This window comes from Spea bombifrons, chromosome 5 (genome assembly GCF_027358695.1).
Source record: "Spea bombifrons isolate aSpeBom1 chromosome 5, aSpeBom1.2.pri, whole genome shotgun sequence".
NCBI lineage: Eukaryota > Metazoa > Chordata > Amphibia > Anura > Pelobatidae > Spea > Spea bombifrons.
In genome coordinates this window covers 32,885,984-33,030,162 of record NC_071091.1, presented here as the reverse complement: position 1 = coordinate 33,030,162, position 144,179 = coordinate 32,885,984, and the positions used below count along the sequence as shown (strand labels likewise).

At 37.5% G+C, this 144,179-nt stretch overlaps 1 protein-coding gene across 2 annotated transcripts; it reads left to right on the top strand.

Moving 5' to 3' along the window:
- Positions 1-34,328: 34,328 nt before the first annotated feature.
- On the top strand, positions 34,329-138,695 carry GLI3 (GLI family zinc finger 3). 2 transcript variants are annotated; one of them, XM_053468401.1, is made up of 15 exons: positions 34,329-34,826; positions 51,139-51,301; positions 74,793-75,035; positions 92,212-92,317; positions 102,379-102,584; positions 103,091-103,243; positions 109,330-109,531; positions 114,578-114,794; positions 115,248-115,361; positions 117,493-117,633; positions 132,104-132,253; positions 132,382-132,546; positions 133,881-134,171; positions 135,371-135,698; positions 135,791-138,695. In XM_053468401.1, the coding sequence occupies exons 2-15, from the start codon at positions 51,178-51,180 to the stop codon at positions 138,019-138,021; spliced, it is 4,671 nt and encodes a 1,556-aa protein (XP_053324376.1). In that variant the 5' UTR covers positions 34,329-34,826; positions 51,139-51,177; the 3' UTR covers positions 138,022-138,695. The 2 variants fall into 2 exon arrangements, with proteins under 2 accessions (XP_053324376.1, XP_053324375.1); XM_053468400.1 differs by lacking the exon at positions 34,329-34,826 and adding an exon at positions 35,075-35,181.
- The last annotated feature ends 5,484 nt before the right edge of the window (positions 138,696-144,179 follow it).

The following is a 144,179-nucleotide window of genomic DNA, read 5'->3' as shown; positions in this document are numbered from 1 at the left end:
TATTTATGAAACAAAATAACCCCAAACATTCTGAAAAGAGGTGGACTATTACTGTTCAAGAAACTTTGCCCCAGCCCTGGCACTTTGCACCCAGCACTTTGCACCCAGCACTTTGCACTTTCCACCCAGCACTTTGCCCCCAGCACTTTGCACCCAGCCCTGGCACTTTGCACCCAGCACTTTGCACCCAGCACTTTGCACCCAGCACTTTGCCCCAGCCCTGGCACTTTGCATCCAGCACTTTGCACCCAGCACCCAGCACTTTGCACCCAGCACTTTGCACCAGCACTTTGCACCCAGCCCTGGCACTTTGCACCCAGCACTTTGTACTCAGCACTTTGCACCCAGCACTTTGCCCCAGCCCTGGCACTTTGCAGCCAGCCCTGGCACTTTGCACCCAGCACTGGCACTTTGCACCCAGCACTGGCACTTTGCACTGTGCCCCTGCACCCAGTCTCCAACTCTGCCCTGCACCCAGCCCTGCCCCCACACTCTGCCCTGCACCCACTCTGCCCTGCACCCACACTCACACCCTGCCCTGCATCCCCACCCCCACTCTGCCCTGCACCCAGTCTCCCACTCTGCCCTGCACCCACACTCACACCCTGCCCTGCATCCCCACCCCCACTCTGCCCTGCACCCACACTCACACCCTGCATCCCCACCCCCACTCTGCCCTGCACCCAGTCTCCTGCCCTGCACCCCCACTCACACCCTGCCCTGCATCCCCTGAAACCCCACCCCCACCCCGCCGTGGACCCCCACCCCCGCGAATCGCTCTGTGCGAATGGAGCCACTCGCACAGAGCGGTTATGGAGCCACTCTCACAGAGCGAACCGCTCTGTGCGAATGGAGCCACTCGCACAGAGCGAACCGCTCTGTGCGAATGGAGCCACTCGCACAGAGCGAACCGCTCTGTGCGAATGGAGCCACTCGCACAGAGCGAACCGCTCTGTGTGAATGGAGCCACTCGCACAGAGCGAATCGCTCTGTGCGAGTGGCTCCATTCGCACAGAGCGATTCGCTCTGTGCGAGTGGCTCTGTGCGATCTGTGCACATAGACATGAAGAATACTTACCTCCGGAACGCGTCACATCCGTCACGTAGTTAAAAGAAGGCGGAGACTGCAGAGCGTGTAGCAGAAGCGGGGAACGCTCGCGGAGGTAAGTAAAAGGAGCCGAGTGCTCCAACAACGAATCGATCACTCGATTAATCGATAACGGAAATCGTCGACAACGATTTCCGTTATCGATTATTATCGATTTTATCGATTCGTTGTTTCAGCCCTACTATATATATATATATATATATATATATATATAGTAACAAATGTTAGAAACTATATCTGTGTTATACAACAAGGTTGACAACATGGTTGCCTTTTTGGTGGTGCCATCTTAGGTGGATACGTAACTAATAAAGAATCCCATTTCCAAATAATAGTCATACATCTTTCTGTATGTTAAATGGGTTTGCCTGGCTCCACTGTACTACTATAATTAAAATAAATAATATTAACTGACTAGACAGCTTTGCAGAATTTCAGTCCATTTATATCTCTGCCAGATGAGAGGATGGGATATCCCAGAAATATCAATCTCTTTCAAGAGACAAATATACAGAACCAGCCTGGCATGGCAAATATATCACCTAGAAGAAGGATTGTGAATTCAAACGCTTTCAGCTCATATCTCTTGTAAACATTTTATCATTTCCACCTCCGACCATCATCAGATACGGTACAGAGAAGCTGAAGACAAATTCATAGTTTTTATGAACTGTGCTAGCTGCCGTAATCATTTCATTCTCCCCAATTTTAAAGATAAACGCTAGCTTCAAATTGTTATGTAGAATATGCAGAATATTGATTTTTTTCCACTTAATTCAAAGATAAAAAAATGGATAAAATGATTTAAGGGATAACTATCACCAAGCATCTATAGAAACATATATTATATTTCAGACCTCTATTAGAGTACAGGTGAATCAAGACCCCCAACCCAGGGGCGTAACTAGAAACCACCGGGCCCTTGTGCGAAAAATTGCCCTTGGCCCCCAAACTTCAACAGCTAGTCTGTGCCATCATTTCCCCCATACAACTGCTCGATGCCTTCTTTGACCCACAACATATTTAAACACACTAACACAAATTATACACACTTACTCATACTCACTAACACACACTTCATCTCACCACCACTTTGTAAGTTCACTCCTACACATAAACCTCTATGTCTCAGTAAATTTCATTAATAATAATGCTTAAAAATCTAGTTACCATATAATGAACCATTTAACATAAACACACAACACTTTAAAATTTAAAGCACTTATAAAATATATAATGAACCATAAAACACCCACAGGCAGTACATTTATATCTCATGAGAAAAAAATTAGGTGCTGCACGCCAAACCAAAACAATGTTGAAAATCTGGGTTTTTTTTGTTTATTATTATGTTTTTATTTATTTAGCGCCAACAATTTACACAGCGCTTCTTACTATATATACATTCCCGGGGTATGACTAGAATTGGCAGACTAAGACAATGCGATACTTACAAATCATTACTAATTCCAAATTGTCACCATTGCCAGGCCACCACTGGAGCTGACTGGAGGTAAGTATTTCATGTGCAAGGCTGAACACATCTCCTTCACCGAAAATAACTCTGGGACGGGCAAGGGACAACACGAAAATGTAAAAGGGACTTCTTTATAATATGAAAATGATATAATATGGACTGAGGTGCATATGATTGCCAGAGTGCCCCTTCCAATACATTAATACTTACAGCAAGACCATGTGTTATTAAATTGAAGAAAAAAATATTTTGATGTTATATCCTTCTCTTGCTTAGTATTTTGGTCTATGAATGTACCCATATGGAATTGTCTTCAATAGCAGGCAAGTGTAAGCTTGCTCAATCATACTTAATTGTTGTCCTGAATTCAATCACATGTGAAAAACACAGATCAACAGAAATTATTTTACATATTTTGATTTCTTATTTAAGTTTTCTTTGATGCATGTATGCTGTGTTTGAAAAATTGTGGGGAATATCGGCAACATAAATTCAGTCCCATCTCCCCAATATATTAATGCATTTTTGTGCACCAAAACGACACTATTTTGTATATTGTTTTAGATATGGATGCTTTGACGTCTGACAGCCCTGCCTTGTATAGCTGCTTGCTGGTTAGAACACTGCACACATATCTTCTGTTTCCCAGTGTGCAAGCAGAGTATACTCACCATCAGCAAGCTCCAGTGGAGCAGGTGGTACTCTGCAATTCTTAGGTAAGCAACTTTAATTTGTTTGCTTTTTTCGAAATACTGTAACATGCATTCTTCATTGGTGAGGCTGTATGGGACATTAAAACGCCTCCACTCTTATGTGTATGCAACCATGGCTGTTTTCATTTATTACTTAATAAATGATGTTGTGCAAAAGATTAGCAGATATGTCTTTTGATGGCGGATTTGACTTCCAGCTGTTTTAAAATAAAGCATTCCTAAAGTGTGAAGCCCTTTCCCCAAGTAAAAACAGCTGGAATGTCTCCTCACTAACTGTTACCTTCTTATAATTCATACATTCTTACCCTAAAAACTGAGAAAAGTTAAGCAGACATGCATCAAATTATGGCACTGTTCCACCATTCTTATTTCCACAGTGTGGGTCTCTTCGATAATCTGTCAAAAACACCATACATGTTGGATGAACGCAGTATACGGATAACATATTGCTAAGGAAATGTGGCAGCAAGACTCAAACTAAAAATAGATTATATCTGTCACGCATTACATGCGAAAGGATTTCATTGAACGCAAGTTTGTTTTTTTATTATAGAGAAAATGAATGTAACAATAATTTATGAGCTGTCCGAATGCAAACAAACATGGTTTGCTGACTTCCCAGGCTCTTCATCATTGTAGCACTCAGATGTTTTTTTTTTATTCTGAATGTCTCTTTTGTAACAGATGATATCTGCTTTTGGCAGGCATGCATGTCGCTTACATTATTCTCTGTGTTACTACAATCGCAGTGTAGGAAAAGCGTGCTTATGACTGAAATGTGTGGGGCAGCTCCTCTCCTTGAATATAATACATCAAGGCAGTGTTTCAAAAACGTATCCAAGAGTACTCCCTATGGGCGAGGTATTTGTGCCAGCCTGAAACGCAAATAGTTTAACATAGGACTGCCTGGATGTCATCATTTTAGGTCATCAATTACATCGATTCATTTGTGCCTAGAATAGCTATGCTTTTAACTTGGCTTTTTTGCAGTTATATTTGACATGGCTGAGGGAGTTTAATTTAATACTTGAAATTTTAAGATTTTGTTGTAAGGCCAACAATGTCACGGATAATATTTTTTTAAATAAAATAATTTATGTATTTTAGTTTTCCCCTTGAAGGGTCCTATTTATCACTCACCTCAACTGTGTTACGCTAAAGCTTTGGTCAGAACACTGAGCTTTTAACCCCTTAATGACAAAGCCCAAAATGCATTGAAGTCCCTGACACCTTCTGGACTCACCTTTCATTATAGATTTTTTTTAAAAGGTTCCTCTATGATAGGCGTATACAGCCCGTGGAGCAGGACTGAATTTCCACAATAAAAAATAAACTTGTCCACAAATTAGAGGTTTGGCTAGTCGCATAAATGGACAACTATCTAAATCAACTAAACTCTTCTCAGGAACAGTGGGAAGCTGTCTACAGCCGTCCCTGTAATCCACTACAGTAGTCACTACAGCTTCTCCAATCCACCCCACAACAGTAACTTTTCTGCACTAAAATAAACTATTCATTAACTTGCAGTATAGCAGGATATAAATGAACATTAATCTCAGCCTCTGCTGAGCTACCTGTCACTGTCTTACACTCCAATTCTCATCAGTCTGTAAGTGCTGCTACTGACAAGTTAAAATGGCGTCCGCACACTTATATATCTAATGCTTGCCCCTTCCCCTTGTAAATGCTGATTAGCCAGAGTCAGCAAAAGTAAGGAAAAACTCCAACAGGTTGTTGGAACCATCAATCACAGCCATAACCATCAATTAGACTACCTCCCCCCCCCAGTTTTTGGCTACTTCTATCCTTTCAGTCATTACCCTCCCTCCCACTTTACCTCATCAAGAAGCGCCAAAACGACTTGTAATGGCGGCTACACATGGCAACAAATGGACGAATCATGATGAATTTTCAGCACCTTTGCAGTCCGTTTTTGTCAGTTTTGCCCTCGTTAAGAACACACAAAGCAGGCCATTTAAAGTTTGTACGAAAACAAATGCACAAGTCTACTTGGTACCCTGCTTCTTTTTCCTGACCCCGCTGCTATCTGTCGTGGTTCTGTCGTCCTTAAAGCCTCTAGAGAGCGGGTTGTTGCAAGGAAAGTTCATTGCTGCTTTGGTGATCCAGGCCTTGGCTCAACACCAACTGTGCATTTTACTTATTTTTTTAAAAGGATGAAAATGAAAAAAACACTGGTTGTGTATGTTTTCCCTATGACTGCATTACAGAGTTAAAGAGTAATAGTGGTTAAAAAGTAATTTCCTGGAAGTATTTCCCAGTGGTAAACTGAAAAACACTCATCAAGCCAACAGCCCCTACGTACATGTGGGAACATTATATCTTAGATCATAACGGAGGGGGGGGGCATGGTTCATAGATTTATGAAAATCTGTTAAAAGGCAATTACTCTGATCTTTAAACTGCTGTGACATCTCTGATTGGACTGGTAAAACCCAACGCATATAGAGCGTACATTTAGCCTAGAAAAATGTAATGAAAGGAAGATCAAGTCCAAATATCCTGGAAATCAACTGCTAAGATAAAGCCCAATCACTGCATCCATTTGTAACAAAGATTAATAGTAGCGGCTTGGCATGATCATAGCGGAAAACTATATATTAGAGGGGGGTTTTGCATTAAGATAATAAAGCACTGGCACGCCTTAAAGATAAGGCGGTCAAACAATGTATTATTAAAATCATGCCATAATTCCTTTATTAGGAAGAAGTCCAGTAATAAAAATATATGTTTCAAATTTTAAGCAGAAAAAATAGTAACAAAGAACATACCAGCCGATAAGACAGAGAACCTGCTTAACAGGTTTCGCACCAAAAGGCGCTTTTATTACCGGGCTATGGACTCTAATAAAGGAATTATTGCATGATTTTAATACATTGTTTGACCATCTCATCTTTAAGGAGTGCCAGCGCTTTATTATTATGTTGCTTAGCAGTATGAGTAGGTGCTCTACATTTTTAAGCTTGAGCCACCTTGGAGAGGCTACTGTATTACCCGTCATCTAGTTATTAATCAGCACATGGTTTTAACTGGCGTTTCATTTAATTTCCTTGGTTTTTTGCATTACACATGATTTTTTAAATTATGGATGAGTCTAAATATACCCTTTTCCAACAGAAAATATGTGATATTTAGGAATGAGAAAAAAAGAAAAACAAATGCATTTCGATAACAAACATATTTTTGGTTGAAGGGACACTTTATGTATAATCTATTAAATCATATAACAAATTGTTGTAAATTTTACTGCAGGTGCAAGATTTGCTAAATATTTTAATATATAGAATGCTCAAATGCATTACAGACATTTACAATCAGTGGCTTAACTACAGGGGGCGCAACTGCGACAGGGCCCATGCCACTAAGTGGCTCAGGGCGACCTCACCGATCCAGGTCAGAAGGACCCTTTCTAAACTTTTTTGAACTGGCACGGTGAGACAGGAACATATCAGGGTCACACGTTACATCACATGACCCTGTGCTGAAACCGAAGCTGCACAGACGGTGTGCAAGCAGCCAGAGAGAAAGCTTCTGGAGAGATGAAAGGTAAGCTGCGGTGGGCGGTGGAGTTGGTTTGTTTGTTATGTATGTATGTATGTATAGTTGTATGTGTGAACATGGGTATGTATTTGTGTGTGAGAGCATGGGTGTGTACTTGTGTGTATGTGTGAGCATGGATGTGTGAAAATGTATGTTGTATATTGGAGGGGAGCAAGGGGCAAAGAAGGCACAGACAAGTTGTTTGGGGGCAATTATGGCACATACAAGCTGAGGGCAATGATGGCACATACATGCTGCTTGGGACAAAGATGACACAGATAAGCTGAGGGCAAATATGGCACAGACAGGCTGTTTGGGGGTAAGGAAGGCACTGATAAGCTGCTTGGGGGCAAAGGCACTCAAGCTACATGGGACAAAGGTGGCAGTCACAATCTGTTTAAGCAAAGATTGGGGGGGCCCAGTGCAATCTTTGCACCAAGGCCCTGTGGTTTCTAGTTACACTGATTACAAAGCTCAAATATTAATTACTAATATTCTAAAATCTTCTAGTCAGTAATGTTGTCAACATGTGTGTTCTTAATACACATAGTAACTTCAGCATTCCAAAAAAGACATTAAAAAAATACAGAGATACTATTATGAAAAATAATGTAGTATTAATTAAGTTGGTTTGTCACTCCACCGGTGTGTATTTCAAGTAGAAATACTCAACTGACTAAAGTGTATGCTCAATTCAAGGAAACAGCTAACATGCAGATCTTTGCTAAAATCACACAAAAGTAAGGAAATTAACCACAAGGGCACAAATACAAAATACAATGAGTAACTTGTGAAATGCACGTTTTGTGCTCCTATGTCGTACTCACATCACATTGGATGCAGAATGCACACCTAAAATATTGTGTACCTGAAAATATCAAAGGAAAACATCTGATATATCAAATTGTAACTTGTCGAGTTCTTTCTGTGCCATTATGTTTGATTATGAGTTAGTGTTTTGTCATTTTAAATTGTCTTAAGTAATGTTAATGTCCCCTACTGTAACAACTCTACAGAATCTGCTGGTGTTATATAAATAAATGTAATCTAGATGATATTTGTCCATGTTGTTGCCACATCTGAAGCTCAAAACAACCAAAGTAAAACAGCTACTAGTATGAGTACTATGTTTGGTAAAATTTATTCTAATGTCTGTCAAACGTTGCTGGCCATATCCACCTAATATATCGGTTTGTCTTAGTCTGTCAATTCTCGTCTTGAATATATGTATTGTATTAAGCGCTGCGTACATTTTTGGCGCTATATAAAAAATAATAATAATAATAACTAATAACATTTAACCATTGATTTGTGTCAAATATGAGGATAAAGGTGAAATATGGCATTATATAAAAATCAATCTGCTCAGAAGTCACTATTACTGAAATGTGATAATCATAAATATATTTATGTAACTGCTAATTCAGTGGCTTATAAATTTGCGGTTATAAGGAAGCGGTGTTGTGACTTTTTTTATAAACTTGTGCATTCAGATTCTTACAATTTTGTCAATTCACGCAAATCTTCGAAAATGAGGCCAGCCCCCCGAAACAGACGAAAACAAAGCAAAAAGCTATGAATTTTTGTCTGAAGTTTGCAGGCTCTTTCACTCCCACTCTTTCACACTCTCTGAATGTCGCCATACCTACGCTGCCATCTGATTCCGTGTTTCGTAGCTCATCTTCCGTGTCATGCATCTTCTTGTTCATCTTCTCTTTTACCTCTACTTTCTACTCTCATCTTGCTTTGTCCACATCTCTATGGACATACCCTTCAGGGGAAGACTTCCACCAAAATGGCGGAGCTTCCGGGGGTGTCCTCTACCACTGATCGGAGGGAAGCTTAGCCATTTTGCCCAAGATAACATTGTGTGAACAAAATGGAAGAGCCTCTGGTGACTTTTTCCCTTTTGAAGAATCAGGGAGAAGACATCAGTGAAACCTCCGTCATTTTGCACAACAATAACCTTGCGTGAACTTCCTCCAAAATGTCTGAGCTTTTGGTAACGTCCTCCCCCCCAACAAAAATTGATAAAATAGCAATATTCTATATTACTACTATTAGGAACGTATATTAGATAAGTCTTCTCCAACTTCACTAGCCAATCAATTTTGCTAATTATTTTTTTTACTTTGCTGTAACAAAATCTGAAGTTTTCAACCACCAACCTGTTTGATCGTCAAGGTCAAAATAATTAAGACTCACATCATTACCCCAGCATAATAAGTGCAGCTTTCTAAAACAATCTCTGCAAAATGTTCAACTGATTAGTTAACCTCCAAGTTCTGAAAGAGCTATTTTGTAGTCATACTGAACACATTTGAGGTGCATGTTTTTTCTTTTAATAATAGGATCATAGAAATAAGGACTAACTTAGCTAAAACGTGCCCCTTTGATTGAATCATCAGGATCATTTTCTGCGTATGTTCATGAATATAGTTAGACCCCCAGCAACTCTTGTGTGATCCAGTGCTCAAGCTGGCTGGCAAGCAGAAGAAAGCTGGCCAAATGCTATAACTGCAAGCCCCTCCAGCTGGGGAGCCGTGAAAAGGACAAAAGCATTTTCATGGACAGAAAAACAAATTTAAAGTAGACACTAAGCTATCCTGTGCATGCTTATGTTAGAAACATGGTGCATGTAAACAAATGTGTTTCTTATCAAACACCCCCACATGGAAAGGAAATGTTTCACTGCCAAAGTTTATTTGACCCTACATAGTGAGTTGTGATGAAATAGGCATTTCAACATGACCTTCTTTACCACAGGGAAAAAGTGCAACTGCCATGGACCCATAAATGTCAGTTGGTAAAATAGTGTGCTCCAGTATATCTATAACAGTTATTGGACTATATTGCCTTTTTACTCTCAGATGGGGAAGTACTGTCAGTTTTGCCAAAGGGGGGCAGTGCAATGCACCATTAACTTAGAACATGCTTGCAGAAGGAAATATAGGGAATTCCACTATGATGATTACAGCTCATTATATTCCATATGCCCCCCAAACTCCCATTTGTAGTTAGGGTCATATTGAATAAAAGTTGGAGTTGGACATTTTTAACAGTTGCTGCATGTAAAGTTCATCTTCTGTGCTTCTGGCACCCAAATTGCTTTTGTTTTGAATGCATACATCCCAATATTTCCAACTAGCAAACTTCCAAAGAGCTGTTGGAGGGGTCTGGCTAATGGAAGAATAAAACCTACAGTCATAGAGAAAAGGCAGGGTATTGAAAAACCAACCCCCGCTTCTTTATACTAATTTACATAGATTTGAATAGTCGTAGCTGTATATAAACATATACATGTGACGTGACATCCACATTATTCTGCTTTTGTACTTCTGATGTCTAAAATGTGATGTAATCAAGCAGCAGAGATCAATATAGAATTTAGAATGACATGTGACATCAAATAAGACAAGCACAGGTGGCTTTTTGTTTTGGTTTACTTCTTTGAAGTGAAACATTTTCTCTTCATGTTGTACATGAATAATCCTTTTTTTTTGCCCAGTGTTAAGAAAAAAAGGAATTCTATTCACTTTTTTTTTTTAACATATTCCTTATTTGCATGAGAGCACGAAAGTTGAATTAAATGCTTACAGATGTTCTGTTCACTCATAGGAATATTTTCTCATAACCTCATTTCTATTTGTTGTAGAACTTGTAATAATGGCATTGGCAATTATCAAGATGCAGAATTTTGACATTTCCAAAAGCAAAATGAAATTCTAGGTAATTTAGTGTGGGAAGAAAAACAAATGCTGATTTCACATAGAAGGCTGATTACGAAACTGCAACATGACAAAAATGGTCCATCGGATTTACTTGGTAAATGGTCAACCGGTACAGTAAATGTAAAAGTTTTAGGTGTCAAACATACTGTATATATAATACCATCAAACACAAATCCATATGCCATGGCTCCTGTGGTTTTTTAAATAATCATGTTCATTATCTATACCAACATTTTCAAGGTTCTTTGAGATTATGGGAATTTGCCCATGTCCAATTAGCGCCCCATTGCACTAAGCAACAAGATACATCAATGTATGGCTTGTTATTATAATGTTTCTGTGCCTTGTTATTTTTATTATTCCTAGATAAGGATGTGATTAGAGAAAAGAGAGCCATTAATAAATCTACACTCAAGGCCCATCTGAGCCGTAAAGATGTCATGTTATTTAGGTCAGGCAGGTATTTGGATATTTTGACAAACCCGACTTAAAATGAAACACATTTGTTTCATACTTGCATTTTAACACTGATGCTGTGTTACTACTGTTGTGCTTTATGAGTACTAAAATAATATCTGTGGTTTTTTGCACAGTAGGCCCAAGGAGATTCTAAAAGACTCCACTGCTCTTTACGGGATCATAAAATATAAATTCAACACTAGACTAGGATTTTTATTCTAGCCTTACCTGGAACATTTACAATTATTTCCACTCCCTAATAATATAAGAACATTGCGTTACATTTATTTACAAAGCACCGGTAGATTTCATATCATGATTACAAGCGGCAATAGTGACAATAACATTAAAATTGACAATATATACCTTGACAATAATATTAACACATATTAAGACATAGTGGTACAGAAGAAGGGCCCTGCTTCTACAAGCCTACAATCTATCTAAGGAATATTATTAATAGGAGTGGTAACAATTTTATTATTAGCTTATTATTACCAGGGCTGGCCCCACCATACTTGCAGCCTAAGATACCAAACTTGCCAGGCACCCTCAAAGTTGTGACCTATAGTTGCTACTTATTGGCATGAACCCTAACTAAATTCAAGAACTGAATGTGAAAAAGTAGCTATTAATTACAGGTAAAACATAATTTTTATTAATATATCACAAAAATTTGAAAAAAAACAATTAAAAATGTATGATCATATGCTGCCCAAAATGTAATTCTCCCAATACTGGTAATTGGCAACAGTGTAACATTTCTAAAGTAAATAATTTGACTAATACCTCACCACATTAGACTATCTGATCCACTTCTTCCAATGAAAGGCTGCTGGACCTCGTCTCGGTGAGGAATGCCCACAAAACACAAGTGGGATCCTGCTCTACACTCCTATAGTGGAACACATGAGACCAACGGCTTCATCATGGGAACTGCTGTTAATGTTCTCATAATTAGTAAGCAAGTTCAAGCTATAGGGAGCTCGGAAGACATAGTTAGGCTAGATTGCTAAAAAGTCCTTATTAGTACTGTCTTACCGTACAAATAATTTTTAAGTGATTTGTTGGATTGTTTTACTAGTACAATGTAAGATTTAATTGTGGTATTAAAATCCTCTGAAAGAATATAATGTAAACATCACATTTGTATGATTTTTTTAAGATTATAAAAAGATATTTTACATCATATTTAAGATGTTTTATAACCGGTGATAATACCATGATGATGTCATAATGTTCTAATGATGATGTCATAAATCATTAAAGATGAAAAAATATGTTTGACATCATATTTAATATATTTTAAAAATAAAAAAGTTTTAACATCATATTTAAGCTCTTTTAAGATGTTTTATAAAAACCTGATGATACCATGATGATGTCATAATGCTCTAATGATGATGTCACAAAGAAAAGACCTAAACAAGGTCGATGTTGTTTAAACGATAAAAAATCGTTTACATCAGATTTAATATATTTTATGATTAAAAGATCTTTTAAGATGTTTTGATAATTCCCTGATGTTTTCCATTATATCTGCCCACATATCTAAAATAAACAGAGACATTGAATAAAAATGAATATTGCTTTCTTGGCAGTCATTTTAGTATAAAAGAGCTCAGGAATAGTATTTATTTTCATAAACTATGTACAAATTAATTTAAACATGGGAAGCATGTCTCTTTCCATAAAAAAAAAAATTGGTCTGGATTCATAGTGAAATTCTATATACATGGATGGAAAAAATAATAATTGGAACGCGATCTACAAAATCTACAACAGATTTCCTTATACTGTAACAATGAAATTTATTCAAGGAAATAATTACTTAAATTAAATCGCCTGGTTCACTGGTCTATTAAGTTGAATAAAATACATTTAGAAGATAGAAATGTGAATGTTTACAAAATAATTTTGATTACATTCAAAGATTATCCCAAAATTAGGTCAAATGTAGGTAAAAGTATTCTGAATAATATGCTAACATGTATGATGATATTCTTAAATTAAAGCAAATAAAATGTTGGTTTAAGTTAATAGTGTTCTGAATGCGAAATCTCCTTATGGTCGCAGATGATATATATATGATATACAGCATATACATACATTGATATATACAAATGCGAAAAAAAAAATCTATTTAGCTAGCTCAAATGGCAAAATTGTACATACAGACTTGCTATTCAAGCCTTGCCGTTTATCATGATCATTTCATCATTTCATCCCTTCTATCTTATTATCCACAGTGTCCATGTAATATTCATGTATGCACACAATATACCACGCAAATGTATAAATCATGCTCATTTTTTTGTTTCTCCAGGGTTTTGAGCCCCAGCTGAGTCATAAGTAATGCATAATGCTCTCATTGATGCATATCTAGTTACAACCAGTGCTGTAATTTGCAAGTGATCTGGTATATATTTTACTATATCATTTCTAACATTTTTGAACCTTATAAGATGCTAGGTGACCATTGATTAATGATGCTTTAGGTCACTGATCATTGACCAGTCTCACCGATCAATATTAAACTAATCTGACCATCATCCATATCAATAACACTATACACTAACTCTGGCCTCACTCTTACATCTAACCATACATAACACTATTACTATCCAGTAACAGGACCCTGGTGCTACCCCTTATCCTATCCTCTAACCTAACCCTTAGGCTTATTCACTAAGCTATTAGGTTAGTTATTTGCATGCTAGTTGGTTTTGAGACACCAAAAACATTTCAAAACCCAGGGAATGAACTTTAGCAAAACCATGCCATGTGTGCAAGGAAAAGAGAGGTCCTGATATTTATTCTAACACGTGCAAGAAATGTGAAAAGGTAGAAGGAAAAAACCTAAATATCCTGTGTTACCATTAGATTCATAATTGTGACAGTTCAAAAAGGTAAGTGGGGTGTCTTAGAGGTCCTCGGACTTTCTGCTTTTGGGGAATATGCAGTTTATGGGGCTTATTTTGCTTTTTAGTGGTAGTTTTACCCCCCGAAACAGCTTAAAATCGCACCCCAATAATTATGTAGATATAGCAAATGTAACAGGAATCACAACTAAATTGTTTTGCACCGAACTGCCTCACTGGAAAGTACCCACCATGCACCTGAAAGCAATTATGTGATTGTGTCTTGATTTTATCAATGTGCATTGCATCACAAGTACTGACTCACAGATTTCTCAGCAAGTCTGCTTTATATTTATTAAGGTTATTTATGGCACACATCAGGCACAACCAAAGAACTTTTTGCATGGTTGTTAGTATATTTTCCTAACCTTAATGCCAGACTGAGCATCTTGATTTACTCATTTGTGTGGTGTGCTAAAATCCACAAAGTACAAAAGTACAAAAGTAAACAGAAACAAATCGACGGTTAATAAATTGTATGTTAACTGGGATCCATGGTTCTTTTACTATGTTGATCCACAATATCTCACAACGATATTTATTTTTCCTTGTGGCAAGGATTTATGAGATATTCTCTAATATTTGGAGACCATTTTATCTGAAAATCCATTATCCGAAATTATCCTAAATTCATTTTTTTTCCACATGAGGGATACTCACATCTGGGGGGGGAGGCAGCAAAGCACCTGTTGCTTTTGCCTGACCTCTCCTGTTGTTCATAGATCCTCTCCCCGCCAACTCTTCTGCTTCTATGTCTGACAGGCAAGGGGTAACTTGGGGGTGTGACCCCCCTCTGTGCACTTGAGTGACTGGCCAGAGAGTCCCATTATACTCTGACCTCAGCCCAACATGTTCCTGTTGATAATTGTGACCAATAAGTAATTATAGATGAACAGATCTGTTATCCGAAATTATCTGTTATCTGAAATACTTCTGGTCCTAAGCATTTCTGATAAGGGATACTCAACCCGTACAGCAGTAGTTGAGGACCCTCAAAGGAGTCTAGATGTGATGGAAATGCTGTCCACAATGTAGCTGCTGATCAACATGTGTGGGACTCCTGTGTGGGACTGCATGGAATAAATAGTTTTGCTTTCTCCTAGTGGTCCAGATGTGATCAGTCCAAATGCAATTTTCCTTCTACCTCCAGAATACTTTCCCCCAAATGTCTTGTTTGTGGCATTGAAGTGTTCTTCAGAAACAGAGAGCTATAAATATTCATAATACTAGAAGAACAAAATATCTAAGTTATTTTTATTAATGACAAGAGTAATGTTTTTAATATCCCATTTGGTAATCATTTAAAACAAACTGAGGCTGAGATAGGCTTTGTGCCCGTACGGATGAGTTATTAGCAGCAGTGGATAAAATGACCATCATGCATGCGATACCTGAATGAATGTGTCACAAATGTATTATAGAGTTAATGAATCACTAATGCAAAGAAGAAGTACAAAAAGGATCTTCAACACTACTGTCTTCTCTAGGGTAAAGGTAATGCAGTTGTTAATCTAGTAATACAAAAAGAATAAAAGTTCTGGTCTCAATAGCTGCTGAAAGCAGCCATTTTGAATTTGTTGCGGTGTAGATATGTCACTGGAAATGACAAATTACAATTATAAGCACTAGATGGCGCTGGTTACATAAGTGTATATTTTAAAGCCCCCTCTAGCACCCATGGCCTTTTTTTTAACAAAAATGGTGGCAGAGCTTCTAAGGAACAGCATGTAAAATGTGTTTTGTCTGTTTGGTGTCCACACAATGCAGACATTTTTATTTTATGCAAGGAGATATTACAATAAAATGCAATTCACTTGATATATCTCTATGTATTTAATTTATTTCTGTTTTACAAACATGCACATTACATTGTGAACTCATTGTGGACTAGCTGGCAGCAAGTTAGAGGAAGTTGCGTGTCGGGAGGTAAGATGATGCTGACAGGATGTCTGTGGGGAACCTGCCAAGGGAAGAAAGAAAAAAGGGATAAGAGAAAAACCTGTTAAGTTCATCACATAAAAATCTCACTTGCTGATCACCACGTGGAAAAGGAGGACCCACAGATATTATTTGACATTGCTGGTTAGATGTTTGAGTATCTTGTTTAGTATTATGTGAGTGGCAAAGAAATTGATAACAGTTTTCATTGGGTAGGCTCCCCCAGGAGCCATTCCAAGAACTGTAGACCAATAATTAAAAATATGGGAGGAAAACCACTGCATGTGGAGATAAGACCACTATAGCCACATCCCCTCCAACATAAGTCAGAAAGAGAAAGACCAAGATTAGATGATCACAGATCTTTCTTAAAACAAACCCACTTAATAGTAAAGAGATATTCTCAGGCCACCTTTGCATTTTGTCAAATGCAGGAAGAAGATTGGAAGAAGAGGAGTTGGATCCCCTCGCCATGGTATATCTGAGGAATGCCTGAGGAATTCAGCATCATCTGGAGGCCTGGTCCTCAACTGCAACACAAAAAACTGAAAAGTAGCATTTTATAATTCTTCAAAGCCCATGCGTCTAAAACCTTCATCAGATCTGTTTCTCATTTGGCTATATAAGAATGAACTGTCCTAAATTATGTAAAAGAGGAGAGTGTTAAATAAGTTGTTCCCCTCCTGTAGTGTTGTTTTCAAAATTCATCATGTTTGTGTGGCTACTAATACTCCTTTATGTCACTAGTGGCACAGATTTAACGCAGAATTCATTCATCACTCTGATGTCGCCGTTTCATATAAAACTCACAGAGCACCACTGTGTCATGAATCAAGAATTGTTATCCAAGAATCTAACAATTAGAGTATATATATATATAAGTCATAAGAAATTGGTGTTCATTACATGCTTTATAAAGAAAATACAATACTTGCCTATTGCCACAACCCCAATAGACGCTGCCACCTACCTGTGTGTTTATGGAATGATGGAAGCAAAGGAGCCAAAATGTATGTTTTTTGCAACAGTGTCACACACACACACCATTAGTAAGGCAGAGTGACAGTAGTGCACTTCAGTCAACATGCTTTCTTCTATACTTCAGTGAGGTTATTTATGATCCAGCTGGTGACACCATCTACAGTCTACTTACTACTTAATAAACTTTTTAGAAAAGAGAAAAAAAATGGGAATAATTAAATAAATCCTGCAAAATATGTTGCACCAAATTCAGTTCACCTACTAGACCAGACCTTGGCAAAGCACGGCCCGCGGGCCACATCCGGCCCGCTGAATAGCTCGGACCGGCCCGCAAAGAGTGTCCTGGTGACTCACCAATGAGTCCGGTGTCCCCCCCCGCCCCGGTCACTTACCTTAAACTCCTGTGTTGGAAGCGTTTGTCTCGGGTGCCGGCGCTTTACGCTGGGCGCCGGCATATGACGTCAGACGCCGGCGATCAGCAGTGAAGCGCCGGCACCCGAGACAAACGCCTCACGCTTCCAACACAGGAGTTTAAGGTAAGTGACCGGGGCGGAGGGGAGATCCTGAGAAGGGGGGGTTAGGGAGTTAGAGGGGAGATACTGAGAAGGGGGGGTTAGGGAGTTAGAGGGGAGATACTGAGAAGGGGGGTTAGGGAGGGAGGTCTTACTGTGTGTGTGTGTCTTACTGTGTTTGTGTGTGTGTGTCTTACTGTGTGTGTGTGTATCTTACTGTGTCTGTGTGTGTCTCACTGTGTCTGTGTGTGTCTTACTGTGTCTGTGTGTGTCTTACTGTGTCTGTGTGTGTCTCACTGTGTCTGTGTGTGTCTTACTGTGTCTGTGTGTGTCTTACTGTGTCTGTGTGTCTCACTGTGTCTGTGTGTGTCTTACTGTGTCTGTGTGTGTCTTACTGTGTCTGTGTGTGTCTCACTGTGTCTGTGTGTATCTTACTGTGTCTGTGTGTGTCTCACTGTGTCTGTGTGTGTCTTACTGTGTCTGTGTGTGTCTTACTGTGTCTGTGTGTGTCTCACTGTGTCTGTGTGTGTCTTACTGTGTCTGTGTGTGTCTTACTGTGTCTGTGTGTGTCTTACTGCGTGTGTCTTACTGTGTTCATAGCTTATTCAGTTATTGTAATAAATATTTTAGCCCATTTTTTAGCTCAAAATATTTTTTCCTTTTTTTTCTCCTCTAAAATCTAGGTGCGTCTTATCAGCAGGTGCGTCTTATAGAGCGAAAAATACGGTATGCACTCCGAAGCCTTGTTCATTTTGTTCACTTCTGTGCTGTGCTAATAGTTATTCAGGCCTTACTTATTCAAGCACCTCTACCAATGATGTAGGCTTGAATAACTTTATTAAACAGCACATAAGTTAACAAAATGGACAAGGCTTCGGAGTTTGTAGTTTGTAGAGGTCTGGCCCTCTAAAACCATTCCAATTTCTCATGTGGCCCCATGGGAAAATTAATTGCCCACCCCTGTACTAGACGATCTGCAAGACTCCAGAGGTGTGCTAGATAACTTACATAGGGTAAGCAAATATATATATGTTCCTGTGCTAGCCATATTTCCTATGTAGGCCCAAAAACAAGGCTTCATTATCAAAATAGAAACAGTTACATGGGAACTAATCCCCACTGACTCATTTTCCATTGACTGAAAACTGTTGCTTTTAATATTGAGAAAAAAATACATCTCATCCATCAAATTCAACCTTGAAATGGAATTTAAACTGGTAGGGCTCCAGAGCACATATCCTGGTGATAAAGTATTGAAAACATGTGCACCCATTTCATGTTACCACTCAGATTTTTATTATACTGTGCTTAAGTAAAATAAAACACATTATAAAAATGTTCATGGATAATAATAATTACAAAGTCCACAATTTCCATCTGGAATGAACAGAAAAATATGTAAGCAATATAATGCTCACATATTTAAAATGCAGAGTTTCATATTTATTCAATTAGGGACCCAAATAAAACAAAAGGAATTCCCATTTGACCAAATTTTAATAGAAAATATGCCCACTCAGTACAATTAATTTTATTTAAAACATTTCCACCCACATATTTGTATAAGCCAGAGAAGTAATAAACTAGAAATAGAATAATTACGTGTGTTTTTAGCAATGCAAAGGTATCGAAACTTGGGGATCAGTCAACTGGGGAAAAGCTCATTAAGTACAGCTATAGCAAAGTAAGGCAGAGCGATATCAGAATGATTTTATGGGATTATTTTTACAATGTCTTAACAAGTACAATATACTAAAAGTGTCATTTGAAACTGAGTATGCGTTACTGCATAATCAGAAACCAAAGAATGATATAATAGACCTTCCCAACAGGGTCAAACACAGTCTTTGGAAATGTTGGATTCTAGTCTCAGTCTAGAATCCAAAGTTTCACCCAAGAATCGCCCAAAATGACCCTAGCAAAAATGGACTGCAGTTAAGAGTCCTTAAATTTAGTGGTGCTGTGTTTTTACTTGGATGCCTATATATGTTAGGAATTGCAAAAACACATGTTTCTTGGTAGATTATCAGATAAAAGCAGCACATGTGCCTTTTACCAGATCATCTGTAGGTTCTGTGTAATAGCATATCTTGGAGTCCTCATTAGATGGAAACAAAGCTGTATGGAAAAATGTTCCCTTAAGTAATGTGGTCAGATGAAGAAAATATCCAGCTCCAACCAATTGTTTCAGCTAAGTTAAGCTATTAGAATACAGGTCCTAATGAGTTCATAAATATTCTCACATTTCATGGTGAAAGTGGTGGATAATATAAGGCTTCTTCCATGATCTGTTTTACAGGTCATCTCTAGCATATTTTGTTCACCAATAATTTGGCCTTGATCTGATGCTGAATCAGATTTTTCTGTTAATTTTCTACAAAAGATGATAAATCTATAGATTTGCCACCCCGCTAATTACATAATGGCCAAACCCACATTTCCAAAACTTTTTCAGGTTAGATAGATAGATAGATAGATAGATAGATAAAAAATAATTTTAAACCCAAACAAAAAACACTTTACACATGCTAATAGGAATAAACAATGCACAGTTAAGGAAAAGAAACAGAACAATGAACAGACAACCTAAAGAAGTGGAGGCCATTAAACAATCTGTTTTCTTCTTCAAGGATTCTAACAAAAACACAGGGGGTTAGTGGAACAAACAGTACATTCTTATAGCTTAAGAATACCAACAAATCCTCTTTGATGTTATCTTATCACTAAAGGGGGGCTAGTCTACCCCTCTTAAAGGCAAACCACCGCAGAGGCTGGATACACCAGAATGAAGGTAGCCTCAGGGTGAATTCTTGTTTAGCAATGCCAGGGCTGTTAAAGTTGTTAGTGGACAACAATAAGTCTCTGAGAGCTCCAGGGGAGCTGCTAGAAGAGAAAGGATTTTTTTACAGGTTAGTCTACCTTTATATAGGGAGAACGTACGGAAACGTTTCTTCTTCCTCATATGTTGTAAAAATTGAGAATTATGTACGGTCATATACCAGACTCTGCATATACAGTAACTAATAGATAGATAGATAGATAGATAGATAGATAGATAGATAGATAGAAATAAGTAACTATATTTGTGCTGGAACTCTTTGACCATCCTCTAATAAAGAGACATATGTAGCTTTTTTATCCTATATATCTATATCTGTATATATACATATATACATTGTATAATAATATAAATTATTCTTGGCCAAGAATTGCTGTATTTCAACAACAGTTAACAAACTACCTGTTCTGTCCTCTTCACAATGTTATGGTGGGAGTCAGAAGTCAAGTTCCATTTGAAATTATGGGTAAGGGATTTAATATTTTGTGCTGCAAGCACATACTGTTTACAACTGTCTTTCACATGTGTACATTAATTTTTTTTTTTTTTTAAAGATATTGAGGTAGGCTGGATTGGCTCTAATTTTCTCACCAAGATGGGCTTCTATTTTGTTTCTGACTCCGAATGATGTATGTGTGGCCAACCACTGCAAAGTTGTGATCTCACTTTACATTTTTATGCCCTTGCAGCATGCGTCCTTGCTTACCCAGCTGGTGGATCCACAATGCAGGACCCAATCTGCCGCTGGAGTGGCATTTTCAGTAAGTATTTGGCTCTATGGGCTCTATCAGTTTGCCAGATGGCCAGTCCATTCCTGAGGGAGAGATACTATTTCACCTCGGACTTCTCTTATTAGACGCAATAGGAGCCTTCAGTTTTTATGTTAGGTTCCCATCACAAATAAACATATTTCTTTAAATCCACATGTTCACTAGTTCATCTTTATTCATTAAAAGGACTTCATAATTGTCTAATTTTATAAATGAAAGTGGTATTATAAAGCTACATGAATGGACTGATATGCCTAACATCAATTAATGTCTGCAAAAGAGGCATTGTTAGAGCTTGACTACTCTAGAAACTGATAATATTGTCCACAGCACAAACTGCAAAGCCATAAAGGGTTATTCCTTTAGATATGATCACTATTGTCTTCACGCCTATGGTACCTTTAAAAAAAAATATATATTTCTTCTCAGACCACATAAAGAAACAGGTTAATATCAACATATTGCATTAATGCGTAGAACTGCAGATGGTGTTTTGGTATTGATTCCATTGGATGAAATGATCTATAGCCTTCACAAAAAAGGAATATTATACTGGATTTATGGAGTTCCTGAAAATGCTCCACCATTTTAACGCAACTGTATGTTTTAGCTTTAGACCTACTACAGGTTCTGTAGTCCATACTCAAGATAAGCTTTTTTTTACAAATTGAAAAAGCTGCACAGCAGGGTAATGTTCTAGTCATGGGTGATTTTAATTACCCTGACATTGACTGGTATACTTGAACTTGTTGCATGACATCTACATGTCTCAGTTAGTAGAGGCACCTACTAGAAAGGAGGCTTATTTGGATCTTCTATTAACAAATATTCAAGTACGGGAGCACCTGGGAAGTGGTGATCATAATATGGTGCAGTTTGAAATTAATAGTAAAAAGCAAACTGCTGTAACTGTCACCAAGACACTTAACTTTAAAAAAGCACATTTTAACAAGTTAAGGACATGCTTGCAGAGAATTAATTTCGGATGACCTCTTAGTCTAAAGAGATACAAAGGACAAGTGGAATATATTTAAACTCACACTTCAAAAATATATTTCTACACATGTACCATTAGGAAGTAAATCCACAAAAAAAGAAACTAAAACCAATGTGGATGAATAAAAGTGTTAGGTAATGCGAAAAAAGAAATTGGCATTTAAACTGTACAAGTCAGAGGGCTCAGTGGCATAATATGTCAAGTATAAAGATGCCAACAGAGCTTGCAAAACGGGTATTAGACTGGCTACATTTAACAATGAGGAGATGATAGCCAAGGAGAGCAAAACAAATCCAAAGAGATTTTTTCAGTACATTGATGCCACAAAATTTAGGAGTGACAATTTAAGTGTTTTGAAATCTGGAGATGGTAAGTTAATTAATGAGGATCAGGAAAATGCAGCAATACTAAATACTAAGAGCCACTACCTGCTGACTGGCGAATCAGCACTACAAAAACCTTAAATCAATCACAGGAATGGCTGACTCAAGATAAAGTTTTTAAACATTTAAGTAAACTTAAAGTAGACAAAGCTCCAGGGCCAGATGGGATACACCCCAGGATACTACGGGAAGTTAGTCAAGAAATAGCCAGACCACTGTTTTCGATTTTCAAAGATTCTTTCCAGTTGGGAATTGTACCAAAGGATTGGCGGAAAGCTGATGTGGTTCCCATTTTTAAAAAAGGATCCAAATCTGAGCCTGGGAACTATAGACCTGTAAGCTTAACATCTGCGGTGGGGAAATTGTTTGAGAGTTTATTAAGAGATGGCATACAGGAATATCTTGTGAACAATGATATCATCAGTAGCAGTCAGCACAGTTTTGTGAAGATCACATCAGACCAATTTAATTGCGCTTTATGATGTTGTATGTAAATGTACAGATCCAGGTGTTGCTGTAGATGTTGTCTATTTAGATTTTTCAAAAGCATTTGACACGGTTCCACACCAGCGGTTGTTGTATAAGCTAGGACAAATAGGTCTTGGAGAAAATGCCTGTGTTTGGATTAGAAATTGGCTTCGTGACAGGGTGCAAAGAGTTGTTGTTAATGGTAAATTCTCAAGTTGGACAACTGTAGGGTGCCTCGGGGTTCTGTCTTGGGTCCAGTTCTCTTTAACTTATTTATTAATGATCTTAAAAGAGATATTGGAAGTCACTTGTCTGTGTTTGCTGATGACACAAAATTAGGTAAGGTTATAAAGTGTCACCAGGATGTAGCTTCTCTTCAGAATGACTTAGATAAATTAGGGGGCTGGGCAAATAAGTGGCAGATGAGATTCAATATAGATAAATGTAAGGTAATGCACTTTGGTACCAAAAATAAGCATGCAACTTACACTCTTAAGGGCATTGCATTGAGAAAAGCAGAAGAATGAGAAGGACTTAGGTATAATTGTAGACCAAAGCCTTAGCAACAAAGTGCAGTGTCAGTCAGCGTTTGCAAAAGCCAGTAAGGTGGCATGCATAAAGAGGAATATTAAACCACAGGATGAAAATATAATTTTACCTCTTTATAAAGCAATGGTGAGGCCTCACCTTAAATTTGCAGTGCAATTTTGGGCACCAGTTTTAAAGAAGGATGCTATGGAGCTGGAGCAGAGGCGGGCTACAAAGTTAAGTAGTGGAATGGAAAATTTTAGTTATGAAGAAAAGACTAGAAAAACTTAACTTGTTTTCACTTGAAAAGAGACGTCTAAGAGGGGATCTGATCACATTGTACGAATACATACAAGGTCAGTATAAACAGCTCTCTAGTGATCAATTCACCAAGAGATCTCTACAAAAGACACAGGGTCATCAGCTGAGACTTGAGGAAAGGAGATTTCAGCTTCAGCATAGGAAAGGGTTCTTCACAGTAAAAACAATAAGGAAATGGAACTCTCTGCCTAAGGATGTTATATTATTTAACTCTGTGGATATGTTTAAGAAAGGCCTGGATGCTTTTCTGGTTAAGCATAACATAAAGGGCTACAACTGTTAAAAGTACTGTTGTATTAGAAAGTTGATCCAGTAATCTGATTACCACCATGGATAATGTTTTTGCCTTATTTGGATCAACTTTAGAACAAGGTATATGTGAAAGGTTGAACTTGATAGACTGAAGTCTTTTTTCAACCTACTATACTATACTATACAATGTGAAGTTCGCTAGAAACCTAGATTTATATGACCTTGCTTAAACTATATAAATGTCTTCCAAATTTGTTTTCACCTTAATAGTTTTCAAGTACCCTTGGTGAACTAACTACTCGTATACAGCATCAAAATAGAACTAAATGATATGAGTCACAAGGGGAAACACTGTACCATATTACTCTGTGAAATGGAACAATTTACAACATTTGGTACCCTTGAAAAAAGAGTGACTTCTGTCATATAGACAAGGTTTAGCACTGAGATGGCTGCAAATAGAAGGTATTACTCTTCAGGTTACAGGAAATACACATCCGATTTAAACTACAAACATGTGCTACAACCCATGCTAACATACGTTGCAATAGTGGGTTATAGAAGAAGACAGTCACCCCATTCATGTACCATATTATTTTACAACGTTTGGGTGTTCATTATAATGTTGCAAGTCCTCTAAATATGACTAAAGCAATTTGTTGGGCCATATGATGTGTGACTAAAGCTACATTTTATATCGATTGTTATTCTCTCTTTGAATTTTTTATAGGATATTTGAATGCTGTGGCCATCTACATGTGAATCATAACGAAGAAGAAAAAACACACCAAAGCTGTGGTGTATTAAAGGACTGTTAGTTATGTTATTACTGTTTCAAAGCGGGAGTAGACTACAAGTTTATTATTCTCCATCCATTCATATAATAATAAGTCCACAAAGCCCTCACATCTGACATGCTGTATGCGCTGTTTAAGTCTACTACTGGTCGCTGGTCAGCCTGAGGGCATGCTCTTTACAAATGAATTGCCATGTGAACCGAAAGGCAATCATACCTATTAGTGCAAAACTATAGATGCTAAAGCTCTTACTAGATATGCTAATTGCGGAGGAACCAGTAATTAGCACCAACGAAAATATTTAAATGGAAAGTTGGGCTAGCTTTAGTGAGTGTTCTTCTGGTGAAAGCCCAATGGATCAATAGATGTTCAAACAATCTCCTTATACAGCAGTACTATGATTATGATAAAGAGAAAACATTTCATTAAAATATTAGGGATACCGTATATACGATGATTTGCTGCTTTTAGTTACCAAAGCTGGAGCAAATTATAGTGCACAGGAGGGCAATGCTACAGCATTGGGACTTCAGCAAGTAAGTGGCTTTATATATCATTATTATACTTTATTTATAAAGCACCAACAGATTCCGCAGCGCTGTACAAGATGAAAATTTTACAGATAATGACAAGTACAATACAGCAATTGACATACAGATACAAGAGGAATGAAGGAACTTACATTCTAGGTCATAAATGCATATTAGAGCTTCTATCAAATACTTACTTATAATATGCATTCACATTTGGTAAAGCTGTTTGGGTGATAAATTGTTCCTTTAAGGAGTTATTTGAATCAGATTCCTCATTTAGGGATATTGCTGTATATTGGTCTGTGGCACAGGATGAGATAGAGTTCAGAATATTTAGGACCGTGGCTTTTCCCAGTCTGATTAGTCTCAGTGAATTTTCCAATGTAATTTCTAACCTCAGTCCAGATTTAGTTAACATATTAATTTACTTAGTAAATTTATCAGTGGTGTATTTTAGTAAGGCTTCGTATGCTGAATGTTGAGATATGACATCATATTCTACCACTCCTCGGTAAGTCATGCTGTTCCAGGATGGACCTTTAAAATTAACAAAGCTGGCCTGTTTTATACAATATGCGTTTAGTCTTAACGGTAGGGCAGAAAGCCAACAAAAGAAAAGGATATGTTTCTATGACCCCAATGGAATAAACTACGGAAAAGTATCTCACCATTTAGACATGACCTTTGAGAGACTAGGGTGGTAGATAGGTTTTATCTGTGAAGAGGGATGTAAATAGGATTTAGAAGCAGCTGAAGAGAAACCTTTCGAGGTTTTTGAAGTGTTTTTTTTGTGTAAAATAATGAATACTGAAATAAAGCTGAAAGATCTTATTGACCTTCTGCAAGAGAAGGTCCACGTTAAGTGTCCTTGGGAGCTTAGCTCTTTCTTGGATATATTGTTAATGCGTGTGTGAAAATATTTTTGAAAAATCAACGTAAATTGTTCAATACCACTGCCTCCCACACAGAAATATGCTCCAGTCTTTAACTTTGTCTCTAATTTAGTGGTTCAACCTCCAAGTAGACAGACATTTTCAGTCACAATGAGCATAAAACACTTGGGAAGCTTAAAAAAGAAGAAAAAGCTAAATCAGTCTGTTCTCGTGCAATTTCATGTTGCTCTCTTCTATTGTGTACTTGCTGACTATGAGAGTGGTGTTATTGAATTTAGCATAAGTACTTCACCAATAAGATCACTATACAACCCAAAACTTTACACTCTTATTTACTAAATTTCCAAAGTAAAGAAAAAAACCCAAGGAAGGAAACATATTATGGTATTGACCATATGGGAAAAAAAGGAAACCGTTAACTTTTCAAAGCAAAAATGTAATTAATGAATGAAGGAAAATGTACTAAACACTACCTTAAAGTGTATTGCGAATGTCACTTTCCCAAATCCTACCTTTTGCCACTGAGCAACCTTAATATTTTTACTGTACAGTATTACACAAAGTGGACTATGAAAAAAAATTACAATTATTTGCTTTGTGTATATCAGTAACATTAAAGTCTTCTTGTGGTAGGTGGAAAAAAGTCACATAGCAGTATGTAATTTATGTAGTGCCACAAAAAGCCACTGATAAGGTGAAATAGCGTTTAATCTAATATCACATAGGAAATGCAAATATGTATGCCAGCGAGAGTAGATATGGGGAACTTTCGGATTTAAGACTGTTTTTTTAATCTAGAACTGACAACCATCATTTGTTATCCTCATTTATATTTTCCAGTTCATACCCGCCTGGGGCAATGCCATAGCCAGGTCATTTCATACAAATGTTATGTCCCATGATCGTTTAGGGAAAATTGTATTGGACCAAGTAGGAAGATGTAAAAATTCCTTGACTGTAATAGAGTTGCTTTAACAGTTAGAAGTGGTTTCAAAGAGATTACCTAGTAAGTTAAGCACAGGCTGAGGGGGGTAAGTGAGCTGCGTGTATATTAGTGTCTGTCTGTCTGGGTATGTATGTACGTGTCTGCCTGGGTATGTATGTACGTGTCTGCCTAGGTATGCATGTTAGATTCACTCTGGGTATGCATGTTAGTGTCTGCCTAAATATGCATGCTAGTGTCTGCCTGACTATGCGTGTTAGTATGTGTCTGCCAGGGAATGCATGTTAGTGTGTGTCTGCCTGAGTATGCATGTTAGTGTGTGCCTGGCTGGGTATGCATGTTAGTGTGTGTGTCTGCTCCAAGGTAGCAGCTTCTAGTTCAGGTGTGTTTTTCTTTTTTTAATTTTGAACAATATATTTTAAAGTAAAAGTTTGCATACAACATGGGCCTGCGATCTGGACTAACCTCTTTATGTCTCCAATTCCCGGGAGGAGGCAGGGTTCAGGGGGCCAATAACGTTAGCTTTAGTGTCTAGGTATGTTAGCATGTATGTGTCTGGGTATATTAGTTTGGGTGAGTGTGTGTATGTTAGTGCATTTGGTTGTGTTAGTGTAAATGTTTGGGTGCATGTGAGGAGGTGGTGGCTCTGATTGTCTTCCTTTTCATAGGGCAAAAGTTCCATAAACATGCATTTGGAATGGTTGTTGGTATTTTCATTTATACAGCTGGTTACTTTTACCACAATTTTAATTTATGCCCCTTGCTACTCGCTACAAATAATAATGTGGTTATTAAAGCATGATCATTAATTTCCAAGTATGTACTAGAGAAAACAGCAGGGTTTACAATATTTCCCCAGTGTTCCGATAAAATAACTTTTTGAGCCCCAGGTTACCTGTTCTGTTTAGCAGATCTTTCAAATCCATCCATGGGCATTAGATTGCGTTGGTAACAGTGCAAAAATGAACACAATGACATTTACTAGCACTGTCAGGATTTATTCTGTTACCAAAAAACTGAGTGTTAGTAGATTAATAACAAATAAAGACTACATTGGTATCAAGGGATTACTTTCGTAAAGTTTTACTCAAGTTTCTTACTCTAAGAATGTGTCCTGTAAATGTCCTCACGCATCTTGTCAAAGAATTGTGTCTTTCTCAAATATAATAAAAAAAGAAGTAGTGTTATCTTCCCATGGTATTAGGATTTGTTTTTATAAACCCAAGGTTGTGTACAGGACTTAATCTGGATTGAAGCGGCAGTATGCTATTTCAGAGAAGTTTCATAGCTTTTAACATAAGCACATTTTTTTATTGAAACTACCTGAGTTCACCTCAGTTGATGGTGGCAGCATGTGGCAGATTGCGCATTAAATAATTTCTATGCTTATTTTTACCTTCCTACTCCTTAGTCATCATTACAGTGACTGACTGGGCCAATCAACAGCAATCAGCAACTGAATTACAGGATAGAAGCATATTAATGAGGAGGAGAAAAAATTCCTTTCCCCGCTGTATACACATACATAAATATATTCCTTAATTTTATAAGTTTATAAGTAAACACAAATCCATTGATTTCTTTACTGTAAAGAACTATAATAATATAGGCAATGCATTTCATTTACACAATTTAATTTATAAATTACTATTTATAAATTATATTCTACTATTTCTATACACAGTATTGTGACTTTTAAGGCTATAGAACCCAATGATACCCTCATACCCAGCAAATGTTTTGAGCTCCTACAAAAAAGAGGAATACATGTATTTGGGTACCAAAGAGGGACACTTAAGAAATATGTTTGCTTAATCCATACTTTGTAAAACTAATTTCAGATGATCAAGAAAATATGTTTTTTTAGATTATTTATTACAATTTGTTGCATTTTCCTAAACTGTATGTTTTAAATATACTCCATGGAGTATGAGAGAACAGTACAATATTACAATAATAACAGTAGATAATTTCGCATTGCCCATTTAATGGCAATCTACTTGTGAGGGTATGTAACCATTAATCTCAGATTTAGTACTTTATTACCTTGTCTTTTATGAAGGCTATGAATATATATATATATATAGTCATAATTAATTACAAATTAAATTAAAGTTACAGTGTACTGTCTAAGGTGTACTTTATCACTGCATATTGCTACAAAATCATTTAGTATGATAATTATTACAAAACATTTTATTCATTATAGAGTTGGGAGAGGCTATATAGAATGGATATGGCTAACCAGACAACCCTGGCTATTTTACTAGGGTGCATGTGTGTCACAATGTTGCATGCAATTACTTGGGTATCTGCACAGAGAAATACCTCAAATATATTCAACTGCTACTACATTTCTGAAATATCCCACAATTAAGGCCCTTGTCCCATTTGTGGGAGTACAGCAACCTATTATTGCAAAATGCGTCCCAAAAGTATGCTTCTGAAAAGCTCCCAATCCAATCTCTCGATATAAAGCATTAACACATTTTTCTGCCCCACTTAAATAGGTGCATACTTCCCATGGCTGGACATTCCCATGGCCGGTTTCCAGCTGCTCTTTATGAGAAGCACACCTAGGGAAATGGGGATTGCACATGAGGGGGACTAGTACCAAGTAGTAAAAGGGGTGCCTTTCCACTTTTTGTGGGGAGCTTGAGTTGATGTGCAAGTCCTGGGCTAAATACTTGAAAAGGAATTCTCACAGTCCAGATTATTCCAATTATTCTTAATTTGTACCTTTATACATCAATGTTTTTTTTTACACACAAAAAATGAAAAAATACCTGTTATTTGAACTACATGCAGGAGCTCACAGCTGTTGCAGCTCATCCTCAGCTTGTTCAGACTACTCCATCATTGACAGTCTTGAGGAGGAGGCTTAATCCCCAGGCCTCATTCTTCTGGCCCCCTCAGTCCTTGAACTTTTGCTATACCCCTTTCGGCCTACCTTTTCCCACATCCCCTGGTGCCATTCATACCACAACACCACTTTTTCTTGCCCCTGTAATTGCGTAATCTTTTTTTCTGTTGCATTATGACTACTGTTGCTTCTTTGTACTGTATTTCACGTCAATGTACAATGATTGATGTCTTGGGTACACTGTTTCAGTTATTGACTGTACACACATGAAATGCATGGATATGCTTGGCTAAGGTGTCAATGTATGTATTCTGTGCTATGCCGCAGTCTGCCTTGTATATGAAATGTATGTTCTGTCTTTGAATCATGACACATGTGATGCACGTGAGTGATAACTAAGCCATGGAAGCATGCTAGTTTCTCAAAAGATTTTGTCCCTCTCGACTCCTTGCAAAGGCTGCCTAAACCAATCAATCTAACAATAAGGATGAAATAACTTTATGGTGAAGACCAGTCTCGCAGATCCAACTCCCATGGTGTACACATAAAATGTGATTCTAATGTATGCATACATATCTTATTTAACCTGTATGTTTATTGAGTATAATAAAGTATAAAATGTGCGGCTTTGGAAAAAATGATAGATCCACGTTAACTTTGAAATTAATGCTTAGGGCTATATTCATGGTAGAAGAAGCACCAATTGCAAAATCAACAAAAGCAGATCATTTCTTTTATTCCCACAAATCATTAAATGTCATCCAAAACGTAAGCAGCGTTGAATAATGCCTTTGTGTCTTATTAATAGCTATTTACCGTATTTGCTTGATTATAAGACAACCCCCAGATATTCATGAAAGCAAAAAGGAAAGGCCTGATTGGAAAAAAAAAGATCAAGAGAACAGTTTTTGCTTTCACACACTCTCACTGACGCTCTCTTCGACAATGTATCCCTACCTTTCTGTGTCCCTGTCTCTTCTGTAGGTCTGCTTCTTCTTGTTCTTTTGTCTTTATTCTTCTCTCCCTTCTCTCTGGTATCAGCTTAGTTATACAGGTACTTCCGCAAAAGGGCAGAATTTTCGCGCACACTGTCTACCCCCATAGGCGCTGTGGCTGCACCCTTTAGCGGAAGTATCCCAGAGGCCAGAATGCTGCAGATGGATTTGATGAGAAAAAGGAGCGTTTCTGCACCTCTTTCTCTGCAAATAGAGCTAAACACAACCTTGATTAAGACAAGGTAGTTTTTTCTGATGATTTTTTAAGGAAATATGGTACGTAACTGAGCAAGGTTTTTAGTTAGAAGGAAAGTATATTTACTTTACATATAGCGAAGGAAAAAATTATTTGATCCTCTGCTGATTTTATACGTTTGTCCACTGACAAAGACAGGATCAGTCTATAATTTTAATGGTAGGTTTATTTCAACAGTGAGAGACAGAATAACAAAGAATCCAGAATAACACATTTCAAATAAGTATTTAACCCCTTTGCAAAACATAAGTTGGTACTTGGTGGCAGAACTCTTGTTGGCAATCACAGAGGTCAGATGTTTCTTGTAGTTGGCCACCCGGTTTGCACACATCTCAGGAGGGATTTTGTCCCACTCCTCTTTGCAGATCCTCTCCAAGTCATTAAGGTTTCGAGGCTGACGTTTGTCAACGCAAACCTTCAGCTCCCTCCACAGATTTTCTATGGGATTAAGGTCTGGACACTCCAAGACCTTAATGTGCCTCTTCTTGAGCTACTCCTTTGTTGCCTTGGCCGTGTATTTTGGGTCACGACCCATTTTCAATGCCCTGGCTAAGGAGGTTTTCACCCAAGATTTGACTGTACATAGCCCCATCCATGGTCTCTTTGATGCGGTGAAGCTGTCCTGTCCCCTTAGCAGAAAAACACCCCCAAAGCATGTTTCCACCTCCATGTTTGACAATGGGGATGGTGTTCTTGGGGTCATAGGCAGCATTCATCCTCCTCCAAACACAGCAAGTTGAGCTGATGCTAAACAGCTCGATTTTGGTTCATCTGACCACAACACTTTCACCCAGTTTTCCTCTGAATCATTCAGATGTTCAATGGTAAAACTTTGGATGGGCCTGTACATGTGCTTTCTTGAGCAGGGGGACCTTGAGGACGCTGCAGGATTTCAGTCCTGCACGGCATAGTGTGTTACCAATTGTTTTCTTGGTGACTTTGGTCCCAGCTGCCTTGAGATCATTGACACGATCCTCTGGTGTAGTTCGGGGCCGATTCCTCACCGTTCTCATGATCATTGAAACTCTACGAGGTGAGATCTTGCATGGAGCCCCAGACCGAATTATTTTGTGTTTCTTCCATTAGATTGTAAGCTTGCGAGCAGGGCTCTCTCCACCAAATATATCGGTTTGTCTTAGTCTGTCAATTCTTGTCACATCCCTCGAATTTATGTATTTTTGTATTAAGCGCTGCGTAAACTGTTGGCGCTATATAAATAAAAGATAATAATAATAATAATTTGCGAATAATCCCACCAACTGTTGTCACCTTTTCACCATGCTGCTTGACGATGGTCTTGCAGCTCATACCAGCCTTGTGTAGGTCTACAATCTTGTCCCTGACATCCTTGGACAGCTCTTTGGCCTTGGCCATGGTAGAGAGTTTGGAATCTGATTGATTGGTTCTGTGGACAGGTGTCTTTTATACAGGTAACAAACTGAGATCAGGAGCACTCCATTTACGAGAGTGCTCCTAATCTCAGCTCGTTACGTGTATAAAAGACACCTGGGAGCCAGACATGTTGCTGATTGATAGGGGATCAAATACTTATTTCACTGAGTGAAATGCAAACCAATTAATGACCTATTTAAAATGCATTATTCTTGATTTTGTTGTTGTTTTTCTGTCTCTCATTGTTCAAACAAACCTATCATTAAAATTATAGACTGATCATGTCTTTGTCAGTGGGCAAACGTACAAAATCAGCAGGGGGATCAAAAAAATTTTTCCTTCACTGTAATTTCCTTTACAAACACATTTTCTGTTGTTTCTATATACACTATCGTGACTCCCGTGGTTCTAGAAAATAGTGGCACAATAATGCTCACATGCCATCTTAGAAAAGGTGCATCAGAGGTGCAAAGATTAACAGCAAGATTTGAGTCCTTAAACAGGACTGTCCCTCGTAAATGGGAACACCAACCACACTTTTATATCCTTTTGTTATTATCCTATGGTGGTAAGAAATATATGTGATATTTGCCGCAAAAAGGTTTCATAAATAGTAACTTTATAATTTATTTCTGTGTTTCATGCAAATACCCACCTATGATCCTCTACTATATGTGCAGTTAGTTCTCTTGACCCTGAAACCTCTTGAAGATTGGAACACGGTGCCAAATGCGTCACGTGTCACATTTATAACACAAATAGTGTCAAATGTATAACACAAATAGTATCAAATCTTCTTACTCAAGCCACACATTATTGGAAAAGTAATCGATGCGTGCCCTTATTTCTCACAATACTCTGACAAGACTAATATCACCTCAGACATGCACAGCCGCTTAGTGTCCGGAGGCTGGCTAGGAAACATAGTGAACAGTAGATTTACCGCAAATAAATCAAAACTGGGAAAAGAAGAAACTACGGAATACCCGTGCAAAACATTTGAAATAGGGTTTTATGTAACGAGAATCATTTAATAAAAGAAAAATAACCCATTTTTACACAGCTTCAAAAAGTATCCCTGCTCATTGATTCTTTGGTAATGGACAATTCCATAATTGTTCTGGCTCACTTGAAGCAGTCGAGAAGGTCAAAAGACACCAAAAGACTACTTAATGTTCACTAGCGACTTTTAAATATGTTAGACTCACTAAAACTACAGAAATTCTAACAAAATGTACACGAGTTCAAATTGCTGTAAAGTGAATGGAATACAAAGGACGGGCATAACAGTGAATTATAAAATCTGGTATATATATATACATATACCAGATTTATATATATATATACATATAAAACAAGGAAAAATATCCGAGATAACTTTAAAGATGTTAAAATAACTGAAGGCTTTCGACGGTTCACAGTTTTCCCCGCGCAGAGTGACGGCCGGCTCCACTCCACCCCCCACCTCCTCTCACATTTCCCTCTTTCCTGCCTTATCCCTCCCCGCCTGGCTGCAGTGGGAGTGTCCGCTCGGTATCTGAGCGCTGAGTGGGAGCTGGAATGCCCGGGAGGAGAGGGGTGGCGCCACACGTGTGTGTGTGTGTCTCCACTGAACAACCCCCGGCCTGTGCTCCGCATGCCCATCAGCTCACACAGCTTCATTCACTTACACGGAGTACAGAGGCAGCCACAGGGGACATTCACACACACACACCCCTCCTCCACCTCCCACTTTCTTCTTCCCTCTATCCTTCCCAACTTATGCCACTCCCTCCTCAATCTCCTTTATTCATTTATTAAAATGGATGAAGAGGGCAAATAAATGAAGCCCAGACCATAAAAGTCTACTTGTAGACACAAAGAGCAAAAAATAACAAGTGTGAATTTCTGGTAGTTTGGTTCATTTCGGAGAGGAATAATTCTGTGACTTTTCCCTCCTCATAATATATAAGTTTTTTTCTTCATTTCTAAACATTTCGATAACTGTGTGACCTGAGGAGAGGTGTATTTTTTTTATTACACAGCCCTTGCAACTGGCTGCTCTGGTAGGGAGAGGAGCAACATCTGTAAAACTTGGACTTAGAAGGAAAAAAGGAGGAGGAGAAGGGGGGGATAAGAAGGACGGGGAGGAAAAAAAAGGAGGAAAATGAGAGTGTGCGAGTAGAACACAAGAAGGGTTCTGCAGAGAAACAAAAAGCGTGAGTACCCTGCATGTTTTCTATTTAGTTGCATGTGTATTTTCTTTTGATTTTTTTTCCATAGAGGGGGGTGAGTGATTTAAATAAAGACAAATCCGAATTGTCAGCCTGGTGCAGCTAGGAGTGAGTTAGAAGAAGTCTCACGTTACAAGATCTCTGAAACTGATGCAGGAGACTTGCAAAGAGAATCGAGAAAGCCAAGAGCTCAGTGAGTTTTTTTTCCTGGTTGGGGGGGGTAGATTAGTCAGGGGGGGGCAAGTCTTAAAGGATCCTCTTGGTGCTAGAGTCTGGGCAACCCATGTCTGGGGTATCTGCTCTGAGTTTGGAGGAAGGGATCTTGCTTTGGGGCTGAAAGGTATGTGATTTTACACTATTTTTCTTAAATCAACGTGTCTTTGGTTTAAAATGCGATTAGGGGGTAAAAGAAGGAGAATTGTCCTGATTGCTGTGTAGAGAGGGAAACTTTCCTGGTGGTTTGTGATCACAATATGAATTCGTTGATGGAAAGTTTGCTCCGAGTGTCCAGGCATGTTTTTTAAGTACTTAGCAGCTCATCTGATGGAGTGCTGACAAACCTCTTAACGCATTTTGCATGTATTTAAATACATGACATAATGTAACAAATTATAATAATAATAATAATAATGGATGCTGGACATTTGAAAAAAAAATCTTGTTCACTCTTGTTATATTAGAGGGGTTAATGCGATCGTTAAATCCCGGGTTGAATTCATTTTTATCTTAAAAATGGTAGACAGTATTGAGACATAGAGAGAGCTTGCTTGGATCGTAAAATTGTTAGGGTATATTGCGATTTAAAAAAAAAAGGTGTGAAGGTTCATGCTTGTGGCTCTTCACTCTTACTAAATACTCTCTGTACAGCTCAATAAGCAAAACTTTCTCTCTGCAAACTCTTGGCTGTTGCACAGGCTTGTCCTGACTCCTGACTTCTTAAGTTATACTTCATGCCAGCCTTGAGTCTTGGCTGAAACTTTGTTTCCTCTCTAACAGTCTTCTCACATCTGGACAGGGAGGAAGGGATCCCATATTCTCTACTGCTCCTGGCTGTGGCTTCCACAGCAGTTTGCAGTTTCATCAGTTTATGGAAGGGATTAGATGTCATCATATATTCAACATTGTATTTGCTATATATATATATATATATATATATATATATATATATATATATATATATATATATATCACCATTTAGTTACATATTAATGCAATGTTTATGAAAATACAATATTAATCTTTTCACTCTTATAGGGCAATTTTATAGAATGTGTCATGGTTTGTTTTGAAAAAGCAGTCACAGGTTGCAATTCATTCTTACTAATTTATTTATGTCGATGCCAGGCTTAATTTTTTGTTTTTTTAATTGACTCAAATGAGCAAATTCAGGGTCTTAGATTAAATTAGATTTGTGGGTTCAAACAGCATTGTAAGAGTTCAAACCCACCCAACTCGTCTTGGTTTCTCCATGGAGGACTTTTTCTAAAGGGGGCAAACAAGGACTCGGGTCCAGATGAATCACTCTAGACACTTACTTTCTCTAACAGGAGAGAGACAAGGAAGAGAATGGGACAATGTAAATATATACTTAACACCGCAAATCAGACTGGATTAACTGATCTACACCTTTTAAATAAATAACTTGGGAGAGACAGAAAGAGAGCAAAGTGGGTACTGGGGTTTTTCGGTTGTATATGTACTTATACTGTTTATCCACATGTTCTTTTCAAACTGAAGTGAAGAACAAATGCAGTTTAGTGTGGGGCTCTTGAAAAAGTTCACGCCAGCCTAGGAAAGGGCTTTTAGCAGCCTTTGTCAGGGAAGAATCAGCAGCATGCTGAGAACATAGCCTTAACCCTTAAAGAGCCAGAGGAGGCAGGCAACTCGAGCAGGGTTAACAAAACAGAGGCAACATCTATATACTATTTAAGACAAAGAACAAACAATCAAAAGCATTTTGATGTGTAGTAGAGTCAAGGCATGTAAAAAAGAGACAATGGGAAGATCATTTCGGGATAGACATGGTACCCTAAAAAACTTGTCCATAAAGTAAAGTGTTCAGTAAATGGGTTTTATTTTACAATTAATACTTTCCTAGTAAAATCTGAATATTCAATGCTTTAAGAACATGTAATATTAGGGCTTTTCCTGGTGTGGTAAAAGCCATCTATTTCTGCTATTTTATTCTGTTTTACTGATTCCTTTTGTGCTAAAATTAAAAATAATCTTTTTTTCAGCATGGTTCTCTTATAGCACAGAAAACACATAAAGTCAGTTGGAATTTTACACTTTTACTCTTTAACAAGTCAGGAGAAACTCCTACACCATTTCCATAATTGCAGTAAACTTGCTTTATCCTAATAACTGTTTTTAGCAACGGATCTGGTTCTGGGAAAATCTTGCAAGGAGCGCATGCTTGTCTTGCTTTAGACAGTATGGAAGTGAAGGGTTAATGAAAATTAACAAACACAATTTAAAGAGGGCGCCAGTCTCTTCAGTTTTCTTTTCTTTCTAACTTTTTTTTTTGCATGGGCAGTCTTTGTAATTGGAAACGTGGAATTCATTCATCTTCCAGAATTCATGGCTTTTGTTTGCTTATTTGAGGATTAATAATTGGAATGTAAAAGAATTTTGTTCCCAAGTATTCATTTTCAAATATGTGTTTTTTTCCCCCCTACCTAATTGCTTTGTAATTTCGAAAGGAGCCGCTCTGATTGATTTTATAATTATTTCATTTAGGTGCTTTATTAAAAATTAACAGTGGCCTTATAGCTTCTAAATTAGCATTGCCAAAATTATTTCGAGGGAAAGTGCAAAAAGAAAAAAAAACCCAAAGCTTTTTATATGAATATAAAAACTGAAGCAAATTGCATAAAAGAACCGAGCGTCAGGGTGTTCACATTAAACGTGTTAGACAGATTCTTAGTTATTGAAATAGTACTTTCAATAAATACGTAATGATTTAGGTAATATTTTTGTAAATTTCAAATATTAAAGCTGGCGATAATTATTATACTATAATATAGATTGATACACTAATACCTAAATGTATTTCTTTTTAACTGTTGCTGCAAAATCTTACAATGATCATTTGTGTGTGTATTTATAAGGAGTTTGGCTTTGAGATTTTACAAATGTTTTTGGCATTCATAGTGTTAATAATAAATATTATACTGGTTGTGCCACTTTTCATTGATGTTTTCAAAGAGTCATTCAACAATTTTAAGTCTAATCATGAAGCTTCATATTTCTGCATGGCTTCTGTTAATTTAACACTTTCCTCTTCGTCATTTGTGCCTGGCATACACACCTAAGTGGAGATGTTCTGCATATAAAGTGGAAAATGTATTTAGTTGATGGCTTGATACTTACAAAGGAAACTCAAACTCACGTCAAGGCAAACTCTCAGGGCCATTGCTGAGAAAAAAAAAGCTTCAATGATTACTTAGGTCAGTTACTTTTGTATTAATGCGAGTTTTAGTTCACTGAGATAATGGGCACAAGAAGACGCAAAATCAGTTGCTTGGAAGAGTTTAACAAAATTGGCTGTTAGTGTGAAGATGCAACCTAATTATTAAAGGAAATTAAATCTCAGAAGATTTGTGACTCTTAGTGTTTAGCATTTTATTGGCAGGTGAAATATGGGAAAGAAAGGGAAGAATATATAAAGACAATCTAATTGTATTTGATTTTGTTTCCCCAACAGGCATGATACTATGTGTGCAACTATATATATATATATATATATATATATATATATATATATATATATATATATATATATATATATTAAACCTATAATATGTTTTTCTTTCACAATATTTCATTATATCATTACATGATATGGTACCAAGTAATGATTTTGTTCCTAGTAGTCAATCTTCAATCTTGAGATGGAGAAAGGGTTAAATAGATGCTTGCATTCCCTTGACTTCCTGGCATGTTGAAAGCTCTGGAATCCATCACAGGACAGATGAAGACATCTTTTTGTACGCCACTTCTTATGCAGTAGCCAGGGTGGCTTAACGCAAGGCTTTTTTTTTTTTACCATTATAAAATAATGTAGTGTCTATCCAAAACACTACCATTTGTGCATGAGTGCTGTTTGCTGTGCTTTGAAGGTGCGGTTCCACCTACTCTGCTGACTTTTAAACTTTTGTAGCCAAATGCAGCATTGCAGAGCATCATTCCCAGTAGTATACAAAAGTTTTAATTCAGTTTGATGCAAAAGCAGGCACTGCTAGGTGGTGGCCATTGAAGATAAAAAGCTTCCTAAACACATCTATGTTGTTTTTAGGAGATTAATCCTTCAGAAGAAAGAATATAATTGATTTGCTAAGGTTTATTTTGCTGAACATGCTACGGAGCGCAATGAATGGTTTGTCTAAATGGAACAGCATCTTCAAAACACTGCACACTGATAGGGTGTCCAATATAAACTTGCCAGTACTTCTCTTATAATTTTTTTGCATTTTACAGGTATTCGATAGGCCTGTGAATAAAGCCATACACAGCTTAGCAAGGACTTTCAATGAAATGTTCACACTTTGATGAGCCCCCCTCCCTTTCTTCATCTCCTGCATATAACTTTGATATATTGACAGCAAAAGGAGATCTCGAAGCTTTTATATAGCCCACGCGGCTGTGCTAAGCAGCAGTCAAATGTCTCCATGCATTTGTGTTTAAGTGCTGAAGAAATAGCATGTCTGTGGGCAGCAGAGGTTCTTATCAGCTCTCTAATCCCAGGTCCCAGAAAACCTTCAGGGCATGCCTCAGATCTCTCTGAAATCACTGTAGACTCGCACAGTTTGCAGATTAAATATGCTATGTCTTCCTGGCTCCAACAACAGTTTTATGAGTTCACTAAGCTTCCTGCTTTAAGATCCCTTTCTGAAGGTTTTAGAAGCTGCTATAGGCAACAGCGTCTTCACTAAGTGCCCTCCACCACCCCATCAGCACCCCTGTTAATTTCAAGAAGCTTTAGATATTTCAATCTTGACACAAAGGGACACAAGAGCATATTTGTTGAAATAGGACGTCCCTTTATGCTAAGGGAATATAGGAGAAAATGTCCTCGTGGATTTGATACCTCTATTACCAGTGTGTGGAGGAATGCTGTGGTCACATTTGCTTTGGTTCACATGTGATTAGCACTAAATCACTTTGAAGGCAAACATAAATATACACTTGGAGCAAATGGGTAGAACATCAATACAATTTAAAGCAGATGCAGGGAACTCCCAGCATCCAGGGATCTTACATTTTTTGATTACCCTGACTAGATCTCAGCAGGATGCTCCTCTGCATCGGTTACTAGAAAAAAAAAAATCTTGAGTGGCCTAAACATTATCTTTTTTTCTTCTAAAACTCTGGCTTTCACAACTGTGTAGGCCTCTGCTGGAGATTGCGGAACACCTCAAGTACCAAGAGTCTCTGCCCCCTCCCAGATGTAACACCTCAAGTACCAACAGTGTCTTTTCCCCCCAGATTTACGTTTGTAATACTACCAGTTTTTATGTTCACTTGAATCTTTTAACAGTAGCTCAGAATGTGGATGGAGGGAACTCCTGTGTGAGCCTTTTTTTGGCCAGAGGTGAGCTGCTTTTCTGCACTCACATTGTTTGCATCTGTCAGTCACTAGCACACAGGCACAATATCGACGATAGATATAGAAGATCTGCGGCACATATTTTATGCCCCCTGTCCAACCACTGCCCTGGGATATGGCAAACTTTTCAGGCACAGAAGAATGGTAAGAAATAGCTAGTTAGAGGATCATTTATCAAAGTCTCTTGGCTGCACTCCACAGGCAAATTAAGTGCTAATATTCTGAACCAAATCCATCACACAGGTACATGTGTCTTCCCTCGAGATACCCATTGAAATGTTTGCTCCCACTTCTGCGTCAGGAAGATATTGTGTACCTTGTGTATTATAAAATAGTCAAGTAAAATTACTTGGACTATAGAGGTGTTTATAATTAAGGTAATTGGTATTTTTTTACATTAATTAAACTTTACAACATATTTGTTATATATATATATATATATATATATCAACTTTGCTTGTAGCATGCAAGCATCTATGTCCTGTTTGCATGTTCAGTCCTATTCCATTCATTATTCTTTGAAAAGACAGCATGTCTAATCACAAGGTAATCATACTTATATTTGACACGGCAGCTTTCTATATAGAAATGCGGAGTGATTCCATTAATTACAAGTGGAAAAAAGTCATATCCCATCCCTAAACAATAACATGTGTCAGCTCATTACCCATGAGGCCCGAGCCAATATTGTGCTCAAAGGTTGTTTAATGAATGGAAATGTGAAAGTCCATTTGTCAAGGTACTACAAGGTCCCAGTTAGTTTTCAACCCCCAAATTCATTGTCTGCACAGCCTTAGTCATTAGTCATCTGTGTATTAGTAGTACCCTAAGGCAATCCTGCTTTGCACTACTTCACACCAGTGTTACTCTGAAAGCCTACAGTACCAGCATGTTCAGTCTCTGTGTTATTTCTGTCTGACTGGGCCCAAGGTAAGTTTGCGACTTCTCAACTACTGTCTGGCACAAGGCACATGCTCATATATATATACATATATACATATATATATATATATATATTCTAGCTGAATGTGTATGCCTTTTATGATGTTTAGGTTGTGCGCTCCCCTTTTCTGTAATTTTTTTGCTATATATATATATATATATATATATATATATATCAGTTTTTAAGATGCTATATTTTTGAATGTACTTTTTTTTCCAGCCTGTTTACGTGTATCATATTACTTGTTACATGTATCATATTACATACAGTAACTTGCTCCACTATACATGACGTATACCTGCAAAGTCTGATTCTAAGGGAAACCTAGTTATAAAACCAAAAACAAAGTTTCTATACACTTCCAGCTAAATCAGCATAACACAAATACACCGGCGCAAAATAATAGAACAGTTTTGTGCAATTACAAATTTGTAGCTCTGAAGACTACAACGTATTGTGTAACGTATTGCTTTTCTTCTTGTTAAATCCTTTGCTTGATTGCATATTGTGTGGTGCTTTAAGAGTTAAACATTCTGGATTGTGAGTGCAATGGTTCACCTCTGAAAACATTTTGTTTTAGGCAGGGGGAAATATGTTTGGGTTTACCCAGAAATAGAAAATGTTTTACTTACTTACGCTGTATTTTTTTTTCACGCCCCTCTGGCCCTCACAGGGTTAAAGCATGCATGACCTGGAATTGTCTTAGGGGGCTCTTGTTTTTAAGTGAAATCCTACAAGGAAAAGAGGTGACTTGCAAAACATATGGTTTGAGACATTTGGCAGTTTTAACCACAAATGTTTATAGATGACGTTCTTTGGAAAGAAGAGGACAGCTGTACAGTTCTCCTCGCATGTAAAGCGTTAGCCCCGCGTAAGCTATATTTTATCAGCATCCTGCGAAAACCTCCGTTCTTTTTCTACAGCCCAAGTCTAGGCAACTATTATTGTTTTTCATGTATATTTTCTTTTTTGTTTTTGGTCCACATCAGCATTACTTAGCATGGCGTGGATAGCAGAATAATAATAATACATTTTATTATTATTTTTATAATGATTCAATCTGCGACTTCTTTACTTATCACTTCAGTTCTGCATTGTTAGAAAAAGACATTTTTATATATTTCTTTAAAGCGGTAATGCCCCGTAAAATGCAGGAAAGTGTAATTTACAGCTTTCGCATATGTCTAATTAGTTTTATATACTAAATTAGGTATACGATTTTGTTGGTGATTTTATAGGGACATGTGGCATCTTTACTAGGTGAGACATGATAAAAACAAAACTGTTAATGTAGTTTGATCTTGGCGGATGTTTGTTATTTGTTGACAGCTTTGCGGGATTTTTGGAAAGATTACCAGAGTTTACAAGATACAAAAAACCTGTTTTCTATAAAGACACTTTTTTTGTTTTAATCTAACGCTTAACGTATCCTCATATTGTTATTGTGTAGTCGATTCTGATGCTGTTAGTTTTTGTTCTTCTAGTTCGACCTTTGCAGTTTTCCCATTTTTGTTAACAAAATTCTGGCTGAGAAATATTCCAGATAATTGCTGATAACTGAAATAGGTAACTCAAAATGACTGGCCTGGCAAGGGTTTCCCATTCTAAGTATTTTTCTAGTTTTGTGGAACTTTTAATAAGCGGCTAGCTGGGTTTGAGAAATGTCTCCTGCATACATGTCTTTCAATTCCCCTATGAGGGAATCAGTGCTTTGTTTTATTAAATGCCTTTCTCACACCCACTGTGTATTTCATTCCAAGGAGGCTTACTCACTGTCTGTTACATGAGCCAAATTTCTACAACTTCATAAGAACAAAACCCTTGGATACAAAACTGTTTGAATCCCAGTGTTCTGTTCCAGGGTGAAATTGCATCGCTTAAATCCGGTTATCTTGGCCATGTGTAGGATATGGGTAAGACCGTGGGGCTTTACATGTACTATTTGGCCAAATCTGCAGCCACATGCGTCAAGGAGAGGCATCAAGTGGATTGATCAGTTTTGGTTGGTTTGCATCTCTGTCATTGCGCTACAACCCCTATCACGCTCAGAGCGCAGCAGACTGAGTAAAGATTGTGGGAGTCCTAAAGCAGCAACAGTCTGAGCTACCCCCTCCCCATTTACTGAGCCTTGTCAGAGATCACTATCAGTAGCAGAATAATGCCCACATGCTCCCTCTGTTTATCCTTTCACTGCTTGAGGGACCAGCAGGGCTGTCTTGAAGGTGGGGGCAGGAAACATCTTTAACCCCTGAACCCTTGCTGAAAAGACAAACAAGGGTAGAATGATAGGTGAGGAAGGACATGCCTGCAAAAGCAGTTTGTATGTCGATGTGCCACAGATGGACGGAGCGCTTTACGCAAAGAGCCTCTTCATAGCCGAGAGAAATAAAAAAAATATTTTGTAACATAATGCAGAGCATGGATAAGCTATGAAAGGCATGCATCCCTTTAGTAAATCGTGTCATGTTTGATTAGCAGAATAAATGTAAGCCCTTTAAGCAGTAAAAGGATTCACACATTTGCAAGCACTTGTGAATTAGTTTTTCATTTTTGGGGGATTTTCATACAGAGTTCTCTTTGAAGGCGTATAATTACAGACTTTCATTAATGTCTTTTTGGTGGGATGTCATTCTTTGCATGTGCATTTTAATTTAACCATTTAAGCACTGGGTGATGAGCCGTGTTTACCTTTGGTTATATTAGTGGTTTTTTTTGTTTGTTTTTAACGCTGCAGTGGTTATTCGGCACAATTTTAAGAACTGTATGATCATTTCCCTGACTATATATATATATATATATTTTTTTTTTTTTTTTTAACAAATCCAACTATATATATATATATATATATATATATATTTAACAAATCCAACAATTTTAATTGTGTAGATTACACTGTATAATTAAAAAAATATCTTGTTTTATAATTTAAAAAATTATCTGGATTCTTTATATGATAATCCTACATTTCCTGATTCCCTGCATGACTTTCTGACAAGTAACTGGGGATCATTTGCCTAAAATCACAGTTGGAGATTTTTCTAGTAATTGTTTCTTAGTTCCCTGCTGAATATTTTTGTATGTCCTTTGTTATCTCTTTGATTTTAGACTTTAAGCTATAATCAGGGCAAGACGTAAAAAGATAGTGCTCAATTTTCAGCAATAGGACAGGAATGGTTACGATAAACCTGTGGGGCTGCAGGTAAATTTCCCATACACCTTTGCGAGCTGCATGCTGTGATAAAGCTTGCCAAATGTTTATGGGAGTTGTGATCTAATATTAGCTGCATGTCTGTGTTTGACAATAATACATTTATAGTTTTAAAATCTATGATAAATGGAACTGAGGCTAATAATGGTAATTCAAAAGAAATTTGAATTTGAAATTTGTAGATCAGCTTTTATTACCCCTCATATTTGAGACACCGAGATCTAAGCACTTTGACGACAACAATGTTGATAAAGATTGCCAATCAGACCATTGGAGACTATGGCCCAACCGTACAATGAACTTGGTATATAGCAAATTCTCTGGGATTGATGAATGGGATCCTCACATTTTCCAAGATGGCACTTTGAGTGCTGGCAGAAATACCATTACACTATGTGTTTCTCAGTCTAAAACAGAATGAGCTCATGCTATTCACTCCTGTGAAGTTCACTTATTACTGAACCATGGATAGAATTTATGTCAAAAGTTGTAAACCTGGACAAAATCTACATACATAACTTTGCATGACCTAAGCAGATGGATAGGATAGCAGATGATATACACTGGAACCAAACAGAGACAGGTTCCAGTTGATTTTTACATTGATCAATTTAAATCATGAAACTTGATAAATGTTTTTTTGTAAGGCAAAGAGCTAGGGGGTAAGGAAACAAGGCAAATATAAAGAGAGTATACCAATAAATCTCTTTGCAGATGGATAAAAAAAATAAGTAAAATGTGACACTCGGCTATTTAAAGTGCATCGGTACATTTAACGAGTGAGAAATATATACCGTATTGGCTCGAATATAGGCCGCACTTTTTTCCCCCACTTTAAGTTTTTAAAGTGGGGGTGCGGCCTATATTCGGGCTCTAGCGCCCGACGCCCGGGACATGCAGTCCCGGGCGCCGGGCAGGCAGCGGGGTTAAGATACAGATCCCCCGCAGCGGTGCAGGGGACCTGCATCCTTCTCCCCGATACGCTCAGACAGCCTCCCCTGCCAGCACTTCCCACGGGGGGGGGGGTGCCGGCACGGGAGGTTATCTAAGCGTTTTACCTCTGCCCACCCCCGACTTACCGGAGCAGACTCCCGGGTGTCTTGCGGGGCCGGCGGGAGACATTTACGCAATACGCAAATGCAACTTCCGGTAACGGTACCGGAAGTTGCATACGCGTATTGCGTAGATGTCCCTCGCCGGCCCTGAAGACACCCGGGAGTCTGCTCCGGTAAGTCGAGGAGGGGGGGGCAGAGGAGGACAGCGGCAGCGTATCGCGGGGAGGGAGGACAGCGGCAGCGTATCGCGGGGAGGGAGGACAGCGGCAGCGTATCGCGGGGAGGGAGGACAGCGGCATCGGATCTCGGGGAGGGAGGGCAGCGGATCTCGGGGAGGGAGCGCAGCGGATCGCGGGGAGGGAGGACAGCGGCAGCGTATCGCGGGGAGGGAGGACAGCGGCAGCATATCTCGGGGAGGGAGGACAGCGGCAGCGTATCTCGGGGAGGGAGGACAGTGGTAGCATATCTCGGGGAGGGAGGACAGTGGCAGCATATCTCGGGGGGGGGAGGACAGTGGCAGCATGTTTTTTTTGGTGCTTTTTTAAAGAAAAAAAACTTTTTCTTTAAAAAAGCACCAAACTTTTAGGGTGCGGCCTATATACGGGGGCGGCCTATATCCGAGCCAATACGGTATATATGTTTTGTGACTCAATAGTTTGGTACCCATAAAAAGGTAATTTCACTTTTCCCTTTTCTACAAACACTATGACATCAGTGATGTAATACAATGTAAGGTGTAATGCATTTTCAGACCTGCCATAAAACCCCATGTGAGCCCAATACCTTTTTGATAATACTGATTCCAGCACACTCCTATGTAACAAGAGAATTGTTACAAACTACATTTGGCACTATGCAATGTAAAGTATAGCTTTTGTGTTAAGCTTGGTAAACTCTTACTCTTAACAGAGCGTGATCCAGGGATTGATCCAGCTGCTGTTGGAGTCATAAACAGTGTTTCTCCCCATTCTTGTGGAAAATTGGAAATAGCTGAAGAGGATGCATTGTTTGACTTAACGTGGAATATCTTTAGAAGACTAAATCTTTCACACTGATCACAAACATCACCTCTCTTATATGTACAGATATATATTGTTAGGTCTTTACCTTACCTCCCAATGTCACATTTAGGGAGGACCTACGTTTCCTGTTCCTTTCTCCTCCGATTTCTTTCTTTTCTAGGAGCATTGAGTGGTAGTGATATGACAATATCGAATATGATCCGCCCCACCAAAAAAACAGTAAACAGCAGAAAATGAATTTGTGTACATAAAATACATTTCTAAATAAACTCTAACTCAATTATATAAGTAACTATCAGCAGGTCACTGACCATTCGAAATGTTTGAGACTTTACTTCACAAAATGACTCTTAATATTTTAGTTTTATTGTCAAATGTGCAAATATTAAATAGTATTTATGTATTAGTTTATAATGTGTATATAATACTAGTCAGTAATGTTCCCTTGGAGTTTGGTGAGGCCTCATGGCCCACATCTCGTATGGACATAAAGCTTAACTGCTCCTTACAGTCTCACAGCCATAAAACAGGAGGAATCTGTCATCTCACAATCATTTCATGTAAATCTTATGTTTTTGGTTAGTGGGAGTGATGAGACTGACTGTCTTGAAAAGCTGTGCCTCTCAGTGATCCTTCTTACACATCATTGGCACATATTTGAACCCCCATCAATTTTTTGTGTAAGGCACAGGAATTTCTTATATGTTATAGCTACAAAATACTCCTCTCCATCCCAATATTTAATGTTAGGTGGACTTTTAAAGGCATTTCGAAAAACGTAATTTTGTTTTTGAGTAGCTTGTACCATAAATCTGTGTGCGCTTCATAAGGCATCTTCCTCTACAAGTTGCAAATAACAGCCTGCTATAAGTGGTAAGATACATAGCAACACCTTTTGTGGAATGTTGTATTTGAATTCTGAAAAGCACGTAAAATAGTTGAATCTTAATTTCATGAAGGGATCTGTGACAAAGGTATATTATGTATTTGCCATGATCTTAAGAATGCAGTGGGAGGGATTTGTTGATATCGCCTCTCTGTATTCTAAACACTATAACCGACCAAATTCACCATAGCCTGCCAGCATAGGTCTTTGCTATTTATTCCAAAATATTCATGTATATATATGTCCCATATTGTTTATGAACTGGTTTTACGAGACATTGAATTTGGATTTTGGAAAACACCAGAAGCTTACACAATGGGGGTAAAATAAGCGTTGTGTAGAGCTGTTGTACATTGCAGTTAAGGGAGTTGCATGTGACTTTCATCAGTGAGGGGATTAGCATAATGGTAACCTGACAAACTAATCACACAAATATGATCCCGAAAGAAAGACAGACCTGTAGGCAAGTTACTGGAATGATGGGGATTAAGCTTGAGTTGGGGTCTGGAATGAATTGTCCGCTAGATTCATGCCCGGAGGAGAATTAGACTTGGCTCAGCCTTAGCTGGATGAGAGAAACCCAGGGATATGTGCGCTTAGAAAAGAATGTTTATCCTATATGAACTTGCAGTACCCAGCCATACTTTGTAATAATAGGCCTTGACAAGATCAGTCATTTTAAGACAGAGACGAATTTGACAACTCACATTTTTGTCAATGACAATAGTCAAAAATGTGAGTTGTCAAATTCGTCTCTGTCTTAAAAGAAATACTTTTATTGCAAGTAAATATTACAGTTTTACAGATAGTTGTTGCTCTATCTTAGTGTTCTTAAAGAGACAATCTAGTGTCCCATTCAGAACTCATCAAGTATGCACTCATTAAAGGAACACTAAAAATAAAGCACTAAACCTTAGCAGATACTCCCAGGGCCGGCCCGACAATGGAGCCGAGTGGGAGAGAGAGGGGCGCCAAGTGGTTTTATCTTACCAAGTTGTCAGTACCCGCTCGGCGCCCCTCTCTCCTCTGCGAGCCCTCTAGCTCAGTCTCGGTGCCGGCTTGTAATGTTGAGCGCCGGAAGATGACGTCATTTCCGGTGCTCAGCACTACAAGCCGGCACCGAGACCGAGCAGGGAGACTCACCGCAGGACTGCTGAAAGGTAAGTACGGGGGGGGGGGGATAGAAGGGTAGATAATGGGGGAGGCGGCAGGGAGAGGAAGGGGAGATAATGGGGGGGCGGCATTTTAAACTTTGCCCCAGGCGGCATTTTGTCTTGGGCCGGCCCTGGATACTCCCCTCACCCATGTCTCTCTTTTGTGTAACTAATTGGCTTCTTAAAACAGCTAATCAATTACAGGAAAGTAATGAAACCAGTGGGAGCACATTCTGAGCATGCGCCTGTGTAGGACATGAGTGCAGCCACCTCTCTTGTATGCCTAAGAGATGGGGCAAATGCATATGATGGCCCGATTGTACCTTTAAAACGTGAGTCTTGTCCATTTATTTCAGGAATCACTGAGGCCAGCTAACTTTGCATCACTGCTTTTGGAAACGTGCCCTCTGATGCTACCTGAAATGTGAGAAAAGGAGAGGGGCTTACAAGCTCTTTGAGTGTACAGACTGCCTCATGATTAGCTACTTATGTGTTGTCAAATTTGTTAGCATCCCAAGGAAAAGGTTCTATAACCCGCGCTTCATTTGTAGAGCTCGACTTCTAGAACAACGGATAGTAGTTCATGGAGAAGCAGATGGAGCATTTCACGAATAATGTTAAGCACTGACAATCAGAACTAAACTGTAGCTAAACGGTGTTATTCAAGGATAAGCAGAGAGAAACATTACCTAAGGAGAGTACAAATAGAGAAAACTTCTGGTATTGTAACTGTGGCTCAGGGAGTCCTAGTTATAGTAGACAATGCTATCATTAATGAACAGGTCTAGAAAGAAGGTAAAAAGTGTTCACCTTCTTGCCTTTTGAGAGGTGATTGCGTAATAACAGTCACTAATAAGCACCTGTTCGGGAACCCTATAAAGGTCCCCTGATGTCTCTCTGATGTCTCTCTCCCAAAGTAAGGAAACACTTTTATAGATTAAATACACCCAGTGTCCTTTAATTTATTTTCAGTCAATAGAATATATTTCTGATTTATATGACTGGAGATCGTTCTGCGGACAATGAATCTCAACATACCGGATGCTCTTGGATTGTAACATGTTATTATATAACTGTGTGTTATGGATTTGTTTTTGTGTTCCCACTGTATGTATACTTGACTTAGACCAAGGGTGCTATGTATAACATTATATTAAAAAACAATCATTCCCCTGCAAACTGTTCAGATTTTAAAAGGTTTAAGGGATGTTTTTTTTCCTATTTCTTGACTGTAACTGACTGTACTAACCGTTGTAGTCACTTATTGCACATTTCCCAATATCACCTTTTATGATGTTAATGGTACATCTTTTACAAAAAAAGATTTCACACTTTTATAACGCCTAAATATTAAACATAGAAACATATAATTTGATGGCTTATCTAGGCCGCCCATTTTTCCCTGATGTAAAGCCTCACACCTTAAACAGACCTTGGTTTTGTCTTAGTTTCAGGATAGCCATATGTCTGTCCCATGAATACTTAAATTCCCTCATTGTATTAGCATTTATCATTTCTTCTGGAATGCTGTTCTTCTTATTTATCCCTCTCCCAGTAAGTTAAAGCTTCCTTACATTACAGCTTTTAGTGAAGTACATATAAGTAGTGTTCGGAATTAAAATCACAAAGTATGTTACTAGGTCATTAAAGTGATAAAAAGAGAAGACCTATTTTAAACCAATTGCTTTTAGTGAATGTTATAGAGTGTGTTATAGAATAATATAGTGAGGTCTACATTTTTTATTTTATTTTTAGGTTTGTATTGGAGTTCATTTTTCACGGACTCCAATGCATTCGATCAGCTGCCACTATTCTCATTCAATGGGAGTCCTACTGAGCGTGTGCAGGAAGCATACTTCAGTATGTTTTCTGGTTACAGCAGAGGCAGATGGGGAGGAGTTAAATGAGACAAAAGTCTGCAAATTAAAATAACTAAAGAATACGTGCACTGATTTGCATGCAGTAAAATGCCTTGATGCCCGTTGAAAAGAATGACATTGTCAAACTGTTGCTTTCATCTATATCGCCTAAACATTTCCAGCAATACTATGCTTTTCGGTCAGTAAGGGATCTGTGGGTTTAAGTGAAATGTTTCAATAAACCTTTTTTCCGATTTGGTCTCTTTTCTAACTAGACAAACAAACCAAAAACGTATTGTTCTTATTGTATTGAACAATTGAATATGTTAACTTTAAAGTCTGAGCAGAACCATCCAACTAATGGAGGGCTATAACAAGTAAGTTAATATAAAGCTATCAGAACAGGATGAATTGGTAGTAGAGGTAGCATCTAAATATACCATGAGTAATTATATGACCATCTCAATTTCCACTGATAAATTTAAAGATGAAAGAACGCTAGATGAAAGTTTTTTTTATCTTGTCTTGATTTAACTTTAACAGTTTAATGTTATTATTGTAGCTTTTTGCACATGAACATTGGAAGTAATGATAAGTCAACATGGAAGCACAGTCACACAACACTACCGCAAGTGAAAAGAAAAAAGTAGACAACTCCTTAGTAAAAGGCCACACTCGAACAGACGTCAGCGAGAAAGCTGTTGCATCCAGTACAACTTCCAATGGTGAGTACAATGACTTTTTATAAATTGCCTTTCAACGTTCACTTATGTTGCTATTTTGTTGCTGTTATTAAACAAGCAGCCATTGATACATTCCACGAAAAGGAGAATCTGATTTTACATCTAAAGCTGTTTACGTGTATAATATCTCAACATAATTTTTTTTAACTTTTGTTAAAAAAAACAAACATGCATCATACATTTTTAATGTGAGTAAAAATAATTCATAAATAACCGATAGAAAATTCTGTATTCCATAAATGCTTGAAATGTTTTCTTTGTTGGGAAGTAGACGTGTGGTTGGATCAGTTTTATGTCGGAGGGCTGCTGTCCTCTTTTGGTTCAGGCACATGCAGCGTGTGGCCAGCTCTTTTGCTCTACAATATGCACATTTTCTCATTTATGATGTTCTTTTTGGTATGACCGCATTTGCTTATGTGTTTGTGAATGTCTCAAAATTCTCTTAGTTGAAGATGAAATTGTATATTACTTTTTTTACCATAATCATAATAACCTTAGACCTTACCAAATCACTTCTAAACTCTAATTCTCATTTCATTGACCGCACGTTTGGATGAGGGTAAAATTATGTGTCAATTCTGTGGTATAGCTGCCACTTCATGAGCAAAACATCCCGGTTCTGCCTTCTTCTCGCAGCCTTTAAAAGAAAGTAGCGTCCTTCTTCGTCTGCTAAAAGATGTTACGTTTTAACCTACCACATTCGGTTTGCATTTTTAGGAATTCATATGTACGAGCCGTAGCAACTTCTAAATTCTTTCTATACTTGACATTACCTTCGCTCATGAGGTGTAAACTTATCGCAACAGCCAAAGGAAGGACTTTATTTAGTTTCAACTATAGATGCTGGCTTTGTTTGCACACCATATTTCCTCGTTAGGTAACAACTTTTAAAGAATCATATTTGACATATTATATGTGAACAAGCAGGCAAAGTGCAATACAATTACATTTTATAAAGATATTTCAAGTGATGCTGAGGCATAAAATACACTTTTTTTTATTTTTAATGTTTGGAATGGAGGTAATGAAAGCCCTCATTAAGCAGAGTATATATATATATATATATATATATATATATTTGTTTTCATTTGGTTCATTAAATGCATTAAATATTTACATTTTTTTTATAAAAGCCAGGTGATGATTTGCATTTACGCTACCTTCTTTCCACTGTAACCGGATACCACTCACTGATTTAAGAGGCACTGATTAGAAACGAATGCTAGTTTCAGACATCGGCTCTTTTGTATAATGAGGGGCAGTTCTAAGCAGGCAGTTTGGAGTTATAGAAGATTATCTTAATGATAATGTAACAGGATACTGGGAATGACACATGAATGGAGGGGATTTAATGCATTCCCCCTCCCTCCTATTTTCATGGCGCTGATTCCTGATAATTTGGTGCAGAGCCTTATTATGATCAGGTATGAGGAAAAGCAACATACCTTGCAGCTTACTGGAAACCTTCTAAAACCTAAAGAAGGTCTAGCGTTAGAGAAATGTATCTTATAGGTACCTGTGGGGGGACATGTTGAAACAGTTTTCTTGAACTTATTTAAGACTTCTTTTGATTGAAAATCATGGAATCCCTTTTTCCTAGAGACATAAGGTAAAACGTGAAATGTAGCCTGTGTTGTTATCTATAAACGTTGTTGCCTTTGAGAAACATTCGTTTTAGATATTTCTCCCCTCTTGGAAACCACCAATGAATATTTATTAATTAAACACAGACTGCTCAGAGGAAGTAGGCTGACAAGTCATTTTACAGAGCCGTTCTGTACGTGAGTTATAGGATATCACCAAGAAGAACTGGATACCTCAGCTCCAGTTTAATGTCAGTTATAACTCGGAGCTTGTGTCTAGCAATGGTGCTAGCTGGGTAATTGGTCAAAGACGGGCCTCAGCATTTCATTCTTTGTAAAAACATTTTTCACCAAAAAAGTAACTTACCGGTATGTCAATTACGGGAAGGTATTGCAAGGATCTTTTCTTACTAGATGGCTGCAAGAGATTCTGCATGGGCACCTGAGCGCTTAAATGTAACTATAATACAAAACACATTACATCGGAGTAGTTTGATTGTACTCTCTACATATCGACCACTTTTATTGCACTTGCAAAACATGCACATCTGTTGCCTAAATCCTACAAAACACTTCTTCTTTGTTTTTACTTAAAAGTAATTCTATTTAACTCTCTGTACAAATTGTTGTACAGTCAATTTTCTTTAACTTACATCTTTTTGCGAATTATTCCAAAAAAAGGGTTTAGCTTCTTATTAATCTTTTAAATGTGTCACTAGAACAAGGTGTAATTGAAACCTACTAGTGTTTAACCCTCCGCACAAGAAACAAATGCCCCTGAAAGCCCTATAATGGACAGTTTAATAGTATGTCGACGGAGCGGCTATTTTGCTGAAGTTACAGATATTTTCACAAAACAAAGGCACCTGCTTTGCCAAACCTTATCATGGGATTTCATTCTCTGCTTCTAGAATGTTAGATTCTGCTATAGAAGATACAGCGAGGCAGATTTCAATGGCCAACTGACTCATACCAATTTTTTTTTTGTAAGACACAGAAAGTTAAGTTCGATCCCAATTATTAAACCTTTGGAGACCATTCCCACATGGTTGTGTAAATGGTAGCTTCATCCTGAGCTCTTTCATCTTTTTTCCTGCTCTCCTGTCTTGACAGTTGAAAAGCTCTCACTGTGCCACACAATGGTTTGATTGGTTTCTCTGGGGGAGACTTTTCCCTGCCTCATCATTCTCCAGGCAGGTGGACCAGAAAGTCTCTTGATTCTTTTGTTGCTTCTCAAAGTCCGGGGGTCTTTGAATGAATAAATCCTCCGTCATGGGATAATTTGCTAAAAAAAAAAAAAAGGAGACTGAAAGATTTGAGAGAAAAGCCTCACTACTTGGGTGCTGAATTAATGAAATAACTTGGGTCCTGGTGTTTGCAATTGAAAAATCACCATGAATGCAATGGAGGGAGGAGACCGACTCCAGAATGCAAGTCTTTTATTCTCCGTAATAAGCTATAAAGGCTTTCAGCGGTGTAGCAAAGTAAGTTGGCTTGTCTGGCCTCCGGTTATTTGCATTTTAACACCGTAAGAAGGGAAGTCCCTTGCCAGCATAAAAGCCGCTCACATGCAGTGACTACTTACTCATTAGATTATTGCAAGTGGATAGAAGGAATCACACATGACAGACCTTAAGGCTGGGTTAACCCCAGATGAAAAGTAATTTACAGATAGCCATATTTTGTAGCCCCGATAAGGTTTCATTCCAGAATGGATAGGCGACATTTCCCCTAACGGACCTGTGCTGCGACACCTGTGATAACAGCTCTCAGATCCTAATTGAAATTGGTTTTAAAATGGATTTTCACTTTTCTCTGTCTGAGGAAAAATATTGAATGGGCTCCGAGCCGCCACAGAGAGTCTTAGTCCTTGGTATTTGGAGCAGGAAGCTGCGATCATCTTTCATAAGGCTGTCAATGGCACGGCAGTTTTGTTACAGGTCTTATTAATGAACCCATTGATCATTTGATGAGGGCAGTAATACACAAAATTCTGCCACCGTTTAACAGTTAAGATTTTCTACAGAAAAAAAAGAAGTGTGAGTTACAGCGTAAGAGACTGGTATTTTTTCTCGATGATATTATGTCTATCATTATTATTAATAGTAGTAGTATTATTGTTCTTATCAATATAGGATCCCCAGGAAGCAATTATCTTTATAACCTGCCCTTGTATAATTAGCCCCAGAGACTATGTTTTTTGTGTTGCTCTGTTTGAGGTTTTTCTTTCTTTTTTTTGTTTTTTTTTTTAGGTACGGATAGTTTTTCGTAGGGGAAATGTTTCAGGTCTCTCATATTTCACTTTGAATTGTCTTGTAGGTGTTTCTCCATTCTCTATGTTAGTACGGGTCAATTCATCCCCTATTCACAGCTTGAAAGGAGATCTGTGATCAAAGGCTTTAATGATGTCACTGATCTCCGGTGATTGATTAGGAACAGAAGTGGTGCAGCATTTGTAGCCATACCTTATCACATCAAATATATATAATATCCACACACATATATATATATATATATATATATATATATATATATGTTACGCACACATTTATCAGATATTTACATAACTTTAGAACTGTCTTAATTTTCCAAGTGCAAGCTGTTTATGAAAAACACAAAACTTGTGGTTTTAATTTGGGTGCACTCATTTTTGCTGGGTGGAGAAAAGAAGAAGAAGAAGAAAAAAACGCTCCCAAACCGCTACTTTAAATTTAAAATGTGTTTCTAATAAACATGCCTCTGCTCAGAGTGAATTTGCATTCTCTGGGTATGATAATCATAGTTTGGCATTTATTTGTCTATTGTGTAATAACTAAAATGTTCTGCTTTATATGCCTGGTACTTAACCCCATTCAGATGTTACACTCCCGGAGTTTGTTCTACCGTATATAAATATAAGGAAAGGTTTTAAAAACTTCACACTGCCAGACAGCAACAAAAGCTATACGAAGAGTTCACTAAAATAACAGTCCAGTAATTCATTAATGAACAGCTGCATCTTTGTGAATAGACTTCACAAATTTCAGAAACGACACAAATTTCATGAAGAGCAATTCTTCCACATATGGAGGTTTCCCCCAGGTTTCCCACTGGTTATTAATGACATGGCCCATAATGATTTCCAGCAAGCATTAATATATACCTGCTTGTAAGATATATATATATATATATATATATATATATTATATGTGATCGCATATGTATATATATATATAAATATATATATATATATATATATATATATATATACACGCTCACACACAACAACATAATTGGAATAGCATTGAGAAGAGGGAGGGCTTATTTTAATGCGTACCGTGAATTCACCATATAAATTGAATCAGATAGGCCTAAGAAGTCTAGGGCCTGATTACATCTTGAATGGAAAATTAGAACATCTGCAGAATTCCTGTTTGATGGAACAGGAGCTCTAGGAGGAAAAGTTTGATGCAAACCAGAGCAGAACTATTAATCATGAGCAGAGTTACTTCCTAAGGGCTGCCACTGACTGTCAAAGGAGATTGCCGCAGGCTTGTTTATTGCTGATTCCCACTTGAGAAAACTTCAATTTGTGGGCTGGCCTCTGAATGGGATTGATAACTCTGTTTATAGACCGGGATGAGTATCTACAGATAACAGATAATGCAAATGAGCCTCCCCTTATGATAAGCCCGGAAAAGCAATTATGGACGAAGATTGATTGAAGGATTTTGAAGGCCTTTTTTGGGTTTTGCAAAGTTTCTTTAGGAAGAAGTGAAATTGCTTTAGCTGATAACATTATCGTTCATAACTTTGGTCTAAAGGACACAAGGTACGAATATATTCTGTGCATGGCATACAGTCTTAGATGTCCTTGTATGTACCTTAGAAGCTGTTGAATATTTAAAAAGCAGTATTGCATTTATAAGGGATTCAACAAATATGTGTATTTTAGAGCACCAGCAGACACGTTTGGGAGTCTCTATTTGAAGGTGATACCTTTTATTGGACCAACATAGAAGAGGTAGAGTTGGGACCTCCCAATAAGTTATATCTGCTCTGTTTTTAAGTGAATGTTTGGCTCAACGAGCATATTTAAAAGGTTGAGAGAGGGAGAAAGAAGATAACTTTACAGTAGGAATTTCTCAATGCTGGCCATGCCACAGGCTGCCGCTAATCTCAGCTTTCACAAGGTTAACCTTTAAATATTTCCAAAGCAATTACACTGATTGACGACAAAATGCTATTACAGCAACACTTCCTCTTTAAAAATGTGTTAAATAATACATGAATTTATGAACTGCTTCCAATATCATTTTATCTTTCCACCTATTACTGGTGGTCATGGAATAAATTGGTGATGTCACATAAAATATTATGTTAAATAATGATGTAGTATTACCACGTATTCCTCCTCTTCGCCAATAAAGAAGATTGTAGTATAAAGATCACGGTTGTATAAGAACATAATTTTTTTGTACTCAAAACCAATAGTCAGGGATTGGCAAAGCCTGGAATAAATCTCCTAGTATCCCAACAAATGACATCAGATGGAATAGCAGGTTGCCACACATGAATATATGGAAATAAATGTACTTAGCAGCCTTGAGTGAGATTAAATATAATGAGCTTTTATTTGTTTTGGTGCAAAAAAACTCTGCAAAATGTGTCAATTTGCTAAATTATAGAATGATATTAAAGATAAGAAATAGCGTTCCCCATGTTTGAAAAATGTGCTGTCTACAACGTACCGTCCAGTGTGTTTAGTTTTTCTTGGCTATGTTTAATTTAGCACCGTTACCCCACTGAACTTTATCTTGCACACTACAAATGCATGTTAATAGTAACAGCTTATACAAAGTACCCTTTATTGTGCGACATCGGTGTAAAAACACTTCTTTGTGTCATGTCTCAATTACCCCATTGAGATGCACACAAATAGCACCCCAATGAAGAACTAAAACTAACTAGGAATTGTCTTAAGACTACTGCATTACTGTCTCGAGAAATATCCATATAAATAGTCTCCTCTTCATCTGTTTTTTTTCTTTGTTTCTCACTTTTTTGTATCCTGGACAAGCTTTTGGGGAATGTGTTTGAATAGTAGTTCCTGCTGTTTAATCTTAGAATAACTTTCTGCTCTCAACTGAGTGTTTGTTCTTTTTTCACTATTGTAAGGAACACATCATTTACCAACATTGCCCTGTAATGCGTATTAGGGTCTGGCCTAGCTTTTAGTTCACTGGAAATAATAATCAGTGCCCCCCCCAAATGAAATTTGCAAACTCTAGACAGGTCTGCGTTGTCTATGCGTGTGTTGATTTCCCTTAAATTACACTAATTATCATTGTTTAGTATGATAATTATTTTTGTACGCGTTTCAAGTGAATGATGTCACTTTAATAGCGTGCCTAAATTCACTAACTAAGTTAGTTAAATCTGTTAATTTCCATTGAGTTGATCCAAATGATCTTCATTAGCATCCATGCTATGCGTGTCTATTAATGTAATGGAAACATGTAGGTTACAGGCAGCTAAAGTATCCTGTGTTAATAATATTGTCAGATCTCATCTGATATGTTTATGTTAATCAATTTGAACAGAAAAGTATTTATAGATTGTGGTTTCATGTTTAAAACAGGTTCAGGAGTCTTCACGCTAATGGTAATAACATATATGAACTAATGTTAATGTTACATGTCTCATATATTGAGAAAATTCTATTTCCCACCATACATCTGGCCCTCCTTTAACAACTGGCTTATAGTTTGCATCAAGCAGGAAGTAGTCAGAGAGCAGTTGCTTGGCTAATTTGATGAGATGCATTCTGACATCATCACGTCTGCAGCTAGCATTTATAGAACACGAAGTATGATGTACATACACTTCTTTATATCAAAGTTATTAACTGTGGCTTCTACCCAAGAAATTATGTTCAATGTTTTTAAAACTGGTGAGGAGATAGAGTAGGTTGCCATATTGGCGATGCTTTGAAGGACACATCTACATTTTGCATGTTAGTGACCAACATCTATAAAAAGCCTCCTTGTTTATAGAATGTATAACCCCCATAAACATGGCTGATAGGGCAACCGTAAGACTAAGCCTAAGCAGATATGTTGAAATCAGCTTTTAAAAACTGAACTGTTTTTTTTTCTTCTTCTTCTTGCTACATGTTAAATAGGGGGGCTAATGTTTCATGTATCCCAGAAAACAAAAAATACATCTTAAAGTACTATGTAATATACGTTCTTTTCCTACCCCAAAAATAAAAAAACCCGAGGCGTATTGCCCCTCTGCCGTCCATGTTTGGTGTCACAGTTGGCGGTGTCAAGCAAATCACCGGCCAGAAAGCACTCCCGTTGAAATTAATGTTATTAATGATATTCAAACAGAACCTGTATTTTCTGGATTTGCGGGCATGTGATATTTTGCCAATAATTCTACAATAATTATAGGAAGCAAGTGTTTGGTAAATCACCAACCAGTCGCTGGAAGCATTGCTTTAATTACTATAATTACTGAATCTCTTTAGAGGAGCCCAGGCTTTACACAATTTCACAATCTTATAGTTGAATTATTTTGCCAAAGGCAAACATATCCATAGCAGTCTGTGCTACTGATGGGCAGAGTATAGGAATAAGTAATATGTGTTATTAGTAAATACATGGGGAATTATTAAGTAGTCCTTCTATATTGATAAAATCCTGAAACTACGTGTACGATTGCCTCCCTTTGACTCGTTTGGAATGTCCTGCTTCATGTTTAATCGTAGAAATGCGATCAAAGCATTTACCCAGACAATTCAGCTTAATTTGCTTAAACCAGTCGTTCCTCTATAATCGTTGCCCAAATTGCTTATATTATAGCATCTAAACTTTGTAGCTAAAGTGTGGGCCCAGTGAATAGACCACGATAGGTTTAAGCAGATCTCTGCATAGTATGTATATGTTTGGAGGAATCGTTATTTGGGGGTTCTAGTACAATGTGTCATTATCAAGACAATTATTCACACCTCTTCACTATTTTTAACAGCTCTGAATTAAAAGAATGTCCAGTTGCAGACAGTTCTTCGGAAAATCAAGCACCTTCCAAAGGAACCTATGTTTCTTATGCTTTTAATCTAGAACTTTAGAAGTAGGTATTTGCGAAAGGTTGAACTTGATGGACTGAAGTCTTTTTTTACCCTACTATACTATATAATACTATATAATCTTTTAAGAGTAATGTCTGTTTTGAGCACAGCATGCAGGCAATGTCTAGAACTGATATTTGGTTTTTAAGACGCCAGAGCCACTTTAAGAGACGCCAAGCCTTCTGGATTCACGAATCAGACAAATCTCGTCCACCTCACGCACACAAAGTATGAGAAACCACACAATGTAACATTGGCTTGAACAAAGTCTTCTCCACTCTTACATAAATCAAGGCTTTTTGATTTTTTTTTTTATTGAGGAGGCCTTTGTGCAAAGACGTGTTGTATTTTTTTTCCCATTTAAATGTAGATTTTCCATTTTATTTATTTATTTTCTTGTAGCGCATCTTTCAGAGTGATATGTTAATCAGCTGCCTTTTGTAGCAGCGGGCTGGTGAGATAAAATATTTATTTTGTGTCTTGGTAATGGGTGGGTAGGTGCTGTCCATAGAAGACTGCCTATGTTATTATTTTCATCAAGCGGGCAAGCGGTATTTCAATAGAAAGCTGGATTGGTGAGCCTTTGCAGACCTAGGACGAAAAAAGGAAGTGAACAATACTAATGCCCCATGCCGGTAACGCGGTATCTGTAGTGAACCTGATGCCGTTGCCTTCATAATGATATACTTTTTCCTTTACAACTTGCAGCATATTCACACACATACACACACACACAAACACACACACACACAGATATGTAGAGTTAATCTTTATTTCTACTCTTAGTCAAGGAATCTTGTTGCCAGTGATTATTTAAAAAAACCTGCAAAGTGTTTCATTAAAACACTTCCTAAACTGCTATCTGTTTTGTAGTTTCTGTCCCTTTTAATAGCAGCTCTACCTTTATGCACAGCTGTTTTCTTTCTTTAGATTTGGGAGACTATGGCATATACGACAAAAATCATGTTCCTTTAAAGGTTCTTAAGATAAGACTTTGGCAATATAAACCGAGCATTCCACGCAAACTTTATCCCTCTCGCCTATAGTTCCTAAATAAACAATGCATTGGAATCGTCAGATCAGCCTGAGCAGAAGGTTGAGTGTTGTTTTAGCTGACTATACTTTGACAGAAAGAGATCGCTTACACTTTTGCAGTTACTCTCTTACCTCCGGATTTAAACCTAAATCCTAGTGTTTTTACACCAATCTTAGTGTGAATATTCACACTGCCTGGATGTGATCCCTACGTATCTTACTCTGATTCAATACGATCTAGGTGTTCATTATTTGGGCAGTTTGTATATTGATTCAGATTCCATCATTCTTAAAATCCAAATGATCTGATAAACTTTTAAACCGTTATACTGGCCTGCGGAATATGATGGCCCCATAAAAGTGTAAAATCTTTACCTCCTTTTTATTAGGGCAGTTTGGGAGGCACCATTAGTGAGTTACTACAATGGAAACTTTGTGATGGGCTATTAATGAGTTAAAATGTGAGCTTTATTTTGTGCAAAGCTCCCAGCTTTGGTTATTGTTATAACTAGAACTACACTAAAGAAAAACGCTACGTATATATGCAAGAAGGGAACTCTCATATTCATTATATTAATACCTAGAAAAGGTGTTATAAATATGTTTAAATATCTTTTAGCTATATAGCTCCAGCAACTTACACAGCGCTTCTTGCAATACAAACATTCAAAGGGTATGACCAAACTAGAATTGACCGACTAAGGCAAACATACATTACGTAAAGAGAGCCCTGCTCATAAGCTTACAATCTAGAGCCTGGATATGTATAGTTCCTCTTTAAAAGAAGAGGGCATTGGCCATACTAGCAGCTTCCAGTCATAGATGAATGCAGCGATCTGAACATTAACCTTATTTTTGGCATTAACCGTAGCCGAGGCTTAACAGGTGTCACGGCATTAGCCCACAGATGCTTCAGGCTCTTCCGGCGGAAATACAGGAACAAAAACTGTCTTCATGCACAAATATTTAATAAACACGCTGGCTGCTGGCACATGCCAAGCCTCGGTGCCAATGCACACACATATGTTGCAGCTGTTCTCTGATAGGACGTTCGCTTACAGATGCTGGAAAGACGGGGATGGATTGAGGTGCTGTTTGTTAGTGCTAAAAATTGCAAAGCTTTAGAATTTAAATTTTTTATATTTTTTAAGTCTGCCGTTTCCAAAGTTTTATCACGGTTTCAGGTAAGACACTGATGGGATTGCATAAAAACTGGGGCAGCGAAGGGAATGTGTGTAGTTTGGGCTTTTAGCCTTCTGCTCCATCATTTTTATTGTATTTAATCTCAGTTAAATTACTGTACAAAACATGTTCATACTGGATGCTGAAATAAAAACTGTAAACTCGTGGAAACCCTTATTTTAACAGACTGATCTCAAAACACTACAGGAGGAGTAGCCAATAATCTTCATCAGTTTAACTACAATTCCAATGATCCTAGTTCAACCATTGTATTGTTAAAACCCGGCTGATATTGACAGGACTTAAGCAGTTCAGGATATACCTGTTGAACATAAATGCATTAGATTTACACAATCCGGTCATGAACATTCTGGGGGATATCTGCTCTTTTAGGCAACACTTTAATTGAAAGGAGAGTTCCTCAAGCCTATAAGAGCCTTGAAGGGACAGTGGTGGAATTAAAATGGAGATTACATTACATTCTACGAAGCATAGGTGTTTTATGAACCAGGACAGACTAGATTCGGGATACCCGATGGAACATTTCATTTGTTTTCCCTTATAAGAACTTAAGCAGGAACAACATGTTGTATCCTGCTTAAGCTGCAAAGTGTTTCCAGTTTCACATGCCTCAGATACTGGCATACCTGGGCGTGATGGGGAAGAAACTTAATGCCAGAGTACAAGTACTAGCCAGATGCTTGTCTATCACTAAAAGAAAAAAAAGTCTGACTATAGTACAGCGGGGGCGCATACTTTAGGACTATGATTTTCAAGAAAATACATTTGGTCCAACCAATGGTGGCCATATAACTTCCTAACTGCTTTTTTGACTTCTTGGCGTTGACTCCTCTCACGTGGAACTGAGTATTTACTTCATCTCACAAGCTCTCCTTGAAAGCACTCAGGTCACTGCTAAAAAAAATCATATTAACAGAGAACCCAACATTAGATATTAGGAAGCACAGATGTCATTCTCACTTGGTGCCTTCAGTCTGTATAATAATAACAGCTCAATTAAGGTGGGATAAAGTAAGACGAGTGTTACCTGTGGTTAAGCTTCAGCCGGAGAGCTACACCTTGTCCTCTTGTGGTCCTTATTTGGCAGACGAGGGGTGTTGAGACAGGTTTTTGCTTGCAATAACCTTTCAGCAGATCTATTAAATAGGTAAACATGTCACTCATATATAGTACAGCAATGAAAAGCAAAAACATATTCTGTGTGTAATTGTGTAAATTGGTGAAATGTTACCACAATTGGTGACAGGAGAATGGATGAAGTTACAGCCAAGGCATTTACTATCCATTGAATGAAAAGACTCTCATTAATATACCGATGCCCTGATCCCTCTAAAATTCCATAGTACATACCACATCAACCTGTACATGTATGATCATAAGACTCAGTGGAGCCTGTATGCACCATATTTACCGTATTGTCCCTTATAGTTTGGTGCCAAGTAACTAAATTACAAAGAAAAAACTACCCATTAGTAGAAGAGTAAAACAGTATTTTCTCACTCTCACAATCTCACTCACTCATACTCAGCTCTTACACACTCACTCTCTCATGCTCTCTGACACTTGTGCAAGTAGGAGCTTGGAGGTCAAGAGCAGGAACCATTACACATTTTGCATGGATGTCCTTCACTTCCTGTTTCCCAGTGTGATTTATATGCAATAAATCTAGTGTTTTCTGCAATTGTGTGTCGTAGCTGGTCTTAGGATATTAATGGACAGCAATATTTCGTTATTTTTGCTACAAAAATGCGCGGCTTGCATGAGGATGTTTGATGCTGTATGCGGCTAATAATTTAGATGTGGTTATACTTTCAGAATCATTAGTTATGTTATTATAGCAAATGTCGTACCATGTGGCAGTGTTCCAATCTCTAACAGGCTTCCAGGACGTGAGAACAAGCTTCTCAGATGATCAAGATTTTTATGAAGATTTGCCATCTGAGAGGACGATACCCTGACAGTTTTGCTACATCACTTACTGGCCTGTTAAACTTACCCTTTTGTGATTAGATCATCAGACCCTTTTCCGGGCAAGGAAACCTTTGCCAGTGTGACTATAACAAAATTAAAACTAATCGTGACTGTTTTGCTTACGACGAGCGCATGTTCATCTAGCAAAGGGGATTTTAGCGGTCAACCCACAAAAAACAATTCTGCAGCATGCAGAACGAACCGAGTATACTGTGTTTAAAAGGCTTTTCACGCTTGACTGTTGTGGTTAAACTGCTTATTGCAGAGCTAATTATCTGGGTTAAGCAGCTTGAGTAGGTTTTATACATAGGTAAATCCAAGAGCCTACCGTGTGTTAACCTCTTCTGCACCAGAGTGCTTATTACCTCCCCGCCATGAAGTGTATTTCAGAGAGTGTCGACCCAGAAGGGCTTAGTCACTCATCCATTTTCCCTGTAGGTTTTAAATACCCCATAAGTTAACACACCTGTTACCTACCGATAAGAACAAATGCAGGGAAATTTAATATGGCTTGCATCCCCTCTGGGATACATATCTGTTCTCCCTGCATTATTTATTTATTTTCCGGGGGTAACCTCTTTTGATGTGACTAATTAGCCACTCAGGAAAGGATGACTAGCAGCCATAATGGGAGCTTTGTGAAATTCTCACACAAAAACCAGTATGCAAATTCGTTAAAAAGAGAGAGAATGCTTTACAGCTCTTGAGTAAGACATAAAGGCCGTGTGTTCTATTTCAAAGGCTGTTGGTCCATGAATAATGATTCTGTGAATTAAAGTACATTTTCTAACATATCTCAAGTGCTTCTTGAGACTAACCCAGGATGAGCTTTGATACTGGGTGTGAACAAACACTTGGTAGGTGTTTTTTAACACGTGTAATGTGGTTTTAATACTTTCTCTTCTTTTTTTCCACTAAATCAGAGAAAACTGTCTGTTCAAGGTTGATTTTGCATAACTAGGATTGCACTACAATCTCCTACAACTTGCATTAGATATTTTAGTAAGTTCTGAGGTTACTTAAATCAAATGTTTATTGCTTACCTTATACATCATACAAATGTTGCAACAAAACGTATTCTAACATAGCAAAGTATACTTCCTTTCGAGTCCTCCAAAATCACACTGTGGCAAGCTTGGCTACTGCAAAGAAATCCTGGATGTACTATTTCTTCCATGTAATTATTTTTAACGGTAAGCTAGTTTTTACTGATAAAATTCCAGCCAACTCTAGAGAGAAGCATCCTTATTTTGGTAGCAGTAGAATATGCAAGTCAAAAAAAACCTAATTAGATTATTTTTGTTAACATAGTTTATGATTGCACATTTCCTTTCAAGGACATCATCATTCTGTTGGCTTTTAGCAAATGTGTGTGAATATATGTTAGTGTTCTCCAAAGCCCCCTTATCAGGGTGATGAAAGTGATCACAGCTCACTGTTGTTTACAGGAGGAAGTTAGGAAATGCATCTGAGAGATTTATTGCAGGCAACTATGAGATTTTATTGAAATAAATGCACTACAATGGAAATATGAAAAATGGGAAAACTCACGTATTTATATTTTAAACTCTCAACTCTGTTTCTTGGATAGAGCTGTTTTGAGTTGCTGTCGATGCTTATCCTTTCTGAGACAGGACTGTGAGCTAGAGGTGATCACTACTATGTAGAATTCTTGTTGCAGGATGCAGGAACATGTTCTTTATTAAAGTGAAAGTGCGTAGGACAGAGAACCTGTGAAAAAGGCTTCACGTGTTTTGCGCCCCAACTGGTGCTTATTCATAAACTCATAAGTCTGTCCTACACACATTGGCACTTTAATAAAGAACTCCTTCCTCCATCCTATGTCCGCATGCACGGTTTTTGTTTTTCCTGTAGAATGTCTCTTATAGACTCCACAGGGAATAATATCAAAGTACTTTGTAAGTATTTTACTTTGTAGACCCCCTGGAAATCTCATGCAAGTACAGTGATTTTGTGAGGTTTTTACAGTCTCCTTTTGTTTGCTTCTATACCTGCATTAAGATTTTAAATTAGTGAATTGATGAAGATCCTTATCTATGAGGAAAGATGCTTATGCCATTGTCATATAGTTCAGTGCATATAGTTCTGTTAACTAAAAAGTATGTTAACTTAAACGTGCACTGTACAAAAAAAAATATATATATAGCGTAGTAGAAGCATTATTAAACACTCATCTACACACACCAGACAAGCCGGAAGGCTTGTTTTTTCCCTCAGAAATCTCATGGTGCTGCCACAACCACAAGGGATTCTGGGTAGGCGCATGCAAATAAGGTCAACAATGATCACCTTTTGCCTCTATATCCACTTTATACATGGATCCCTTGAAAGTAATTGCCCGCTGTACAAGACAGCCTTTAGACAAAACTCGGGTAAGGAGTGCAATAGCCAGATCACCACTCATGGACAGCTGTTTATATATATATATATCTTAAACCATGTTTTTTCAGTTGCAATTCTCTTGAAATAGAAAACTTAGAATAAGAAGAAAAAATAAAGGATAGTACACTCTTTGTCTTAAAGGTTTTTCAGCAGCGGTGCCTGTTTTAGCTGTTTTAGTTGTATACAGGCCGGTAGTTAGTGGCACGATTAAACTCATGGGAAACGTGAAGGTCTTCATAAATGTTTCCGTACAGTAATCCCGAAGTACTGATACTGCTGGTTTGCCCAGCAGTTACAGCAAATGTGAGCTGTCTTATAATTAAATTCACAACAAGACAAGGATAAGAGCTTCTTATATCATTTGCTATCAGCTACAGTGTAATAAATTGTGTTACCTCTTTAATCAATTGGAGATACTGCTTCCCGGCACTTTCAAAGCTATGCTAAATGATAACATAAAAACAAGGCCTTGTGAATTTATTATTAATATTTTATATAGGTCGCGTCAGCGGCATATGCATAGTCTAGAGCTAGAATGTGAAGAATGATATAAGCGGGGCTGTCAGCATCATAAGTAACATTTCACAAAGATTTATAACACACACACTGTTTACTTAGTAGAAACTTTTCATATGTTACTTGTGTTAGAACATGCCTGGCTCAAAGGATATTTACTAAGAATATAATAAAATAATTCTAGGTATCCCATAAGTAGTTGTGATATATGTTTTATTCGCTTCATGGAATGTTTCTACGCCCGTCTAACACACAAAGGGTTATAGACTTAATTAGTCTATTATAATTAACTATTATTATATTTTGTACAATATGAATAAATAAAAAACAAGCAAATGGAGATATAAGTTGTAGAAGGCGTTAAAACCTTATAAAGAAGATACCTTTCATCATCTGCTGTTTTTTTCTATAAAAAAAGTATGAGTAAATATTCTTTACCAGAATTTGTGTGTCTGATCAGGTATAAATAACGCATACTTGAGACATCTTGTAACGCCACTCTTGTATTCTACAAACACAGGCTTTTAGGAGTAGTTTCATTGAGGAGACCAAGTCTCTCTATTGGACACACTTTTTTTTACATCTTATTCTATTTCATATTAAATCATTTTTTTTCAATAAAGCATACAATGGAACCTTTACAAGTAATTAGGATCATGTAGGTACATTTCATGTTACAAGGAGTGCCCCTCCAATTTACCATTGTGCTACAAACCTCCTCACCCACAGCTAGTCAAAGAAGTCCAGTCGCGATGGGAGTTATAGTCCAGAAAGAGCTAGAGAGATGCCAAGTCGACCAATTCTGGTTTAGGGGAAACGTGGCTCCTTTCCCTGGGTTAGCCTCATACACCAACTTCAGCCCTTGTGATCTAATGATGGAGCCAAGTTTCCTTAGTAAACCGAATTTAGAGTACTGGAATGCTTATCTTATATCCAGACCTTGAACATAAAAGGCATTTTATACCATCAATTGTTCATTTAATGAGCAATTGCAGAGTACAGGACGGCTGAGGGATTGAGCTCCACGCACCATTATTGCAAGAAGTATTTCGAAATAGCAGAAATAGGACGTAAGCTCTGATCAGGGAGAGTGTGAGCACAATTACCTTCTTTTCAAATCCTTCTGTGACACTGCGGGAGGAAAAAGGACTTTGAAACTTGAAAGGAAAGAGCTTGCTTTCAACCTCAAAAGCTAGGAGGAAAGGGCTCTGAAATTTGCTCAGTATTCCCAATTCACCATTAGCCTGTTTCTTCCTTTAGCCTCAAGGCATTCTCCGCTTTTTGAAAAGATGTTAAGAAATTCAGTCACAATAGAGAGCCTAGTTTTGAACATGTTTCACTCGGTCCATTGAGGTCTGGTCTTCAGCCTTTGTGTGGGGTGAATTGAGCAGAGCAGCTCTCTGGCTGAGGAGAGGTGAACGAGCAATCACTGTGCAGTCGCAAATATGGTAAAAGAAAAGATCCCCTTCCTTTCTACAGCAATATGCATTCCTGTACAGACCCTCGACTGCCAGTATACACGGGACAACCTAAGCCAAAGTCATTATCTACAACTAGGGTCAAACAAACTCATAAACTTTAGTCTTTGTTGAAGTTACTAGTAAACTGTTTTGAGTACTGATCGTTGAAGAATCTCAATAACCTCAAGAACAAAACAAAAATCAAAAAAATTCCTTTGTCTTAATACTCATAATAAATCCCTCATGGGCTGGGGGGCTGTTGTGAAAGGGTGACACTAGTTTGATTTAATGATTAGCCGACTGACCCCTAAACTGGAGAGACTGTTGAATGGAGTTCACTGGCAGGAACTCAGGAAGAATACTAATGAGATTGTTAAATTTAGCATGGCACCAACCACTTTTGGTGCTGCTAATGGGGAAAGCATTGCTTCTGAGAAAGCCAGGAAGAACATACAAGAGGGGGAGAGTGTGTGAGAAAGTACAGTTCTGCTCAGCTAGAAAATGTTATTGATGGAATTAACTCTCATACAGTGAGCCACGTTGGTTTTGGACATTGCCGTGAGTACCTACTTTTTTTTTATAGACATCTACCCCCTACACTGATGCAATAAACAATAATGTTATTTTTTAGCCCAGTGAGTTGAGGCATACCTGTGGCATAACAACAGATAACAACAGCAGAACCTGGTGCGTTAGCACTTCACCAGATTGGGGGCGGATACACCCTTCATTTCACACAATACTTTCACTGCCGGGGGTCTCTTTAATACTTCTTTAGATGGCCGTCCTTTGAAGGGCATGGCAAATTAGTACGGTGAAACTCATTTTTTTCAAAAACTTTTTCAACATGCTTCCCTTCTGTTTAATGTGAGTAGTTTTTAATTCGGCAATATATATGTATAAATATATATATATATATATCACTGCTATAGCATTCTGAAGTTTGGGGTTACAAAAAACATGGAAAAATACAAAAATAGCCATTAACAATGTCTACATGCTATTCATGATTTTGAACGGTAGTAATATATATATATATATATATATATATATATATATGTGTGTGTGTGTAACTGTTTATCACTTTACCAGTGGTATTAATTAATAGTCAAGACACGTAAATTACTTTTTTGAATCATTATTTTCTAGCATTATTATTTTTTTATTATTTAGCTGAACTTGTAATTTGTAAGTTTCTATCTCTTTTGTGAGTACACTTAGAAAGTTAAAAGTGCCATGAAAAAAAATTGTCTTTCTTAGGGGTCCGTGTTTCTTAATCTTGCAGGAAATCATTACGGTCAAATGTAGTGTGAACTTACATTGTTTTAAGTTGTTCTGTTGCTGCTTTTTTTTTTTGTAGACACGTTAATGTTTTCGTTCAAGAAGTTATCACAGCTGTGTTTGTGTTTCTGGGTTTAAAAAAAAGAAAATATAAATATGAAAAAAAAAATGTCCAGAACAAAATATTTTATAGAAACTGTAAGCCATTCATCTGGTAGACCATTTTACAGATTGGATGTTTCTTTTGCCTCTAAAGCTGTCTGCTGAAAAACCTCGACAAGCAGTAACAGTTGTCTTGTGTTTGGCTGTCGAAATCCTTTGGCAGATGCAACCGGAGAAGTGGGCTGTTTGCTTACATTTTTGCAATAGACTCCTACTTGTTGCCATGGCGGACAGTATGTTTCTGTCAATAATTTGGCTTGGCGCAGCCTGTCTTCACATCCTCTTAAAACCTTATTGAACAATTCAGTTGAACAGAACAAGATTAGGCAGCTTTCGTCTTTGGCCAGCTGAAGTGGTTGCTGCACTCAGAGCAGGCAGAATTATTACAGCAAAGTCTCTCCTCTCTGCTTGCACAGAGAAAGGTCTTGCAAATCCCTTAGCTATTTGTATTCTGAAGTGCGTGCACTGTCAAGTTTATATCTGCCTCTTTCAAAGGCAGCTGCGTGATGCAGCACACGCGGTAAACTCTTAACATAATGTTTGTCTGGCGGAATCCAACACCTAGGGGAATCTGCGTCTATACCACCGAGAAGTGATTGTTTTCTCAACTAAATTATGCAGATGAGCCAAAAAAAAGGACAAGGATTTGCATACTATGTAATTTGCAATTAAAGAAGATTTGTTTCCTGGATTTTAATATTAAGATCTATAGCACTAGGTTTGTGTTTGAAAATAAGATATTGTAAGATTTGCTATATAGTTATAGAATACATACTCGTTGGTGCTAAGACTTTTGTTACGTGGCAATTTATTTTTAAATGATTCACACAAAATAATGAATTTAGTGTAAATCTATATTTCTTTCCCGTCATCTGCAAATGCTTTTCCAGCACTAGTTAAATGACCTTAAACACATTCAGGTTACAATCCTTTCTCTCCAGAGATTCACCTGACTGAACGTGACACCTCCGGTTTTGTTTGTACTGTTTGTCATCATTGCTTACCTTGCAAACAGACACTAGTTTTTCCTTTTTTTTTATTTGAAACATGTTTGTATTGTTTCAGACATAAGGGAAGAATAATTAACCAGTTGTTTTGCTTCATGTAAAAATTGATGTAAAAATGATTTTAGAATTTTTTTTTTAAACATTTTTTTACTACCTTGCGAAACTGTTTGGTTATCCTTATTGGTTGTTTTATGTTTTGTTCAATGCCGATCTTTCATTTTTGAAATATTTTTTTTTTAACATTGTTCAAGTCCATTTTTTTAATGTTTTTTTAAAAACCATTTAACATACATTTTCATAGTAGTATACAGGCCCTGTATCACATTTTGATTCATAATTTTCTGTGGACGTAAAGAATTAATTTTTCTTGGTGTATTAGAGACATAGTTATTGTAGATTCTAGTGTAAATTCTCAGAACTGATAAGTGAAAAAATATATAGGTCTTTCCTATATGTTTTGTAAAATGCACTATTTTATCTGTCCCCTTTTTCCCTAAGATTGTAAAAAAAGGATTTATGTTTTAAATATAATTTATATAAAATTACATAAGGTGTGACACTTGGTCCACAATCTCGTTTATATTTACAATAAATATTTTGCAGTAAAATAAATGAGTCCAGCAAACATCATTGCATTTATTCTTCTCTGCATAACACCGGACTAGTAATATTATGAAAGTTGGGGGAGCACCTTGTGTGAGGTTGTTGTGGCTGCGCACAATGGATCTGTAGGGTCAGAATTATCATGGTGCAAATGCTTTAGTGTTTTACTCTTAGGTTTTTTCCACTGACTCGTTACAGACACATAAATGGAACCTTTTGGGGATATTAAATATTTCTACTATTCTGGGCTATGTTCTGCCATCACAAGTTTTATTAAAGTTACTTCACTTTGGGGAATGTTAACAAAGCTTTTTTTTTTTTTTACCAAATATATCAATTTATTGGTCCAACCTGCTACAATTAGGCTATTGAGTTGGGAAGGATCTTGGAATTTCCATGACTTCATCCGTAATTATGGGATGGTATTTGTGATGTTATGATAAACCAAAGGAAGACTGAATTATGGCTTTCAATCATAGCTCTCAGAAATAATTAATCACAGTCCTGTGACTCATCGTTCTGACATACACTGGTTCCTTAATGCCATTCCAGCACATTTAACAGGCTAGACCATCTTTCCTGGATAGACAGTGAGGCCGAATTTATGATTTGGCCAGACCAAGCTCAGTAAGCTAAACTGCAGTGGGGGTTTAGAGAAAAAAAAGAATATAGAACAATGGTTTCGAAAAGCAACGTAAAAATCAGCCCATATATTTTTGCACATTTTGCCCCTTGCATAAAATGAATTCCTTTACTAAAGCTCAAGTAGCCTCGTTTTTTCCTCACACTTTTTAATGATAAAGCTCATGGTGTCTTCACTAAACCATTCTTAGAGGCCAGTGGGAGTTAAAAGTGGTCTTATCACCATAGCAACTTATGAAATCAACATTTTTTTGCGCCAGAACCACTTGATATATATCCCACAATAGTCCCTACCTCAGTGGAATGAAGTATTAAATAAGCTCATATATTGTAAGAGCATATTGAACGTATCATGCTACGCTCTGGCAGTTAGGATACAAGGAAATGAGACTTTCCCAGGTTTAAAGGGGATGTCTGCTCTTACTCACTGCTTCCATATTTGAGATGTATATATCTACTGACTTTTATAGAATGGCAAGAAATGTTAAGGCTGCGTCCATGTGTAAATGTTCCATATAATTTATCGCTTTCTCTACACTATGATGTCACTGCTGCTAATGCTCACTGTTTGCAAGGAAAGCTATTAGGAATAGTCTGTTCTTTTTCTGCAAGAGGTATAAACTATTTACATAAGGCCGAGCACTGAAGTGCAGATGTGTCCTCAGAGCTCACTAGAAGTGCTCAGTATAGGCTCTGGATGTTAACTTCCGTGTTCTTCATTCAGGTTGTAGGACAGTAGTTTATTGTGTCCTTCTTCGACAACAAAACGATAACCGGGCTGTCATCCAAAAACAACAGCAAGATACGATAATAAACAGGATAGGAAGTGTGAGATTTTCAATCTATAAAATCCTGCTGTGAGTTTAAAGTATTTTTTGCAGGACAGAATCAATTAAGGACATGTTTGTGTTTTTAATGCAATTACTATGATGTAGAAAAAATCTGTGTATCCGTGTTTTCATTTTTGCCCACCTTTTCATAGCATGAAACTTAAAACTCTGTAGGAAGGACAGACCTGCTTTGGGACATGAATTCTGTTGTGCACCTTTCTTTCTTTCCTGATTTCCAGGAGCTCAGAATGTTTCAAGGATACGAGTGTATCGCAATGTTAAATTATTGATCAGAACCCACCCCTGACCAGGAAAGTCCTCTATCATCTAGATCTGACAAGCTTATGCAGTGTCTTAGTTAAAGAAGTAAGCCCAAGAAATGCAGGTTACAAAAAGCCCAAATAATAATAATAAAAAGTCCACATAAATTCATAATTTCATCTACTCTAGAGCAAAATATTTTCCAAAATAAATGTATTTTTATTTCCTTCCGTTATAATTTCCCCTGTTTATTTAGTTCTAACAAAGATCGTTTATCCAAATAATTACATTCTCATTCAAACCATTTGTTATCATTTAGTGCAGTGGTTTTATTTATCACACTGCAGCAATTAACAAAATGCCAGGTCAGATATCCGGAGTTGTCAGCTTTTGCAGGAGCCCGAGTGTGAATTTTAACAGAAGTTAGCTGAGGGATCCTGTAATTAGCAGCATGCCAAAATCAAGGACTTTGTTTTCCCCTTCGAGGAGCTCCTGCCCCCTGAATTTCAACAAATACTCTTGCAAAGTCTTTTCCCACATCCATCAGTCAATTTATTTTCATTCCGTTTCCGTTTGCTTACCTGCGTAGACGGGTAATCATTAGTGTAGTGCAAGAAATTGTAACTCCCCCTGGATGTAACATCGAGGCCACTTGAGCTGGTTCAAGAACAGGAAGTTTGTTAAACAAACAGGAAGTTGTAAGACTGAATTATTGCAGCACCTAAAGCGTGTAATTACTGGCCATGTTTAAACACTTTTACTTAACACTGTAATGGTTTACGTAAACTTGGCTATACCCAGAACAGTATTGTGCATCATCTAACAGTCAAAACAGTTAAAGTAATAGAAACGCTGAGAGGTTAGCGGGTATGTAATACATGTCTCTTGGCATGAGAATTACGCGATAACACACCTAAATGTTAAAAGATTTGTATACCTGGTAAATAACTTTGGAGCGGGCAGCTTCACATATTTGGAATTATGGAGGTGACTTTACAAATCTTTACGCACCTTTCATTCTTCTTGAGTATACGCAGAGCAATAAAAGTGATGATTAGTTTAGGCTCTAGCCCTGTTTGGATCGCACAAACCAAACCAGCCAAAGCCTCCTTCTAGGTCTGTTCAGTACCCCTTTACCGTTAAAGATGGTTCTAAGAGTAGGCCGAGCGGTTATGAGTTTGTAATCATGTCTGTAGGCAGCAGGCAATTCATTTCTTCTGAGTTTTTTAATCAGGTTGGTCCTTGCATGCAAACAAGATAGTATTTTTTAAATAAAATAGAAGCACCGTCTCTCTAATTTAGAGCTAAAGTCAGAGAAAATGCCTTGTGTTTTACATGTATTGCCAGCTTTCGTAAAATATTCATTCTTTTATTTATTTATTTATTTATTTTCCCTTCACAGAGGATGAAAGTCCTGGACAGCCATATCATAGAGAAAGAAGAAACGCAATTACAATGCAACCACAAGGAGGGCAAGGCCTTTCAAAAATCAGTGAAGAGCCTTCTACATCTAGTGAGGAAAGGACCTCATTAATAAAGAAGGAGATCCATGGATCTATAACACATCTGCCTGAGCCTTCTGTTCCTTACCGTGGCACCGTATTTGCGATGGATCCCAGGAATGGTTACATAGATCCACATTACCGTAAGTAATGGGCATATAATACAATGGTAGCTTATAGTAGTTTTATTTTTAAATCACTGTCCACGTGAGATTGCAGTCAACTTGATTTTTAAAATTGACGACTGACATTGTGTAACACACACACATACTTTATATATATAAATATAAACTTATCATTAACAAGTTCTTCTGTGTCACATAACACACATATCGTAAAATACTTATGTGGGTATATATAAATATTGTTTCCTACATTATTTGGTACGATAGACAATGAGTGTTCTTGACATGGTATACTGTATGTGTTCATCTCCCAGCATGACCACTTTTGCTTCCCAATAAATAGGCATCTTCAGCCTATAAAATGTAGCGTACTGTGACATATGGACCCCTACAAGGACGCGGCACGTAAATCCCAACTTCAGAGGCCACAGAATTAGTCACACACCCTTAGAGTTTTACTGTGTGGTGTTTTCCCAAAATACAACATTCCTTGTATTATTTTACAACTGTGGATTGTAGTGGCCGGTGACTACATTTTGTAGCATTCCTTAGTTTATATAGCCATTGGGTTAACCCATTTTATACCAGTGGATATGCAGCATACTACTAGGAATAATTGGTATCCAGCTGATGTTTTGATGTTTTCACTTTTTGGGGGGTTTTCTGTAACTAATCTTCTTTGTTTAAAATAAATACAAATTGCAAATATTGTATCTTAAAAGGGTGTTCATTTAACCTTTTGAATCCCAGAGAACTCCTTGGAAATGCATTGCACACTGGTTTTGTGAACTACAGGTTTTGTTACAGATCTGTTTCAAAAGCCCTTTGAAAGGGATTTTGTGTGGGGTAGAAAATGAATAACGAAGAAAACAAAGATAGTGAAATGTTGCCGAGGGAAATGTTTCCACGTTCCCCCAATGCAGTGCCTGGAATCATTATGTTTTATAATCAGGGGAAGCGAGTGACAGATATAGGATAGGGTTTTTGAAAGAACTTTGGTTTCCAAGATTAAAGAAATATAGTACTTGATTTGGTGGTCATTTATTTAAATGGTAATTATATGCCATATTTTCTGCTTAATTGCTACAAAAAGGTGGAGACTGGTTTCAAAGTCTGTTGGTTGGTGGACCTTCAGATTTGCAATGGATGACATTTATACTAATATCTGGAGATACTTACAGTGGAACTAGCAGAAGTGCCAACACAAGAGCAAGGTAGCCAAGATCAACCGGCCAAGACAATGTATTTGGGTGGAAAGTTAGGAGGCCAGCAACCAGTACTATACAGTAGTCATACAGATCTAGGTTTGAAGCAGTTAAAATAAAGTTTCTTTAATGTTTTATCACTCATATAACCCAAATATTTGTACAAACCATTTAGATTGTAGGTAGCCAAAAATCTGTTTCTATTTAGAAATGGGGAAAAAAACTTTCAAAATGGAATACATCTTGAGGTGTCAAAGTTTGCACCTTCAGACTAGAGATTTATCACCCAGGCAGGATTTGGCAGTGACTTTTAACCTTTTGGTCACCAATTCCTGATGACACTTGGTGACCCAGATAGGCTCTGTTTTGTTTTTCCTGCCCCCTCTCTATATTATTCACAAAGGGTATGTTAAAAGGTCATTGGCCATATGACGGATTAGCAAGGACAGCTGATTAATGCACAGGTATTTGTAGGGGAAAAGTCATAGGGATAAAAAGCAAGTCTTAAGTCTTCATTAGTTGGTAAGGAGCATAAAGCAAAGAATGAGTAGTCATCAGCAGATCAAAGCGTTCTACAATTTAAACAATTTTCCCGAGTGAGGCTATTTTATCCTGTAGTTTAAATAATGAGACAGTGCACTTACAAAAATGAGAGAAAACACAATATTTATTGGCCGCAGGCCTCCTAATTATTGTTTGAAGGATCCGGTTGGTTTTATTGGTTAAAGCTGTTGATTGCCAGTTGTGTTAAAAAAAGGAAATTTATAACAAGTGTTTCAGAAGCAATGAATTATTACAGGAAGGTTAATGTTTTTAATGCTTTTTTTTTTGTTTGCCACGAGGGTTTCCATCTTCACACATTTTCTATTAGTTAAAGAAAACTATGATGCAGTCAATGAAACAGAAAGCCCAAGAGAGGGAGATGTAGGCGAAAACCATGCAACATGTGTTAAATTTAACGTTTAAAAGGCACTGGTGGAAGTTAATCTGACCCATTTTTTGTGCCATAAAATAAGACCATGCTTGTAAACTTGTTGGGTTTTAGGAGACCAAACACAGAGACCTCTAAACATAAAAACATGTTACAATTTTAGATCCTGATATATATATATATATATATATATATATATATATATACCGTGTATATATATATATTTATTCTGACTTCTCATATAAAAACTGCAGGAGGTCAACTTGGTTGATTAACTAGGAAATTGTATATGCTATGTGAACATTAGGCAACAAGTCATCATGTCAATTACTTTGTAATCCCCTTTTCTAGCTTCGTCTACATTGGGTCACTGTTAGACAGACAGTAAATTGTCCCATGCAACCACTAGTGGCATACAACATTTTTTTTTCTGCATGGCAGCGCTATATCAGCCAGGGAGAACTATACTTTATATTGAGGGAATTTAGCTTTAGTCTGAAATGGATGTTAGCGCGTAAGTTACTTATACATCTGGATCTGTTTCCAGACAAAAACCATTGGGCATCTTTGTGTTAAAGTGCCAGAGCTGCATGCGAAGGTGTTATGTGGGTTCATTTAAACAGATGAGATCATTTTTTGCTGCTTTTCATTAACCTATAAAACACAAGAATGAAGGGTACACACTGTATTTCCAGAGAGCCACGGGGGTTTGTGTAAGCAAATGATCTAATTTCAGAGGCTTGCAGCTGAATGTGGAAAGAAAACATTGGTGATGACAAATGCCACTTTGACCCCCCTGAGCTCTCAATGTCACCTCTTAAATGTGTCACAGGTGCTGGTGATGCCATTTGGCATAGTGCAGAGTAGGCAGAGAACACTCCACAGATCCCCATAGGGCCCGGCGTCTGCTTTTACTGCTGTCACTGCTAAATGCAGCTAAGAGCGCCAGCAGCTGGCATCCCCAGCACCTGGGAGCTTTAATATAGTTTGTGGCATGATTGCCGTCCTCATCGTGGGCACTTTTACGGTAAAAAGTAACAATTTGACTTTGCAGGTCTCCTACAATTTGCTTAATGGGGATACTTGCTTAAACAGGCAAGTTAATAACTTTGCTGGCATTCGTCACGGTATCTGATGCAAGCAGAACAATAATATGTTTGTTCCCTTTAGAAATGGAGCGGGTACCGAAATACCTCCTGCTGGGTTAGATGGCTTTCAGTGGGTAGGTGTACTGCGGGCACAGAACTTCGTGAACTACATGAAACCATAAGTAGCTGGAGAAAAATGGGGTTACGTAAAAAGGTCAGGTTCTAAGGCAAAGTGGAAAAAGTCGGGTAATCACAATAGCAACCAATAGATTGGTGGCTGTTCTGTTCTTCATACATTATGTAGTTCTTCATACATAACCCCCAAAGTCAGTTACACAATGGTTGCATATTGCCTCAAAGAACTCTGTTGTGCCAAAGATATTTAAGATGTTAAGTTTATGTGCCATATCAGGTAAAAATAACCCCAAAAACTACCATCCTCTAGCTATACAATATATTTTAAATACAAATTATTTAGCAGTGTCTAGAAAATACAGCAAGTAGGAACTGGTGCTTTGAGAATCAATAAGGCCCATAAATATGGGCACACCTCTCCTTATTAATTTGGAAGGCTGCTGCTGCTTTTAATGAATTGATAGATTATATAGAAAGTATACTGGGATACGTGTGAATAAACAGTGCATTGTGTGCTTCACGTCACCCGTGGAAGTAACGGCACTGCCGCTCACCATAACTAAGCCATAGTCTTTCAGTCAGTATAATTGGGTTTAAATACGGGGGTTATTTTACCTTAGCTGACAGCCGTGGCAAAAAGTGTCAAACCAAGCAGACTTTATAAATACATGCATACATTCCTCATCCTATTTCACCTAGACTGTGTTTTTCTATCATCTTCTTGTCTTGCGCTCCCTAAGTCCCGTAGGTTTATTTGAGTGACATTTGTCCCAAAGATAATTCTGTCCTGTACACCTCATTCCAAACACTCTCTGCACTCATTTATTGTCGTAATACTTCGATTGTCGAGTGAGGAAAATGCGCACTCAAGTCATTTTATTTATAAGTGTTTAATGTTTTAAACAGACCAGCTTACGGAAGCAATAAGCACAAACCTTACATAAAAATATGTTTATTTTTGCTCCTCTTGTAAATGCTTCTTTTTCTAAATGTGTGCATGTGGGATTCCGTGTTCTCTTGGGAAGTTCCACTTATCAGGCAGAACTGAAAGGCTTTCATTGCAGACGGATGGTACCCATTACTTCAAACATCCATAACATATGTGGGGAATAAAAAACATTGCAGGGGGGAATCTGTTCCTTGCTGCCTAGAGCTGGAGGATGGGCCCTGTCAAGCGCTGTCTGGATTTCTAAATAAACATCACTTAGATCCCATGACAACACTACTAAAGACTTGCGAGAAATATAGCACGATCGAGTGTCACCATGCACTGCCATGTGAGAATGTTAATCGGGGCAGGTCTAAACTGCCGTGGGTACACTTGTATTTCTTGCAGGCTTGTCAGGATTGGAAGAGCACGATTCATTTTAACTTTGTGATTTCTGCTTATGTTTTTAGTTATTGTAATATATATATATAAGTTATTGTAGTATATTAACCTACTGGAAGCAGCATCCTCTAGGGAGGCTATGTAAACTAGCCATAGACAAATCTAAATCTTCTGAAAACGAGGAGGGAGACCCAATGAAAAAGAAGCAGAGAGCTCTGAATTTTTGTTTGGTTTTCTTTTTTTTTCTTCTTCACATTCACTCACTTTTACTTACTCTCTCTCACACTCTGACGCTCCCTCGTGGTCCCTCTCACATTAGCTCTCTCACACCCCCCTCTGAATGTCTCCCTACCTTGTCCACTTCCGTTTCACCGGCCTCCTTTCCTGAAGCTCTGCTTCTTCTCTTGCCTCTTGTTCTTCTATCTTCTTCGTCTCCTTTGATTGGAGGAATAAGGGATGGGCTGTTTTCGTGGCTCCTCCCTTTTGCGGGAGTACTCCAGGAGGCCAGAATAATGAAGATGAAATCTACAAGTAATCTTAGTTTTAAAGACCCCCCAAAATTGTGTTATAACATTTCTGTATTTATAAAGATAAGTATCGGCTTTTCCTAATTTGCCCATAGTGGGCATTATGTTATCAAAGACAACTAGTACACAAGGAGTTACTTTTTTTTATAAAGGACTGTTTTTCAGTCACCAGTTGGACTGATATAAACAGATGTTTCAACCTATGACTTTCCAAGGGACTGAGGGATTCTGGGGAGATGATGAGGGAGGGATTATTAATCCGTCAAACCACCTTGAAATCTATTTATCCAGGCAACGCAAAGTTACAGCCAGCAGTCCTGACACTTTATGTGTTTTATTTCTAACCTGATACTTAGAAGATCTTTTTGGGATAATTCACATCTCAGCCGGTCTCCAGAGATTCCTAAATGAATGTTTGTATTCTGAGATGGATACCAGACTACATCCTTGATGTGAATAAGAAAGCCACAGGACAGGGAGGCAGTTACTGAGGTGAAAGTGGTATGAGGTATAAGACAAGGCTGTGCCCTTTGATCTGTGATATTGTTACCATTTTTGTGTAGCGGAAACAGACAAAGATGTTGCTGTCACCCTCTCTAGTACCAGTGGTGCTCCATGTCTAAAGATTTACACGTTATATATAATATATTATTATATGTTATTTTTATAATATAGAATATCAGGGTTGCTCAGTATTGGAACGGCTTCTCTCATATTCTTTGTGCACTGTTGATGTTAACAGGAGAGTTGTGTTTCGCTCCTTGAGGTCACTATATATATATATATATTATGAATCACCAGCCCAAGTGAGCTTCCGCTGCAGGAAGAACTTGGCTGGCCCTGCATAATGCATAGTTAATTCAGTGAGATCTCTCCTTACATATTGAACTATGCATTACACAGGGCCAGCTCAGCCCTTCACAGTGGAGAAACTTGACAGTATTGGCCTCTCATAATGAATAGTAAAGCGAGATAATTAAAACCATAACGTTCTAGTCAACTCTCCCTTCAGTGAATAAACTGCTTAGATTATAGCTCCATCACGCATTTAGCTATGAAGATACTTAATAATACACACTATATATATGTATGTATATAATTTATATTTCAGTGACTTGATTGCGTAGATGACTGTTGGCCATCACAAGAAGCATCTTGAAGGATCTTTCTCGCAGTAGGTGAATTAGGGCATATATAGCAGAAAGCCAGCCCTGTCAACCCAGCAGTTTAGTGAATAGAACAATGTTTGCTTAAGTTTGCTTAGAGGCCCAGCACCTGTGTAGAAAGAATTGCATGCCATGGCTATTAACTGAGCAGCTGTAGCCGCTTTAGTAAATAGCCCTCAGGACAAAATGCTGTATATAAAATGCTCGAAACATGTGTTTTTATTTTGATAAATAATCCCACATGTTTTTAGTCTTGGGGGTTTGCTAATGACCAGTGAGTTAACTCTTTAACTGCATTGCATATGTCTTGGCTTTCATCATGAAATATTACATTTCCCCATCACCCGCAGGACGGGGCCAGGGCACCTCACCCTTATGCATCCAGACCTTTGTGAGTCTTATTACAGAGGGATATCAATCATCAATATTAACAGAAACACTTCTGTGTAGAAAGAAATCACCCATAAAATCTCCACCATATAAAGCAATAAACACAGAAGAATGCATGCGTTCTCACATGTCTTTCTGCACATTATTAGCCAGATAAGTCAAAGTGTTTTCTCACACAGATATTCCAGAAATGTGTGCACCATTTAGGCGTTAACCCTTTTTTGTGCCAGAAGGATGGACAATGGATTGTAAAGGGTCTGGAGTCCCGCACTGCTGCTTAAAAGGGTGGCAACAGGTAGTTTCTAGCTATTCTCAAAACATGCTTTACCACAAAATTCTTATTCAGCGTGGAAATGTTGGGACGTTAAAGCAGCAGATCTGGTTCAGGGACTAGATAAAGGGGAACACAGCTGATTACCTTTAATGTTTCATTTTAAAAGTGGGGGGTCCAAGAACTATCACATATATACTCCCCAACATTTCAAGTGCCCCAAATGTGACACCTTCGCTGGGAGCGTAATAAGGGGCATATGGGCATCGCTAGGGACACGATCAGGCCACCAGTGAATGGGTGTTGTGGTATGATGAATACGGCTTGAATAGAAACGTGCTTACAACTAGGAATGATCAGGAATACCCACAATGTCCCAGCAATAATGCAATATTCTGATGTTTTTTTTCCATATCTCACATTAACCCCTTAATTACTTGGAAAGGTTGCCGACTTCCTGTGGTACACAACAGGTTTGGGCTAAGATGGATTCCTGAGCTGCAGTTTATTTCAGCTTAACACGCTTAACACATCATTACACAAAGGGCTTTACAAATCAGTGCGTTGTGATGTTCACATTGAGAGAAGGTTAAAGAGGACATTTCTCCAGTGGTCGCGCCACAAGAATGGAAATAAAGATTGTGTGTCATCTTCTGCCATTCAAAGTGGGAGGTTATACTTTGAACACTGTACTGTACCGTATGTACATTTCCCCGCAGTCCCTTAAATACATCCTGTAAATGTCTAAGATTAGAAAGAAGTCTCCTCATCATATAGAGTGCAGTACCGGTGAATGGCTGCATATTGGTATACTGTATTTACAGTATATAATGTACTTTTTATGGGTCACCTGTATTCGGCTAGTCCCATATTTGCCCCACTCTCCTCCGCACCTCTGTTTCTATCTCAGAAATATCACTGCCTGTTGGATTGACTGACTGCATCTTTTCACTTCCATTTTTCTTCTTTTGATCCCATCAGGTTAAATGGGCATTTAGCATTTGGAGGACACCTTTGCATACTTCATACCAAAAAGTGTAGTATCTACATGGCAATGTTCAAAATAAAAAAATAAATACAAATTTAGCCTCCTACTGGAGGTCTGCAAGTTATTTATCTATTCTACACTTTCTAAGGCCTGCCGACGTGCAGAAACAGCAGTTCTAACACTATGATTTTTGTCCTTGAAATGTTGAATGCTACCATAATGTGTTGGCAATTTTCACTTTATATAAATACAAATAAAGCAAGGATAAGGAGTTAAGGCGGACACTCTAGTGCCCAATAATATATATTTTTAGTTCATGTTTTGTATGGACTCCACTGATGGTAGTGCAGTAAACTGGGGATCATTTACCCCAGCCTGAATCTGCTGAAACCGGAATGTCATTGAATCTTAAGCCAATTCCATGTATACTTCATGTTCAAACATAAGTGTTCAGATACATATAACTGGCAAATGTTACTTACATTGATTTCAATGGGAGCTCATGGCCTATTGACTTGAATGGGAGTGCTAGTGAGCGTGTGCCATAGACTGCAATCATAGGTACTGGAGTCTGTGCAAGATGGACTCCAATATGCATTTAACATGAAAATAGGGCTGAAGTGTTTCTTTACCCCTAGTATATTTTTAATGCTATATAATGTATAGACCCCAAAAAAAGGGAAAGAAGGTCAGTTATGGCCTTTTTTGGATACCTGACAAATTACTGCACGTGTTCTGCATTTTAATGCATGGGAGTTTTTTGGGTTCATCCGTCATTGTTTCTAAAGACAGGGTCAGGTTTAGTTTACGAGCCACCCTATAGTTTCACAAAGATGGTTTGCTAATAGTTTCTTAATGCCTAATGTAATACATTGACGCACACATGAAAGAAGCTGACCATCCTAATGCATAGCTGGGAAATGCAATAGTCAGGCAGACTCTCCTGATTTTCTGCATTTAATTAGCCACGTGGGTTAGAGCAGACATATATCCTCTGTCCTAGAATTTCTTTTGTAAAGCATTACGCGATATATAATGATATAGCATGGTGCTCTGGCTAAGTAATAATGGCCAATTACCAAGGTAACCCATTGGGTATAATCCCTATAGGCATGGAGCAGAAGGAGCAGGTAAACCGTCTGTTCATGGCACAGATCTCTTTCCCATACACACTGTCAGTCTTACTGCTGGGATAAGCCCCATGTAAATATCTAGGTAAGGAAATGTAGTTTTCAACCAACTTATATCCCCCCTCCCAAAAAGATTTCCTAAATACATGAAATATTCCTTCCTAAATAGATGTTCTATTTCACACTTACTAGATTGTTAATAATATGAAACCCAGAAGATCGTTGGATTATTCCTCCAAAGGTTTAATCACTAAAACAACACAGAAACCTTTAAGAGGACCTATCAGCGCCTGCTTTTGTGTCACATGACAAGAAATATGATTATTCAAAAGTATTTCTTTTATACTGGCGATGTGACAGCAATATAACAACTCTAACAAATATAAAAAGACACTTTCATAGAGTAATTCTTGTCCCGCACCAAAGTAACAGAGCCCCTGACTGGTTAAATCCTCTTCAGACGTCCCTAAGCGACTTAGATCTCTGCTTTCATGCCTGCATTTTGAGCCCAACATTTGTCTCAGCATCACTTTCTAGGTTAGTAAGCAAGGTTACTGCTCACAAAAGTAAATACTATTTTTGTGCCCCGGCTTTTCTATTTTTCATACAGATCGTTTAGCGCGTTCCAATGTGATATGTGCTTATTATAAGGTTTTATGCTTTTAAGCTATCTCTGATGTGCAGCTTTCACATTCTGGCTTTCAGTTAATAGGAGTCCTGCTTGCAAAGCCTCTTCCAGATATAGGCGGCAAGTTATAACTTGAAAATAAGAGGCTTGTCTTGGGAGGACATCCCCTCGTATTGCGGGGTGGCGTATAATCCTTTGCATTGTTTTTTTTTTTCTTTCTTTTTTCCCCCTAAATAGCTGGTGACAGTCTAGAGGGAGGACTCTCTTTGTTTGATGCACAGTGCATTGCAAGGGTACAAAAATGTAACTGAAACGAAAATGAAGAAAGACATAAAAGGATTCAAGCTCAAGGAGGTCAGATCCATCACAGGCTTAGCGTTGCCTTCAAAGATGGCTGGGACAGGTGGCAGTTCAAGACAATCAGAGGAGAAGCATCCGTTTGCACTGAGATAAGGGATTCGTGCACAATCCTGCTATCTGGTCCCAGTTTGCTTTGATGTGCAGTCTGCTAGGCAAGACGTCTGGGAGAAGGTTAGAGTCTCCGTAAGTGATAGGATGCTGCTGTTCTACTTTTTCAGGTCTTATTGCAATGGTCCTTCGGGATTAATCCCTTTTTTGTGGTTTACACACGGAGGCCGTGTCTGGATGCCTGCTCTGAAACCTCCATACCACAAATAAACAGTATCCGGGTTATTTTAGCTAATTTTAGTGAAAGTTAGATTCAGTTTTATGTTTTACTTCCTGTGAAACAAAGATGGGCATCAAAAGTGTATTAGAGGTCTTTTTATATATGACATAATATATAATGCATAACTTTTTAGGGAAAACTTTATCTATCTATCTATCTATCTATCTATCTATCTATCTATCTATCTATCTATCTATCTATCTATCTATCTATCTATCTATCTGGCAATCTGTTGGCCTATATGTTTTTCCTCACACCTGTATGTTTTGTATAACTTTCCCAGAGGTCATCTTTGCAATATGTTTGAAATTGCAGAAGAGTATCACAAAAAACCCTATAAAATAAGCCCTCTTTCTATCGAGAACAATATTATACTCTGATTCTGTTTAGTATGTGGAATTTCACCAACATGCTGTCACAGGAGTCTTGCTTTCATTTGAATTAGTGGCAACTCCTTGTCCTGCACATTCATACCTCTCAATCGTCTGGTTTTATGAAAGACAGTCCTGGTTTTCAGACACTGTCCTTTGGGGAAAACCATGGACTGATTGGGAAAATCAGAGGATCTCCCCTGATCGGTCCAGTAAAATATGACATTGATTTCAGTTCTGTGCACTTGCAACAAAAAATCACTCTGAATAGAATCACAGCGATTGGCAAACAGAAAGCAATTGCTGTAGGTGTAGCATCTGACAAATAAATAGTACCGGTATTTCTGCTAAAGGCTGTGATGGAGACATGTATTTGTTATGTATGGCAATCATTAAAACCATAGGACACGGGAGAGACATAACTCGTCGATATGTTTCAATAACTTTACTGCATTTTAAGAAGAGCATGGACATGCCTGCAATTACTTTTGTCCGTGTTTAAAAGCCTTAGCCAAATGGGAGTTTGGTGCGCCGCTACACTTTGGGGGCTTTGTTTCTCGTGTTCAGCTCAGCCGGCAATAATTCAGCAACATATTAGATAGATTGCTGCTCCCAAAAGGCATAATGAAATAACCTTCACTCCCGGCCGTAGGGAAATATCCGCACAATCAAGTGTTTGGGCAGATCTCTCGATTAAACAAAGGAGTGACTGTGCACAAGCGGCTCCGTAACAATTTGTAAAGAGCCCACTTTATACATTTCTTTGGAGATGTAATGGCTGATAGTTTTAATCACTGCAGCAGGACTGCAAATGCCTTCAGCGTACAGCCCGGCTGTGTAATTAGCTGCGGCAAACTGTTTTCATTTAAAATTGCCTTGATAAGTACTCCCTTCTCTAATGGCCGCGGGACACTCAACTTACATTTACTCTCGCTCTGTAAGATTTTTTTTCTCTTCTGCGCACACATGATGTATATTAAAGTAACGTAACAGCTGTAACACATACAGGAAATAGCATTGTCAGTTTACATTGCAGCCTGTTTCATATCCGGCATATAAAGGCAATGAAAACGGCATTACTTTTATGGCTGGCCTCCCCTTTTTTAATATTTGTGCTTCGCGATTCGGTGGTAGGCAGCAACAGCAAGTTTAAGAAACCCTTTCAGAAGCTTTACGTTAATAGCTGAAGGTCGACCAGCCGTATGCCAACACGATGGTAATGCACAATAGTGGAGAATACTTTTTTGCCTGTAGACATATTGGCATATTGCCACGAGACAAAAGATCGTTCATCCATCTTTATGCAGAAATACACGAGAATCTACCTGAGTGCAACACTTTCTTCTATAATCCCTATGAAGTATCTGCATGGTTCTGGTCGGTGCCGCCATAGACTCTTTAAAGCAGAACTGCCACTTTTTCCAAGTATTACACCAAATCCAATTACAGATTAAAACCCAAACCAATTATACAAGAAGAATGGAGGAGCGCTGAAAAATGACACATATAATATGATATATATATAATATATATGATATATAAATGGAATGACCTGCTTTCATACATATTTTTGATGTGTGTGCTAAACTGCCACTCAGTGTGGCAATTTATGTGAGTTCTGGGGCAAAAGTAATACAAATATTAACACACTTTTATAACACTTATCACTGTCTATAGAGTGATTTTGTACCATTTCCTTCATAGATCTATTTTTTTACATAGCTCCCATGTATGTATCTATGAAACCTTTTAAAAATGACCTTCAATATGTACATATTATACTTTATGTGTATATCATAGGGACATGTTAACGTCTCTTGTGTTGGATTGGTATTCCTCCTCATTAAGTTATTTGCTTTTGTAAGAGTGGGGTGATAACTTCTCAGGGTGAGAGCAAACTCACATGGGGAGTAAAAAAAAGCCCATTAACTTAAATGTCACATGCATTAGTGAGCTTTAAAAAGCTACAATACACAAACATGTTTCTTGCACAAAACTGGTACTTAATCAGATGGTTATTAAGGCAGTTAATGCACTTTAGAATTTGAAACTCCAATATTTTCATAACTTGTGTTTTCACTAGCTCTGGCCAAGCCAAATAGGCATATTATGTTATTTTTTCACAAATCACTTTAATCTTTATGGAGCTTCATATGGTATTTGTAGCAAGCCAACTCCCTTACTAAAAGGTTCGGATATCTAATTCTCCGTCGCTTCTCTCAACTGCCCCCTTCATTTCCTCGACAGTATGGAAACTGAAGCATGTGCTGTTTTAATGCCTTGGAATACCCTTTGATGGTTTGGTAGTGTTTTTCCATTAAACTTATAAAGTTGGATGGGAAAGGGGTATTGTTACATGGTAGCAAGCGAGGCCCATTGATCTCATAAAAAGAGAATGAAGAAGGTGTTTAATATCTTTGAAATATGAAAAAGCATATTAAAAATGGCACATGATGTTTTCTATGAGACTGGGGTGGGAGGATTATTATTCACACATTCTAAACTAATCGAATATTAGGATTAATAAACAGCCAGCTTGTGCTTTTTATTTTTCAGCCAGTTAATTCTTTCAAGTATATATTTTGGTTAAAAAGAAGGAGATTGTTTTACAAAGGAGATGCTGATAGCTTTGGCAGAAGGTGGCAAAACTAGTATATTGTAAACTATTTCCTGCCCTTAACTTTTGCGCCATCAACCATCCAAAGGCTGCCTGAACCAATCAAAAACAACCAGCAACTTAACTATAGGGGAGATGTAGATTAAGGAGAAGAACTTATTATGCAAACTCTGAAAATTGTATACTGGCTTTCTAGAACACTTTGTAATTTTTGCGCATCTGTAAACGCCATTGCATAGGTTTATTTAGTACATTGAACAGATCTTTTCATCCCCTTTATTTTAATTCCTTAGTTTACTTATCATAACAAGCTATAAAGCCTCAAAAACGGTCTGTTCTTGCGCTTGCAGGAGCTTTAGCGTTTGTGTCCAGTTGTTGGACGAGACGCTCCAATTGTTCTTCACACGAAAAGCACACTGCGGCCAATTGCTCCAGACACACATTAACGGTGTAAATTTAAACTGTACTGTAAACGAGCATGTATGAGCTCTGAGATCATTGACTGCTAATGAATCCTGGCAGCCTCAAGCTGGTAACATCATTCGTTCCACTCAATCTCGAGACCAGACCTCAAGTCATTTGAACAAGACGAAACTTTGATTCCATAACAAGACTTGATCCTTGTTTGCGTTTCAAATGTCCCTGTATGCCACAAGCATTCCACTTTGAGTTGAAACTGCAGTAAATCTGCGCATGTATCAAAGGGATAAGTATGAGACTAGAAGCAGAGCTTTGGGAACTTGCCATTTTGTGCTTCAATATTCATTTCAGTGACTTCTTGTCAGAGGGAAGCTCTCCTTTTACAAGTCATACATTAAAGCATTGATAGTCACTGCCACTATTAGAATGCCAGCTGGAGGGATGGATCCAGAAGAGATTTTGCATCAGAGATGGCAGAGGAGAGTCAGATAAAAGAGGTTCATCACAAAGCTCTGACACTCATAAAAAAAATCACCTTAACATTTTTGCTTCCTTTTAAAAAAAAATCACGCACATATACGAGAGTTTTTTTCCCTTTAATAAAAGCTCTGTTATAGCTGGAAGTTTCTTAAGTAAATCAGAAAATGTGAGTTTCCTCTTAGAGTTCCCGTTTAAAAATGAGATGCAAACAGAAATGTGTTCTAAATCTATTGTAACATTCACCTAATGGAATTCCCAGCAAGTTTAACTATTAAAAGTCAGTTTTGCATTGCTTGCAGTACATTGAATTCATTTACACCTTGTAGCAGGGGTGTGCAGTATGGTGCTAAGTAGACTTGTGCATTTGGATTTGTACGAATTGCAATCGGACAAAAACGAAGCAAAAAGCTCAGAATTTTTGTCCTGCATGGGACAAGGCGACCCAGCGACCTACACCATCTTCTCAAACCTTGGAGCTCCATCATGGCTTCTGTTTGAAGTATGCCATCGGCTGCCTTTAAACAACAAGTTTAAACACTGGACTCGGGATGCATATAATACACATTTGAAGATGATTATCACACGTTTACAAGGTTTTGCAATAGGGATATTGAATTTTACTAGCACATTTAATCTAACAATAAAACAAAATAACTGTGAATAGTGCTCACTTGGTAAGGTGGCTGTGCAGATATTATCAAGTAATAATAAGATATTTGGCCATTTTAGAATATTGTCCTCCAATTAAGCAGGGTATTAATATTTAACTTGTGTGATTTCCCTTTTAAGTAGAACTCCTAAAAGTATTTACTTTGAACCAAAAAAAAAATGTATAAAGAATGCAGAGACTGGGATCTGCTTAATGTCTTGTCAGATAGGGGGATTAAGAAAACGAAGTAAGGAATTCATCCTGAAAGAATAGCGGGAGTTTGAGCTGCAGCTGCCAAGAGGAAAGTTGTGTGAGAAAGATGGAAATAGAATCAAATGTCTGAACAATGTTAACTCGCTCGGTACCTCTACGAGGATGTTCAAGCACCCGCGTTCTGGTCTTCTCCAGAAGTCTGCAATGCTTTTATAGTTGTGAGAAAGGTACTGATAGCGTAATGTTTTGTTTTAGCTATGGTATTCAAAATCAATATTTATTTTTTGAATTTATGTCATGGAAGTATTTACAAAATAATTGCTGATTCACCAAAAATCTAGTTTTTCAACTTACAGAGGCAACTCTCCGGATCAAACCTGGCATCATCCAGTCCACTCGCTAAAAGCTAAGGAAATTTTTCGTTTTCCTTTCTAAATGCGACTTTTAGCACAGCCTTTTGTGTATAAAAGCCACAGTGTCTCACAACAGTGTGCTAATAGCTTATGGTGGGACAATCTGAATTACACATGTGTAGATGTGTGTTTTCATGTTGTTATGTACAAGTACAGCGAGAGAAGCGTGTGCTATTGCAGTCTTAACGTTACCGTTTCCCTTCTGCAATGTATTAGAAGAGCACAGCAAAACGTGGATACATCAGAAGAGAGCCTCTGGATTTGTGCTGCGTTTGGACGATACATGTTCTGCGCCATTCTATGCTACACCGCTGACGTGATACACCTTAAGTTAGTGAGCGCTTAGCAGCTGGCATTCGGAACGTCAGTCACAAAATTGTATGATAAATTGGAGTCTGCTTGCACTTTGCTGTATTTCGAGAGCTTGCCTGAGCTTGGAGAAGCCGTCGTGATATTCTGTCCAGGGGTAACATCAGGTGATGGATCACATACAGTAATATTTTTCACATATATTTAAAGTATGACAAGCGCCAGCTGCTGTTCTCATGTGTAAATAATAGACCATGAGGCGGATAATTGTATCGGGTGCCCAATGTTTTATGTGGTGATGTGCTAATAGACAGTTCCTTGTGAATGAGCTACTGTTCCTCTTTCCTACAAGGGCCTAGGAAGAAATATTGACTGTATTGAGAGCACATGTCCCCCCAAAAAAGCGAATTGTGATCTTTTCACCAAAATTAATAATTGATAATATTAATAATACTATTAATAATAAACTAGCTAAAAATAATAATAATATAGCTAGAATGTGCCAGTTCATTCCGCTACATTTTTGTTTCTTTCCTTTGAGCATTTATGTGTAGAATAGGTAGGCCACTGTGTTCTGTACATAGTTTTGATCAAAAAGTATCGGTGAGATCTGAAGAAGATTGTACTGTTATGGTTATATATGGTGTAAACGTAGTAGTTATAGAATAACACAAATGTAAGAGCTTTATTTGATTTTCCTGTCTGGTTCATTGTTGGTTGCTAGATAACACAGGTCCAGCCTGATCATAAGGCATTGGCTGGTGACCTTGTACACGGGGGTATCCAGTTCAGATGTATTTTTATCACCCTGAGATGCAGCCTTTTACAGTTAGGGGAGTTACAATGACTTGGTGATCCTCTTAAGTAATCATAATGTTGTCACATCTCCCAACGAGTAACGTTAGAAAGGCAAGTTATAAGGAAACATTCATACATTACTTAAGAAAGCTCATGTTTCAGTTGAACTGCGTGTAGGATATTGTTATGTAACCTATGCAGACCTTGATGTGCTCTTTCCAAGCGATAACCTCTCATTCCATTTAACAAAAATCTGAAATTGTCAGAATTCTCTGATTAATGTCTATGTTGGAGTATCCCAGAGATTTACTGCAAGTGTTATTTGGCTGTCTCTGAAGTGCACCGTGTGAAATCATTGCAATGAATCAGCTGGATGTCTTAGGAGGTTCCTCTGTGTTTAGGAACGGGTTTTGGAAGTTGGCTTTAACCCATTCATTTTTATTGCAGATCCTCCTCACCTGTTTCCTGCTTTTCATCCCCCTGTGCCAATAGACGCGCGGCATCACGAAGGACGTTACCATTACGAGCCCACCCCTATTCCTCCACTGCACATGTAAGTGATAGCTCTTTTACGTCTTATAGCACATATGAAAAAAATAAATAAATGGGAAGCAGGCGGTGGCATTATCAGAGACATATATATGAGATTAAATTGTACAAATAGAGTATACTGTCATTTACTTTAAACAAGTACATTTATTTTTTATCTTTATGCGTTGGCAATGTCTGCTCCTCATCACGAAGCCATGACTTAAGGCCACTTGATCTACGCTGTCCTAAAGTGAGATGTTAAAATTCATTGGTGATTTCTGATGTTTCCTACTTGCTATCCTGACATGTAATTGAATTTATTTACCAACAATGCAGCTCCTGATTACTTTTTTAACAAAAAGGTACCAGATGACCTTCGTCTGGGCATTGGCCTAGTACGATTGTTTGTGCCGTTGTTTGTTGCGTTACACACTCATGTAGTTTGAGGTCCATTGCAATGTTTACTGTAATGGTGATAGTAATTATTGTCATGTAGCTGTCTCACAGGTCACACAGCTCTGACACTAAGCACTGGACTGAAGCAATGGTGAATTTACAGATATTCACTAAACGTTTCCAGCTTTACTACTTACGGATCCATGTCTAAACAATATCCCGTTTTTAATTCCAGTTCATTAACTCATGTTCCATTTCAGTTTGCAAACGACAGACTAGGTCCTGGTAAATTCCATCTCAGTGGATCATAGCCGCGATGGGTTAAGTTTACCTTATCTATAGTTCCCTTCGCACACAGTACATTACATAATGCCGGCAACCCCATGCAGCACTGAAATACTATATAAATAGCTGCTTTTAGATTTTGCCAGGCTCTTGTTTGAGTATTCCATCTTTTTGTCATTACTTACAACTCTATAATGATGTCGTAGTAGAAGAAAAATGAAGTCTTTTTCTTAAACAAGTCCTCCTCTGTGAGCAGAATTAATTGATATTAGCACTGCTAACTGCATTCTGTTTAACACACATAATGATGTTTGCACTAGCCTGCCATTACCAGGCTGCAATTGCCGGGAGAATTTACCGGAAGGTACTTAATAATTGCCCAAGATGAATACGGTTTATGAAATGCAAGAGTCCTAGTTGTAACTACATTTCCAATGCATGCCCAAACACTTTTAAAGAAATAATCATTTAATCGTGATTAATTGTCACATGACACAAAATTAGCTACTGATCAGAGGAAGTCACAGAACCTAATAATGCTTATTAAAAGAGTCTGTGTTGTATTTATGTCATTGAGCATTCATAGAAAAGAATAAAGCGACCGATCTGCTATGGTATATTTACTCAACATACCTGTAATTATTGTTTTGTAGAAGTGGAACAGCACCTTTAAAAGTCAATGTTATTTTTTTTCAAGCACTCTCTGTATTTAACGCTTGGACAATAACAAACCTTTGGATAAATCAGCTAACGATCAGGTTATCTTTAATTATTTTTACACAAGAGATCATTAAATGTGACCAGGAACGTCGCTTGTTGCTAGTTACAGGTGAAACACTAGTAGTGTTCAAAATCGCTGCTTTCCTTAGACCAACAAGCCCGCATTAAGACTCCATCGCCAAAGAGCAGATTAAATTAAAATCTCATACAGTGAAATATGTTTGGTGTTAGCTGGCTGACGCCTAATTTGCTTTTGAATGAACAAATGAACCTGCCTTTTTTCTAGCAGCATACACATTTTTAGAAGAATTGCAATTACAGATGATAATTACCCTTAAGCCACGATCCATGTACCATATTGTTTATATTTATATTTTTAGAATTACATGCATTAAAGGAATTTCTAAAAAATAAAATTAAATTAAAAAAAAAAGATATTTCTACATGGCTTTCTCTGTGTGTATGTTCAACATATAGCTTTCATTTTCATACATGGGAACTCCCTGGAGTTAGCCCAGAGTCTCTGGGTAAAGCCCTGCATCCCGGGACTCTCCGGGGTAGCTTTTCCTGGGAAGTTCTCTAGTATGGTCATTTCAGATGCCATATAATGTGAGAATATTTTAAAGGTAATATTTTCTTTTTCATGTTTACCGTCCTTTGTCCATTCAGTAATTACAACCTGTCCATTAATGTAATCTGATACTTGAAACAAATCTTTTTTTTGTGTGTTCTAAGATGAGATTGATAAAGAGCATTCTAAAGGCATTCCTAAAAAGAAAAGTCTATCTGCACGTAAACGGATAAATGCATGACAGGGCTTACGATTTTACAGATCAAGATGTGTTGTTGGATCTTAAGCGTCAAGAAATGTGCGCTGTAAATATAGTATACGTCTAGAGGCCTGCCCTGAACTCCTTGGACAAAACCCCTGTGTTCTTTGTGCTTCAGTCAGCAGTATTAGATATTAACCAATGTATTCACAATCAGTGAACCAGAAGCAAGCTGCTTCTATAAAGACTGCTGTCAGACCTGTTGCTGTGGCCGGTGAGGCACTGAACTGTAACAGACTTTCTCCCGCGCACAAAGCTACCTCTCATGACTAGAGCGGCATTGGTGACTGCTGAGTCTGATGGTGAGCGTCCTTATTCCCCCAAAGGAAAAGTATAGAATTTGCAGCCATAATTGTTAAAGTGATTTTATTTACAAAGTCTCTAAATTGTTGTAGCTGGCAGGCAACTTTCCTATTTTTACTGTGAGGAAAATGGACACCATTCATTCATGTATCAGCACCCTTCTTAGGTTCTGGTACATGAATGTACCACTACTCTGTTAAATACAATAGGAAGATTTGTATGACCCAAAAATTGCTTTCTCCTGCCACGTACTGCAAATATAGGAATAATATTAAATGCACTTCCGTTATGACAGAAGGTATGACTTTCTTACAAATTGAAGTGAAACGGTACGTGGCTACCATGGTCTAAGTCCATGAAATGAAGCCAACAATGCATCCAATACAAATGCAAATATGCCCCATTTATTTTGAACTTACCAAGGGCAGAGTTTTCAGAACCTCAGTGTTTCAGCATAGAAGAACCTGTTGGAGATTTGAGGCATGGCAAACAAAAGGAACACTTTGAAAAGAGGGCACATTGTGGGAAATGCAAGAGCCTTCTTAACTCCAGCTCTCAGCCAGAAGAAAGAGTGTCTTTATATACTTGGCCAAGGCTACCGGTGAAAGTCAGCCATGTTGAAATAATTGTATCTTTATTCTGTTTAAGAAAGACAAGTGATGTTCACCGCATAGAAAGTGTGGTTGATAATTCTAATTCTATGTTAAATAACTACTATATCTATATTAAATAATGTCTTATTTTCTGACATTTAAAATGGGTTTTATTTGATAGTACCTTAAATGTAAGTGGCAAATAGAAAAAAAAAACCCGGTAGTTTCAGATCCTCTTCCTTGAAAACATCCAATGTTTTTTATTTAATGTGAACCAAAGCCAGACATTCTACTTCATGTCAAACTCCGGAATGCACTTTAAAATTCAGTGCAAATATATCATGGCAAGAGATCATAGAGGTATTAGTCAGAACACATATCCTGTAATAATTTTTTTAAAAAAAAATGCAACATATTTTAAAAATTGTAGAAAAAAAGGAGTAAAATCAAAAGAGAGTAAGTTAATAATATTGTAGCGTTCTTTGAAGTAGAAAAATGCGGTTTGAAGCAGGAGTGTCAGCTCCTTAAGTCTGTAAGCCGTTCCCTTTAGACCAGACAATCGTCCATGTGGTATGGGATTCATATGATTTAATTATTTTCTTGGTATAATGGTCTGCTCTATGAAAACTATCCGATCTCTCTCAAACATGCATTTTATCTTTTTTTTCTGTGGGTTATTGCTCTTAGTTACCTGGTGCCCACTACAGTCACCTAATTTTGGAACACACAAACGCAGCGTTATTGAAGAAAACATAGATTTTCAGTATACATTGTTAATTATGTTGCTGCCAATTGAGCGTTGGCATGTTTTGCGGGGTATGTGACTGGATAGCTTTACACTCCAAATGCCATAATGCAGTCATCTTGTGGGCTCTATCACACGTAACCTTGGCATTATTGTATCATTGCAGTGTAATAAACACTTGATTCAGCCATTCCATGCCACACTTGAGAAATGTGGCAGTCTTCCTATTCAGATGCCTGTATCTCTTGGTTACTTGCAAGAGCCCCTGTGGTAATTCTATGTTTTCCTGGAGTCGACAGCTTCTTACAATTATTATTCCTAAGACTTGCTCTCTACTCTCCCTGAATATTTACTTGCATGAACGGTGTCCTTTTATGAGGCTTTTGTAATCTGCTCTCCCAATAAAGTTCCAGCTACTCAAGTGTTTGGGAAGGCCATTGTTATTCAGACTTTGGTTTTCTTTGTTGGGCTGTTTATTTTTTTTTCTCCCTTCCCATAGGGATGCCTGATTCCGTTCTCTTCCCTCGTTCTCCTAACAGCCAGCTTTTTTCTGCATGAATGACATTCCTTGGGGCGCCAACCCCTTCATTCTTGTAGAGGGATTGATTCCTGCCTATTATATTCCTTTCCACTTACAACTGTCCCGGACCAGTAAAATGCTTTCTAAGTTCTCCTTACACTCTATAGACAGCTAGATTTCTTGCTTTCTGTCAGCTGCATTCAATGCCTATTATAAGTTAAAAAAAAAAGACCATTAACCTTGTAGATTCACATAACTCCAAAACACTACAACACCAATTTTTTTACCTGAATGAAACCAGATACAGATAATTGGATGATGCTAAAAAAAAGATTCCTTCAAATGCATAACATGCCAATAAAAATAAACTCTTTTGACCAGATCTTATTTGGCTCATCCAGCACATGTACTTATGCACACAGCCTAATGCGCTATAATTGATTTATTTAATGAGGAGATTTCAAAATAAGCCCATGACTACAACATTATCTTCCTTGGGGCGCAACATAGACTGAACAACTGAATATACGAATGTGATATTAGACTATTGCACCTCTTGGCAGAGACTAAACCGTCGTTTTGCTGTATGAAGAGAAGGTAATGGCATTGCTCCATACCATACAGTTGATAGCCTGCAACTCCAAAGGACTTTCATGCAAAGACTACACAGTGGAGCTCTTTTTTGACACCTTTTTTTTGTCATTTGGAAGACATTTCAAGGTTTATTGAATAATAGGTTATAGCATGTGACGATTTTGTTAATTTGAGGTGAAAGTTATAAATGATACAGCCTCCTGCCAAGGTCAATTACAACCTACCAAGGTTGCCAAGATCACAGAACCACAAGAGAATAAAGCCAGCTCCCTATATGTATTCAGTAATGACCACCAAGAACCATTTAAGCACTTGACACCCACTGTTATAGATGCAGCGAGCGACTCTTGGGCAGAGTTTGATAAGCCATTAGGAGGTTATCAAATTGCAGTGCAGCTCTTCAATATATTCTCTAAAACAAATAGAAGACAAAGAAAAAGTATCAGAGGTGAAAAGGTTAAGCAAAGGGATGAGGAAGGGAATAAGTGCAGGTTACATACGCTGATTTCTTTCTGCCGTCGTACAGCGACACCAAGCACATCCACTCCGCAGCTAAGACTTCATGATTAATGGTGTTTATTCTTGACAGAAGCCTCCTCTATTTATCTGCAATACAGTTTAGCGATTTTATCAGTCACCTGAATGGGAAATATTCAGTCATACCAATATTGCAGTGTAAATTGAGTAGAGTCACTTTTTATTATATCTCACAGCCTTATCATCCCCACAGTAATTTTCTTGCGGTGGTTTGATACGGAAAGACTGGATTTAGCTGTACTTGACACAAAGCCTCTTCAATTTCCACTGAAAGTTCAGCCTGCTCTTAGAAATGCAAAAGAAAAAAAAACTACCTTCCTCTTATCCAAGCAATTTCAGGATTTGAAAGAATACAGATAAAGAAGCAGAGAGCTGGATGGGACGCGCCGATGTAAATGTGGAAATGTCTAATAGCTGTAAAGTGACTTGTGAAAAGGTCCTTCAGTATTATAACTTTGAGGCTGGCTTTAAAGCGTTTTGCCGCGCGATACGTAGCCCTCAGTTTGTTCTAATCAATCATGATCCTGGTCTGGTCTCAGTCAAAGCTTTATCCTTCATCTTAGCCCTTGACTCTCGTACTGAACATTCAGTGGAGCATTAACGGCTATATAAACCCCAGCAAATCAATGGAAAAAAAAACATATTTGCTCCCCATCGTAACGTACAACTAAGGAGGATGAAAACTTTAGAGCGGTTCTCATTCTGGCAACAAATGTAAAAAAAGGCATAGCCATGGAGCGTGCCAAGTCATTCGCGAGGCCTCACTCATTTTCATTTTGTTCTTCCAAATGATGGTTTGTGTTAATCAACATATTTAAATACATTGTAGTAGCAGCTGTACCAGAAAACTATTAAGTTAACTGATATTTGAGATTTGAAATATCTATATTTACCGTATTTGGCTCTTTAAGGCATCTAGATTGTGCCTTAAAAAGAGAATCCTAAACAAGGATCTCCAGCCACATGAATCCATCATTTGAATCATTTTGGTTTTTCAGGTGGTGATATTAACATTTTCCAATATAAATTAGTAAGTAAATGCACAGGACATACATTTCATGATTATAGCCGTACAGACAGTTTAGTTGGTATTCTTTAATTATTATGTTAATGCGATAAACGCATAAAATATGCACAATTCTAAAATAAGCGCTAACAGCGCCAACAGTAAGGACTTTGGTTTAGAAAATATGAAGTCACATCTACGACGTAAGTTATTTTTCCCAAAGCAGTTCAGATTCAAATGCTCATTAATGAGGTTAACAACAATAATTCACGCTACTTTTTTATATTAAATGCTTTCCCGTTACACACATTTTCACACGGTTGACATTTAGGGTAAGCAGTTTCATTTTTTGGTTGTTTGTTTAATTATTTTTCTCAGACAGGCTTGTGTTAGCGCACACCTGGAGTGACCGCATGCCTCCCGCTTGCAGATGATAAATCATTTTGCTGGTTGGGAATTCTGCATACTTTTGCACTTACCTCAGCATCCTTATATCGGGGCTTTGACTTGCTGAAACAATGGAGCCTTATTCCCGAAAACAGGCGATTTGAGGCAGAAAGAATTACCCCTGGTGTTCTTAAATGGGAATTACCCCCTGCAAAAATGGTTTGGAAAAACTATTTTTGGTTGCGAGTGCTGGTTAAAATTGCTTAATTAAATAGCTGTATGCAAACTGTTTTCTGTCAGTCGGTGACATCTGTCTGAGCTTTTAGCTCTGTTGTATATCATGGGTAGCATAGATATGACAGTTCTCACAGCGTCCGAGCGGGTGACTTTGCCACATGTATAGTGATATTGAGTAGCTGTGTGTATTTTGGGGCTGGAGTAGGAAGAGCAATGGCTTAAAAGAATCTATTGCCGGAGCCTAATTTATCATTTATATATTGATTAGACTGGCTACTACAGTTGTACAATGCATTGCAACATCTGTGTGGATCTTTAGGTGCTATTTAAAAAAAAGATGAATTAAGCAGCACAATATTTTCATTGTACACCAAGTCACACGGGGGCTTAATTATCCAGCAGACATGATTGCCGTCCAAACCAAATGGATACCCCACTCAAAAGTCTACTGAATAAACATGTGGTCTAGTGTGTCCCTAAGGACAAGGCACAAACCAAGCCTACTTATTTAAGATGCCACAAGACCTTTTTAGTCCTAGAAAGTGAAAAATCACAGTGTAGCCTAAAACATGACGTTAACCACATAAATAATTAGGAAACACTGAGACTCTTCAAGTTGCTTCTTGACACTCCAGAAAACTGCGTCAAAAGTTTACACCTAAATATACCAAAATAAATTAATTCATAAAAGATTCAGCGTGATTATGGCGGGCAAAAATTGAGAGGCCCTACACCGCACACAGTACAGCCACCAAAATAAAGTACACTTATACCAACATGGGCATGGTGAAAATAGTCTTGCTTTGAATTCAAAAGTCTCTTTAAGAATTCTAGGTGGCAATATGCAAATCAGGACACAGATATGCCGCTTTTCAATTTGTTACCTGTTGTTCCATGCACTCAATATACCGTGTATTTTATACATAGCTGTGGACAAAGTGTCTGCTGCAGCATGGCTTCCTAGCCACCGAGCGGCTCAGCAGTGGTCATGGTGAGACTTGTCTCCACCACTGTCGATTCTGTAGACTTGTCTCCACCGACGCAACGGTCTAACTAATTGTCCCACAGCTCCGCACAAGCTGAACTACACAAAGGAGCAGTTCAAGTGAAACAGAAACTAGGCTAAAAGATCCTCAGAGAGGATCAACCATGGGCCTCCACATAAAACACTATACCAATTTCACTAGTGTACATTTATAAGAGAATTGCAGGTGTGAGATTCCCTGAGGCTGTTTGACAAATTAATTGCTTCCTGGCAGATTTGGTTTCACAAAAATCCCATTTTCTGTCCAGTATGCCCAAGTATAATTTAGAGTGGTTTTCTTTTTACTAGATATATAAAAGTGTTCCTTTTAGCGTCTTTGCTGTTTTATAATGATATAATTAAAACTGTGTATAGAAGACATTCTTCTTCCGTACTAATATGCTTAAGGCCCTGGGTAATCTGCTGGCGATGTATAAATAAAATGTAATAAAAATAATCATTAAAATAATTATGGAGTTCTTCATTTTTTGTTAAGTATCTTTTGAATTTACTGATTATAAATGCATTCATTGATTAATTAAGATTATAATGGGTCTTTAATAGTGCTTAAAATGTTCTGATACAACCAGTAGGGAAAGCTCAGAAACTATGTTATGTGTGGTATATTTTAACTGTTAGCCGGTATTCAATGCATGGGTTTCAGTGCATTTTAAAATTTGTATTTTATAGGAGTTCTTCACTAGGTCGATGCAAAAAAATAACTCCTTGGTATAGAAATATAAATGTGAGATTAAGTAACTTTATAGCCCAGTGAAATGTTGTCTGGGCAGCAACCCTGTTTAAAGAAATAATAAAGGTCTAGTCGTAGACATTTGGACAGGTGCGTAGTGTAAGATAATGAATGTTTTTTTTCATTTATAATGCAGCAGAACAAACTGAATCGACTGTTAAAAAGCGTGCAACCTCTGAAGCTCCCTCTGCTTTGATGAACTATCTATTTAACAAGCTGAATATTCTGATCTGTAGCTGTTCTTAATTTGTGCCGAGAATACAACAAGTTTATATGAGTTTCAGATCAACTAGATAGAGAAGGAATGAGGGAGACTAAAGACACGTATCACATCCGCCATACATTCGCTTCATAAGAGATGGAGTTCTCCCAGGAATAGCTTTGATCTTTGATTAAGATATCTTTCTGTCTAGCCTGGGAGACATGGAAGAGCAGACTCTAACATTGGATTCTGGTCTGCCGTGGTGACATCTGCCAGTTGTAACCCTCGCAATTATCAAAACATCTACTGCGTTCTGTAGCGAGGAAGCCCTCTGTCTTCCTCGTACATGTTGGACTTTTTTTCTTTCTTTCCTTCTGTCCCATGCCTTTTAGCTATATTGATACCATTCCATTTCACACAGCCCGGGCAGAGAGAAGGCATGTTTTTATAGTAAGGCCGAGCTATTAACCTTAGCCGTGCTGAACGGAACCCTTTACCAGACTTAGCACAGGTCATGTCTAGCCAGTGGATTTTCTCTATAAATGTTTCAGAAGATTTGTTATTCCAGAAGGTTTGCTATTTTGTTTCCTGTTTGTGGATTTTGCTCTCCACCTGAAGTCATTTTCATCAGACAGAAACAGCAGAAACAGAGCTAATTAAAACTATAACATTTTGTGGGAATTTCAGCGCTTTTTTGTACTTCACATAAATTAGGCAGATTTTTTTTCCAGCTGTTTTGATTGATGCTTGCGTTTATAGTGTCTTAACAGCTACCACTGGATGTATTCCTCGCCAGAATTAGTAAAGCAAACAGCACGTTTTATCTTTAAAATCTTATAAATATGTATTCATGGTTTATACTTTATTCTTAAAATAATAATATGCTGAAATTATCATGCAGATTTATTACATGGTTGTCTTTGTTACATTTAGACATTTTCTTCCTTTTTTAGGTCCTCTGCACTAGCAAGCAGCCCAACTTATTCAGACCTTCCATTCATCCGTATATCTCCGCATAGAAACCCTGCCACCGCATCAGAATCCCCTTTCAGCCCTCCGCATCCATACATCAACCCATACATGGATTACATCAGATCTCTGCACAGCAGTCCTTCCCTTTCCATGATCTCAGCCGCACGTGGACTCAGTCCTACTGATGGTAAGATTCACAAGGAATGTTTCTTTGCCAGATATTGAGTTCTTTCTTAACAGCCAGTTTTTTTAGGGATCAATGAAACATCTATTTCTTCTTAATCTACTTCAGGGGCAGCCAACCAGTAGCCCACCAGCTGTTCCCAAATTAAAGTTCCCATGTTCCCAGCAATATTATCATTGCTGTTTTTTTTCTTAATGATGTTGGAAATATTATTGTTGGCATACTTGAGAATAGCAAAATATTAATTTAGATTTAGCCTTTAGTCACTACAATATTGTCAAAATACATCTTTTTCCCAGATCTGGGCGCCGGGATTATTCTGGAATGCTAACCATCCTTTCTAGAGCTTGGTCGTTTTTGTCATATTAGCTTTTTCTGTTGCATCAAATAAGGTGGTTTGTACATTGGACACATAATAGTTATGTGCATGCATTGCCTAGGACGTAGCATATACTGTGTTTCACGTTAAAGGTTTTGAAGTTTATTTTCTGGAATGTTGTGTTTTTCAGTCCCTCATGCTGGTGTTAGCCCTGCTGAATATTACCACCAGATGGCCCTGCTGACAGGCCAGCGCAGCCCGTATGCTGACATCATTCCTTCGCCAGCCACTGCTGGTCCTGGGGCCAGCGCCCTTCATATGGAATATCTTCATGCCATAGAAAGTAAGTAACGCACTCCTGCATTGATACTACTGGGAATGTTGTTCTGTGTAAAAAGAAACTCATCAGAAAATACCATGGGAGTAAAACATTATCTTTTTTTAATGTAAAATGCAGTAGGTGTATTTAGAAATACTGTATTACAAGTGCTCTCTTGCTCTGCTGAAGTGTACAGGTTTCCAGGTTCAATGGTGTTTATCTCTACCCAGTCACGGCATTCCCGTACCCCTATATCTCCATCAAAATTGCCTATCCCCTTTTAGTTCAACTGCACCTCTGTCAGTATAAAGCTAAGGTAACGTCCCAGTTAAGAGTCCCGCTTCTCTTTGCCAAGTCTTATATATTTATCACGATACTCTCTACCAAGTCAGTTCCCTTTTTGCTGCCTATTATGAAACAAACAATCCTAGGAATCCTAGCAATTGCCTTGTTTTTCAGTTAAACTCGGTTAGTTAAATGATAGGCATATTTCATTTTCTCGTACATGTTTTTTTTTACCTGTGTGGAAATCTTAAATGTTGTACGATCCGTTTTCCTGGTTGTTTTCTGGGAGTGATTCCAACATCTAACAGCTTCACGAGCGGACTTTGTAAGAACATCAAAGAAAAACTGGGGAAATGTTCAAATATGCTTGTCCTCTCTGTATTAGACATTTCCATCTAAGACATTTATCATGCTTCTGAGTTGCATGAGAGAAGCCTTGGGAAATGTAATGTTTAATCATAAATTCTTTTGGCCCGAGTCATGGCAAGTCTGGCATAGCTATAGATATGTTCTTCGGTTGGAAATATTTCTTTATTTTCCTGTTTTTGTATAAAACAGCTCATGTTTTAAGCGAGTACTACACGGTTATCAAATCCACAGCGTCAACAGATTATAGCAGAGTTTATAGCATAATTCATGTTACATAATGCATTCAAATACTTACAACTTTTTTTTTGCAATTAACATAACTGTTTTGGTGCCATTGAGTGATATTGGCAGCCGTCTTCGGTCTAACCTATTCTTACAAAAGTTTTGTAAACTAACCGATAATAATCAGCAGCTTTAACCCCTTAAGGACAATGGGCGGTTCCTAAACCCATTGGAAACAATGCATTTTGAGCCCGTACATGTACAGGCTTTGTCATTAAGGGGTTAAACATCAGTACATAGACCTGCTTAGTTTACAGAGCTGTAAAACATAGGATTTAGGAAAAGATCCACTTTAGTGTGTTCTCTTTACTAAATACTATTCTTAAAGGGTCAACTTCCTAGGAAGCTCATTAAAAAAGGGATTATCGAATAAATGTTAGACTAAACTATTCTACAAAGCAGACAAAGAATGCCAGACCGGAGCAGACAGGAATCAAATGTCCAGCCAAAAACGCTTTCCCCTTTTTTCTTCATTATGCTCTTTTTGAATATAAGTGCATATTTTCAGAAACTACAAATTAAGGAAATCCAATAGCTTCGGCATTAACTATAATGGGAATTGTTGCTAATTATTAAGGCATTTAAAAGGAAACGACTACAAAAATAGAAAAAATAGTCTAAATGGTATCAAGAAATCAATTTCAAAATGAATTGGCCACATTGGAGATTGTATTTTCGTTGAAATGCTTTTGCCTGCCTATTCATGTAGACAGTGTGTGTAGCTGGCAGGGACAAACAACCTCTGGCACTTCACTCGATTACTTTACGCCATCCCAACCAGATTTTGACTATACATGGCCACCGGATTTAACTACTGCTTGCACAATACACATATGAAAGAAATGATTTTATAAAAGCGGCATGGACTCGTAGGATATAGAATTCCACCAAAAATGTTGTAACATTCAAATTGGAGACCCCTAGAAGGTTTTCAGTAACAGAATGGAAACAGAATTTGAACTGTGACCAAAATCAGAGCTTATAGCACAGCAGAGCTACAGAGCTAGTCTGTTAATAGCTCTTCATAAGTATGCTTTGTAGTTAAGTACAATTTCTTGTCTTTTGGACTAACTTTAACTAAACAAAACAAAATATCCATAATCTAGCCATCTATATTTAACATTGGATTTCAATCATGATGTACACATATTAATGAGTAAGCTCTAAGATCTGCCCATTCACCCTGAGAGTTGAATCTCAGCTTGAAATTCAGGGTCAAACCCAAAAAGATTCTTACTAAAACAGAGTTGCTCCTGCAGTCATATGTACATGACACGTTGATGCATAAATCCTATCTTCTTTACCGATTTGTATTCTATAGCATCATTAACATGAAGTGAAATATGTAATTTTGCAATGCCCCCTTCGATCGGTCTTTATTTTCTTCCCACCATACCTTTTGGTGGGAAGAACACATTCAGGTTTACTTTTTTTTTCTTTTTAGTTTAGATTCTGCATCAGTGCGATCGTCTTTTGATACTGAAGGAAATCAGACATTATTGAGACATTTAGCGTAATTTAGCTAGCATTCAAATGTTACCCATTATCTGGTGAAGTTTGGCTAATGAGTAATTTTAAGCTCTCAATGGCATTTTCAAAATAGGGAATAAAAAAGACAGGTAGGGCAATCTCTCATTCTTCTTTTGATAATAATGTGTTTAGGCAAATAATGAATGTTTTTGTCTGCACGCAGGATAATTTTACGCTTTCAGTGTAAAAATCAATTAAAACCATCCTAACCGGTCAGAGGGCAGGAAAGTAAATTAATTTTCTTCATGATATATTCTAAGTGCTCCATCATTTATCACACTGCAGATGAAAACCCTCTTACATTCTGTCAGACTTTTTATTTAGAAAGGCTCTGTGATACAAGTAACGTTTACTCGAGTACATCTTTCACGGCTCTGAAACTAAGCAATACATTTAGGTACACAGAGGATCAAGTTGCGAAGTAAAGCAGAAAATCACATAATAGAAACATTTTTCGTGTTTCTTTACTTAGTCATCACAATATTTGGTGAGAAAGTGGACAAATATACATATGAAGCCAATAATTATAAATCCAGCCAGTTAAATAATCTGGTGCAGAGATTAGCATATATAACGATGATTCCCAGGATGACCATAGTTAGAAAATGAAGTTGAAAAAGCAACATAAGTACATGGAGGCCAAGTTTCTTCACCACATTGCCTTCATTGAAAATGAATGCAAACCCATCCTAAGGTATTCAATCAGTTTGCTAAGAAAGGAAAGGGTTTCCTTCATGACTCTTTAGTGCAACCCAGTGAAGCCCTGCCCGATGAAAGTATTAAAGAAGTGCCCAGTGCACCTGATTCTGATCAGCTGAGGAAGACCTTTTCTGGACTTGAGTCCATACGCTCATTTTAAGTAGGAGAACATGTGAGACCAGCCAGCTACAAACTCATTTGTGAACTCCAAATGTCCTGAAATAACAGACTGTTGAGAGAGTGAGACATTACTTATTTACTGTGTTATTCCGGGTTGTTTAACAGTTTGATCATCAACAAAACTCCAAGGTAAGCTGACTCCATGCAGCTGCTCTGGAGCATCTTACAACTATAACAATTTGAGAAATGATCTCTCTTGTCAGCAGCGGCATATTTTTTTGTTGTGAAATAATAAATAATACAAAAATCTGCTGACCTGTACACACATTTATCTTGGGAAGGACCTTATCCTGTAGTGGGTTGACTCCTATAGCATGCCCATGCCCATACGTGGAGTATAGAAGCCCTTTTCCCGCTGACCGCAAACTAGTTGGCATGAAGCCAAAAATTAGACACTTTAATAATGAAGTGCCTGTGGTTGTTAGGCTCATTATGGGCTTTTAAATAAAAAAGGACAAGCAGATTATTATGTCTTGTGTAAATAGACGTGGAATCTAGTGTAGTTTCTGAATGGTGCTAGTGAAACAGTTCTTTATAAAAATGTACCTTATGTAAACCTTGTTTAATTGTTTGTTTTGGGCTGATTTCTTTTTTTCTTGTCAGCTCCACTTAACTTCCAGTCTTACCAAATAGTTCATTGGTGACTGCACCCCTTTTAGCACTTTGCACCAGAATTGGTCTTTATACATTAGCCCCACGATTGTGATCTCTTGATCTTTTGACAGAAGTTACGTTACTTAAAAAAAATTCTCCCTTGAATTATACAGAGAGTACTTAATGCTAACTATGATTTTGTGCTAATGCTATGTTAGGATTGCACAAGGTATTTGGGTTTTTCTTATCAGAAGAACATATCTACATACACAGTTTTTTCCCCCTTAAAAGTGTGAATATTGCCTGCGTCAAATGAATAATAATAAACCATAACAGGAAGTTAAGGTTGTGACAGAACTATAAACCAGTACAAAGAAGAAAGAAACATTACAAAAACTACCATCATTTGTAGAAAATTAAAGTAACATTCTTATGAAAACATTTATATATATATTTTTTCACAATGGCCACTCCCAGAAGCTGCCCAGAATCCTCCACTAGTGAAACCAGTCCCAGTTATGTAATTAATGTTTGTTCAATGAGCGGGCATTTTTCATTGGTAATTCAGATCCTGTGGAATTTATAGGCATAGGAGAAGTCCCTTTTATTCTTTACAAGCAGTATCTGCCTAGCTAAAAACACCATTTCAAGCAGATAATCATCACTGGCCATAAAATAAATCCTAGAGTGTTTGTGTTTATAGTGAGCACCAAAGTGTTTATTTAAACATCAGATAAATGGTATCCACTATGGAAAACTAATGCTAATCTCCTCTTCGACAGCAGGAAGACTTTCATTGGGTTACATGCCATGAGTGGTTGAAAGGCACCAGCTCCATGTCATTTTATCTCCCTCTCTTAAATTGGAGATAGGAAAACACTCCTCTGTTAACATTAGCAGAATTCATTTGACTCCAGGAATACTGAATGATATCATTTTATGTTTGCAGAACTGTGCTGCTGTCATGCTTTATATTTCTTACACACTTGCCAAAATAATGTATATTAAAATGTTATAAAACAATGTTATAACATGAGTCCTTCATGTACATAAAGTGTTTTTTCCAACAGAAAACTAATAATTTTAGTCTGTTCTGCTATCTACTAGAATGCTGTTTTGGCACAATTTCTGAAAGTTGATATCTATTGGTACATTAAGTATTTGCTTTTTTCAATGTAGGTTTTTCGCCGCACTCTTAGTCACTTCTTTTTAGTAAGTTAATGACACATTAACAATCGGTTTATTCGTCAGAGGCTTTTGTTTTTAACTTTTCAACTGCCTCTAGGCTCCATAACCCATTATTCTGTCCTCCGTCACGGAAGGGTTAAACATTCTTCGGCATTGTGTCGGAATAACCACACTACAAGAAAACCCCCAAAACAATGGGGCTGTGATTAATATAGGGTGGCATGTATCTCAATCTGAACCTTAGTTTATTTTCAGCTCTACTCATTTGCTAGGGAAGGCATGGGCTTGTTGGTAGTTTGGGGCCCGAGCACCGTCTCATCACTTGCGGTGAATTAATGATGGGAATGTTTCAGCAGCCGTCACATTCATAAATCACCAGAAATGAGAGGGCTAATACATAGGAGTCTTATCCTTTTGTTTAGCAATTTATCATGTTGCTTGCACATTAATAAACAGAGCTCCCCTGAGGAAAAGCTTTGTGAAGATCCATTTTTCTTCCTAATTCTCCTCAATTGTAGCCAGTAGATCACAGGTGGAAAGTGAAGGTACTTGTCATAACCACTCCTTGTAGAGCTGTTTTGTAGGAAAAATATTTAAAATAACTTTTTGCATTTATTATATCTAAAAACATTGACGTACGCATCGTTCACACAAAAGCATTGAAAACAAATCTATAATCTACATAGGTTCTTTTGAAAGTTAGCGTGCCTAATGTTCGTAATACTGAATTGAATTGCAGTGTACAAAGCAAAATTTGGATTATTATTGGTGTCCTGAAGACCAGCATGTCTTGGCTACAGGTGTACAACAGATTGGACTCTGGGATTCTCCAGGATGCCATTATCGTGAGGCATGAAGAACATTCATTAAAACCCACTCTGATTCCAAAATGTCCTTTAGAAAAGAAAAGGTGCCATGTTCCATAATTTGCTAAAAACCTGTAGAATTCCATATAACGTGTTCATTTTTTTATTTCTTCACAGGCTCCAGGTTCCCCAGTCCCCGGCTTTCAGCCCGGCCAAGTCGAAAGAGGACATTGTCTATATCACCTCTCTCCGATCATAGCTTTGACCTACAGACCATGATCCGAACATCTCCAAACTCTTTGGTCACAATTCTAAATAATTCCCGAAGCAGCTCCTCAGCCAGTGGGTCCTATGGACATTTATCAGCAAGTGCACTAAGGTATGTATGATCGTGCTGAGGTGATACGCCAGTGCCCATATTCATAGTTTTAATTAGTGTAAAGCCGTATTTTCCCTTTAGTTAAGTCATACATATTCTTTTTTTTTTTTTTTTTTTTTTTTTTTTTTTTATTTTTTTTAAATGTTTTTTTTTATTCAAATTTTCAAATAAGGGTACAGAATAGAAAGGGGTAGAGGGGAAAAATAACACAGTCCGATCAACCACACGCAGGTGGTAAAAGCAATTAACGATACATACCGTCAACAGTACCGTAGTAGAAGATAGGAGAAGAGAAGAAAGATAGGAACATCCCGGGATCATGACCCAATCCACACCCTTATAATGCTTTAGGAGGAGACGACATATTCTTTTTTTATTCATATTAGATCTAAAAAGATCATTTATACTTGCACTCGATAAACCACACTTAACAGTAATAATACATAAAATAGTAATGCTGTGAAATTGATGCATCTGTTATATCATCTTCATATGACATCTTCATAAGTCGTTCAAATAATTAGTGATAGCAGAAACAATATTATAAAATGTGCTATTTTTTTAAGCATGGAGGGAGTAGTCTCTTGTAACTTATTACTTAGGAAGAAAGAAAAATGAAGGAATATAAGAAAACATAGACATTGTATTTATATAATTATTTTTGTATCATTATAAAACATTACATGATTTTGACTTTTAACACAAAGAAGTAGAAAACCAGACAGAATGCTTAATACGTTTAGAAAGGCACATGATAATAATCAAATAAACTCGGTTTTGAGATCACTGTAGCTCCTGATTGTATAAAAAATTTGAGCAAACATGGAAATAAATATAAGGTATAGGTTTTGTGTATTATGTGAGGTTTTTTTCTGCGTACAGCTGTTTCTGGATAAATTCCACAGCTGGGACCAGAATGACCTTGTTAACAAAACTGCCACAAAAGTTTGGTTTTCATTTAAGATCCAGTAATGTTTTGTTTTTTTATTTTTACATTAGTTGGGTTAGCTATTTGAAACTCCACATCCTAATGAAATTACAATGCTGTTCAGTGACCCCCCAATAGTTGTTCTTCAGTAGCCTGCGTTTCAGTCCCTACGATGCTTTTACACGCAGAGAGGTTGTTTTTGAGCGTTTTCTCTGTTTCATATTTTGCGATGTACAGCCGGCTAGCACACTGACCTAATCTGGGAAATCATAGGATCCGCGTACAGCTAAGCATGCTTCATGTGAAACGGGAACCGTGCCAAGGATGACTGGTTACTCTTAATGTTTTGGCGTTGTAGACCTGTTGGTGCCGACATTTATCAGTTCATAATAGCGACTTCTCAGCTCAGTAGAACATCAACAGTAACTCCAAACCAAACACTCATCTTCCTAAGAGAATTGCTTCTTATTCCCAAATGTATCCAACTACATTTCCTAATGGGGCTGTTCATTAAGGACAATTAATTAAAAAGTTGCTTGATATAGGAATGTGCCTTATTATCATTATTAATACATTTAACAATTTTGTGACACTGTAGATCTAACCTGACAATTCTAACCATTGCAAATTAACTCCTTACTATCTGAGCAATTTTCAAGAAGCAAGGTATTAACTGTTGTTTTCCCAGCAAGGTTTCTTATCATAAAATCATATATACCCGCAACTTTCAAAGTACGTATCATGTGGCAATGTACAAAACACATTTAACACTAAAGGTATTTAACATCACAAAGAACTGTTTTAGGCAATGAACTCTACATTGAAATTATTCTGTCACTGTATTTATGTAAAGAAAATATGTATTCTGGGTTTGAGTAACAGAGCACATATTGCATTCATTGTTTTTTTGTGATATAAAATAATCTGTGTAAGTGTAAATCCTGTGTTATTATCAACTGGGGGAAATGTGGTCGAATATTAGATTAGTTTGATAAATTCTTCCCATCAGCAGCTGTCAGTAAATCCTTAATGAGCTGCCTGTCTTCTTATGAAAGGGTGATTGAGAGCCTTAGTTTCTCTTTTTTTTTCCATCCACATACCAAACCATCTTTTCCCCTCATTTCCAGTCTAGCTAACTAAACAGATTACTCAATGCACCGAGGAACGGCCTGTCGTATATCGCCCAGTCATCAAATCATATTCACCGTTCTTTGGCTAACCTGTTATATACCTAGAGCAAGATATCACTACATATCTTTGGATTAATTATTTTTTTCTGAGGGCAGTGAGGTCAGATCCTTGTTAAATTAGTCAAAACTGAGGAACAACGGCTGTATTTTGGTAGACTTTGAAGTTTTTGTTTTATCCTCCACAATTTTATTTAGTTTTGTTATATATATATATATATATTATTATTTTATTTTCTTCCTTTTTTAATTTATGCCGTGGAAAATGTGCCTTTTACAAATATGATCCTAATAGACATTATATAAAGAAGCCCTTCGTGATGTATCTCTGCAATGGCTTATTTGCTAGCAACGCAGGACTGTATTCCGTATATCAACATATGACATTGTTTCTGTGCGTTTGTTAATGAACAGAACAGGCTAGTTATACTTTGTAATATATGTTCACTGAAAGGACGAGGGAGCATTAAATCATTGTGCGGTGTGATGAATGGTCCGCACTGTACATTGAAGAATAAATTGAACAAACTGGCATGGAACTCAGTGAACATGAAATCAGCTGTTAGAAGAAGGCTTGTGAACAAATTTCTGAGGCTGATATGCATCTTTTGATTAATGCCCTATCAATCATCCGTACAGGGTTACCTTAGTAAAGTCTGGCTATAATCATTCATGGCTCTTTTCAGTAACACTGGCAGGGTCTATAGGCTTGTAATAACTGAACATTATTACTGATTTCCTTCCGAATCTCACCGACGACACTTACTGCATTTTTCATGGTTTTGCATTCTAAAAAAAAACACCTTACATTATACAGTGAAAAGAGTTTTCTTCTGGCAACATTCTCCGAAGGTATTCCTAACTGTATATTTGTCCTAAGCGGCAAAAAAACCGAGCAACTGGTAATAAAAAATAATGCAATTACTGCAAATAAGTCCTGTTTTGGAAGGTGCTTTATCAAGAAGCCGAAATAATGAAGATCATTGGAATCACGTGCTTTAATTGCTTAATTTCACTTTAATTATAAAGCATGCATTTTTAACCTAATGTATTAAAAGAAGGTGTATTAATTCTGCCAGCTTTGCATTTGCATGAAATTGGCTACTAATGTAAAAGAATATTCTGTAGAAACACACAAAATCAGTTTAGCTAATGCCCATAGCTGTGATATTTCCTTATTACGAGAAAATAACACAATGACAAAAGTATAACGACTTGTTTTATATATATATATATATATATATATATATATATATATATACACACATAAATGTATAAATAAAAATATAATAAATACAATGTTCTAAACTATTTGGTAGGTTGAATAAATATCAGTTGACTACAAAGTCACCCAAACATTAAGAGTAAACAAATGTGTTTCTCCTTGAAAAACTTAAGGGGGAGATTATAATATTTACCACTATGGGGTCAAAAATGGACCTTAAACCATCTCTCTTCTTTCTCATTACATGAGTGCATTGTGAACACAGGTACTTGTTCCTGCTGGCACATTGAGAATATCTATCAAGATCATTTTGGACTTGTCTAGTATTCTGCACACATGACATGATGCTTTTTGCAAACAATGAAGAATCATTGAATGCACATTATAACACATCACTTGATTGGGATATATACTTTAAAGCTTGGATTACTTCATAGGCTACAGAGGCCCTTTATCAGCAACCATCACTCCTGTGTTCCGATGGCACATTGTGTTCGCTAACCCAAGTTCAAGTTTAAAAGACCGATCGTTAGAAAACCCTTTCGCAATTATGTTTTCCATGGAAACAGCCTAAAGTGACCCCAAACTTTTGAACAATAGTGTAGCATCTATAGAGAATCCAATCTTTCATGGTTAGTCACTATAAGATATGTCAAAATTATACTAGGTATATGCTTAAAAAAATTGTATAAGTGGATTTATTTCATGCTGTAGGGCATTCAAAAAGGGAACACAAGTTAACAGCAGAGAAAACATTACATTGTCTTATCTTACGTTTGCTATTAAAGTGCTTCACTGGGAACAATTTATTTGAGGAGCACGCTGTAAAGAGTGGTTTGGCAATGGCTGCCTGCCGAGTGAAGGCTTTATGCTGTAATATAATTTGCCTTCGAACTGAACTGTAGCCTCTGAAACACAGAGGAGTAATGAAGTGATGACAGGTATTAGCATGCATAATGGGCTTTAATAGACATTTAATGATATTAAACTGGAGGAGAGAGAAAGGGCCTTCTCCCATTAGAATATCCCTACCTGGAAGCTCATTGATCACCCGTATGGTTTTAGAGGAAATTTTTTTGGTGACATTTGGGATGAACACAACCATGCGTCGTTATGAGTCAACGAGTGATAGAACAGGCATCGTGTTCAAAACACATTAAACAATTGATTTTCTCTCTAGTAATGCTGCCTGGAGATGTATGACGGAGCTTATACTCCCTCGTATTTAAAGAAGTGCTCCTTAAACAAGGCATTCGCTACACTTATTCTATATGTCCCATTGAGGTTTCGAGTGCATTGAAATTGATGTTCCAGAATTTATTTCACCATCTCCACAAAGCTTTAAAAAAAATTATAATGCCATCCAAAACATGTGCTGCTATACACTGGATACCTGAAGGCTAAATGATAAAATTTTATGATAAAATAATTATTTATGCGAAAGGTTTGGGAATTCAACAGAACCAGCCATAATGTTTATAATGGAGCATTTAGTTACAAATACTGGTGGACCAGCACCGTTAATTATTATTTAAGCATTTTGTTATTAATATATGGTTTTAAATCTCACGTTATTTGTCTAATTGTTTATTACATTAATTGTTTATATATGCAAGCATTTTGTATTTTTTTCGTTCGCTATGCTAACTACCAGTCTTCATAACCTTTCTGCATTGTAATGTTTTATCTTTTTGTTCTATTTGCAGCCCAGCTCTGAGTTTTACGTACCCACCAACTCCTGTATCCCTGCAACAGATGCATCAGCAGATTTTAAACCGCCAGCACAGTATAGGCTCGGCGTTTGGACATAGCCCTCCACTTCTTCACCCAGCACCAACGTTTCCTACTCAGAGGACCATCCCAGGAATCCCAAGCGTTCTGAATCCAGTCCAAGTCAGCGTTGGCCCATCGGAAGTCTCACAGGTGAGAACGACCTTAACTTTTTTGGCCTAACAATAGCCAAATGAATCAAAAATAAAATCCGAAGTAGACATCACTTTCACACCCATATTAAATAGTAAATAAGTAACAACTGAAGGACCTGCAAATCTCAATTTTGGACCATATACAACCTCAAATAAAATCAGGTTAAATAATTGCAATTTAAATGAACACCAAATCGAATCTTACTATTAGTTAAAAAAAAACAAAAACAAAACGGCAGCTGGAGTAAAACTTACTAGGCAGGAAGGCAAACGCAAGTATACATCGATGATACGTTTTTATACCACCTTTGAGAAACCATAGCAATTGAACCTTGAAGTGAAACATACTCATACAACAAGTTTTCATGCAGGCCTCGGATAATACATTTTATTTAAGTTTTAATTGAAATACATGTTTTTCACTTCTGCTTTATGTCATTCTTCCTTACAGAACAAACCCACCAGTGAGTCAGCCGTCAGTAGTACGGGGGACCTAATGCACAATAAACGCTCCAAAATTAAACCTGAAGAGAATCTCCCAAGCCCGGGAGCTGGAAGCATTCAGGTAACAGAACTCTGCTTACTTGGAGGAAGGACCTCCCGTTGCACTTCACTTTTATGTTTATATACAGTATTAAATATTTTGTATTCATTCCTGTTTGATTATGTTTAATTATAGTTAATTTGTAGACTTTTTATCGAGAGAACTCATCCAGAAACTATTAAAAATGACTTACAATCATAGATGAATAAAGATGCTGTCCCACTTAGACAAAACACTGATTGCAGTCTCTAGTTTGCTAAACAGGTATACTTTAACAGATCCGGCATTGCATTTTCTCACATAAACAGACATTTTCATGACGTTGCTTTTTTTCCCCAGTATAATGTGAGATGCTAGGCAAGGGTTCGGACATTCAGTAGTAATAGGACTGACGTTTCTGATGCTGCTTTAGACAGCACATTTAAATATACAAAATGGTATTTCCAAACTAACTTGATGGGTTGAATTTAAAAACCCCGTCCTATGGATCTCAAAATGTTTTATGATTTTTAATATCATAACAAATGTAGTATAAAAATAGTCAGTATTTTGTAAGTTTTCAATATTGATATCACATATGCCCTCGTGACAGCTTATGAAACAAATATTGCTCTAAAATTCTATTGTACTGCCTGTTGTTACCAGCCTTAGTGATGCAAAGGTTCTCTTATTTAGATGTCTCCTGTTTATACTTTCTTACTTTGTCTAAAAGTACTAAAAATACACATACATTTTATTTAAGATGATTGGAGAATGTTGTGAGGGTCCTGGTTAGTAGATGGGAAATAAAAAAAATAGACCTCACTCCCCAATCATTTTAGTTTCAGAATTCAGTTTCTGCTGCAATGTAATAGATCACTTAGAATCTGGATAATATTAGCTTCCCCTCTAGATGGGCCTCAGTAACCGCCCTGATCTATTGAAAAGGCTTAACAAATACCTTTATGGTGTCAGTAGAACAAGTTTTAGGGGGGAAAAATCTAAATTGTGCAAGAATGTTCCTTTTCTTGAAAGAGTTTTCAGGTTATTATAAGCAGCTGCCTATGCAATTTATTTTAGGATGGAACATCTAACCAAAACAGTTGGAAATGCTAAATAAAAATCTTTATTATTATACATTATGTTCATTTTAGATTTATTCTACATTAGTAGGACAAATATTTAAAATATATAACAAAAATAATGTTTGTTAGCAAGCAATCATTAAGGAGCTTTCGGCCCTGAAGCAATTACACAGCAAGGGCCCCTTTGCTGGCTTTCCTGTCTTTAGCAAGCACTTTTTCCCTGTTTTTTTGTTTGCTTTCTGACTTTTGCAGTCTTTTTTCCTTCTGTTCTATTCCTTCCTCTCTCTATGGCAATTTCTTTTGCCCTACCTCTTTATTTGCACTTCACTTGCTGACAGCTTTTCCTCACTTTTTTCTATCGTCTTTCCCTTTTTTCTTTTAGCTTGCTTGCTTGCCTTTTACATTTTTCATCCTTTTTTATGTCTATTCTGCAGCCCACACATACATATACACACATCCACACATCTACATATCCACACACATCCATACATATACTCAAATATACATATACACATATACTACAACAATATACATATACACGCATATATATAAGCATATATGTACGCATACACACACATATATATATACATACACACATATATACACAGTACTTACCACATTCCACTCTTTCCTCCTGTATGTTACTTGTGTTACTACACCTCCCTCACTGAGTGGCGATCTAATTCGGTCTCATGAAGTGAGGCAATCATCATCCCTCACACCCTAAGAAGTATTGCCAGTTCTGGGCACGCAGTGTCAGTGTGGGAGGATGATTGCCATGCATCTGTCGGTGAGAAGTATGGACCAGTCTGAACACCGAGGCCTTGGAGCAATTGCTTTCTGCTCCACCATTAATCCGTTATGCCCTGTTATGCAATAGAAGCTTGTCTATTTATACAGATACTAATGTTTGTTTTTTTTAAATAAACTTGACATTGTGTTTATTGTATATTTTGTTTAATTTTATATATTGTTGCTTTTGTAAAGTATAAAAGGATCATCAGTTGCTGATGAATTGACCAGGAAGTCTTAATAACTGAGTGTTTCCCGCTTAACCCGGCAATCTCATCTTTTTCCTGCATGTTTAGGATCAGCCAGATGGAATGACTCTAGTGAAAGAGGAAGGGGACAAAGATGAAAGCAAACAAGAGCCTGAAGTGGTCTATGAGACAAACTGCCATTGGGAAGGCTGCTCCAGAGAGTATGACACACAGGAACAGCTAGTGCATGTAAGTTAATGGAATCCAGGATCCAGCCTTTTCTCAAGCTATGTGACCTCCTCGCGTAGAGGTCACGTCCTTTGACCCTGTTCTGTGTCAAGTTTCTTAGCCGGCAGCACTGCAGGCTGGAGAGGTCTTTATGAGATTGCAGAGAATAAAGGGTCTTCTTAGCTGCAGAGCTTGACCTGTTCAGTCAGCTAAAGCTTAGTTCAAAATTCAATAAAGTCTTCAACAGAAAGTGTAATGGCTCTGATCTTATAAGCCAGCAAACATTGTTTTTTTCCCAGTTGATGACTTTGATATTTATTGAGTAAAAGTAAGCTGAAGCTGAACACGAATTAATACTAACCTCAAGCCAGTAACATTTTTCTATAAAACAAAACTTTATTTTTTGTTTCTCCCTACAAATTTAATATATTATTAGCTTTGTTAAAAGAAGATTATTACCTCCAGCCAAAAAAAAAACCCTTGACCTTGTGTTTCTTTTTAACCATTTGTACAATGGAACCTTACAGGTAGTGTAAACTGGTGTCTTCTAAGATCAGATCAACATAGAATATAATAAACCATAACTGACACAGACACAAGGAGCAACTGATGCTAGGATTCTATTGCAGATGTTTTTGGTTACAGCTGGTCTTTTTCACTCATACATAAAAGTCTGTTTATTGCACAGTTAGTTGTTTAATTTCATGTTAAACAAAGAAATGTTAAGGCTCTGGCGGGGTACTGGTCCTCAAGGATTGGGTTGAACACCCTTTTATAAAACCATACAATGTGACGCCAGAGGATAACCATTCGGCCCATCTATTCTGCCCATCATTTCAGGTGTAAACACACAGACCTCAATTGAACCTTTTCTTATATTCGGCCGTATGCAGTCATAATGCAATCATTTAAGAACATGCAAAAACAACATCAAGTAATAGTTTTTTCAGTTATGTTCAAACCAATAGTACAAATCATATAATTTTCGCATGTTGGATATCAACGCAACAGCACTTTTGGGGGTCTGCAACGTTGTCTCTCATATTTCCTCCCCTAGTGAATTGCATACAGGTTTATAATGGGTACACTAAAAAAGTACCGTTTCATCGTACTGTTTACTATAGTACTTATTTTTTGTAGTGGGTGCCGGTAAGCCAAAGTGTACCCCTCTCTTGAACAGGCATCTTTGAAATTTAAAGGAAGGCTACCCATCCAGTACTATTTCCGTGATTATCTCTTTAAATCAGGAGGGGTCTTTGTGCTCCGAGTTCATAGAATGACCCATTACTTTTAACTGGATAAAATTCTGTGACCTTCCCATTTTAAGAGGGTTGAACAAATTCCAGGGCTCAAGGATCCATGGTTACTAAAAGGGTTGGACAAATTCCAAAAGGCAGGGAACCATGGCTACTAAAAAGTTCTAAAGTGGTGCCTAATGTCATGTGATTTTATTTAGGTTAAAGTCTAGGGACGGATCACATATCACGGCTCCTAAAATAAACTGTCACTTAAAGTCTGGTTTGTACATTTGGCCAGGCCTTCTCATTGTTTCATAAGTTACTCAAAATGCTTTTGTTTGTTCTTGTTAATTGTTTTGTCATGTCTTTTGTGGCTCTCTTGTCCCAGATTTAGCTTCACCGGAGCTTAGGACAGCTGCAGCTCGATGTCACAACATCCAATGATGCAATTTAAAGTGTTTAACTATTTGCAGAATTCACTTAATTCCGCCAGACACGTTATAATACAATAAAAAAAAAAAAATAGATGTTTCAGAAAAGCCTATTAAACATGCAGTCAGTGGTCATTTTGAACAGTTGTCCCCAACCAATTTGTTCTGTGGTATTTTCTGTCAGTCTTGGCAAATTGAGTTTCTAAAATGTTTTTCTTTTAACATATTATCCTTGTTGCAAAATCTAGTAAAACTTCAGAGCGTTCTATACTAAAAACAGAGTTGTAGGTTGAACATGGAGTTAAACCGTTAACCCAGTAAAGATTGCATAGTAAAGTGAGATTATGTGTTTTAACTCTTGAAACACCCCTGTCATTGCTGTGTTTGACATAGTAAATGACAGCTGTTACATTTTGTGAGATTTAGATTTATTATTTGTAGATGTTTCTCTGTATTATTCAATATATGTTTCTGGAAAAAAAAGATATTTATTCTAGATGCAGATAGATACAAGTGCTTTGATCTACCCCCTTTTCTGTAGGCAGGGCAAGATAGATGGAAGACATCTGTTCTGTAACTCACATATTTACTATAGAGGCATAGCATGTTTCTCGTTAATCAGCAAAGGTTCTCCACAAGCGTTTTTGGAGGCAACTGAAACTATTTCCTAATTAGTCCTGTGTTAAATCAGCACCTATTTCTGAACTAGCCGAACTCTCCCTTTATCCAGCTAGCCTTATCTTTAAATCTGTAGCAGCTTACGCTTCGGCAAAAGCTGGTAGGGCGACTGAGTGCCTGGGCAGCGTTAGACATATTGCTTTGTGTAACCCCATTGAGTTATTTGGTAAGTACAGCGTGTAGGAATCTGCCTCCTCTCTTTTGATCTCAGAGTGTGTTCACCAGGAGCTTATTGTACCATCCCTGATCTCCCAATGCCCAAGGGGTGGGAGAAAGGCCGAGGCGCGGATTGATAGAGTATAATTAACCAATTTGCCTTTTTTAAACAGAAAGCCGTTCCTGCATCTGTTGTCACAGATCACCTTTAGCAGGATACCTATAAGAACGAGCAAATAAATAAATAAGTTGTTGACACGGTAAAGCTTTGTTGATGCATTAAGCAGCAGACAAGGTGTTTTAAACCATTCGGACATCCTGCCTTATTTATAACGCCGATCGGCTCTGCGGGCAACTTGCAGCTAATAGCTGGATTCATGATTCTCCATGGTTGTCTATCTAGTGTGTGACAGCACTGGCATCCTGCTAACGCATTTCACTATCTATAATTGATATCCTTCCATGGAATAGGGGACCAGTGGCAGTTTAAGAGTTTTGCTGAGCGGTTTTAAATCTAGACAGCTCTTGCTTCTACCTCTGGTCTAGTTATTGAGTGCAATGCCGGAATTTTTTTTTTTTGGTGCAAATGATTTGTTTTTGCAGAGGGGGATACATTGAGTGACAGTGGTTAAAAGTGGCTTGTGAATGACGGTCAGGTAGCCTCACGTGCCTGACGTGATAAAGCATAGGATTTTATTAGCTTTACAAACTGTAGGATACATTATATGTGACATTGTTACTAAGAGAAGAAAAGTCAATAAAACACATCGCTTCTTTATTAATTAAATACAAGTATATTATTATTATTATTTATTGTTTTATATAGTGCCATCATATTCCGCAGTGCTGTACAATGGGTAAACAGACATAGCACACACATATATATATATATGTATCATAACAATTCAACAAGAGGTAAGAAGGGCACTATATATATATATATATATATATATATATATATATATATAATCTGTCTTCTGGGCTATGATAACAAAGCATAATGTTGCCAGCTGCTTCTTGGATCCTGAGGAAATAAACCTATTTCATTGTAAAAGACTATTTTATAGTACCTAGCTGAATTTGTAAATGATCTGGAGTAGAATAGTAAAAGGCCAGTAATTACTCGATTACATGATGATTTAGAGCAGAGGCAGCCCAGCAAACAACTCAGCTACACTGCACTGTGACCTTTTTCCATACGGCAACTTCTGTATGTGTTTCTCGATGTGTCAGTGTGCACTGAACCAGTTAATAGACCCTTAGATCCCAGAGTTTATTGTTTTTTCAGTAAAATTGTCATACTATGCCTCAATGGGACTGTATTTGCTTTTCAGCTTAATGCAGCTGCAACGATAAATCTTGCCAATGGAGCCGGGTTCTGTGTCTACCAAGTTCCGTTGAAACAGATTTATTAAATGGGGACATTTTTACATAGATAGATAGATAGATAGATAGATAGATAGAAGCATATGCTACTTTTTTTAAAATAGAAACTTGTGTTTGCTTTTTGTTTCCTTTTCCCCAATCTGGTTGCTTTGCTGTGTAGGCTTGGCATCTGCATGGAGCTGCTTACTTGGCTGTACCCCCCAGGCTCAAATCCATGTCTCAGATGTCATCAAAGCCAAGTGGGAATCCCCTTTAATCACTGAGGGTCAGCCTGAGCATGAGTTCACTGCATACATTCTCGTATGTATTAGCTCTTTGTATCTAGCAATTACATGAAAACTAAGAAGTCTTCTGCAGTGACAGCTTTCCAAAATACATGAAAGCCCACATTCTATTTAATGCGCTTGGTTTAAAAATAGCAATTCAACGTTTGTCCGAATTCTTCGGTCGGCCTCTAACCAGCGGCCAATACTCAGATGCCTGTATTAAGTGGCAACTTTTCTTTTTTGAAGTTCTGTCCATTCTTTCCCTCCCGGGCCTTTAAAAGGCTGCCCGAAGCAATCGATAGCAATCAGCAGTTTAGCGATAGGGGTGAGATAACTGAATGGGACGGAATAATCAAAGCGATCGTATGAATAGGAAATTGTGAAAGCTGGTACACCATTACACAGTTTTATGTAGCGTAATTTGTGTTTGTTTAGTGCAAACTGTAATTGCAGGGTTTGGGAAACGTGACAGATTTACGCTTTAAATCTGTCTGCATTAAACACAAAACTCTTGAACCCAGCTCTGTAGTGTAGCCCTGTTAACCCTTATACTTACCATATTTGAACTAGATTTGATAAACACCCTCCAGAGTTTGTAAAAACCAAAGTTTCTCGGTTTAGTAGATCAGCCCCATTGAGCAGCATAGGATTTGGAGTTGCGCTGGAGAGCGTTTCTCGACACTTTATTAATCTAGTTAAATTTCTTGACAACTCAGTGAATGTGGGGGTTGTAAATAATTCCTCTTCAAAAAGACAGCCTGTCAAACAGCCTCCTATGCCTTTATATCTCAGGAGTCTCCAGATTCTTGTTACCATTCCTGTGGTGCTTAATTTATTGCGCTTTGGCCACACTTTGAATACTCCCCCCCCCAGCCCCCAAAAAAGACAGTTGGAGTCAATTAATCCTAATCTCGTTTTTGTGGCCACACTAAGGGTCTGTCTGTTCTCCAGAAAAGCATTACAAGGAACAGCTTCTTCAGTGCAAAAGTTTATGGAATTGTGTTGCATACTCATATGCAACTTAATATATTAAATCCCACTTACTTTAAATATTACCATACAAATATATCACTTCCAGCACTAGTCAAAGGAACCTGACACTGTGTAATAGAATAAACATTTCTGTAGGGCATCCATATTTAAAAATATATACATTTTATATTTCAAGGCTCTATTAGCATCATCAAGTATCCCTAGTTAGGGGTTTCTTAGAAACGATCTCACTTCCCAAATTGTAAACGTTATGGTTTAAGATGTATACAAAAAACAAAAACTGTCCGCGCTTCTTACCCTAATAAAGTTGGCAACAAATATATAAACATAATATATGGTAGGCCTCGTATTATACATTTGTATTATTTGAGCCTGTGACTAGCTTAGCGCACCGACATTTTTTCTTTTCCCTGTTATGGTTTAAGATACTTGATGAAACCAATCGATGAAGGTTACAGACAAAAATTAGCTATAAGTGTTCTCAGGATTTGCATGGAAATTCCTCCCCATTGAAGGTGCTGTTCCATCTATTCTGCTGAACATGTTTGTAACTAAATGCAGAATTAAAAACACCATTCCTAGCACTATTGAATGGCCAGCCAATTCCCTGAAACAATTCTTAAATTGTGTAAAATGTTGTCTCGTTCATAATGTTCGTTGGGGACAGTTTTTGTGTGAAAGCTTGCAATTATAAAAGTGGCAAACATTTTTGTTTTTTAAATAAAAAAAAAATCAGTGTTACTTTTATATGATCAAACCTTCACAGAAAAAAAAGAAAATTGCAGATCTACAGCTTTTCACTGGCTTATTACATGAACCCTTTCATAGTGTTTTAAATAAAGCAGCCATTTACAATTTTTTAACTAATGACAGAGGATATCAGCACGATTTTTGGTCAGTTCGGTGAGTGAACTTGCCGAGTTATGCCTCTCAAGGTTGGGCAGAATTATGAAGTAAATCTCCTAACGATTCATTTGACCCCCATTTTGTACAGAAATTCACAGGTATAAGTCCATTGCTAAACGTGGGGCTTTAGTGAATAGAACCCATTGTTTGTCACGTTCCATCAGCCTTTTGATGTCGTTCATTCATCTTGAAAACGCACTGCGTATTGATTTACAGCGAAGCACCAATGTGTCCCTCAGCCCAAAACCTGTGTAAAGCCAGCAGCAATGCGTTCAGTCGCAGAGACCTCTTTTATTCTGTTTGTTTTTTTACATTGCTCCATAGGAAATATCTTGGGCTACATCTGCATTTATTATCATTATTGTATTTGTTTGTATTGAACACAGCAAGTTATTTTCAGCCGAGGAACTTGCATATCTAATCTTCCAAATGAATGGGTGGCACGCCTGCCTACTTTGCCAGAAGAATCAACTCTGGTCTGTGCAACATCGTAGGTATGGGACTGGCAGTGTATTCTCTGCTGTATCTCGGGGCCTAGATATCACAGTTCTTAAACACAGATAAAGTATGACAGCTGAAAATGAAACAAAGCCCCGACCGTATTCCTCCTTGTGTTTAGTAGAGATAAACTTCAGTGAAGTCTCGGTGCTGCTTCTGGCAGAAGCTTTAATTGGTAAAATGCAGATTTGTACTTTTTTTTTTTGATCAGGGGAGGATTACCGCCCTTATCATTAGAAAGCATCTTACTTGAAGATGAAAAGGCTCCGCTGAATTACAGATGCCAACATTGTTTTAAGGCACAGCAGCGACTGACACCTCCAACATAACTCTGATTTATTAGCCTGTAGTGTCTTCGTGTGGGCTTTGTCGATTTCTAAAATTGTTCAAAATGAATTGCATTTTACATGAAACTCACAGCTAATGTTTCTGAAAATGAGGGCGATTGGAGGAAATAATAATAGCCACGTAGCCTTAATGTGAAACCGGAAAAGCGTGAAATATTCAAAAGCTTCTTTGGATATGAAAGACAGCAGCTGTTTCTTCAAATCTATCTTGGTGGTGCTTTCCCCCGTTTGCCTGATAAGCTGGCAGAGTAAAGATTAATGACAGCGCCGTGTCGCTATCAGTAGCCTCTTGTCGATTTCTGTAACAGGCCTGTCTGCTCAGCATGGAAATTATTGATTAAATAAAAATTGCCATTAGATTGCAGGTTGATCCATAATCGCAAAACAGCGGCGGACACTGCGGTCTTGAGCAATGAATCAAGCTTTCTGTCTTAGCCATTTATATAAATCCGACACTTGCACACCCATTAGGGATATCCATTTTCTATATGTGCCCACAGAAGAAGAACAACATCAAGGGGGAGGCAGAGGTTGCAGTCCGCAGCATTGACAAAACGCTGTCTGGAAAGAGGGACAGTTGGTGGCAGTCATTTGTTTTAGGACTGCGCACTTAAAAAGCCTGCTATCGATCATCAAGGAAACTACATTTTTCGCAGGCTGCTGTCCCTTCAGCTGTATTGTGGATGTAAATCCCAAACAAGGTTTTGGCAGGAAATTTTAGGTTCGAAAGGGAGAACTGTAGATTAGACTGATTTCCCGTTGTGCTAATCCAAACACGGATACGGAGGTCTGGTGCAACAGGTACTAGTGGCTAGTGGCATCATGGGGGGTTATAGTTTTGTGGTAAAATTGTTTTTGTTTTTACATCACTTAACTTTTTATTAAGAGTAAAGACCTTGTTTAAGTATTTGTATTTAATTGTTCTTCTTATGTAGAACAGGATTTGAGAAAATTGAGCAAGAACATAAATTGGTACCAGTAGAAACGTTCACTAGAGATATCCAGGAGATAAAGCAGGACGAAGTGAGACCTTGTACTATGTACACTTTACATACGTGTGTGTACTATTGACCTTTGTTACGCATAAGCCATATATTTCTCCTCTATACGTATACTTATTGTTGTCCTTTATACCTTAATTTAGAGAGCACATTCCGATTTCCAGCATGTTCAGCAAAGGAATCCCTAAATGAGTGTTTGCTTATTGTGCTGTGTGACAAACATTCCCTGAGAAATTGTAAGAAGTACATTTTGTCACAAGAAAGGCTTGGACACATTACTAGACATTCTATCTCTCATGCTGCATCAAGTTATAAAAGTTCAATCATTCTCCTTTAAATACCTTAAACCCGTTACGTGCCAAGGTTAGCTTTGTTCAGTCCATCATTTCCTTCTCATTTTAGCTGGCTTTACCAAGACGTTTAACTGTTTGTACAGCTGGTGTAATTTTGTAAAGCCCATTTTGTTTCTATTTTTCAGTAATTTTATAACGCTAGCGTCTCATTAGACAGCTTGTCATTCCTACCTTTTCTTAGGCTCTCATAAAATGGCACCCAAAATATTAATTATATTGACCCGCAAACTCTTCTGTCTTCATTAGCCCCTAAACTTTACTCTATCTACATAACCAAGATGCAGCATCTACATCGACTAAACTTTATCCTGGACGTCACAGTGCAAAAAGTACATAGATATTGTGCCAAGATGAAAGCATGCCAGCGAGATAAGAATCTCCAGAACAAGCCAGTTTATTCCTGCAATATGTATTTTTTCGGAGAATTTTTCTATGTTGGATACATCAAGTAAAATTAAATATAAATCCCTAAATTCTCTGTGCACAGTCCTATGAATAGATGAAAAGTTGGAGAGATTTGTTATACTTCTTTATGTTGGGCATATATGTCAACACGGAATCTTTCCAAGCAATCTTTCTTGCTTTTGACAAAGTGAAGCTAGGGCAGAGAAGGAAAGGTAAAGGGTGGCACTCTCATTGATGGCTCTAATCCCGCAAGTCATATAGAAACCAAGTGTTATTTTTCCATCAGTGTGGTATGCATGAAAACAGACAATACCTAATGTGTTTCAAACCTGATGATGAGGCATTAGTCTCTGTTTTCTACTGCTTTATGCATTGTATGAAGATGGGACAATAAAAGTTGGTTTTATTGTCCCCAGAGAATCTTTTTTACTTATTCTCTCCAATAAAGATAAACCTGATTATTGTTCGATGTTAGATTAGTTTGTAAAAAAGATATGTATTCTCGGTAGTTTAAAATGATCTGCGATAACTCCCTTCTGACTAACAGAAAGCCTCTGTTTGTATCTTTTTTTGAGACTACATTCTTTAGTCGGTTGAAAGAGACAAGGTATGGTTACATTTATAGTGTAATATAGAATAGGCAGAAACATCAACCCTTCAAAATGTCAGGAACCCCCTACCCTTAGATACATTACACTGTTGAACTCATAATATAAATTTATATTATGTAGAAAAATACCATAATGGGGGAAAAGTTGTGGAGTGAACCATGTATTTTGTATTCCAAGAATCTTGCTATTAATCTGTAAAGGTTACCGGAAAAATATTTTACTGTGAAATGTGTATGCTAATTTCTACATTTCTGTACGTGAAAGCACTAAACTGCCAGTTGTATTTCATGATGTGTGGAAATAATTATGCCTGCTTTGGACCAGCGCAAATGCTTTATAAAAATGTCAGCACTGTGTGGAAGAGATTGGCAAGGCTCAGCCTTAGAGCCAGATCGGAGGTGTTACAAGTCTATTTTCCGTAACTCAAGACTGAATCAGTTCAATCTATTAAAATTCCAGCTATCAGTACCAGGATTTTTATATTCTGGGATTATTTTTAAATGTGTCATTTGAAAGAGAAATGGGTCCAACACCTAGACAAGGCAAAAAAAAAAAAAAAAAGAAAGAAAGAGTTCCCCAATAGACTGGAGGCACAAAATGTATTTGGCAAGTAAGCCTTGCCCACTATTTAACTGCTTTGAGCAACACAGTAGACGTATTGCAAAGAAATATACAACTTACTGGTCCAGTACTCAAAAGATTTAATGACTTGAAAAGAGGCTGTTTTTAGTCTTTGGAAAATACACAGGCCAAATGAGAACAGGTCCCAGGAGCTTAAGGTTACATCATAAATACCACCTTCTTAACTAGTTGAATTGTAAGACTTGACTAAAATAAAGCCCACTCATGGGAATTAAAATAAAATGAAAAGTTTCTAGTATGTAGCAGCATCGCAGTGCCACAGCACACAAGAAAAAGCATAGTTTTAATACATACATACATGTTCGAAACAGTCTGATCAGGAAAAGTGCCCATACAACAACATCAGTGTCTGTGAAGGTAGAACATCAGTCAATTGTCCACCACAGACACCAGTAAATATCCGCCATAAGCAATGTTGGTGCCTACCTCTGATGATGAAATGAAAATTACGTTGAATTACATTCTGAAACTATTACTTTATAGGTTAAAAATAGGGTTTTCTGTCCCTTGATACACTATATCGATAAAAGTATTGGGACACCTAACCAATACACCAAGAGGGACTTTGATGACATCACATTCTAAATACATACACATTAATGCATAGTTGGCCCCCTCTTTTGCAGCTATAACAGCTTCCACTCTTCTGGGAAAGCTTTCTACAAGATTTTGGGGTGTTTCTGTGGGAATTTTTGGCCATTCATCCAGTAGAGTATTTGGTCAGACAAAAAGCTCTGGCTCGCAATCTCCATTCCAATTCATCCCAAATGTGTTCGATGGGGTTGAGGTCAAGGCTCTGTGTGGGCCAGTCAGGTTCTTCCACACCAAACTCATCCAAGCATGTGTTTATGGGCCTTGCTTGACTGGCCCGCACAGGCCTGACCTCAAGCCCATCAAACACCTTTGGATTGAACTGGAACAGACATTTAGAGCCAAGCCTTCTTGTCCAACATCAGTTCTTGACCCCACAAATGCTCTACTTGATGAATGGCCAACAAAGAAGAGCGGAAGCTGTTATAGCTACAAAGGGGGAACCAACTACATATTAATGTCTATGTATGTAGACTGCAATGCCATAAAATTCTGTGTTGGTGTAAAGGTCAGGTGTCCCAATACTTGTGTCCATATAGTGTATCTATGGATTTGAACAGTTATTAATAAGATTAAATACACACTGATTCTGAGAGATAGACAGACAATTTAAAGGCTTAATGTTCAGAAGAAACTTTGATAGTGGGCCTTCATTTATTCTCAAACAGTGGTCCATGGACCCTTATAATAGAGTTGATATACGTCTATCGAGAAATATGTACGTGTACAAATAGAAAACGTTCTTAAAGCAGTTAGAACAGTTCTTAGAGAATTCAGGCATTGTGTAAACATAAGCTGGCTGTCCGTGTATTATGCGGTTTGCCAGCTGTATGTCGCTAGTTTGGGAACATGGTCTCTAGGGTCCAGTGTATTTCTAAAATGGTCCCTGGACGAGAGAATGTGAAGACCATGGCCTTAGACAATGTATCATTGTCCTCATTTGCTCAGCTGTGGCAATTAAGTGCACTGTGTAAGATATCATGACCCATATTCACCAGGCAGTTCTCTGCCTTTCGTTTTCCAACATGTTCCAGGGCAGAGAACCTCATCCATCAAGACCTGCTATGAACTGATGTTCTTTCTCTTCACCGCACTGAAAAGTGTTCTTTTTGCCCTATTTGTAACTTGATTCAAGTACAAATACAAGAACATATATTGGATTAAATAAAATTTCCTTCTGCATTTTAAATGACAATCTTTTTTTAAACAAACTTTTTTTTTTACCCTCTACCTCCTGAGGGAATATCTTCTCTTTGGGGTCAGGAATGTAATAAGGTAGTTTTTTCCCTTTACTCCAGGATATTGTGTCTGTCTCTAAACATTTAAATTGCCCCAGAAAGCTCTTTGGAGCAAAATACAGTGTTTTCTTTGTATGGGAGCCAAAGGTTTGATTCTCTTTTGGGAATTCTCTGAACATGTTTAACCCATTGACTGATGCTTTAAATACGTTTTTATTTAAAGCAAGTGATGTTCTTAACACTTGTGCTAAACTATAAGTAGACATTATATAAAGTATCATAAACTTAATTTGAATACAAGACATACAAACATTGTGGTCTCACCAATCTGTGATGCAGATAATAAATGCATACATATGTACAACATTAAACCAAAAGAAAAGGATAGAACTTATTTCTAACTAGTTGTATTTATATATTTTGCTTCTAGTAAAATAAAATGTAACTTGAATAGTAAGCAGTTGAGAATAGAATATGATACTTATTATATAACTAAAAACAGATGATCTAGCACTCATAGGACCTACTTCTTTAACTCCACTTTTAATGAAATCATGACAAGCTGATGTTTCGGAACCACACGTCTTTTCCTCATATCATATACTGCATATACTCATAGCAAACAAATAAATGTTGCATATCTGCCATACAGAGTTTAACAGTTAGTTAAACAATGTAGTAGAAATGTTTAAGTTATGTAAATACAGTAAAAATTACTAAAATGATAGTTGCTATTTAGCTACTTATATTGAAAATTAAAACCATTTGTACAGCATCCAGCCTTTTCAGCATGTACTGGTTGCTGCATGACACAACAGGAAGTGAACGAATGCCAAGGGAAACTACTTCCCCCAGTATCCTCTGATGTCAGATGTTTTAAGTTCTGTAAAAAATTAGAAACATTAACCTGATATATTATTATTCTTCACCACAGAGATAATTGCAACCGCATACTTAGTGAACATAATTAAACAAATATATATATTTAGAATTTAAAGGGAATGCTAAACTATGTAGATAACGGACAAAACATATTACGGTACATTGAATGATTATTGCTTGTATACTAAATCCCACAGATTATCTTACAGTCTGTTTACGGTACTTTGGAGCAGAGTAGTGTGGGATTCACAAAGTACGTAATGTTATTTTCTGGTTTTATTGCATGTTTCAGCAATCAAATATGTAAACTTGCCATTTTTCAGCTGCAAGCTTTACTTAGAGACTGACAAATATTAGTAAGATGATAACACTGGGAAAAAAATGTATAACCACAACTGTAAAGACGCAGAGGTGAAAGGGTTAATTGCAGTTCTTTAAGTAACTGGATTTGGAATCCATTAGTTTCCGCTGCAAGCCAATATAGCTCTTTAAATATATTGCCCCACCTTCTGGTGGTAAGGAAGAATTGCTACTACTTGAATAGTTTCTATGTCTGAAGATTTTGTCTTATATGTTTTGTGTAGCCTGGAGGGGGGGAAGAAAAAAAAAACGCTAATGGAAAGTTAATTATACAAAACTTAACCATTTAAAGCCATTGGTGCACCCTCGACACTGTACATAATGAATAAAATGTGTTATATGTGGAGATGGAATGGGAGGAATTTGGTAAAAAGTTTGGGATCAATATTATTATTAAGTATAATTGTATCATCATCTTTGCATTCAGGTCCCCTAACCCAGTGGCACAGTAGTCAAGTATCTAATGTGTAATGGGGAGGCTGGCTTTAAGACCTCTATATAAAGTAAAAAAAATAATCTACACCATCCGGTTTAGTCATTATATAGATAATCTGCTTGACAAACATTCTTGCCAGAAAAGTAAAATATGTTTTGCAGTTTTACCAAACACCATGACGTTAACCTGGAAGGTAAAATGTTATTCTAATGTAAAGCAGCTAAGCTTCGGCTTTGCGCTCAAGAGACCTGTTGAAAATGGGTAACAGACCTGTAGTCCCTCAAGGACCCCTTCAAATGTCGTCAGCTCTAATTACTGCCTGTCCTGCACATTCCTCTAAACTTGATTAAGGTTCACTTGTATGTAGGGATCCTGCTGTCATTTCTCCGGAACTAGTGCAGCTGAAATAGTTACCGAGATTGGTCCCTGTAGCATTGTGGACTGCCAGAAGTGACCTAGCCATTATACATACACTAGTATAGCGGTAGAGCACTTATCAGGTTACATAGGTGCCACATATAATAAAGTGACCACATCAATGTAATGGGAACCATTACTCACAGATACAGGCAATGGGGTGAGGAGTTTGGAAAATAACTGCAGTCATGTAACATACGATTTTGGACTAAAAAAGTGTACATTTTATGAAAACAAAACAATCAATATTAGTTTTCTGATTAGAGTCTTTAAGGTTTGTGTCTGGTCAACATAGATTGCATTCCCCATAATGCAGTATTTGAAATGCTAAGACCCATATGGGTCATTATATTTGGTTTTCTTTCACTGTTTTTATTTTACATTTCTCTTGGCCTTCTAACCACTTGCCAGTTTATGCTGACTGAGAGCCAAAATCCCGAACCAGGGATGAAGTTTGAGCCAGCATTATCCTTAGTCACACTTTTCCACTTTTTATGTGCAAGATGTTTGGTCCAGCCCATCCAGCTATTATGTGAATGGTGCATGTATGTTTATTTGAACCGCAATCATTGTATTCTGCAGTAGAAGTCTATATTTTTGTCTAATACCATATTATACCATTAAAATATTAATGCGGCTCATTTATCTATTTGTAGCATATAAACAATGACCATATCCATGGTGAGAAGAAAGAATTTGTGTGTCGATGGCTGGATTGTTCACGGGAGCAGAAACCCTTCAAGGCCCAGTATATGTTGGTTGTTCACATGAGACGGCACACAGGAGAAAAGCCACATAAATGCACTGTAAGTCTTACCGTTGCCTAGCATGTTTTGTGCTTTACTCAGCCTACAGACTACCTGCACACCGATAAGCATTTTGTTGTACTAAAAAGTGGACCTGATAATAACTTCTGCATTCATCCTGCTTTCAGTTTGAAGGCTGTGCAAAAGCCTACTCCAGACTTGAAAACTTGAAAACCCACTTAAGATCTCACACTGGAGAGAAACCATATGTCTGTGAGCATGAAGGCTGCAACAAGGCTTTCTCAAACGCATCCGACCGTGCTAAGCACCAGAACAGAACTCATTCCAATGAGGTGAGAACCACTCCTGGCTAAACAAATTTATCTTCCTCTTATTTTTTCTGCTGTCCAAAATATGGTATACTTATATTGAAGTTACCATACGTCCCTTGTCCTGTGTCAGTGAAAATCTGGATTTTCCTCATGCTATACATTATGAAGGCAGTTGATTTTTTTTTTCTGCTGGCTACAAAAGGTTTCTGATATTCTACCATTTATTATAACCAGTAGGAAATAATATTCTCAAATTAATGACTGCTTAGATTTTTTAATTTGTAAGAACTTTTTGTGTGATCATACTGTTCTTCTGCTGTGTTTGCCACCTGAGGAATATAAAGCCAGGGCTATACACATGTAGGAGCTGTGTAGAAGTTAGTCGATTGGTATGTAAACAGCTTTGGAAGACTGGAGCAGTTTGTAGTGAAACATGGGGTCACTTGCTTTGTATTTGTTGTTTCATGTTGTGGTAGGTTTTTAACCATGCCCTATTTAATTGTACTAAGGGGATTGTTTAACATTTAACCTTGTGCAAACAATGCACGGCTGGCACTATTTTGAACTTATTTAAAACAATTATTTTGCTTTTAAAAGAGCCCATGATATATTGTTGATGTATCTTATACATTGATATATTGTTGACTTAACATTACATTAACCCCCTTGTAATAATTAGTTAATGCCTATTAACATACCAGCTTGATTGAAACTGCCCTATTATGCTGCCAGATGTATCATTGTTGCCAGCTGTCTTCAAAACTTTTCATCACGCTAATCTCTTAATTATGGAATATCCTGACTCAAAGCTATGGAAAGAATGTGGCTCTTCCTCCATTTGGTAGTTTTTGGAACCAAATACTGATTGGTTCATAGAAGCTGTTAAGATGTTCATAGACAATATAATTCAGTGTAGATTTTCAGCAATGATTTGCCATTATTTCATGCTGTAGACTTGTGTCTTGGCTGGTGGGACGCCTACATGGTAACAGATACCTGTTTGCCATGGTGCCAAGTAAATGAATAAAAGTAACCCGAAGGTTTATACTGTGATTGCTCCAGTTTAGGTAAGACAGAGGATAGAGTTGAAATACTTAGGCCCGTAGTCATGCTTTGTGTGGAAAGCTCCCAATAATCTGTCCACTTTCTTTTACCTTTAGTCACGCAACTTAAGAAATGTGCTGCTAAGGCTTCTAAAGCATCATGCATCAAGATCTAGGAGCTGACTCTTCTACCAAAATCTTTAAGATGTTGGTGCTGCTTCCTATCATACAAGATGACAGCAGCAATCATTAGAATTTGTCCACCATAATAGTTTTTTCCATTACCATTTATCTATAATTTCTATTCTACAGAAACCCTATGTGTGTAAGATTCCCGGCTGTACTAAGCGTTACACAGATCCAAGCTCACTTAGAAAGCATGTGAAGACCGTGCATGGTCCAGAGGCACACGTTACCAAGAAGCAGAGAGGAGACATTCACCCGAGGCCGCCCCCACCAAGGGAACCAGGAAACCATTCACAGTCCCGATCTCCTGGCCATCAGATGCATGGTACACATGGAGAGCACAAGGACCTCAGTAACACTACCTCAAAGCATGAAGAATGCTTGCAAGTGAAAACTGTGAAGACTGAAAAACCAATGGTATGTAGCGTACCTCTTTAGATTTAACACTTTAACATCTCGTTATCTTTTTTCTGTTATATATGTCAAACTGTTTATTTTTTTAATTGACCGCTTGAATCCTCCTCTGCTGTTGTCCATGGCAACCCCTTGGTTGTGATTGGAAGGGCTAACAAATATAGCACACAACCAGTTAGTTGACCCCCACTTGTTTTAAATCAGTAACACATAACATGTGGGTGAAGAGTGCTTTAAACTACACACAAAACAAATGAATTCATAAAAAATACTCTATTTAATTTACCATCTTATTCAAAATACTTGCAGACATGTTCATATTATGCTTACGCACTCCATTTCACTGCAGGGACCTATAAACTCTGAGGTTTTGATTTGAGCGCTGTTCTTTGTGAGCTTGGTAATTTCAAGCACTTGTATAATAATGCAACTGAAAACTTTCCATCACTGAGCTTGCTTCAGAGTGTGTGTAGAGCACCTGACATACAAATAAAAATGTGGTTCTTACACCCAGATCCAACTATTGTGCACATCTGAGAATACTGCATGTCTGTACTAATTTAATGTCTTTTTTTGTGTGATCTTAACTGTTTTGCAAAACCTTCCTAAGGACAGTGGGTAATAAGGTGAGAAACCCAAATTTTGTGTCATGTTTTTAAATGTTTTAAGTAGTGTTTACCATCAGCATCTCCCATTTGTCTGTTTTGTCATGAAAACATATATATATAGTTAGTACCAATTAAACAGCTAGGCCAGTTGTCTATTTTATATACAAATATATGTGTGCGTGTTCTAATATTCTTTGATGTAATGATTTATTGCATTCGTTTCTTCACCGCATGTGGTTTCTGCATGTAGTCTACAAGTGTAGGCTTAGAGACAGAGTTGGACACATTTGTGTAAAATTAAAATCAAGTTAGGATAGGAATTTCTAGAAACCAGGAGACAATATAACATAGCCGAAAAACATGTTCCAGCTACCGAGTCATGGCTACCCAGCTTCTGGCAGTTCTCTATCTCTGTTTGTAGGGTAAATATATATACTGATAATATCAAAATATTGTCAATTATTCTGTTAAGTCTTGCAGAGCACTTGAGTGATTTATCAATTGAAACACATGCTATGCTTCCTGTTTTGCATTGTAATAAATGAGTATTTAACATGTGTAAATAACAAAGTCTGCATTTCTCTTTCCAAACAGACATCTCAGCCAAGCCCTGGTGGTAAGTCTTCATGCAGCAGCGAACAGTCCCCCAGCAGCCACTATACCAACAGTGGGATCGAGTTTGCTTTGAACAGTGGAGGCAGTTTAGGAGACCTCAGCGCCCTGGATGACACCCCTATCATGGACTCAACCATTTCCACAGCAACTGCAGGAGTTGGTTTACAAGGCAGGAGATTTATGAATGGAACTAAATGGATAGAACAAGTCAAAGTAGAAAGAGTCAAACAGGTTAATGGAATGCTTCCAAGACTGAACCCAGTTCCACCAGCCAAACTACAGTCTCTTCCACCGATCACTGGAAATGGTAAGACAAAACATTTGTAACATATTTGTTTTATGGAAAACTTGGAGGATGAAGGATCTTTAATTATACTTATTTCATTTTGTTTTCCCTAGGTTTACAGTTGAATAACAACACTAATTGTGGAGGATCAATGTCTTTACTTCCGAACCGGAATGAGCTTTCAAGCGTCGACATTACAGTCTTGAACATGTTGAACAACAGGAGGGACAGTAATACCAGCACAATAAGCTCGGCATATTTAAGCCGTAGGTCTTCTGGAATTTCCCCTTGCTTTTCCAGTCGAAGATCCAGTGAGGCTTCCCAAGTGGAGGGAAGGGTTCAGAATATAAGTGTTGCAGATTCGTATGATCCCATTTCCACAGACGCTTCAAGGCGTTCAAGTGAAGCAAGTCAGTGTGATGGGCTGCCGAGTCTCCTTAGTCTTACTCCAGCACAGCAGTACAGGTTAAAAGCTAAATATGCTGCTGCCACTGGTGGACCGCCACCAACCCCGCTGCCTAATATGGAAAGGATGAGTCTAAGGACAAGGATAGCACTGATGGGTGATTCGAGAGACTGCAGGTTATCTCCTCTTCCTTCAATTAATGTTCCTCGAAGATGTAGTGATGGTGGCGGTGGAACGTATGGGAGAAGACATTTATTGCCAAATGAACTGCAAGCAAATGGCTTGAGAAGAGCCAGTGACCCTGTTAAAATGGTGTCTGAGAACCTATCTAATGTCAGAGTACAGAGGTTCAACAGTCTTAACAACATCAACCCCCTTGATGTTGCACCACCCACAGAGAGGCGTAATTTAAGTCTTCAGAACTACACTCGAAGTATGTATTCTCCTTGTCCTCCTAGTATCAGTGAGAATGTGGCCCTGGAAGCCATGATCATGGAGGCGGAAAGAAATCTGGATGATGAGGACTTTCTGCCTGATGACATGGTCCAGTACCTTAATTCGCAGAACCAAAGTTTGTTTGAAAATCCTCAGAACAATGCAACAGAAAAGCTGCAGCGTAATGTAGCAGTTAGGAATGGTAACAACTTTGATCCTTCATCCAAAATGACTAGTAATTCAGTAAACCAGATGTTCCATAATTTGGAACTCGACCAGGGAGATAAAAATGACCTTCCCATTCAGTGGAATGAAGTTACCTCTGGCAGCGCAGAACATTCACCTTCTCAACAAAAATATGGGCAGCGTTATACTGTCCAGCAGAATCGAGCTTTTGGATTGTACAATAATATGATGGTTCAGCAGCAGATTATGCCAAAAACTGGCCCTCCGCAACAAAGGGGTTATCACCATCTTTCACAAAATAGTAATGAAATGTTACAGAACAACCTTAATCTTTACCATAATAACAATAATCCTTCAAACAAGTCATCTTTGGGTTCCTCTGTATCAGGAAACCCCTGCAGTCCAACATCTCGGGAGAAGTTTACAAGCAGCAATTTGCAAATGACTACAGGGCAACCGAACTTTGTACCGTCCATGCAGTTTAGTGATCACTCATCAAATCCAGCTGATCCAATGCAAAATCAAAATGTTATGAACCAGGAATATATGCAACAAATTGCGACTGAGCACATGATCTATGGTATGCATTTCCTAGGAGTAAATCGACCCAACCAGGCAAGTTCAGGCCAAAGTGCCTTCAACACAGAGACAGCACAGGTTTACCCTACAGTTCCGCAGCATATGAGTAACCACCAGCCAAATACAGGAAGAAATTACCAGTCCTGTTCAAACCTCGGCTTGATTGGCCGACAAAACGCGCAAAGAACAAACACGTTATATCTACAAGAACAGACATGTGATACCAGCCAGCCAATATATAAAGTAACCAATATCAAAGTGGAAATGCAAAGTCAGCCTCAACAACACTGTGCAAATACGCACATTTTTTCAGGTCAGTTCTATGACCAAACAATGATCTATAATGAACAAAATACAAAATCAGGCTCTGTCTCTGTCGCAGAAGCAAACTGTCTTTTAGAGGAAACTAATAATGCAAATTCTAATGAGCTTCTGTCTCCAGGAGCTAATCAGGTGACAAGCACAGTGGATAACAGCGATGGCAGCAGTTTAGATGGCGTACAAATTGATTTTGATGCAATTATTGATGATGGTGATCATGCCAGTTTGATTTCTGGAGCACTGAGTCCAAGTATCATTCAGAATCTGTCACGTAACTCTTCACGGCTTACCACTCCTCGAGCGTCTCTTACATTCCCTGCCATGCCTGTTAGCACAACTAACATGGCTATTGGGGACATGAGTTCTTTACTGACCTCGCTTGCGGAGGAAAGCAAGTTCCTTGCTGTTATACAATAGATTGGAGGATAACACTAAAGCAACTCATTTTATGTCTATGTACGTATCATAGCAATTTCATCCCAACTGCACGGGATGCAATCAGAGTACATTCCATTTATGGAATAAAGACTCAAAACCCTAAAGTGTTGTAGGGAGAAATAGTCTTCCATGTTTAGTGCTGCATCAGTATTGTCAGCCCAGAATCCATGTTTTGTTTTTTGTTTTTTTTTTTACTCCAAGTTCAGTGTAATATGTGTGATATATGTGCATGCTTGAAACTTTAAAAAATGGTCTCACTCATGTTTAAATGTCCCGTTTAATCAATTAAAAGACCATTGTCATGTAAATGTATTCTAATGCGAAAAATCAGAACACAGTTGTCTTCCTTTATTATTCCTTTGGAATGGAGTGTGACAATTTCTTACTGCCCTACTCATAGTTTTAGTGATATTATGGAGGAAATAGAGTATGTAGCGGTCTGTTATGACACACAAATAGCCCTCTGTGTTTTTAGACCTTTATGGTGTCCACCATGTACTTTTTAAGGGTTGCGTGCAACCATTGTCCGGTACAGAAATATGTTATGTGTACAAAATGTATAAGGTCTTGGTTTTCATGTGTTTTTTTGTATTCATTTTTATGTATAACTATATTTCAACTTGTATTTCAGTCTGGCAATAAATAGGCAAACCTTACTTTTAAGAATGTGCTCTTGTATAGAGGCTGCTACTACCCACAGTAAAACGTTATGGAGATTTATCCCTTTGGTCAACAGGCTTCCTACAGACCACAAACTTCCAGTTTCCTAATGAAAAAAAAATATTGTAGAAAAGCAACTATCCACTTATGTCTTTTTTGTTATAATTCTTTATAAAATCGTGGTGTACAATTTGTGTATAGGTATGAAAGGTACATGATTTTGAATAGCACTGTGGAAATCATTTCCCAATTAATTGAGACAAACTTAACAAAAAATTACGGTACATCACCGCCGATGTGTCATTTCAGTTTGGTCTGCATAGCTTGTTGACATATATACGTAAATCAGTATGTTGCCCCGATATACACCAGCGTTGTCGTACATTCTTGAAATGTATGTGCCTTACTTACTGTTCAATCTTAAAATACGGACCAAGAATAAATTGCCAAATTGTAGACCTGCTTGTGTTTCAAATTCAGCTAGCACACCACTGTTACAAGAGTTTAAAGTGTGTGCTCTTGTTCTATCCACAAATTTTTCTTTTGTTAAGTGACAGAATGCCCATGTAAATTAAACATTTTGACACTTTTTTTTTTTTACAACTTTTTTGTACTGAAAAGTATACTCATTTTTTTTATTGTGTAAATACCTTCATGTATGTTAGGGATAGAACTATGAAGTTGTAGGCCTGTTAGTCAAAGCTCCATACGAACACACTACAGCTGTGGAATGATGGTTTTGAGCTTTTGACCAGCCCAAAGGATCTGTGGCACTATGTACACATTCAATGTACCTTTTGCTGTCAGAACCACTTAGCTTTTTTGTAACAAAAAAAGAAAGACAAAAAAAAATTCTTACATCAATAAAATGATTTTGTATTTTCTGGTCTGTTTGATGTATTTTTATTTTATGGGTAATGGTTGTGTTATTTTTATGTGTTTGTTGTGCCCCTTTGTGATATCACGCACAAGTACTTTAATAGGAACTAGGTATGTGATGTCCCAAAAGTGATTATTTCATGCCAACTTATTATAAAGCAAAATATAATTATTATTTTTAAAATAACTATCTGTTTAAGCTAACAGCACAATAACAGCAGTCTTTTAGTAACAAGCATTTATGGGGAAAAAGGATGTGTGCAGAGACAGAATTCTAAATCTGGAAACATCCCCTTAAATCAAGGGAGGACCCTTTGGACTCTACATGTTGGTCCCAAACATTGTTATGACCATAAAGATGACATATTCCTTTAATTGGAAAGCTATATCAAAAATCAACTATATCATCATAGCAACGTGGCTTGATCTTGTAACAGCGTCCTTGTCTGGTGTAGTTATCAAATACTTAAATAACTCACCCCCTCCCCCCAGCATCCTGCAGCTTGTTGAAACCTTAAAAATAAGGAACACGGTGTGTACTTGATGGCTAATGTAGCTACTGTTGGTTCTCACTGTAGTATCTGGTGTGGACTGGCCCACCTCACCATCCAAGGTTCTTAAATGTACCTCTACATACATACATCCATATACATCCATATATATATATATATATATATATATATATATATATATATATATACCACATAATTCACTTGGAACCATATAGAACTCTCTCTCTTTATATATATATATATATATATATATATATATATCATAATAGATAGATATATTGATAATTATTATTATTATTATTATTATTATTATGTATTGTTTTATATAGTTCCATCATATTCCGCAGAGCAATGCATAGACAGGACATAAGAAGTAGTATATAACATAACAATTTGACTTACAGAACAACAGGGGGCCCTGGTCAAGCAATTAACAATCTAGTAGATAGATAGATTGACTGTAGAGTTTCACCTCCCTTGAAGATAAACACATGGCACATGGCTCTCTCTACCTAATGTATTGGCTTGTCTTAGTCTGTCAATTCTTGTCTTGTCATACCCCTTGAATATATGTATTGTATTAAGCGCTGCGTAAACTGTTGGCGCTATATGAATAAAAGATAATAATAAATGAAACAGGTGTGTTATGAAATAAAGGGCCAATGCAACTTACAAGAACGTACCAAGTTTATTTGTAAGACAGAAAGAAAGGCTAGAGGTTAACATGAGACCAACTCCTCCTCTTAGGTGGATTGCCTTGGCCTGGCTACTTAGTATTCGCAACTCTGACTCTTGTATCAACAGTTATTTTCCATTCATTAACACTACTTTTACATGTATGAAGACCTCCAAGGAGCAATTAACGGGATGGAGATCCCAATAGAAAAACCCAAGAGTTGCTGTGTCCCAGTTTTAGGTAAGTATTTCTTTAGAATAGCCCGGTGTATGAAACAGATTATTATATTGTGCTTGTATATCAATCATGGTGGAAATAGCATATTTCACCAATCACACACAGATCTGAACAGATCTGAACATCTAGAAAATACAGAACTACATCTCCCAATATGCTCATCCATTGGCTCAAAGCTTAACTAAAATTATAATAAAAAATTGGATAAAAGAAAACAGTTCACCTTACTCTCAATTGCAATTAAAGGTAACATCAGAAAACTATACATGTCCCCAAGATACATAAGTAACAAATTCTCTTTGTATAAATAGAAAAATATATATGTTCGTTATCTGTTATTATATTTACTAATCCCTCAAATTATAACGTGTCTATCCTTCTACTTTTCAATGCACATTGGACCAGATGACCCAATTTATAAGATTAATTTGATTTTTGTGCAGTCACATTAAGTTTTGAATTATAGTTTATACTGTATGCATTACTCAATCATTAGAATTTTAATTAAAGATTATCTAAAATATTGCTGAAGCTTTTTTGAGTGCGCAAAAATCTCTTAACTATGGAAATGACTTGAGTAATTCCTTTCGAAATGTACTTAAATCTCCCGCCTGTTTAGTGAACCCACTTACCGCAATTATCTGGTTATCAGAATTATTTCAGTATATTTCACTCCAATAATGAATGAGGTAGGGCTAGTTTAAAGCAGAAAAACATTATTGTCCATAGAATGTGTTAATGAGGGTGGAAAGTACAGCCCATACACAGATACTGGTTGTACCTCTTTGATGGCAGACCTGCTCCTCAGTCTTTCACCCTCTAATTTAAAAGCATGCCCTTTTAGCTTTTTCCTTCTTACACTTTACTTAATCCTATTACATATTTGAAGGTTTCTATAATTTCCCCCTTCTAGGATGTACATTTTAAGGTTTTTAAGTAATTCTAGGTATGTTTTGACATTAAGACCATGCACCATGTAAGCACCCATTCTTTGAATTCTCTTAAACCTTCATGACCAATGACGTACCAGTTATGTCAGGAGAAAATGTCCCAGTTTCTGGTACCTCATTAGTTAAAAACACTCTCACCCTGCCTTGTAAGCATCTGTGACTCTTTTTTGTCCTTCTCACTGTGATCATGAGCTGGAAAGAGACCGTGAACAGTATGAAACAGTGTTCTCCTGTTTACCAAGCCTCCATTTGTTGTATATTTTTAACTTGCCCCTAAAGGGTTATTTTTTATATTTTAGTTTATATTGTGTAGTTAGTGTCGTAGATGTTAGTTTGTGAAGAATTAGATAGGGTTAGGTTAAGGGTTATGTAGGGGTTAAACATGTTTTTTTTTTTTTAATGTAAACAAAATTAAGAAAATATTTTTTTCCAAATCAAGGCAAGTTAATGAATATTTATATATTTTTTCCCCATTTATACTGGTTTTGTATAATTAATATATATATATATATAATGTGTGTGTGTGTAAAACTGTGAACACTGTGAAAAAAAATGTGTTCATAAAAAGTAATGTATTACATATATGCATAAAATATTTACAAAACCAAAAAACTATATAATTTGCGATTAAACAACATAAAAAAAATTGCTCTGTTCCAGCATTGTAAAATAGTCTTGGTCCTGTCTTTCTGTATTATGGGTTCACTCCAGCCCTATTTTCACGATAAATGCATTTTACATGGACACCGATGCTTTTTTACTGCATGTAAAGAGGTGCATGTGTATTTTAGTTATTGGCGTTAAAAAAAAAAAAAAGAAAGAAGACTTCTGTTACTTGACAGGTGTCGCCTCTACTCCCAGGCTATGCCTTGCCCAACAACCAAATAAATAAATACACAAAAACACTAGATGGGTTGAAAAGGCCATAGCATATTTATTTCACAACTTGCCAGGGCATCCTGGAGTCACACCAACCACCACCTTATGGGTTCGTACCATCACACCCAGCCAGGAACCTTCCACCAATCTGCCCACGTTCCCAGAGCACTTCTACTCCGTTGTTCAGGCTTCCCCAGAGTACCTCTGCTCTCTTTTCTCAACTCAAAGTGATCTGGGAAGCCTTTACAATGGACCAGAAGCGCTCTGGGACTGCAGGGAGAAGCCTGAGCAATGAAGTGGACACAGGGGAGAAGACAGACACGTTTTCCAAAACGACCTTATCCATACCCATATCCAAAATACTTCTGGTCCCAAGCATACCGGCTACTCAACCTGTGTACAGTCATGTGAAAAAGAAATTACACCCTTAGCAGGTCTAACAATTAAGTAAATACACCCTCAGATGACCCACCACAAATGACATATTAAACCATGTCATGATTTATTCTTTGGCCTTTATAGAGGTGGTCACCCTTGCTAATGATCAAATAATCAAGGACATTTGATTAGCAGCACCTGTCTGCTACTTAGCATCTTAAATCGTTTGGGCGCCGTAAGGGTGTACTTAATTTTTCACACATGGCTTCTCCATTTTGTCTTTATTTTCATGTGTTGTTGCTCATCTGAGATTATATATGTATATGTATGGATATATATATATATATATATATATATATATATATATATATATATATATATATATATATATATATATATATATATATATATATATATATATATATATATATATATATATATATATATATATATATATTGGGACTTGCTTTTTACTTTAACCTCTACCACCTTTGCTGAAACATTGATTCACTTATATACACTTTGTGATCAAAAGTATGTGGACAACCCTCCTAATTATTGAGTTTATTTGTTTTACCCACATCCATTGCTAGCAAGTGTATAATAAAGTCAATAATCATGCCTTCTCCATAGACAAACATTGGCAGTAGAATGGGGCATAATGAGGAGTTCAGTGACTTTTAACATGGCACTGTCATAGGATAAAACCTTGGCCACAAATCAGTACATGAAATTTCTCTCCTGCTAGATCTGCCCAGGTCCATCATAAGTGCAATTATTGTGAAGTGGAATCATCCAGAAGTAACAACGACATAGACAAGTGGTATACAAGCGCTGAAGAGTGTTTCATGTAAAAATCGCATATTCACTGTAACATCACTCACTACAGAGTTCTAAACTGTGCGTCAAGCAGTTGCACACAAGCCAAAGATAGCTATGAGAAATACAAAGTGTCGGCTGAAGTGG

What these genes read in the sequence shown, in the direction of transcription:
- GLI3 (XM_053468401.1), top strand. Translation starts at nt 51,178, where the DNA reads ATGGAAGCACAGTCACACAACACTACCGCAAGTGAAAAGAAAAAAGTA. An exon ending in ATCCAGTACAACTTCCAATG is followed by an intron (nt 51,302 to 74,792) that starts GTGAGTACAATG and finishes TTCCCTTCACAG; the next exon opens with AGGATGAAAGTCCTGGACAG. An exon ending in TGAAGACTGAAAAACCAATG is followed by an intron (nt 134,172 to 135,370) that starts GTATGTAGCGTA and finishes CTTTCCAAACAG; the next exon opens with ACATCTCAGCCAAGCCCTGG.